The following is a 108850-nucleotide window of genomic DNA, read 5'->3' as shown; positions in this document are numbered from 1 at the left end:
TGAGTCTAACTGTATTTCCTTCTCTTTTTATGCTGAACCCACAGTTTGCATATATTTTCTTTAAAACATTAAGATGATCATTAGTTTAAGACATTTGAAATAATTTAATCATTTATGTGCCAAGCTTAATCATGCTGACATTCTATGGAAATCAATTAAATAATTTACCTTTTAATAATCATGACAACTTTAACTGGCTTTTATTTTCTGCTTTGGCGGCATCCTTATTAAAGCTTGTGATTTTTATCGCAAATAGGCAAAAAATAAAATAAACAAATAAATGAAAGTGCTTGTTCTCAACGTACTTCTTTGCACCACGGTGTAGTAAGGGGTGGCCTCTCTCTCTCTCAGTTAATCTTCAGCACTCTGTACATACTATTCTGAAAGACTGTGGTGAAGTAAGGTCGCCCATCCTTAAGCAAGATGCTACACAGGGGAGGGTTAGCTGAATTGGAAGGATCTTCCACATCCCAAATTTCAAGCATACTGCAACCAGGCCTTAAAAAAACACACACATATATATTAGAAATAATTCATATCTATCTAGTTGAGATATGTAAATTCCACTATATTTTTAAAAATTTCATTTATAAAATCATAATTTTAAAGTGTTTCTAAAGCCATAGGTTCAAAATACAGAAATAAATGGATCAGTGAAAAAGTGCAAAGTGTAAAATTAAGTGTAAAAATGTATAAAGTGAAAAAGTAAGCCTATTACATATATTATATATTAATGTCCCACAGAACCAAATACAGCATGCTCTAGTAATAAAGGTTCAAAATATGAAAGGGCTTTTAAAAGTTCATGGAAAAATAGAATTGGAAGATAATAAAATGTTTTCACTAACTTTTTGAAGGCCCCTTGTACATCCAGAGACAGATTTAAAAATTAATTGTCTAGATCAAATATTAATTTAATTTAAATGGCATCATCATCCAAATATCAAAACCTACTAGTGGTGATAAAGATAAAGAGATAAAGATGAAGTGATTTCTGAGACTAAAGTGACTCAGATAAGCATGAAAATATAAAGTTCACGACATGAAAGGGGACCCTCTGTCCATTTTGTTCTCAACCCTTGGCTTTTTCAGGGTGCCTCCAAGAGTAGGCATGGCACTGGAGACCCCCTTGCAGAAGGTCTCGGGGAGGAGATTAGCCAGTCAAGGTGCGATGTAGCACCAACAAAAAATACAACTTTCCTCTAGTTCCTAAATGCTTCCTCCCCCACCTTCCGCCCACTATCATGATCCCAATTCTAACTTGTGACCTCCTCCCTGGGGGACGGAGAACAGAAAAGGGGGTTAAGGGATACGTCAGACAGGACAAGATATGACAAAATAATAATTTATAAATTATCAAGGGCTCATGAGGGAGGGGGTAGCGGGGAGGGAGGGGAAAATAAAGAGGACCTGATGCCAGGGGATTAAGTGGAGAGCAAATATTTTGAGAATGATGAGGGCAATGAATGTACAGATGTGCTTTACACAATTGATGTATGTATATGTATGGATTGTGGTAAGAGTTGTATGAGCCCCTAATAAAACGTAAAAAAAAAAAAAGAGTAGGCATGGATGACACAGCTTTATCACCAAGAGAACAGCCCTGCATGAGAGTCACCCGGGAAGGTGGGAAAACCCACTTCTAATTCTTTTAACAGATACACTGAGGTGAACTGACATACAGGAAAATCACTGGTGTGGTGTACAAAGTTTGTGAGGATGCGCACAACGGCATGGTTGGGTAAGTACCGCTAGACTCATGGTGCAGAACATTACGGGTCGGAATCAATTTGATGGCAAGTCCTTTTGCAGTCAATTCCCTTTCCCCAACCAAGCCCCGGGCAACTCCTGATCTGTCACTGAAGTTTTGCTTTCTCTCTCTTGAGGTTCCCCTAATTAGAGTCATCCGTACATTGAGTATGTTCTTCACTTCTGGGGTCTTATTTGAGCCCTGGCGCCCTGGTTGAGGCAGCTCCCCTCAGCCCTTCCTTACACTCCTCACATTACTGTACAATGGCCAAGCCCCTTTCAGGGAACCAAGAAACATGAGAAGGTAACAGAAGTTAGCTTGGGAAAAAACAAACTATGCAAAGTCAATGAGAAGTGGGTAAAAACTCTTCAGCTGGCCACACTAGCACAGTATGCAAAACTCTGTGTCTAAGCCTAACCCCTGACATTACATACTGTAAATCACAGTCCTTAGTGGCCATGACACAACTCTCCCAACTGAATCCCCATGGATATTCATTACCTCTTTAAAATGGAATTAGTACTTTGGGGAGGTCTATGCATAATTTAAACTTCCCTACTCAAAAGTATCTAAAGATATGCTTCAGTGGGGTGTGGGTGGGGAAAGCTCAGTTTGAGGTGTTGTACCTCCAAGTGGCTTGCTTGCATGCTAGCAACAAAGACTACCAACTTCCCACATCTAGGCGTTGAAGCAGACAAAGAAGCCACACCAGGGAGGGCCCTCCATTCGCTGGAAATTAGCCAGCGACATGCTAACAGTAGTTGAAACATTTAAGTGCCACCTGAGAGGTACAACTCCACAGCTGCTCGGTGGGAGAAGAGTAATAGTCAGCTGCTGTAAAGGAAACTCTACTGAGCAGTCCTGCTCTGTCCTATAGGGTCTCTACTGTCAGATTCTGAGTTGGAATCAACATGATGACATAGGGTTTAGTTTTTAAATCTTGTCTGCTTGTTTACATTAGCATGTTTCAGAAATTAATACTTTAAGTTGGTATTAATTTCTACAACTACCATTGTAGTTCACTAGTTCATTTTCACTGCTAAATAGCATGTCATGGTAAGGAGATAGCACAATTTGCTTATCCATTCACAAGTAGATAACCACCTTAGATATTTTGAAATTTTGGCCTTTATAAATAAAAAGGGCTGTTATTAAGTCTGAAATTGATCATTTTGGGCAAATGGAATGTGAAAGTTGGGGAAAAGGAGGGATAGTAGTGCTAGAACTGAAATTAGAGATCGCATGATAGAATTTTGCAAGACCAACAACTTCTTCATCACAAATATCTTTTTTTCTTTTTTTTTTAAAAACAATTTATTAGGGGCTCATACAACACTTAACACAATCCATACATATACATACATCAATTGTGTAAAACACATCTGTACATTCTTTGCCCTAATCATTTTCTTTTCTTTTTTCTCCTCTTTTCTTTTTTTTACATTTTATTAGGGACTCATACAACTCTTATCACAATCCATACATATACATACATCAATTGTACAAAGCACATCCATACATTCCCTGCCCCAATCATTCTCAAAGCATTTGCTCTCCACTTAAGCCCTTTGCATCAGGTCCTCTTTTTTTTCCCCCTCCCTCCCCGCTCCCCTCTCCCTCATGTGCCCTTGGTAATTTATACATGGTTATTTTGTCATATCTTGCCCTATCCGGAGTCTCCCTTAGCCCCCCCTTCTCTGCCGTCCCTCTCCCAGGGAGGAGGTCACATGTGGATTCTTGTAATCAGTTCCCCCTTTCCAACCCACTCACCAAGTATCTTTTTTTCAACAACATAACTGGTGAGTATATATGTGGATGTCTCCAGATGGAATAAATAGACATTAAATTTACTATATCTGAGGGAAGAGATGATGGAAAAGCTCAATATCAGCAGCCAAAATAAGGCCAAAGACAGACTATGAAACAGATCAAGAAATGCTTACATGTAAGTTCAAGTAGAAGCTGAAGAAAACTAACACTAGTCCGCGAGAGCTCAAGACAACCTTGACGAGATCCTACCTGAATTTTGAGAACATTTCAATAGATTTGACTCATCGATCACTAATGACATAAGCTTTGATATGATATCAGGAAGACCATGCATGAAGAAAGCATAGGGTCATTAAAAAGCCATGAAATAAAGAAAAGATCAAAGTGGATGTCAGAAAGAACTCTGTAAGTTGTTCTTGATTGTGGAGTAGCTAAAGCAAAAGAGAGAAGTGATGGAGTAAAGATCTGAACATAATATTTCCCAGGGCAGCTCAAGAAGACAGTGTGAAAGCATTGGAATGAAACAAGCAAAGAGCTAGAGTTATAAAACCAAGAACATGCTAAGCATATGATCCACAGAGGGACCATCAAAAAAAGAAGGGTGAAGGAATATGCAGTCAGTGTGCCAGGAACTGGCCTACAGTCAGCCATTTGAAGAGGCAGCGTAGCACTAAGCACAGCGATGCTGAAGGAAGAAATCCAAGCTGCACTGAAGGCATCAGTAAGCATAAATAAATAAGGCTGCAGGAAGTGGCAGCATGCCAATTGAAATGTCTCAACAAGCTGATGATGCACTGAAATCATTCACTCATCTATGCCAGGAAATTAGGAAGATGGCTTACCTGGACAACTGAATGGAAGAGATCCATGTTTGTACTCATTCCAAAGATAGGTTACCCAACAGAATGCAGAAATGATAGAAGACCATTTTTTAACAATACCATTAATGTCTCATGAAAGCAAACTTGCTGAAGATCGTCCAGTAATGGCCCCAGCAGCACATCTACAGGGAGCTGCCCGAAATTCCGACCAGATGCAAGAGAGACCACGGGACAAGGGGATATCAGTGCTGACATAGCTGCATCAGAGAATGCCAGAAAGATGTTTACTTGTGTCTTGGTGACGATGCTGGATCATAACAGACTATGGACAGCACTGGGAAGCATGGGGATTCCAGAACACTTCATTGTGCCCACACAGGACCGGTCTGTGGATTGCCTTCCTTGCAACAGAAGGAAGACCGTCTGCACGATGGTGTCTATCAGGATTGTAGCTTCTCACCATACTTACTCAATCTCTATGATGAGCAAATAATCAGAAAAGCTGGGTTCTATGGTGAAGAATGATTCGGAATCAGCGATCCAGAATATACATAGTATGGGAGCAGACAGGTTCATCTTTCTCCCATGGAGTGGCTGGTGGGTCTGAAGTGTCAACTTTGTGACTAGTAGCCCAATGCCTGACCCGCAATGCCACCAAGGCTCCTTCAATGGCCACTAGCAAAATCCCAATCCCAATCCCAATGACCTTATATCCATTAGGGTGGAAAAACTGAATCCCTCCATGTGGAAAAGTTTTGTGAGTCCTAGAAATGTTGAGCATGAACCGGGAGGCCAAGCAATTCAAACCCCAGGCATATTTCTACTCCCGAAGACATGAAAGTAAGAATGCAAACAGAAGCCACTGCTCACTGCAGTACTTCTCACAACAGCGCGCAGGGGAAACCATGTGAATGCCTTCTCAACAGATCAATGGGCAAACAAAACATAGCACATGTGTGTAAAGAAACATTATTCAAGCAGAAAGAGAAATTAATTGGCGATACTTGACCTAATATAGATGAATGTTGAAAATACGCTGAGCAAAATAAAGTCAGTCACACCGGGACAAAAATGGCATGGCTTGTTTTATGAGAAAGACATATGTGGAACTCAAAGCTTAGTGGTGGCTACCAGATGTAGAAGGAAGAGGGGAAAGCAGAGTTTCTGTTTCCATGGCACCGAGTTTATGGTAGTGGCGGTGCACTGAGACTGAGATAAGGATAAGGGTAAGTACAATGAAAAGTGTAATCCAGGTCATGGAACTGAACACGCAGGAACAACCCCATGGGGTGAATGTCTTATTGTGGGTACAACAATTGCACCACAATAAAAAAAGGTTAAGTTTCAAATGTTAAAGTAAAATATATAATAAAGATACTAAAAGGCACTATCATTTTTTGATAAATATCTTCCACGTACGTTATAGTATCGTTTTACTTGTCTACAGTGAATAATTTTAATTAAAATATCAGGGATAATAGTTTAATGGAATTTACTTAGGATTACTTGTCTCTAGGTGACTCAAAAAGTTAATGCCTTTGGCTGCTAACCAATAAGTTGGAAGTTCTAGTCCACCCACGGGCACCAGAAACTTAATCATTGAAAGACGCCATGAAGCAGTTTTATTCTGACACACACAGAGGTTAGCTATGAGCTGGAGTTCACTTGATGGCAACGGATTCAATTTCAGATAAAAATTCTTGAATTAAGATAACTATAATAAATGGCAACATTTCTCACTTTAAAATATACTATATTATCGATCGCAGACTTAATACTCACTTAGTTCTCACGACACACCATGCTTCTTCTAAAATGTAATAATTCACATGTAATTCCAACAATTTATCTCTCACTTCTTGGGCAGATTTTCGACTATATGTAGAATAAACTATTTTTGTCCGGGCCCTTTAAATTCAAAGAAGTGAAAAGATTAAAAAAAAGAATGCACTAAAGAAAGCTTTCTAATAAATTAAAACGGGAATGAATACTCATTGGATGGAGTGCTGCTATACAAAGGTTAGTCAAAACGTGTTGCTATAAAATCATAGAAAACTTTATTTTTATTTATTTTTTAATCATTTTATTGGAGCTCATACAACTTATCACAATGCATATGTACATCAATTGTGTAAAGCACACTTATACATTCGTTGCCCTTATTATTCTCAAAATTCGCTTTCTGCTTGGGTTCTGGGAATCAGCTCATTTTTCTTTTCCCCTCCCCCTCCCTTCCAGCTCTCCTTGTTTCTTTGCTCCAAAGCAGCAACTGGTGGTTTTGAACTGCAGTCCATGTGGATCGTAACCCAGTGCATAACCACTATGTCACCATGGCTCCTTTCATAGAAAACTTTATTAAAGAAAAATACCAAAATGTGAATCCACGCTTTCCCCACATCCTTCATCTGGACCGATACACTTCTGAAGGGCGTGTTTGCATCCCTCTAACCTGCTCTGAAGAAGTCTATGCTCTTCAGTTGACACCACATCAAAACAGCGGTTTTAACAACTTCAAGGAACTCAAATCATGTTCTATTTAAATATTGAGATTCAGGAACAGAAAGATGTGTGAAGCAGCAAGATCAGGGCTGGAGGGTGGGTCGGTAAGGGTTACATTAGTGCAAATTTTCTGACCTTTTTCTCATCAATTCACATGACAAAAGAAGAAATAGAGAGGGTCACTAAGAAACTTCCAACCAAGAAAAGCCAGGGCCAGATGGCTTCACAGGAGAATTCTACTAAGTATATAGCGAGGAGCTGTCACCAATCCAGAATACAGAAGGAGACAGCAAACTCCAAAACTCATCCTATGAAGCATGACCCTGAGACCAGAACCAGGAAAAGACTCCACAAAGAGGGAACAACAGCCCAATGTCCCTCATGAACACAGATACAAAATCCTCAACACAATTCTGGCAAATAGAATCCAACAACGTACCAAACAATAACAATTATCCATCATGACCAAGGGAGATTCATACCAAGATGCAAAGGTGGTTCAACATTCAAAAACTACTCAAGGTAATCCCCCACAAAACAAGACAAAGAATAAGAAGTACGTGATTATATCAATAGATGAAGAAAAAGCATTGCACAACAGCCAAGACAAAATAGATGACTGGGACCTATTTAAAAATAAAACATGTACGTATATCAAAAGACTTCATGAAAAGGATAAATGAGAGCTCATAGATTGGGGAAAAATCTTTAATAATGACACATGGGCAAGGGACTAATTACTAAAACGAATAGAGTTCTGCAATACCTCAATTATTGGGGGAAAATCCTAGATAATCCAATTAAAAGGTAGGCAAAGGCCATGAATAGGCAAGGGAAGGCATTCAAGTGACTAACACACACGAGGAAATGCTCACAATCACTGGCCGTCCAAGAGATGCACACCAAACAACAATGTGCTATCACCAGACACCGCAACAATAACCTAACTAAAACACACACACAAACCAGAAAACACCAATGCTGGCGTGGGTGGAGAGAGACTGGAAATCTTTTTAAATGTAATTTTGCTTCATAAGGCATAGTTTTCCTTTCCAGTTACAAGGTAGATTGCCAAACAGGAAGATGAAGAGGGAGGAGAGCAAGTGCAGAAGGGAAATGCCCACGGACAGCTTCCCAGCCTCCACCTTCCTGTGCCACCTTCCGTTTCACAGCCGTGCTAACCCAGGAAAAGAACGACTATCTTTCTTAGAAAATTTATACAGTTTTACATATTTCAATTTCCACTTCAGTTTGTTAAGGCTTAAACTCGCTGTATAAACTAAAATGATTTTGTGCTCTTCTTGAGATGCACTTATTCTTATTATATGCATTTTATAATTTTGCATAAATATCTATTTTCTCTAAATATTTTGCTTTCAGTAAAATTATTTCCACCTTGTCCAGTATATTAATTAAAAGCATATTAGTAAAAATGCTTTTTATTGACTAGTAAGATTTACTGCCTATGCTTTTTGTCTTAGGTTTGCAAAATTAAGTATTAATTACTAACCATTCCAAAACCAATGCTATGATGTTGTGTGTTATAACTGCCTGTTTTAAGAAGTAAATGCATTGATCATTTTGAGTGAAATATTTCAGTATTCAAATCTCTCTCATATCCTTTAAGAATCACAAGAACCAGTGTTCTGCTGCTGTTACATCAGATGGCACCATTTTCACCCTCAGCCGGTCATATTAAAATTGCTTTCAATGTCACAATCTATAAAAGGAATCTAGTCTGAATGCTATACCTGATTTCTGAAGTTGTTTGAAGAAGGATGACCACTTCTAGAAATATTAGCATGCCATATTTAACACTTAGAACAAGGGATAAATATAATGATTTCTTGAAAACAAAACCAAAACAATTTCTTTATAAACCATTTACTATATATTTACTTTGTATGTAGACCATTACTCATGAAAAATGAAATGGTAAATAGTCACATATCTCAGGCAGTACTTGACTTCTAATCCTTTTGTCCAAGTGGTATGCAGTAATCTGCACTGGTCAAAAAGATGTGGGATCTTTTGTGTAGTCTTCGATAACACATCAACTGCAAACCTGCAGCCTGAATTCGTATGGGCCTGAGAAGTTAACGTGCTGGAAACCTTCAGGGTGACGGGAACCTTGGCAGAAAGCTGCTAAGCGGGATGCGGCCATTTTTAATATATTGAGACAGGAATTCTTGTACTCGGCTGGTGGGCTTGTAAATATATATAGCAACTGTGGAAAGCAATGTGGCCCTACCTTAAAGAAATGGGAATGGAAATTCTTTACTATACAATATTATCTTTGCTGGGCATATACCCCAAAGAAATGAGACAGAACATGAACAGATGTATGCTTTCCTGTGTTGGTTAACGCATAGTTCACAATAGCAAGAAGCTAGAAACAGCCCAAATGCCCATCAGTAGAAGAATGGACAAAGAAACTCTGGTACATACATATTATGGAATATTATGCATCCCTAAAAAAACCCAATGAAATCATGAAACACCTCATGACATAGATGAACCTGGAAGCCATTATGCTGAATAAAGTTGTTGTTGGGTGCCAGTGAGTCGGCTCCCACTCACAGTGACCCTGTGCACAACGGAATGAAACACTGCCTGGTCCTGCTCTGTGCTCACTATTGCTCCCACGCCCACTCTTGAAGGCGTTGTGTCAATGCATCTCGTTGAGGGCCTTCCTCGTTTCGCAAACATGATGTTCTTCTCCAGGGACTGGTCTCTACCAACAGTATGTCCAAAGGAAGTCTTGGCAGCCTTGCTTCCAAGAAGCACTCTAGCCAAAATTCTTCCAGGATGCGTAGGTTTGTCCTTTAGCTGTCCATGATATTTGCAATATTCTTCAAATGCACCAATTCTGTTTCTGTCTTCCTAATTAAATGTCCAACTTTCACATGCATATGAGGCAATGGAAAATACCATGGCTTGGGTCAGGTGCACCTCAGTCTTCAGAGAAATATCCTTGCTCAGCATTCTAAATAGGTCTTTTGCTTCAATATTTACCCAATACAACTCATCTTTTGTACTCTTGACTGCTGCTTCCATGAGCATTGATTGTGGATCCAAGCAAGTTGAAATCCTTGAAACTTCAACCTTTTCTCCATTCATCATGATGTTACCTATTGGTCTAGTTTTGGTCTTCTTTACAATGAACTGCAGTTCACAGTGAAGGCTGCATTCCTTGATCTTCATCAGGTGTTTCAAGCCCTCCTCACTTTCAGCAAGCAAGGCTGTGTCATCTGCATACCACAGGTTGTTAATACACTTTCCTCCAATCTTGATACCACATACTTCTTCATATGATCCAGCTTCTCTGATTAATCACCAAAGGGTAAATATTGTATAAATCCACTACTATAAGGATAAAGGATCAAGACAAAGAGAATCTTCTGCCCTCAGGTCATGTAATTTTGTAATCCGGTCTTCCAAGCGGCAAAGTAGGGAGCCTGTCTAGTGACCATGAACCACATATCATCCTGTTTATATGTACATCTTCCAAAGCACTTCGACAGAGGAGACTTCACTCCAGCTGGGGTCCGTTTCTCAAGACGAGTGGAGAGGGAGAATACAGTTGTTACCATTCAACATTGTGCTATGGTCAGCCCAAATCAACAGACACTCCTACCAAATTAATGAATGAACTTTACAGAAATGCAAGTCAAGATAGAGTTGTGGGGCTGTATATTTTGGAGAAGGCAATTACACTTCTGTTGCAGGGTAACTGAGTGGAGCAACCTCTCATGAGGGAGGAAACACTTAACAATACTTATGTAGAACCCAAAGGGGAGAATATGTCCGGTTCTATGTTCCTAATTGGACAACTTCGACCTAGTTTCCATCCAGGTCTTGGTTACCCAGGCCAAGTGCTATAGACTACTGGGACTTTAGACGCTGTCCCTTAGAGGTGCACAACATCCTTCATAGGCCACACTAGAATGATGATGGAATGTGGAAACCCCACTAAGTAAACTGGCCTTTACCTCAAAGTCACCTGTAGCAGAAAAGGAACTGACATACGTCCTTGGACTTAAGACTGAAAGGCTCTAGTGTGAAAAGAAGCAGATGACTGGTCTCCCAAGGTTATGGAATTAGCGGTCATTGGACTCTGGTTTAGATCTCTTGCTTTGAGGGTGCCCAATCGATGCTGCCATGTAGTTACTACTTTAATGCTTTCCTTGTTGCTTTCTGATGGCATGCGTTACTCTGGTGGGCATGTAAATGAGTTTTATTGAAAGGTTTCCCCCATTACAAATCCCCATTATTTGTGCAAATAGTATCCAGTCACTTAAGAGTTAAATCTGCACAAGTCCAGGATTCGTGTTTTGCAGTCTAAAGCTGGTCTATACTTGGGACACTTCCTTTTTTCAACACTGTTTTAAATTCTATACCACTGGCTAAATTAATGACACTATCAGTGGAATTATCTTCTGCTCCAGGGCATGATTTATAATACTCTGTGTAGTATAAAATGATAATGATGTCTCTAAAGTGAACCAGACACAATAGATATTATGAATGGATTTGGGGCTCACACTTAATTCTAGGCACAATTTAAGAACAACTAGTTCTTATGACATGGCCCGGTTTGATGCCTGCCCTCATGAAGAGGTCATTGAAGATAAGGGAGCTATGCTAGAAGAGCGGAGAAGAAACTAGACGACACTCGGCTATCAAAAAGAATAGTGTCTGAGGTCTTACAAAAGGCTTGTCTTAAAACAAGGAGCCATCCAAGTGAGGCATCAACGGAGTCCGTATAGTATAAGCACACCAGGCTGGGTATCTAAAGAACGTAAATAATAAAATCCAAACCAAAAGGGCGAACAATATCAGAGGTTTAATTCTGAACACCTAGTTTGCATAAGGCCATGGATGACAGTGGAAGCCCAAAATCCATTTGAAGGGACCCCATTATAGATGAAGCATCTGGGAGATTCCCTCTGACTCTAGACGAGGGGTGTGAACAGCCTTGCTATCAGACAGAGTGCCTTGTAAAGTCGATTATGGTACACTGAAATATAACACCTTATCATCTGATTGCCATTTTGACCCATTTAAAGTTGTTTCAGATTTTAGTATTTTCTGCTTTCTTTTCTATCAAGGTTTTTCTATTTTGCTTTGCCATTATTGATTGTTTGGTTTGGTTTGCTTCCTGTTGGTGTTTTGTAAATAGGTACATTTTTAAAATAGGTAAATCCATAAAAGAGAGTAATTGGATTAATAATTGAATAGGGGCAAGGCAGTGGAGGTTGGGGGGGATGGAGAGCTAATAACAAGCACAAGAAGAAAATGTTCTGAAATTGATCATGGTGATGATTGTACAATTCTCCGTAATATTATTGAACTATTAAATAGTGACATGTGAATTATATGCCAGCAAAACTATTTACAAAGTTACCCCTTTAGAATTTCCCCAAATAATCACCACAACCTTCGGGCTGACCTCTCTGCCTTTGAGTAACTGGCCTAGCAGGTGCCGTCAGATCGGACCTTCTTTTGAAGGCACCGTAACGAACTTAAGATGAGTGTATTCCTGAGTGAACTTGTCTGCAGTCATCCCCTGGGGTTACAAGACACACTGAAACTTCTCTTCGCCACAGAAGAACTGGAACTGTAGTAGAAATACTTTATGCCATTGTGCCCGATCTGATCCCGCCACACCGAGGCAAAACACTAAGGTGATGCAACTGAACAGCAAGGGAATGGAGCGGCAAGGTCCCCAGGGAATGCTGCAAGTGGACTTTGGGGCCAGGGCATGGTGCCCCAACAGATTGGATTAGAAAATACTCCTAAAGGCCAACAAACGATCCTTGAACTAACTACAAGCTTTTCTTTCTTGTGTTTGGTTTTGTTTTTTTGTCATTGGTTTGTTATTGTTGTTGTGTTGTATATTGTTGCTTGGTTTTACTCTATCTTGTTTTTGTGCATATTATTATCTCCGCAGGTCTGTCTAAATAAGATAGGCTGGATGAACAATCTAGAGGAGAAAACAACGGGACCGACAGTTCCGGGGGGACATGGGATAGGGGGAGATGGGGGAAAAGGAAGTGGTGTTAACAAACCCAGGGACAAGGGAACAACAATTGATCCAAATTGGTGGTGAGGTGGGTGTGGGAGGCCTGGTAGGGCATGATCAAGGGTAATGTAACCAAGAGGAATTACTGAAACCCTTGTGGGAACTGAGCGTGATAGTGGGAGAGGAAGAAGTCAAGAGAAATAGAGGAAAGAGCTGGGAGGCAAAGGGCATTTCTAGCGGTCTAGATAAAGGCATGTACATATGCAAATATATTTATATATGAAGGTGGGGAAATAGAGCTATGTGCATATATTTATAGGTTTAGTATTAAGGTAGCGGAAGGACATTGGGCCTCCTCTCAAGTACTCCCTCAATGCAAGAATACTTTCTCCTATTAAATTGACATTCTATGATGGTCACCTTCCCGAAACAACCGCTGAAGACAAAGCGGATGAATAAGCAAATGTGGTGAAGAAAGCTGATGGTGCCTAGCTATCAAAAGATATAGCATCTGGGGTCTTAAAAGCTTGAAGGTAAACAAGCAGCCATCTATCTCAGAAGCAACAAAGCCCACATGGAAGAAGCATACCAGCCTGCGTTATCACAAGGTGCTGAAGGGATCAGTTATCAGGCATCAAAGAATAAGAAATCGTTATCATTGTGTGCTTACCTCCATGATACGCTCGCTGAAGACAGAGCAGGTGAATAAGCAAATGTGGTGAAGAAAGCTGATGGTGTCCGGCTATCAAAAGATATAGTGTCTGGGGTCTTAAATGCTTGAAGGTAAACAAGTGGCCATCTAGCTCAGAAGCAACAAAGTCCACATGAGAGAAGCAGACCAGCATGTGTGATCGCAAGGTGTCAAAAGGATCAGGGATCAGGCATCATCAGAACAAAGGGGGTAGTGTGGAGTGAAGACCCAAAGGCCATTTGTAGGCTGCTGGAGATCCTCTAGTTCCTAAATGCTACCCGCCCTCCCCCTCCACTATCATGATCCCAATTCTAACTTGCAAGTCTGGCTAGACCAGAGGATGTACACTGGTACAGCTAGGAACTGGAAACACAGGGAAACCAGGGCGGATGATCCCTTCAGGATCAGTGGTGTGAGTGGTGATACTGGGAAAGTAGAGGGAGGGTGGGTTGGAAATGGAGAACCGATTACAAGGTTCTACATGTGACCTCCTCCCTAGTGGGACAGACAACAGAAAAGTGGGTGAAGGGAGACCTTGGACAGGGCAAGATATGACAAAATAATAATTTATGAATTATCAAGGGTTCATAAGGGAAGGGGGAGCAGCGAGGGAGGGGGAAAATGAAGACCTGATGCCAGGGACTTAAGTGGAGAGCAGATGTTTTGAAAATGATGAGGACAATGAATGTACAAATGTGCTTTACACAACTGATGTATGTATGGATTGTGATAAGAGTTGTATGAGTCACTAATAAAAAGATTAAAAAAAAGAAATAAATACTTTATGCCTTACCTTCCCATATTATTCAAAATAGCATACATAAGTTCAGGACTGTAGTTTCCTATTTCCTGCTATTTTCTACAAAGCAAAACTTCATAAAATTTGAATTTTTCATATACAGCTCTTAGTATACATATTGGTTAGACTTATACTGGGTGGTAGCACAGTAGGTTCAGGATATAATATTTACCTTGCATAGTAATGTGCTCATGGAATAAACTTAAGTAAAGGATGGATGCAGTGAAAATATAGAATGCAGTAGATGTAAGTTCATAAACAGAAGCTCTGGAAAAACACATGAATTGAGGCTAAATGTAGTAAATAAAGCATTTACCGTGGATACTCGTGTATAAGTCAAGTTTTCAGCACATTTTTAATGCAGTGTTGTGGCAACATTAGGTGCCTCGGCTGACATGCTGGTCGGCTTATACTCGATTATGTGCGGGACAAAGTGGGCTCCGATAGTGTCGGAGCAAGAAGAAAACCCATCTCAACAAAAGTTTTTGAAACACGGAGAAAAGTGGCATGACAAATGACACAGGACTTCTTATGTAACCCCGATCCATGTCTGTATTAGTTGTCGCTGAAGACCTCAGGCACATAGGATGCCCAAGCCTCAAAAGTAGAACAAGAGAATGAACTTCAAATGCCACTTCTAATAATAGGCTACTAGAACAATCAAAATGATTTTTTTAAATTGTTTTTACGAAAAATACTAAAACTTTCTGATCTGAATGGAAACAGGAATTCTTATAATGTACCAGCAAAAAAACTCCTTAAATTTTCATAAAAGCAAGTAATGGAAAAATAGTCAGGTACGTTTTCAGTTCTTACACACACACAGCCTTATAAAAGGACTAGGCATGTGCTCGCTTTGGCAGCATACATACTGAAAAAGGACCAGGCAGTCACCAGGAAGATCCACATGCCTGCTTAGGTCAGGTGTGTAGAGCTGTGTTGGGCAGGCCAAGTACAAACCTGGGCCCAGTACAGCCATGTGCTACTGCTAGGCTCTCTATTGGAGCATACATAGACAACGAGGCTAGTGTAAACAGGAGACAGATAACTCTCATACTTTGGGAAAAAGGATGTGTACAGTTTTCAAAGAGTAGACCTGCTCAAGGTGAACAGAGAGACAGAATTTCTGGGTGTTATGATTTTTTTAAACTTTCAGCATGAATATGGCAGCATATATGTATGTATAAGTCTGTGTGTCTATGACGGTTTCGCTATTCCTAAAAACCAGCAGCAAGTGAGACAGGTGGTTGGTCGCTAACCTCAGGTCTGCATCCTCGTAATGTGGGTGATTGACAATGGGGCGCAGCGTGGAGAGTTTGACACTTGCCATGGTGGGCATGGCACCGGCGAAAACAGCATCTGAAAAGTAAGATCGCATTTCTTGAAGGAACAGTTTACAGAAAGCCAAGAGTTAAACTAATTTATCAGATCTGCACCCCAATTATGAAATGTATTTGAATGATAACCTTTTAATTCATTCTTTTTATTCATTTAATGTTTATTACTTATGATAACAATAGTTAACTTTAGTTTCATGCTATCTTAGTGTCAGGAAGCATCTCAAATATTTTTATATAGTCATTTAATTTCCACAATTACTCTGAGAGGAGGGTTTTAGACAGACAGACAGATAGATAAAGACAGAGACACGATGCGATGGCCTGCTCAACTTTGTAGCTAGGCTGTGTCAGAACTCATTTTTGGAAGCACTACACTAGTCTCCTGTCACGATGCTGATCCCTACTGAGGTTCCAAGACGATAAATCTTTCCGAGATCAGATAGCTCCGTCTTTTTCCCTTGGAGTGACTGGTAAGTTTCACTGCAGTCCCTGTAGTTAGCAGCTCAACATCAAACCCACAGGCCACCAGGAGTTTCTTTTACAAAAGCAGAGGACTAGAAATCATTAGAGAATTTTCCATCTTACTCCAATATTACAAATATTAGACAATAAGAGACTGTTATAAAGGGAAAATTTCAGAGCATATGATTTCTTAAAATGATTTTTAATTGACTGTGAACTATAGGCCTGAAGATATGTTAGAACAACGATTCTCAACCTTCCTAATGCCGTGACCCTTTAATACAGTTCCTCATATTGTAGTGACCCCCACCCCAACCATAACATTATTTTTGTTGCTACTTCCTAACTGTAATTTTGCTACTTTTATGAATCAGGTGACCCCTGTGAAAGGGTCATTCAACCCCCAAAGGGATCATGACCAACAGGTTGAGAGCCACTGCTTTAGAATAATTTAATTTACTGGTTTCTCCCTCAGTTTGTCTTTAACTATTCATAATTAACTTTTCTTAGTTTTTATGTGACTTTATATAACTTAGACATTTCACCAAATCATTTTATTACTTGCTACTAGGACTTTTGGGAGTATTGGCATGAATAATTATAGTGCCCTGTGGTCGTAACTAGAGATACTCTAACATCAACAAACTGGATTCAATTTCAGATGCCTTAGACCAAAATCCAAACACTTAGTTTCTAGTACTTCTGCGTATGACATGATTTTAAAATTGTGAAGGTTATCATTTTTTTAAATAGCACAATACATTTAGGAATACCAACATGGAGTGTTATTGAAATTTACTGTAAATAATTTACTTGCAAATACAAGTGGGTCTTCTAAATGTACCTTTCAATCAGATTCTCTCTACATGCCTTAAAATTTGAAAACACCTGTTAGAGAGGCAGAAATGCCTGTTACTGGAAGATTCAATAATTAGTGATAAGTTGAGAGGCTAGTGTAATGGTTCTCCACCAGGGGATATCTTGGCTCACTGGGGATACTGTCAATGTCTGGAGACAGTTTAAGTGGTTACGCTGGGGGAAGGAAACCCCACTGGCATGTCGTAGGCTCAGATCAGGGACACTGCTAAATTCTTGGCAATACACAGGAGCTATAACTACACAACAAAGAATATCTAGCCCCAAATATCAAGTTGTTGAGGTTGTGCAGCTGGGCTGAAAGAACCAAAAGTCCAAGGTCAAGATGCTCTAGAAAATTGAGCATGCCTGTCCAGCAAGAATTAGAACCTCTGAGGAGGTACCATTTACAGAAAAAAGGTGGAGAGAAAAACTGCCTGGCTTTTTCTTTGCTCTTGAATATCACATTGGTTGGTGAGTAGACCACGGGCTAGATTTCAACTCCCATTTGTCCTTTCAGTCTGGCATCTTACTATGGATCTTCTACCCAAGTCTCTGCAATGCCACCAAATGACTGAGTAAACCATGAACACAGGGTATGGGTAACACTGATAGAAGGGGGGATCGGTTGTTGTTGCCAGTCCCCTAGTTGTAAGGATGAGCAGGAGGGGAGAGAGAAACCTCAGGACCTTCGAAGCGCATGCTGAAGATCTCTGTGTGAAGTTGGGGAGGCCACTGAGACCAGATGTATCACAGACCGTGGCTTGGAGACTCAGAGGAGCAGCACTGAGACCATGGGTAACTTCCCCTCTTCTATGGAACTGTGGGACAGAGTGACAGATGGGCTGGCTTCCTGGCCCCTGGAGTCAAAGGCCAAGAGACCACATGACAAAGAGATTAAGAACTGGTTGCTGGCTGAGAAGACCAATGACTATATCCTCAATGTTTGCTGAATGTGACTTGTGGTAAGTGATTTCCTTCATAAACTCCCTTAATTGTGAGTACTCTTGTGAGTTGTGTGTGGCCATTGTGACATTATGAAACCCAGCATAACTGTAGAATGGTAAAGGAGGATGGGCAACAGGGACATGTCTGACTTGGCTCATGACCATGGGAAATCCAGAGGAGGTCAGCTATGTCCACCTCCATTGCTGTGCATTATATGCACAATGCCACACACTGTACACAGACTCATATAGAGAACCTGAATATAATCACTGGTCTCACGCTATAAAACTTCAAGCCAAAGACCAACTATCTAAGTTGAAACTTAAAGAGAATTACCTTAGCTAATGATGGCTAATTAGTAAAATGGTGTCCATTAACTAAAAAAGAATAGGAAACCAAACTCAAGCATCGCAAGATGAATTCAAAGATAAATGAAGAGTCTCTATCAGAGAAAATAATGATGGCAACATATGTACAAATATGCTCAATACAACTGATGTATGGATCCTTATAAGAGCTGTAAGAGCGCCCAGTAAAATGATCTTTTAATTAAAAAATTATTTTTTGCTGCTTCAGTTAAAACAATCCGTAAGAATTAAAGAACATAACTTGTGAGCAAATATCAATTCCTTGGTGTTAATTAATACTATTTTTAAGTTACGTAAGAAGAGCTTAAAGAGGACAAAAACCCAGGGTGTAGTATAACATCGATGAAACATACAACTTTCCTCTAGTACTTTAATGCTTCCTCCCCCCGCTAGCATGATTCCAACTGTACCTTACAAATCCGGCTAGACCAGAGCATGTACACTGGTACAGATAAGAGCTGGAAACACAGGGAATCCAGGACAGATAAACCCCTCAGGACCAATAATGAGAGTAGCAATGCCAGGAGGGGAAGGAGAAGGTGAGAGGAAAAGGGGGAACCAATCACAGTGATCTACATATAACCCCCTCCCTGGGGGATGGACAACAGAAAAGTGGGTGAAGGGAGACACCGGAGAGTGTAAGACATGAAAAAATAATAATAATTTATAAATTATCAAGGGTTCGAGAGGGAGGGAGGGGAAAAATGAGGAGCTAATACTAAGGACTCAAGTAGAAAAAAATGTTTGGAGCATGATGATGGCAACAAATGTACAAATATGCTTGACACAATAGATGGATGTATGGATTGGGATAAGAGTTGTACAAGCCCCCAATAAAATTATTTTTTTAAAGGACAAAAATTACCCTTTGAAATGATTTGATCTAGGAAATAAAAATGATATATGTATCTTTACAAATGTTATATTCTATGTTTTATAAATTGTATGTATTTTGTATGCACATGTAAAATGACAACTGATATAATGTATAATCATACAAATGTGGGTTTACACATAAACTAAACAGCTGGTTACCTGGTCTGGTATTATATTTGATCCATTGTATAAGTTCTTCCTGAGGAAAATTACTAAATTCTCCTATTATGTTCCATTGATTATGGAGGTTCGCACAACCTTGTATTGACATCACTGTTAGAAGGCCAAAGATAACATTCTCAAACCGAACTCTGTAAAAAAGCCAGCTGAAGAGCTGAAATGAAAGAAATAATTTATTTATCATTCATTTATAAATCATTTACTTCTAGTTTATTGTTTGTGAAAAGTTCTATAACTTCCACAATAAATTATCCCCTTGCTACTTAAACTTGAATTACCATTTAATAATATAATTACATAATATGTGGAATTATCATCTATAGTTTAAAAACATGAAATTGCAAAGTCCAGTAAAAGTTGAGTTTTCTCATCTCAAGAGAATTAATAAAGGAATATCTGATTTTTCAAGTACTGGTTTACTGCCAGGGATTAAAATTATTAAAGAATAATTCTGAAACACCTTAGAAGTAAATCTTGTAATATGTGGCTGCCTTTTATGGGCATCCAGAATAACAAGGGGAAATCGTCCTGCATTGACTATGATAGCCTAAGCAGATATACTCAGAATCAAAACTAAACAGGGCGTGTCTAGAGTATCTCGGTCACTGTCTAGCTACTTTGCGGAGTTCTTCTATACGTTATATGCCTCGATGCTGACGAGGCCAAAATGCACTTGGGCCTTCATTGAGTCAGCTGGAACGGTGCTGGAGATTCACCACGTCGACTCTGGTATTGGAACTGGACGTTCGGGGAGTTCTGATGGGCTGGGAAATTCTTGCACAGGCCTTAACTCAAAATGACCGTGTTTGTGGATAAGACACTAACAGTGGAGACAAGGAGCCTCGTCTCTTGTCACAATGGGAGTCCATGTCGGATAACTCATCGCTTATTTCAGGTAACTACTTCTACCGTGGACTGCAAAGAGAACAAACTGATCTGACTTGGTAGAAGTGCAGCCAGGACGCTCTTTAGAAGCAAGGATGGTGAGACTTTGCCTCATCTACTTTGTAATACAGATAGCAGCCTAAACTGCAAAAGGAGCAAACAGATCTGTCTTGAGAGGAGTACAGCCAGACTGCTCTTTCGAGGAAAGGATGTACTTTGGACATGGTATGGAGAGAGACCAGTTCTTGGGAAAGGGCATCATGGTAGATAAAGTAGAAGGGCAGCGAAAGAGAGAAAGGCCCTCGGCAAGCTGGACTGGCACAGAGGCTGCCACAGCGGCTCACACTTAAGAGCCTTGTGAGGATGGAGTGGGACCTGGAGGGGCTTCTTTCTGCTGCACACAGGGATGTAGTGAGGGAGGGCCTGCCCGCTGACACCTCCCACAAACAACAACAGCAAACCTCCAGTTACTTTTCTTCTTCTACACTGGACCATTAAAAGCACTTCAGTTATTGAAATGAAGGCATTTCGGGCTTTCACATTTAGGATTACTCATCAAAGCCATACTAATGACTGTGTAGCTGCTTTATTCGTAGCAATGGAAGAATGGATGCCTTACCCGTTGAGAGCAGATCAAGGACGCCATAATACACATGTGAGGGGTCAAAAACAGCTTCAGCCTCATAATTAAAATGGCAAGGGCAGTAAATGCTACCAACTGCAATGTGTGGAAAACTAGCTATGAAAATAAAACAAAATGACATGGTTCACTATGTTTTACAATTAATAAGCATAAAATGCAGTAAACAGAAACTATTATTCAATTGAATAATGATCTTTTCATATAGTATGGAGTATGTTAATGTTTTTTAATTCATTCAACATAAATTTATTGATGTCTACTATTTGGCAGGTACTGCTCTTGGTGTTTCAGGTACAACTATGCATAAAACATTGAACAATTTCTGCCTTTGTGAAGTTTATATGTTAGTATATTTAGTAAATGGAGACAGGTAATAAGAAGCCTAAGGCAATAAATCTACTACATAATCTATTGGATATATATGGTGGGCAAGAAAATGGAGCAGGGAAGGATGGTGGGGGCCATGCGTAGGCATATTGCCATTTTAAGTAGCATCATCAGGACCAACTTTTTGAACAAAGAACTTAGGGATGTGAAGAAATAAGCCATAGAGATTTTTTAAAATATGGGATGTTTCACAAATTTGCTTGTTAGTCAGTCAGCAATAGAAATCTTAGAACATACACTACATTCTTAAAAGCAGTGGAGTTATACTATTATTTTTACTAATTACAAGGGTAGCCTACTTTGATCCGGATTGGGTTTCATGGGGCAAAAGTTTTAACAAAACTTTTTTGACACACGACTTCTAAAATATCAACTAATTCTTCACTAGAAAATTGAGCAAATAATTCAGGCAAATAATTCATATAACAGAAAGAAAATGATGGTTAAATATTCATACTCTAGTATTCAAATGAATTAACTGTTAAAGATAATGCAATGTCATTTTAATTTATCCAAAAATGGAGAGGATGTAGTGAGACAAACATTGCCGTAATAAATTGGCCCCCTTCTCTAACTCAGTAGTTTCCATCAAGACTGTAGAAAAAGCCACATCCTTGAATTATTAATTCCTGCTCGAAGAGTTACACACAAGGAAATAACCAAAGCACAAAGCTGCTGCTATAAAAACAATCATCCATGTGCCTTTTGTCAACAGCCAAAGCAGAGAATGTGAAAGTGCAATGAAGAGAAGTAACTAAATCATTGCACTTTTACAGCAAAACCAAATCACATAGTAGATGCTTACTTAATGCCCTAGAAAAGCGTTCAAGGAACCAACAACCCTGTGGAAAAATACACATACACATGGCTGTGTTGGAGGCAGGTGGGGATTGCAAGATACACACCTCAAAGTTAACAGGGGCCATTGCTGAATGTCAATGGTTCTGTATTTTCTAATTATTAAAATATGTGAAAATATGAAAATATCTTACTATACTACATCTGATGTGAGCGCCTTTCCCCCAAATGATGTTATGTGACTTAGCTAACATCATGGTGGGTTGAGTAGGACTGGCATCTGCATTGGCCTAGCTCCGGGAGTCTGTGCCTTCACCAGCACACTATACACTTCCTCTCCAACACCATACAGCCTCTGGCAACACGAAGGACACTGAACCCACCAGATAGAACTCAGTTGATTTCTCAAAAAGAGTAATTCTCCCCCTAAATTCTTTATCCTGCCAACTCCTTCAACAGTTGGAGTTCCACACTGGTTAGGATGCCTCCAGGTCAACCTCATAGAAAACCCTTTGCCTAAAAGTAATAGGAAAATGGTGTTTTCAACAGAAGAGACCAACGAAGGAGACTTATAATATAGATGATCAAATATAAACTGATCAAAGAACGTAAAGAAGTAGAGACTTGTTGGTATGGTTGTGAGGGGCCAAATGAGGTATGAATGGGTCAAGGGGCAAAATTCAGGAGTGAATGCTAGCAATCTGGTCAGTTCTGGTCTTCTATTTGGGCACTAGTTCCTTGACAACAAGTATTGTTCATAACTATTTCTCTTCATTTTCTTTCCTGTGAATTACTAGGTGTTCTTCATTGGGTTCTCAGTCCATAAACAAGGAAAATTGGTCAGAAGACACTAATTTGGTGAAAAACTGAATCTAGAGGTATCCAGTATATCATGAGGAAAACTTACAATGGGACTCTGTCATCTAAGAGCTTTGATGACCATGCCAGCAGGCTGGCAATCCAAGGGGAAAATGAGCTGAAGGCTACCGAGTCCCTGACTCAGAGGGACATCAGAGAACCAGCCAATGGGAGCTCCACTCTGGTCACTGACCCTCATCTAATTATGCCGCAAACCAGACTTTATATCACATACAAAGAATAAGGAGTACCGCTCAGATTCTATGCCTTCTAGAAGGTGAAAGCAGCCCCTGTCTCTCAAACCAGGTAGGAAGAAAGGTTTATCAGGTGAGAGTCAAAAGCAGGAGCTGGATAAGGAGCCAGTCTGTCACCTGGTTCACTGCACTGACATTTCTTATCATCCCCTTCCTTACAAACTGCAGTGTGGGGAAATTTAAACCTCTAATCTTCCTGTACATGCAGAGTATAGCATTGTCTTTTAGTCTAAAATGATTAAGCGATCTGCTACCACTGTCTTCCTGGTAGTCTCCTTGACTTGTGCTTGGCCGTTTGAAAAGCCATCAGCTTTATTGCCAATAAACCTCGGAGTATCTGAAAAGCACATCAGATCTACTTCATAATAATAGTTTACATTATTTGCATGCAAAGCCTGCATATTTAGAATCCTGCCTTCTTTTTCAAGCTCATATGATGTTAATTTTTTTACTTTTATGAAGTATATTGTGCACCAAAAGGTAGATTAGGTAACAATTTTACTTATTAGTTCAATTCACGGTTAATATGAAGTAATTTACATTGGGTGACAGTTGAATCAGGCAGTCCCGCATAGTAACATGAATAGTTAAGAGCAGAGGGTCTGTGGTTACACTGCCTAGATTCGTATTCCTTAGTTCCAAAGAACTAGAGCACATTAGCCTTGGATCCTTTCACAAATTAAATAACTTCTTTATGTCGCAATTTTATAGATAAGACATTTTATAATATAGATGATAGTAATCGCTACCTCAAGCAGTCTCCTAAGCATAAAACAAAACAACACAAAAACTACCAACTCACTGCCATGGAACTGATTTCAACTCAAAGCAACACTGCAGGGCAGGGTAGACCTGCCCCTTAGGGCTTCTGAAGCTATAAATCTTTACTGGGCCAGAAAGCCGAATCTTCCTCCCTTAGGGACTGGTGGTTTCAAACTGCTTACTTTAGGGTTAGCAGCCCAATGTGGAACCCACTATGCAACCACTCTTCTCAACGGGGTGTAGTGAGGATGAAATTATTCATACATGTCAATGTCTCCCCTCCCCCAATAGCCTGCACAGAGCTCTACTACTTGAGGGCTCTGGAAACAGATTACTTGGATTCAGATCCAAGCTTCACTACAAATTAGCTCTGTGGCATTGTGTAAGGTAACTCATTTGTCTAGGACTCTATTTCTGGGCAGAGATCCCTTGACTTTTCTTCTGGACACACAGATAGACTCCATCTCCCAGTTGCCCTGACAGTAAAGCGTGGCCACGAGGCTGAAGTCTTAAGACAGTTCCTGTGCTTTATGGTGTTCTTTCTCTTTTGTCTGTTTGATGTGAGCGAGGGCATCAACCCTGGAAGTCACAAGGAGAAGAGAGCCAGGGCCCTGCTTACTGGAGAGTCTCTTGCTGACCAAGAACCTGTGGTTGGAAATTTAGGTGATGATGGATTTCAACTTAGTTGCAATGAGTCATCACTGAAGTGTTAGTGTTTATCTTTCTTTGCAACAGCGAGAATAACCCATGTGACATAATATCCTGATTTACAAAATGGAATACTAAGTGAAACTATTCAAAAATATGTTTATCATTAGCTATTCCTATTAAGTTCAAATTTGATTTTCCTCTTGTGAATTTTCCCCTTCCCTTTAAGACCCACGAGAAGTCCCATGTCCTATGGACTTGAATTGCCAGCCCACACTGATCTTTCCTTTTCTTACTGTGTGCCCTCAGATAGTCAACACCGCACAATATTTAGTTCATGGCTTCTACATAAAAATGTACATACTTGAGGACAGAAGCAACGCTTGCACCAGGACCCTGCATCCTACAACACAGCTGAGCTCATGATGGACTGATTGTCCAGCCAGCATGGTGAGAGTTCACCAGTCACAAGGCTAAGACTGTGTGCCCGGGGGCAGGGGCAGTGGAGGCTGTAGCTGATTAGCTCCGGGGGCTGAGGCACCATGGAAGCAATAGCAATTACGGTTGAATATCAGATGAGAGACTGAATGTATGAAGAAGGCAGCTTAATTCTTTTTCTTGGTCATAAGTAAGTTTCTGGCTTTCAAATCCTTATTACTGTTCAACACCGAGAAGAGATTAACGAGTGAGAAAGATCAGCAAAAATCTATTAACCACACTGAATAATCAAGCACTACTGATGTTCTTCTATCAGCAAGGTTATGCCTTGCTGTGAGGTACCCTTGAACTAGAATGTAATACACAAGTCTACCAGAGATTAAAATAAAAGCTTTACCTCACCATTTTCAAGGAGCTGTTTTCTGGAATAAAACAAAAATATGCTATATTTATTCAATGTCCTTTATAACGTGGCTGCATAAAAGTAAGTTTCATTCATTTGTTATCAGGCTCCTAAAAAACCAATTATAAACTATTTAGGACCACTAACAGAACACATAAAAGATTACACATACTACTAAAAACAACAGCAATTTCAAAAGTATAATTTAAAATCATCTTATGAATCTATTATCTGGTTAAAGTAAAAGAGGGTTTGCTGATGGCTGGAGACTGCAACTCTGGAAAGATTAATGAACAGACAAGATCTCTATAATCATGCGGCCCGTGGATAAACATCAGAGAACCACTCTCGGGTTTTCGAGTAGTTTTCATTTTTCACAATTATAAATTGCATGACCATCCTGTACATAAAATTCTGTGAGCCTATCTGAGTATTTCCTTTGGTTATATTTCAAGAAGAAAACCAGTTGGCGTGAAGCATCTACATAACTTTAGTCCTCAAGAAAGATTTCCAGTTTATGAAATCTTTGTGGCTCTCCTGCTGTGTTCTAGGCACGGTGCAGTGAAGAAAGCTGTTAGTAGCAGAGATACAGTGCATGTCTTCCGGTAGTTTACAAGAGCTGCACACGAGAGGCTCAACACTTCCATGGCACAGGCTGGGTCTTTTAGTGTTTGGAAAGGATGTGCCGGAAGCAGGGGCCATCTGATCACGGATTTTGGAGTTTGAGAAAGACGTTAAGAGTGTTCCAATGAAGGACAGGGGCATATACAGAGATGGAGATTTTGAAAGGTGGGGCTGGGGAAGGGCTCTCAGGACAACAGAGCAATTACTGCAGCGTCTGCCCCTACTGAGGCTCCTTTCCTGCCTCCACAGTCAAGGGCTGCGCTAAGCGGGCTCTGACTCCTGAAATCTCCTCACCACAGAACCCTGCAGTGGACCACTGCATGCCAGGGAATAGCCGGACACAAATGTCATGGCAGGGAGGTTGAGGGGAAATGGATTTAATAGTAAATGGATACATTAATGAAGAAAATATTCTAAACTGACCGTGGTGATGAGTGCACAAGTCTCTTTAATATATTGAAGTCACTGAATTATATGCCAATAAAATTGTTAAAAAGGTAATCAAAATTCAAATCAAAGACTTTATAAGAATAAAAATTAATGGTAAAGCTACACACATCCATGCTGTTGTGGGTCATATAGTCTTGATGATATTCATATAAAAAGTACTACCTTTAAATGCACTTATTGGGAACCATGAAGGTTGTTAATAAATGAACTTGGACATCCATCACAGGAAAAGCATGTAAAGGAACCAAAAGACAGCATAAGATGACATGAATCAAATATAATAGAAATTAATTGACGTGAAGAGGAATCGTCACAAATATCAGGAAATCAAAAGTGATCCTTTGAAAAAACCCCCCTCCCCTCTAAAATACCCTCTAACAAATCTGAACAGGAGAAAACACAAGCATGGTGCGAAGACAGAGAAATATAACCGTAGATGCTAGTGAGATTCCTTTATCAGAACTCCTCATAAAAGAAAATAAAATGAAATTGCTCAGTTTCCACAAATATAAATATATATATTACCCAAAGTGACTCAGGGACACCTGTACTCCCTCATTTAAATACCATCTGGAATTTATTTTACTGTCTGGGATTAAAAAACTAATTAAAATATTTTTTCCTAAATGATTTATCAAGTGTCTCAATACCACTGACTGAAAAATTAAGGACAAAGGTTGCTAATGATAATTTTAACAACAATAATAGCCAGCATTCTATACTTCTAAACAACAAGAAAAACTCTTCACACTCAACTGCCATTGAGTCAATACTGACTCACCTTATAGGGCACGGTACAAGCTAGAAGTGCCCTGGTGAGTTTCCAAGACTATTCATGGAAGTACAAAAGCCCACCTTTCTCCCACAAAGCTGATGGTTTCAAACTACCGACCTTATGGATCATAGTCCAATGTATAACTACCAGGCCACCTGGGCTCTATACTTAACATATGTTAATTCTTCTAATATATACAGCACCTGCTTTGTCATTACCATGGTTTACTGATGATTAACATGGGATCACGCCAAACTAGACCTACTGTCATCAAGTTGATTCAGACTTAAAGTGATCCTATACGACAGAGGAGGACAGCTCCCTAAGGTCTCTGAAGCTGTAAAGCTTCAGGGAGCAGACAGCCTCATCTTTCTCCCTTTGCGTGGGTTTGAACTGTTGACCTGGTGATTAATAGTCCAATATGTAACCAACTATACGTCATCAAGGCTCTAGAGCACTAAAATCCCTTACCCAGTGCGGTGAATGAACATATGCCATATCCCTCGGTTAGAGACACAACCTTACAATGATTACATTCTCTCTGAATGAATCTAAAGTATTTCAGTACAGAAACTAGGATGGAGGGCTGAAGGCAGGGAGGATTCTTAAAACATTTATTCCAAAGTTCACCTGGGAAAGTAAATGTAAGCCAATGTGAAGAATTATGCTAATGAACAGGCTTAGGGGAGAGGGAGAGATTGGGAAAGTGTAGGCCAGACTCGGAGACAAATAGATCCACAAAGGGAAAATCTGAAGCGGACTGTGTGCGCTGCACAATGAGTTATAAGCATGTATCAGAATCGACATTTCAAATGACTGGGGAAATGACTATACAATTTTGTTGGGACAATATGTCATTTAGAGGAAACAAAAGGTAGGTTTCTATACCCCACCACATCAAGAAATTAATGCAAAAGTGATAAGCAACCTATTTAAGATAGAAATTATTAACACACATATTTTAATAATTTTTATATTGAAAGGTCTTTCTAACAAAAAGTTTATACACATGCACAAAACTACAGAGTTGATAACTATGAGTGCGTAAAAATTTTACACTTTTCTAATACAAGACCACAAAAAAGTATAAACTGGAATGGTAGGAGTTATGCCATCCACATTACAGACAGAAGGTTAGTATCTATAATATTTAAAATATTACAAGTTTTAAAGGTCAAGATCAAGTAGAAATTTTAAAATCCCATGAAATTGAGTCTGTGTCTTCTCATAGTGATCCTATATGGGTTTCTGAGGCTGTACATCTTTACGGGAGCAAGAGCTCTGTTTCTTGCACAGCAGCTGGTGGGTTTGAACTGCCTACCTTGTGGTTAGCAAACTGTTGCTTACCTGATAGTGCCAGCAGGTCTCCTTACAAACTTAAGAAGACATGCAAAACTTTACCAATAAGTGAACAATTAAAGTGAATACATATTTTGGTATATGATCAAATCATTAAAAATTCGTTAACTTTGGTGTTTGTGGGGCTGCAGGAAAATGGACACTCTCATCACTATGATTTCTTAGCATTTACTCACTTGCAAAGTATTCATTCCTCTGAACCAGCAGTCCTAGTTCCAGTATTCTATGCTACAGTGCTCCCAGAGTAAGGGTGTTCATTACACACAGCATTGCTTTTTATGGGAAATTGGTAAAAACAAATGTCCATTGATGTGGGAATGCTTAAAGCCAGGGGACCAATCACAATGATGAGCACTAGCATACCAAGACCATTACAAAGTATAAATAAATACAGCTAAATAAGAATAACAAGTTGCAGGATGGTACGAGTGCTGGGATTCTACTTAAAAAAATATTGTGACTCTGTATTTCTTCTCCAGAAGGATACATACAAAGCTGTTTACAATGAGAATTCCTAAGCTTTAAACACAAGATAGGGAAATACCCTCTTTGCTAGATACGCTTCAGTTTTAACTGACTCTTACTGAATTACTACAAACGTGCATTGTTTTTATGACTTAAGGTACCTTTCTGCCCGTACACAAGGGGTTGTCACTTCAAATTTGCAATCCTATACAAAGACTCCTTATCCTACGCTGACAGTCTTCTACCCAATCCCCCTACGTGCATGTTCTTTTCTATATCGCCCTCCTCAGATATTTGATGATAGCTGTCATGTACCCCAAATCTTCAATAAAATATCTCAAGTCCTTCAATCATTTTTATGGGAATGGTTTTCAGAGCTCTTAACACACACCTTTTTGAATATCAGGACATGTTCTTTTGAGCTCCATCAGATGGGAACAAAGTAGGATAGATATTATCCCCAATTTTGGAAGTGATTCCGAGTGCACCATGAGATATTAGTGTTTCTGGCAATCAAACAACACTTTATGAAATATGCAAGCATAGATGTAGGATTCATGGAAACTCTTATACTGTCCTTCAAGATTTTTTTAATAAAATTAAAACAATTCTAAAACTAAAGAGTTCATTAAATAAAAAAATCAAATGACATACCTAAAAATATTAAATATAATTTGAGATAAGAATTCCCTCAGAAGGAAGTTTTCTTCACGATTTTCTTGTAGCCTGTAGCAATGTGTGATTCATGAGTCATGTTATATTTTACTGGCATTTACTTGCCTTAATTCTAGTGACTTTACTAAAATCACAAAATATGCAACAAAATTTTTTAGAACAAAAATTTTAATAAATATTCAGAAAATGATTTTAATTATTCTCAAAAAGTAAAACAACCAAACAAATAAATCAAAACACAGCGTAGCCAGCATGAAACTAGCTTATTTCTGCTTGTTGGATTTATATTCTAGTGCTATATTGAAACCGCACTGGATCAGTTTAATCTCTAAGCCAACACAGAGTAAAAATAGCTCCAAGAATTCCAAATACAATACTTAAAAGAAAGAAAAATATTTTATCTAGCCTTTTTAAAACAAAATATTAATTGCTTCATATATTTTCTTTATCATAATGCTTTGCATGCAATTTTAAATTAATATTACATTAAGTTATTGAAAAATTAAATATCTGCTTTCAAAACAAATTTGATATAATTACCTTAGATAAGTGTTTGTAGACAAGACACACATAATATCACGACTAATCTGTGAATAAAATCAAATCAATGTAACTTTCCAAGGAATTATACAACATTTAAACTTGTCTAATTAATTAATATAGAACACACTAATCTAGAAAGAAATACTTTTTAAACATCAAAAAGTTGAGTCCACTTGCTGGCACCAAGAATAGTTAGTACCAGCTCTGCCTAAGACAACTGAGGCTACAACGGAGACACTTCTTAAACTGGGGGTTATGATCACATAGGGGGGGGGTACTGTAATTGAATGGGGGAGGGGTATGAAAAAATTGGCAGTGGTAAAACATTTCTGAATGAGCAACAACAAAAAATTTACTCCAAATCAAATGCATAATGAATCCAAGGTATTTCTGCCAATGTTTGCCATGTTGCAAACTCCCTGAGAGTCACAGATAGAAAAAATTTCAGAAGCGTAATCCTAGTGTTTGAATAGATGCTTATGGTCCACTTCAGCTTTAAAATTCTAAGCTTTGATATGTGGGTGACTGGTTCCTTACTAGTGCTTTCCGTTTATATTTTCACTGGGTGGTGGTGGTATGGGACTTGGCTTCTGTGAAAAGGTAGCTTCTTCTCTATACATGGAAAGACTATTTTAAATGTTTCTCCCATGCAATATGGGAATATCTATCTACTTATACATTTATTCATCCATCCACGGGTATATGTGCATATGTCAATATTTACACTTCATCCAAAACTTCTGCTTGCTAGAAAATTGCTTATGGGAATATCTGTTTTCCGGATCACCCTCTCAGCCTCAAGTGACCACTGAAGGACACTCAAGGGCACTCACCAAAAAGTACTGCATGACGGTGAGATGGGAGAGAGGGAAGAGTGGTGTGGTAGTTATATAATCTGTTGTCAATTTAAGACTTAAGAGTGAATGGGGTGGAGTTTAGCCTGTCGACCAGGTCGCAGCTTGATAACCTCATCTGGAGGCATTAAGGTGATAAACAGCTCACTGGAGGCAGGATGCAGGCTCACTCCCTGCGAGACATTACTGACACCGAGCCTGATGGAGCTACGCTGATGCAGCCAGGGCCCAGAAATCCACGTGGAGACCCCTGTCAAGAGCTGAGATGCTTCTACCACCACTGGATTCACAAGACTTTCCATCACTGGCCTGTGATCTTCCTGCATTTGGAGTTATTTCATGTGTTGCATGAGTTTGAAGAGGAATTTATAGATTGGTATCAGACATATGGTCTAATATCAGACTTATGGACTTGATCTGGACTGGGCTGGGATGTTTTCTCAATATTCAGTTGCTCTTGTAAATAAAGCTCTTTCTTATACACAGTGGCTATGAATTTGTTTCTCTAGTCTACCCAGACTAACACAAGTGGAAAGGGAATCTTTCAAAAAAATTTCCAAAGGGAATTTTCCCAAAGAGTCTTTAGCATCAATAGCATCAACTTAAACCATAGGTTAAAAAAAAGGAAAGTAACTGAAAATTTTATATTCCACATGGTATATGTCTTATAACATAAACACTGAAAATAAATGAATTTGAATTCTAGTTAATCTCATATCTAGAGTATTTTAAACTCCTTCATTCAAAAGTCTGCTGCTGAGAGGATACATGAAAACCACAGATACCACCATGTAAATTGAAATTCAATGTTAATATCTGAAAGTATTACGTATCAACTAAGATAAATGAGATTCCAGGAGCACATTCAAACTAATGGCAATACAAAAGCACACATTTTTATTAATATGTCATTTTATTGGGGGCTCATACAGCTCTTATCACAACACATACATACATACATTGTGTCAAGCACATTTGTACATTTGTTGCCATCATTTTCAAAACATTTTCTTTCTACTTGAGCCCTTGGTATCAGCTCCTCATTTTTTTCCTCCCTCCCCTACCATCCTTCCTTCATGAACCCTTGATAATTTATAAATTATTTTTTCATGTCTTACACTGCCCTATGTCTCCCCCTTCACCCACTTTTCTTCTGTTCATTCCCCTGGGTAGATCACTGTCATTGGCTTTCCCCTATCTCCCCCCACCTTCCCCTTCCCGTCCTGGTACAGCTACTCTCAGTATTGGTCCTGAGGGGGTTATCTGTCCTGGATTCTATGTTTCTAGCTCTTGGCTGTGCCTGTGTACATGCTCTGGTCTAGACAGAATTGTAAGGTGGAATTGGGGTCATGATAGTGGGGTGGGGGTGGGAAGCATTAAAGAACTAGAGGAAAGTTGTATGTTTCATCATTGCTATACTGCACCCTGACTGGCTCGTCTCCTCCCCACGACCTTTCTGTAAGGGGATGTCCATATGGGCTTTGGGTCTCCACACCACACTCTCCCTCATTCACAATGATATAATTATTTTGTTCTGGGTCTTTGATGCCTGATACCTGATCCTATTGATACCTCATGATCACACAGGCTGGTGTGATTCTTCCATGTAGGCTTTGTTGCTTCTCAGTCAGATGGCCGCTTGTTTATCTTCAAGCCTTTAAGACCCCAGACGCTATATCTTTAGATAGCCAGTCACCATCAACTTTCTTCACCACATTTGTTTATGCACCCACTTCGTCTTCGGCGATTGTGTTGGGAAGGAGAGCATCGTGGAATGCCAGATTAACAGAACAAAGTGTTCTTGTGTTGAGGGAGTACTTGAGTAGAGGTCCAATGTCCATCTGCTACCTTACTACTAAACCTATAGATATATGCACATAGATCTATTTCCCCATCATCATATATAAATATATTTACATGTGTACATGCCTGTATTTAGACCTCCATAAATTCCCTTTGCCTCCTAGTTCACAGAAGTACATTTAATAACATGTATTAACTTATAGAGATTTTGACTTAGCCCTGCCAAGGAATCTCTTTCTCTACACACACACACGGAATCTCTTTCTCTACACACACACACACACACACACACACACACACACACACACACACACACACACACACACACCTTCTTTCTTAGAAGCAAATTTAGAAGTGAATTTTCACAAGGTTTAAATGAACGTGAATTAAAATCACTCTTGAGGTGATAAATACAACACCATAGTGCAATAAAGAATGAAGGGCTTAAATAGAAGCAGAAATTAGTTGAGGTTGGGTGGCTGTAGGGAATGGTGTGTGTATGCAGGTAAGCATATGTATGTTTACATGTATGGTGGTGCATGTACATGGTTTGGGCTGTGGTGTGTTTGTCAGTAATATATGTATGGTCCTTGTTTTTAAAAACAGTAGTAGATATGTTGTTGTTGTTGTTGTAGTTAGATAATGTTGAATCATGCCATTCCTATTGATCCTAAGTAAACAGAATGAGACAGCACCTGGCTCTGCTACAGTCTTCCAACTGCTGTTCTATTTGATCCCCTAAGGCAGCCACTGTGTCAGTCTATCTTGTCAAGGATCTTCCTCTTTTTTTGCTGACCATCTAATTTACCAAGGATGATGTCTTTTTCCAGAGAATGGTTTCTCCTAACATGTCCAAAGATTGTGAGATCAAGTCTCACCACCCTTACTTCCAAGGAGCATTTTGGATGAACTTCTTCCAAAACAATGTTTGTTCTTCTAGAAGTCCATAATACTTTAAACATTCTTCGCTAACACCAGAATTTAAATGCATCATTTCTTCTGCTGCCTTCCTTGTTCATTGTTTACCTTTCATGTTGATATGGTGTGACTGAAAATATGATAGCCACGGTTAGGTCCACATTAGTTCTCAAAGTGACATTCTTTTTCTTCAACACTTTGAAGACATCTTATGGTGATTTGCCCAATGCAGCAGGTCATCTGATTTCCTGAATGCTGCTTCAAATAGCATTGATTGTGGATCCAAGAAAGACCAATTTCTATTTGACAACTCCAATTTTTTCTCCATTTACCATGATGTTACCTATTGGTCCAATAATGAGAATTTTGTTTTTGTTTTTTACATTGAGTTTCAAGCCATACTTATGGCTGCAGTCTTTGATTTTCATTGGCAAGTGCTTCAAGTCCTCCTCCCTCTCGGCAAACAAGATTTTGTCATCTGCATCATCACAGGTTGTTAATAAGCCTTTCTCAAATCCAGTGCTTCATTCATCTTCATATAATTCAATTGCTCGAATTATTTGCTCAGCGTGCAGACTGAATCAATATGATGCAAGAATACAACGCTCAGGCACACCTTGATCTTAAACCACCCAGTATCTCCTTGCTCTCTGAGAATAACTGCCTTCTGGTCCATGAACATCAGGAGTGGAAAACGTCTGGCCTTTGGGCTACACGAGACCTGCAGAAATCATCAACACCAGCTAACATCATACAACTCATCAAAGAGAAGTCGTTCCAGCCATCACTTTAGGCGTGAGCTAATTCAATGTTTGCTTCCACATGATGTTATACATACCCAAACGGCCCTTGGCAGATAAATGGTTCCCCATCCCTGATGCACAGCTTCTGCTGGAGCACAATGGAATTACTATTATTTTCAATGTGATTCATAGTTTGTTATGATCCACACAGTTGAATGTCTTGGCATAGTCAATAAAACACAAGGAACCATCTTTCTGGTATGCTCTGCTTTCAGCCACATCCTCCTCTGAATCTGGCTTGACTCTGTCAGTTTCCTGTTGGTGCAACCATTTAAAAAATTATCTTCCGTGAAATTTTATTTGCATATCATATGAATGATATTGTTCAATAAATTCTGCATTCTGTTGGGCCACCTTTCTTTGAATTGGATACAAATGTATCTCTTCCAGGTAGTCGGATAGATGGCTCTCTTCCAAATGTCTTGGCTTACACAAATGGGTGTCCTCATGCTTCACAAGCTTACTAAAACTAACTGATATTCTGTCAATTCCTAGTGTCTTGTTTTTCATGAATGCCTTCAGTACAGCTGGCCTTCTTCCTTTAATACCATGGTTCTTCATCATATGCTATTTCTTGAAATAGTTAACACAAACTTATTATTTTTAAAAGATGTTATTGGTATATAACTCATACAACATATAGTTCAGTGATTTTGAAAATATTTAAGAGTTGTGCAAGCAGAAGAGCTGATACCAAGGGCTCAACAGAAATTACCTAGAAAAGAATGATGGCAACATATGTACAAATATGCCTGATACAATTGATGTATGGATTGTAATAAGAGTTGCAAAAGCCCCCAATAAAATGATCTTTTAATTCAAAAAGAGTTGTGTGATCAATGTTAGAACATTTTCTTCATTCTCATACCCTTTATTAGTTCTTCATTTCTCCCAAACCCCCACCGCCACCATAACCTTAAGGAACTATTAATCTAGTTATACCTCTATGAGTCAGCATCTACTAGATGACATTGAGTTTTATTTTTTTTATATCTGTAGTAATCCACTTTCCAATGCCTTCTGTCTGAAGGTAAGACTATGCCCATCCCTGGTCAATGCCCTGAGGCAGTTCAGTGGACACTTACTCTGCGTGGGGCATCTGCAACTGGATTTGGGGCTTTCACTGTCATCCATAGCCTTTGGCAAACTGGGTGCTTAGAATTTAAATTCTAATAAAATTCTCTCTTTTGATATTGGGTTTTACTATTTACATTCTTTTAATCACATGGACTGGTGTGGATTAGCTGACACTTCCATTAATGGCTGCGTGTTTTTTTTACTGTCCCCACCCCCACCCCCGGCTGCGTGTTTAAGACAAGGCTTTTAGACTCCAGACATTATTCAATCAATGCTCTCTTATACGGTGTCTCTGTCTGTTCATTCCTTCAATATTCTTTTGATGCTACATTCAATATTTTTCCCATAGAATTTTTTAATATTACAACTCAAGGCTTGATTATTTTCTTCAGTTCTTTAGCTTGCGATATTCTGAGCATGTTTTTTTCTTTTTGGTTAACTCCAGGTTTTTGGAGTTATATTTGGAATTATACTTCATTATAATATTCTGTGTTATTTCTTCAAGCTGCCCTTTGAAATTTTCTGTTCATTGCTTTTCATAATTTCTTCTGTGTGCTTTTCTAATTTATGTTCAAAAGCAAATTCAAAGCCTGACCTTGGGTCTTTTCTTTCTTTCTCGTCTTTTTAATGCTTGTTTGCTTTTGCATGTGTGATGGTCTTCCTATCATCCCACAGCTCATCCGGTCTTCAAGGTCGTTAGTGCTCAATACATCCTATCTATTCCCAAGATATTATCTATGCTCAAAATGGGATATACTCAAGATTGTACTTTGGCTTTCGTGGTTTCAGTTTTCTTTCACTTCAAATTCAACTTGCATATAAACAATTGATGGTCTGTTCCATAGTCAGCCCCCGGTTCAGTTTGGGCTTGGTTATTGAGCTTCTCCATTGCCTCTTCCAACAGATGTAGTCAATTTGATTCTCATGCATTGCATCTGGCAAAGTCCATGTGTTTAGTTGTTGAAAAACAGGGCATTTGCAATGAAGGATAGTTGGTCTTACAAAATTGCATCATTCAATCTGCAGCTTCATTTTTTTATCACCAATGCCATATTTTTCAACTACTGTGCCTTCTTATTTACAACTTTCAAATTCCAGTCACCCACATTACAGTGCATCATGAGAGTATGTTTGATCAATTCAGACTGAAGAAGTTGGTAGAATTCTTCAATTTTGTCATCAGTAGCTTTTGTGCTGGGTGTGTAAATTTGACTGATTATTGTATTAATTGGACTTCCTTGTAGGCACAGAGTTATCACCCTATCACAGCAAGCACTGTATTTCAAGTTAGATCTTGGCATGTTCTTTTTGACAATGGAAGCAATTCCATTCCTCTTGAATCTGTAATTCCTGGCATAGTAAATCAGATCCAGATGGCCAATACCAGTCCACTTCAGCTCACTACTTGCTAGGATGTCAATCTTTATGCATTACATTTCATTTTTGAGGACTTAATTTTCTTGGATTCATATTTTGTGTATTACATTTATATATTCTGATTATTATTGAATGTTTACAACTGTTTCTTCTCATTTTGAGTTGTGCCCCATCAGCTATTCAAAGTCCCAGGAGCTTTTAAATAATACAAAGATGGTTCAAAATCGCTGAAAAAAAATGAGACTGTACTATCTTTAACTAGATTTTCAGATAAATCTCTTTCAGGACAAGGATGTGACTTTTTTCCCTATTGGGGCATTACATTCCTCTGTTGTGAAAACAGTGAACATGTAAAAGATCTTAAAGACAGAGATATATAAATGTCTGCAACATATGTATCCAGTATTTTCAAAATGTGGTTTATATTTAAAAGACAGCCAAAGTTCTCATGCGTTCTCCTTTCACTGCACCTACAAAAATCATTTGGTAGGCATTTGTGATTATTTGTTATTCTTCCTAGTCAGGAATGGCCATGTCATTGTTTGTCTCAAGGTATCTAAAAAGTTAACGTAATACTTGACAAATACAGGTGATCAATACATATCTTTGAAAGAATAAATAAGAAAATTTTTTGCAACATAGCTCTTTTTAAAACTCACCTTAATAGGTAAAAAAAAGACCTAAATAAAGATAAATTTCAGAGGGAATAAAAAACATTCATCTGAAAAATGAGATATAATCATGAGTTATTAATATTATTCTATTACAGCCTCTATCTTAAAATCAAAAGTGATAAAAGATTTAAATACCTTTTTAAAAACTAAACAGGTGATCACGATAACAACTGGAAGCAGTAATGTCTTTGTATATCTCAGTGGTGTCTGAAACAGAACAAATAGTTAAAAATAGTTATTTAACTTTACATGTATATAAATCTATGTAAAACTGACTGCCACATGAAACTTCTTAAAGATAAAAATATCTTGGTCATTCGCAGCATGGAAATTTATTAGCCTCTAGATTCTAATACAAGTACCATTAGCAAAAAGTTATATAAAATATGATAAATTACAAATGATACAAGTAAAATAAATAAATAAAGCAAGTAATACTATTAAATTTGGGAGTAGACCTATCCATTCTTTATCCCATAACTCATTCTGTCAGACAGCCTGTGGTGGTATGCTGTGATGCTGGAGGTTATGCCACTCCACACGCATTTTGAACACGAGCAAGGGCATTCATGTTGGACAGGTTTCTGCAGAGCCTCTAGACTCCGACAGACTAGGGAGAAGCAACCAGCAGTTCACTTCTATGGGACTGGCCACTGAAAACCTTATGAATAACAGCAGAAGAGTGCCTGATACAATGCCAGGAGATGAGCTCTTCAGATTGGAAGGCACTCAAAATATGACTGAGGAAGAGCTGCCTCCTCAATGCAGAGTAGCCTTAATGACAGACGCTTCGAGCAACGCTTTCTGTTAATAATGAGAATGCATGAAATATGAAGTATGAATACATAAGAATTAGAATGAAATGGAGCACATCAAGATTGATATCCTAAATGAGCCTTGGGATGACAGCAAGAACATCACACATGCAGAATGAAAAGACAGGAAAGAAAGGAAAGACGAACATGGATGCCAGAAGACAACATTAAGTATTATAATGAAATGTGAAAATATCTGGAGTTAGAAAACCCAAAGAAAGGGCATGCTCATCATTTCTCATGCTGAAAAAACAAGAAGCAGTCACCTTAAGACAACAGGGGGTCATGGGGAACTGCATGGCTTAAAATCAGGAATGGTGTGCATCACGACTGTATCCTCTCATCACACTCATTCAACCAATATGCCGAGTAAGTAATCTGATAACCTAGACTGGAATCTGATGTGCTAGTTGATAAAATGAACATGGCGTTGGGATTGGAAGAAGGCTCATTAACAATCTTCGGATGGCAGATAGCAAAGAGGTCTCGATGCACTTACTGATGAAGATTAAAGATTATACAGTATGTTTGTTAGATTCACTTTATAAGAAAACAAAATTCCTCCTAACTAGACCAATAGACAACATCATGATAAGTGGAAGAGATAAAAGATGCCAAGGATTTAATTTTATTTAGATCCACGCTCAATGCTTACAGAAGCAGCAGTCAAGAACTAAAACTACATGCATATTGCATTAGGCATACTGCTGCACAAGATCTCTTTTAAACAATAAAGAACAAAGAAGTCACACTTCAGGGACTAAGGTATACTTGATCCAAGTCATGGAATTTTCAATCACCTCATCTGAATGTCAAAGTTGAACCACGAATGAGGACGACAAGATAAAAACTGAGGCATTTAATGATGGTGTTGATGAAGAAGAATGAACGTACCATGGATTGGCAGAAAGCAAACAAATCTGTCTTGGAAGGAGTACAGCCAGAATGCTCCTTAGAAGGGAGGATGGCAAGGCTTCATCAGACAATCCAGGAAGAGCCCATCATCCGTGGTAGAGAGTTGGAAAAAGACGGAGGATCCCTCCCCCCCCCCCAGGATATGGCTGACAAAATGGCTCTAACAATGGGCTCAAACAGGAAAAAGGACTTTGTCTTCTTGAGCTGCCCTTTAATGGAGAACCGATCTTAGAGATCTATGTGTAACCTCCTCTCTGGGAGATGGGCAATAGGAAGGCGGGTGAGGAGAGATGCCGGGCAGTGTAAGATAAGATAAAATAATTATTTATAAATTATTACGGGACCAGGGCGGAGGGGAAGCGGGGAGGGATGGGGAGGGGGAAAAAAAGGAAACCGAGCTGATTCCAGGAAACCAAGTGGAAGGCGAATTTTGAGAATGACGAGTGCAACGAATGTATAAGGGTGCTTTGCTCAATTGATGTATGTATGGATTGTGATAAGAGTTGTATGAGCCCCAATAAAAAGATTTATTAATAAAATAAAATAAATTTCTGTTCAGCTCACTTGCTTCATTGCTTATTCCACTTGTCTTAGTTAGCTACTCTATATTTAATGATTGTGAGGAAGATGCAGGACCAGGGAGTGAAACATAACATCACTCTGAGATGGAAAGGGCTTACCGGCACTTAACAAGAGAAACAACAACACTGACTTACCCCTACTTGATTTATCCCATTCTTTGTTTTTCTTTATTGACATGGGAGTTTAAATGTGCACTTACTGCTTCCTGGGCCTGCGTTATTGTTTTCTCTGTTGTAATGTCTCATGTTTTCATTAATGAGACTGAAACTAAAATGGAAACCTAACTCAAGTAATTACTCTCCGTATCAGAAATCACTGAGATATTATGAGCTCTCGTGACCTCAAAGTATGATAGGGAGTGATTTACTATGTAACTAAATTTCATGTTTCCTCAGGGCAGGAAGGAGCACTGGTTGTGCCGAGGTTAAGGCCTCAGTTGCTAACCAAAAAGCAGTAGTTCAAACCCACCAGCCACTTTATGGAAGAAAGATATGGCAGTTTGCTTCCCTAAAGATTTAGCCGCCCCCCAAAACAAACTCATTGCCATCAAGCAGATTTCAATTCCTAGCCACCCTGTAGGGCAGAGCAGAACTGACCCTGTGGGTTTCCAAGACAACACATCTTTAGGGGAGTAGAAAGCCCCATCTTTGTCTTAGAGGGTAGCCCACCTCGTAATCCAGTATATCAGCAGGACCTTGGAAACCTATGAGGGCAGTTCTACTTGGTCCTGTAGGTTTGGTGAGGTTGGATTTGTGGGCAGGAACCAGGGTACATTCCTCTTAAAACCCTACAGAACACTGACTGAATAAATGGACAATTAGTTGAGTACAAGAACAAAGTGTAATAGCATTTCATCCTTTGGTGCCATTAATTCATAATTCTTGAACCAGGGCTGAACTAGCGACCTCTTTTTTTCTGTGGAGAAGACACCTGAACAGCACGTATAGGACAGATCACAGTGCTGGAGTTAGGAGACCATGTTCTAAATGGGGCTCCTCGATGAGCTGGATGGACACAGTGGCTGCACCAATGGGCCCAAGCACAGGAACCACTGTGAGGATGGCACAGGACCTGGCAGTGAATTGTTCTGCAGACATAGGGTCATCGTGGGTCCAAACTGACTCAAAGACACCTAACATTGGAGGTGAGAATGAGGTTTCTACTGCTTTCACAAGTTATCGTCTCGGAAACCCAGAGAGCAATTAGTTCTACCCTCTACTTTAGGAGTGCCGCCAAGTGAGTGTCGACTTGATGGCAGTGAGTTCAGTTTATTTGTTTATTCATTCATTCATTCATTCATTTATACCCTTTAGGGAAGTCATTTAAGCTTCTTCTCCCCTCTGCCCCGCTCCTTATCTGCAAACGAAAGGCGTGTACTATATGGTCTATTAGGAAGAAAGCAAAATATTTTAAGATTTGGAAAAATGAGTTGTTTTTTTTTGTTTTTTTCATGATTAGTACCGTGTATTTCCATGATTTAAAATCACTGTGCCGATAAAGGAATAAATAGTTAAAATATGCGTACCGCTTTTTCCATGAAGTCAAATTCAGGAGCACAGGTATATATCAAGGTATCAAAATCTGTATATCTTAAAATTCTGGCTGCTATAAGGTCACTCAGGCGAATCTGGAATAAAAAAAGAGTAAAATTGAATTAAAAGTATACAAATAGTCAGTCATGACTGATTTTGAATTGATAACAGTCTTCTCAGCAAATTAGTCTAAAATACATGGATGTCCCTTAAAGAAAACAAACAAAAAATATAGTTAACCTAATGTGTTATGTGTTGAACTGTGAAAGCTGAAAAGCAAAGAGGAATACAAATGTTCAGCAGGTAAAACCTTGATTCAAAGTGTTTTACAGAGACAAATTATGTTATGACATGTTGGGTGATTATTTCTTGTTATTTCTGTCAGCGGCTGTCAAAGCTGTTCGGACTCGTACGTAGCAGCCCTGCCGGATTCTGCACCACCCTCACAATGGTGGTGTGGAAGTCACTGGGTCAATCCATCTCATTGAGTCTTTTCTCTGACCCTCTGCTCTTCCAGAGATGGGTCTCTCTTGGTAACACATCCACAGTACATGAGCTGAAGTCTCACCATTCTCACTTCTAAAGAATATTCTGGCTTTCCTTCTTCCAAGACGGTTTGTTCATTCTTCTGTCAATCCACGGGGTTTTCACTTATTCATGCCTTCCCTTGACTATCAAGGACAACTTAGAACTGACTTTATGTTTTCAAATGTAGTCATGATAACTAAGACTGACTTAACTGCACACTTATAAATTCAAGTCTTTTTTGTTGCTGTCACATAGAGAAGGTCACGTAGAGGATCAAGGATGTGTACGCGTGCATTTCTTTCTTTTAAGATTTGTAAAGAGCTGATCAATAGAGTGGAGCCAGACAAGAAACAAAAGCACAGACCAAGTTAATAGGTATATAAATTACTCGGGAGACCTAAATAAAGTTTATCATAAAATGTCTACCTTATGACATAAAAAGTTAAGATCAATAAAAAGGGAAGGAAGAAAAGAAATGCCAGACATCAAACAGCAACAAATAAATCCAATAAACCACTATGCAAAACTAGCAACAAACGGAAAATTAGTGCTTCTATTTGGAAATTTTATTAAACATGACCATATATGCAAGTGGATAAATGGTTGTACTTGCCCTTTTAAAGAGCAAGTTCTATAAATCTCTTACTAAAGTTATATTCAGCGTAAGAAAGGCGCCCTAAAATCTGATAGTACTATACAAGGTAAATGTATCATATATTTCTGATCCATAAATGGATTAGCTAGGCAGGAACTTGCTATGCAATGAGTTCCTCTTCTATGTGGCCTTTCTGGATTTGGGTTTATAGTTTTTCCAGAATGACTGATGAGGCTACAATCGTAAAAGAGATTGCTTAGCTGAGTATGCATATAGCATGTGTAAAACTACCCAATATGACGAAGGAAACTTGTGGGAATTGGTATACACATTGATTACAGATTACTGAGGGAATTGGGCATTTCCTGGTCCTACCACTAGGACCATGCCTGGAAATGTTCAAGTGGTAGGCTTACTGTGATAGGTTTTGTTTCAGCTTGACTGGCCTCGGATTCTCAGTAGTTTGGCAGTTGAGGCCTCTCTCGTGATGCGACCCAGCATAATATACTCTGCTGTGAGCAGTCCAACCGCTGTAGGAAGGATAGAGTGGATTGCTAGCCCCTTAGCCAGGTCACAGTGCAGATGCAATTGGAAAGAGGTTTCTTCAGGGTTTTGACTTGCTCCTATTAAAGCAGATTCTGTGGGAAGGCTTGTCTTTCCTTTAGCCTGAATCCTGCATCTGTTTCATCAACCTCAGGTTCTCTGACTTGAGTCAAAGGCCTACCATATTGCCTGCTGACCTTAGATAGTCACAAGCCTGACTTGCATACCTTGCATTCATTCGCTTCTGTCTTTCCCTGCCTGTGGTTTTCCAGCTTCCTGGCTCATCAGTCTTAGCAACTACACGCTGAGTCAAGAAAAGCCACAGGCTTGAGCAATATTGTACTGATCCACTTCTACAACTGTGTGAGCATGTTTCTTGGTATAAATATCCTCCTTTATAAACATATCTACGTGTCACTAGTTCTGGTTCTCCAGAGAACCAATCAAACACACATAAAGGCCAGTCCCAAAGAGGCCTGAGGAGGGATCTCACTACCATCAAGAAGAACCTGAATGCAGGGCATCCTTCAGAGCCAGGTAGGTCCCTGCACTGAGAGATACCTGGACCCCAAAGAGAGAGCTACAACACTAAAGAAAGTGAGAATTGGCAGCAAACACAGGGCAGCTCAGTGAATGGTGGCAGCAATAGGAATGATGGAGCCTATAGAACTGGCAGATGCCTGTGGGGGGCTCATGAGTAAGGGAGTGCTGAGTGTCTTCTGTTCGGGGCTTGGTGGTAGAGTTGGGTGCCTCTGGGAACTTAGTGGTGGAGCTAACGAGCTGTAACAAGTGTCCAAACACAACAAAGGTCAGAAAAGGCCCGCCAGCAGGCAAAATCAAGTCAAGGACCCACTAGCAGCCATGACCAGAAGTTCAAAGTTTTTTTTGATTGTGTATCCTGGTTTGCCTTGGATAAATCTGCTACAAAAAGATTTCTTTAAAGGGTTAAAAGTAGAGTTGTCACTTTGAAGACTAGAGTGCATTTGACTATGGTATTTTCAATGGCCTCATGTACGTGTCAAAGCTGAGCAATGAGTAAGGAAGATCAAAGAATTGATGCCTTTGAATGAAGGTGTTGACAAAGAATGTCAGATAGATCACAGATCACCAGAAGAGTGAACAAATCTGTCCCTAATTGTACCAGCAATCTCCAGGGAAATCTAGGCTTTTATTGTTAGGCACCTTTTAGTTCTTACAGGCTCTAGGCATTAACCAATTCCAAAACCACATCCACATCTTAGGTATTTGTTGAGATAGCACCCCACTTGCTAGTCCCAAATCCCATCTTGTAAATCTCATTCTGCTATCAAAGAAACATCATGAATGGTGAGTGTTAATGAAGCAGAAATTAAGCGGACATCAAATAAGGGGCACCAGCTGTAGGCGAGGGTTTGCTTTGTTTGCCCTCTGTGGCAGAGAGTCTGTCTTCTCCAGCTTCTTCCTATGTTCCTTGGTGCCCATGTGGTACTTACACACACCCTACACAAATTCTGCTTTATTAATTTATTAAAGAAAACACATTGCCAAGTAGAATATTTACCAGAGTGAGAGGAGCATGCTGGTTAATGTTAGGTGTTCACCTGGGCAGGCTATGGTTCTCAATGGGTTGGCAAGCATTATGCACCACCTTCCTAAGAAAGGAAGATGGTGGCCGAAAAGAAGAAGAAAAGTCTCTGCAGTCGATCAACTCTAGGCTTTAACTCATTAGAAAAGTGGAAGATATATGCTGGGCTCTGAGCAGACTCTGAGGATGCTCTGACAAGGGAAAGCAGAACTGGTCATCCTTGCCAATAACAGCGTGACCTTGAGGAAATCCAAAACAGAGTAACACACCACGTTGCCAAAACTGCTGTCCATCACGACAGTGGCCAGGATACCAAATTTGGCACAGCCTGTGGAAGACTACCGAGCATGTAAATGGATCCTGGTGATTCTGATACCATTAGAATCATACCAGAGCAGACAGACTAGTGAAAAATAAATGCTGCAATATTTTTCTTTAATCAAACTGGTCAGAGCTTGTTTATATAGAGAAAAGGGGAAATAAATAAGTAGATAGACCTAGATGGAGGAAATGTTGAAATATAATACATTCACATATTTATATTTTGGTTTAATAAATGTTTCTTTGATTTTTGGCAGCAATACATCTTGTCTACCCTCATATAAAATGAAGAGATTAATACATACTTGTCGGAACTTTTATGTTTTAACTAGAAAGTACTTACATGGTCTGAGACGCCTAAGATTTTAGATGTCAAAAATTTCAAAATAATTGTTCCAAACCACCAAATACAACCTTGGATGACCTATAAAATTAATGAAACAGACAGAAATTAGATACCTGAATTGTAAATTACCAAGTAAGAATATTCAATCATATCTGTACATTGCAGATTATTCTAATCATGCAAGATATCTTAGTAGTGAGGTATTAAAAGAGATGAAAATTTTGTTCTAGAAAATTTTGCTTAAAGGAAAGAAACTGGAACTGGTGACACTGTATAAAACATTTAACAACAGAGGAATTCTACATGTCCTAAAACTAAAGAAATTCCTTAAAAGATATTTTTCAATTTCTGCTGAGAGGAGTTATATGTTTGTTTTCAAATGCTATTTTTTAGCTAAATATCTATGACTCCTGTGGAAACATAATTTTATGTGACCTTCTTGTAGAAAGAAAATTTGAAAATGTAAGGATTCCTTTAAAAGAGAAACCATGTACTAAATCATATATAAGTATTTCTGATTGTTATTTGTTTGTTTTGGGGTAGCCTTGACATAAAAATTAACAAATTGTGACTTTCTGGGCAGCCTGAAGAAAATTACAGTAGCTAAAACCAAAATCTCTAAACAGATCTTCCCCAAAAATGATACAGAACAACATGTAGAATACAGCCACGTACACAGAAAGCAAAAAGAACAAACTTCAATCACTTGTAATTTAAAAAATGAACACCAAACATAGCAATTATATTTTAAGTTCCTAACCTATGCCTTTGCAGAGAGACATAGGAGTCCCACATCGATATGAAAGAGAGAAAAAGGGAAGTGTAGGGCCAATAACAGAGTTAAAATCACCTCATAATGAGAAGGTCTGCCTTTTATGGGAAAAGAGCACTGTAAATTGTACGCAGGATAAAAAGTATTGATTTAAGAAAAAGTATTACTTCTGGGAGACAGAACGATAACAAGGAAGGGAGAGGGATCCTTTGATGAGAGGAGGATTAATGAAATAATAATCAAGATGGAGAAAATTAATATCCTACAAGACAAATACATATATGCATATTTATCAGAAGGCAATCACCCCTTTCATCACACAAGGTTGTCAATTAACAAAAAATATACATATATATTGAATTTTGATTCACTTACAAAGGAGGTTGCCCTTGGGCAAATGCAAAATAATTAGTACATTGGTGCATGATAATTATGCATGTAGCATATAAGAAATATGCTGCACCTGATCTTAGACAAAAGGCCAAGAAGCGATTACAAGAAATATGTTTAACGTATATTGGACTGATAACCAAGAGTTCTTAGTTCAAAGCCACCAGCTGCTCTGCAGAAGAAAGACAAGGCTGTTTGCGCCTATAAAGACTCGTAGAACTACAATGAATTGGAATTGCCTCAATGCCAATGAGTTTGGAGATATATATATATATATAGATAGATAGATAGATAGATAGAGATATAGATATCTTTTACATGAAGATTTGGAAGAAAGACAGGGCTTTCTACAGTCAGTGGAAAATACGGTCTTGGTGGTAGAAACATAGCTGGAAATCGCTTGACAGAATTTTGCAAGACCATTCATAGGAAATATCTTTTTTCAGTAACACAAAAGGGATTATACACATGGTCTTTTCCAGATGAAATACAAAGAAATCAAATGACTACATTTGTGGGAAGTGATGATTGAGAAGCTCATTGCCAACAGCTAAAACCAGGCCAGGGACCAACTGTGGGACAGATCATCAATTACTCATGTAAGTTCAGGATGAGGCTGAAGAAAAGTAAAACAAGTCGATGAGAGCCAAAATATGACCTTGAATATGTCCCACCTGAATTTCAAGAACATCCTAGAACAGCTTGATGCATTAAACAATAACGACAGGACCTGATAAGCTATGGGATGACATCAAGAATATCATACATGAAGAAAGCAAAAGGTCATTAAGAAGGCACAAAACAAAAAGAAAAGATCAAAGTGGCTGACAGAAGATGCTCAGAAACTTACTCTTCATTGTTGAGTAGCTGAGGCAAATGGAGGAAATTAAGAAGTTAAATTGAACAGAAAATTTCAATGGGCAGCTCACAAAGACACGGTCAATAGTATAATGTGCAAAGACCGAGAGTAAGAAAGCCAAAATGGAAAAAAAAAATGTACTCAGCATATCTTAAACTGAAAGAACTATAGAAAAAGTTCAAGCCTCAAGTAGCAATGTTGAAAGGTCCCATAGGCAAAATATTGAACGCAAGAATCATCCAAGGGAGATGCAAAGAATACAGAGTCACTGTACTAAAACAAACAAGTCAATATTCAGCCAGTTCAAGAGGCAGCATATGAGTAAGAACCACTGGTACTAAAGGAAGTAGCTCGAGCCACACTGAAAACATTAGCCAGAAACAAGGCTCTGAAATTGATGGAATTCCCATTGAAATGTTTCAACAAGGTGATGACCCACTGGAAGAACTCACTTGATTATGCCAAGAAATTTAGATGACAGGTACGTGGGCAATTGACTGGAAGAGATCCATTATCTGTGCCCATTCTAAAGAAAGGTGACCCAAAATAATGTAAAAATTATAGAACAATATAATTGCTATCATATGCAAGTAAAGATCATTCAAAAAGTATAGCATGGACCTGTCAGAGATTCAGGCCACACCACATTCATAAGATGTCATGGAATAAGGGATATCATTATTGATATTAAATGGCTCCTGGCTGAAAACATTACATGAAACATGTTTACTTGTGTTTTATTGACCATGCCAACACATTAGACTGTGAGGATCATGATAAGCTATGGATACCCTTGAGAAGAATGGGAATTCCAGAACATGACACTGTGCTTATGTGGAGCCTGTACATGGATCTAGGGGCAGTTATGCTACCAGAACAAGGGAATACTGTGTGGTGGTTTAAGATGAGGAAAGGTGTATGTCAGGGTTGTGTATATTCAAACTGTATGATCACAGAATCTAGATTATATGAAGGAAAATATATGGCATCAGGATTGGAAGGCTTATTAAAACCTGTGACATGCAAATGACAAACCTTGCTGAAAGTGAGGAGGATTTGTAGATCAAAGACAGAAACCCTTCTGTATGGATCACAACTCAATGTAAAGAAGACCAAAATCCTCACCACTGGATCATTAAGTAACATCATGATAAAAGGAGAAAAGACTGAATTTGTCAAGGATTTCATCTTGCTTGGATGCCTAATCAACATTCATGGAAGCAGCGGTCAAGAGATTGAGGGATACATTGCACTGGGTAAACCTGCTGCACAGGAAAGCAAAGATGTCACTTTGAGGACTAAGGTGTGCCTAACTTGACCCATGGTATTTGCAATCCCCTCATAAGCATGTGAAAGTTGGGACATTGACTAAAGAGACCAAAGAATAATTAATGTATTTGAATTATGTTGTTGGCAAATAATTATGAAGTACTATGGACTGCCAAAAGACAAACCTCGCTGTCTTGGAAGAAGTACCATGCGAATGCTCCTTGAAGGCAAAGATGGTGAGGCTTTGTCTCCAGTACTTTGGGCATGTTAGCAGGAGAGACCCCTCCTTGAAAAAGGTCATCACACTTGGCAAAGGGGAGGGACAGGGAAAAAGAGGAAGGCCCTGGATAAGATGAACTGGTATAATGGCGGCCCCAGGGGCTCAAACATAAGAACAATTCTGTGTGTGTGTGGCGCAGGAACAAATGGTGCTTCATTCTGTTGTACTCAGGGTTGGTCAGGAGAGACCAGTCTCTGGAGAAGGACGTCATCATGCTCGGTAGAGAGGCAGCAAAAAAGAGGAAGGTGCTCCGGGAAATGCGCTGACACAGTGGCTGCAGCAATGGGGAGCGCTGAGAAGCCGGCACAAGGCAGAAGGTTGCCATGGGTCAGAGCCGCCTCCATGGCACTACACAGCAGTCTCTGCTTAGGGAGCTGTGCTTACTTCCTCTGGGCCTTATTCTTGCAGTCCCCTTTGATGCTTTTCTGAGTTAGCTAGGACCTTTAGTAAAGTGTGAAATAGCATCATTATCTTGATCTAGGTTTTAAATGAAAATGACTTAGTACCTCATTGGTAAGAACAACGATTTTTTTTTTAAGTTACTATCACTTTTGAATGTTTACCCAGCTTGCGATAATATTCTAAAATCCAAGTTTGGGTTTTTTTCCCCCTTCAGTACCTTGGAAATGCTGTCCTATGATTTCCTCCTCCCTCTTTCCTTGCAGGTAAGAATTCTGTCAATCTGATTCAAATTAAGTTAACAGTAATATGCCTTTACTTTGAATACTGCAGTAAGTAAACACAGCTTTAGATTCTATTGAAAGGAACTTCATAGGGAATCTAATCTGTTTGGTCTCAAGTGCTTTGTTTAGTTTCTGTATTATAAATACTTATCTTTGTAAAAGGTATACACATACCTTTATATATTATTATTTAAAGAACATCTATGACCTAGAGAGGATAAATATTATCTTTCTTGAAACTTACCATGTTATGGTAAACACCATTAAAACTAAACTTTGACCATCATGAATGAGAATTTTTCTAAAGATTGCTACATCATAATTAATTTAAGAACATTAAAATGTTCAAATTCATGTTTTCAAATGCACTGACAGAAAATATTCATTATAACTTATATCATAGACATTAAAGAATTACCATATATATAATAAAACAAGTTTTTAAAGAAAAAAGTGTTAGGTCACAAGATATTTTTTAAATGCTTGCCTTCCATAAAAATATTATAAAAATCCAGAAAACCTGCTGGGCTTGTTGTTTATTTCTTAGCCTTTTTCTAGATGACTACTAGCATGATTGATTGCTCTCAGTCTCAAAAATCTAAAAATAAACTTAACATTGCTTATATTTCAACTTTCCACTCCTTTGATTTTTGTTGTTGTTGCTATTGCTTTAATACTCCTTTTAAAAGCTTAGTTAACTTTTATGTTTGCTCAAGGCTAACACTGAAAATGTTTAAGACAATGACTTTTCCTCTGGGCAGAGGTTCCTGGGAATACAGGTGGAATTCTCTAAATATCCATGAAAACGGTTTTATTGATTGTCATTTTCTGTATGTATTGTGTTAGTCTGTAACTGCCTATTTGATTTCGTTTTGAGTTGTTTTCAAAAGAGGACCTTTGAATTTTCAGGCCATTGTATTTTTAAAATATTGTCCAACTTGTCTGAAGTGAAAATATCAGACCCTGGAACAGTTATAAAATCTAACAATTCGCTACACAGATTTCGACATCTCTCCCACAGGTAGAGAATGCCTCCAGCAATGGTCACCCATTCCATTTGTTCGCCTGCATTCTAAGTAGAGACCTACCTCTTCCTCTTACCTTATTGCCAGTTATTTTATCTCAAAATATATTATGTAAATACATAACTCTTCAACATGGAAGTATTTTTAAGGCATACATAAAAGACTCAAGAAAAATAATGAATCTCATCTGTCTTATATGAAAAAGTCTAATTAGTTACAGTACTTGCTTATTAACATGCTTATTTTACCTGTAGATAAAAAGCATAAAACTAGAGATAATATGCACATCCATTTAGATGTTTGGGAAGAAGCCCAACAAATATTAGATAATGACTAAGTTGAGATAAGAAAGGTCTGGGAGAATGTTGTTTTAAGGATAAAAATATAGGATTCCAAACTGAAAGCAGAAGGAAAGAGATGGAAGAAAGATTTAGCAAAAGCAGGGGGAGAGAAAGTTGGGGTGAAAAAATAAAATCAGAGTTGTTTAGGAGAGAGTATGCTAAAAAAGAAAAACTCAAGGTGATTAGAGAAGAATTAAAGAGCAAAATAATTAAAAGTAAGAGAAGATCTGAAAGAACAATCAAAATAAATTAACTAGTTTCTTAAGAGGGGCTTATGGTCTTTGCTAAGGACTATTTCTTATTTAGATCAGTGGCTATCTAAATCACATTATATAAATTGTTACAGTTTTTAACGTATTATTTACATTCAGATTATATAAACATAAATTTGAAGAGATTGGCTTAAAATATTAAATCTTACCCAAAAGTTGAGTTCTGACGTTCCTAATCTTTGAATTTTATTTCTCTTTAGAATTATAGCCTAAAATTTAAATGACAGGAGATAAAATAAAATTAACACATATTTATAGGAATGGTCCATTCCCAAAATTCCATTGCTGCTTCCTCCCATCTTGGGTATCAGTCGCATTTGGACTTAACTTACTGGGTGTTCAAGCTGTGGGTGTGACACATTTCTTTGGGCTGACACTTAAGGGGTTGCTGTGGAGCAAAGCTGCTCCTTGAATTAAGTTAATCCCCCTGGTTTAATGTGCTCTCAAGAACTCCCAATGAGAGGCTGATGATGTGTTGTTGTGTTTGTGTATCTGTGCATGTACATTTGTTTTCCAGAAAAATCATGGACTAAAATAACACGAAAATCCTTCCTTCCTCTCCAAACTCCCAAATGAAATCATCTGAGATGATTTAAAACGCATATCTGAATTTATAAGAAAGAAAAACATCTTAAAGGGTAGAAACAAGAAAGTGACTTTAAGAAGAACCAAGGGAGAAAACAGCAAAGTATGTAGTTGGAGCTGAACTGCATGCATAAGTTGGGTCCTCAAAAACGCTACCTTCAGTGACTAGAAACACTCCACCTACCATCTCTAGAAATTTATAGGTGAGGGAAATAAATATATATCAATACTTATTTGTACAAAAAGGATGACTCAGAATACTAAAGAGACTGCTTACCTAAGGACATGGTAGAAAGACAAGTGGAGTGAAGAAGGGATTCCTATGAAGCCATGATCTACAGTTTTGGGTTGTAGCCCTTTCAGATCAAATCCTGGTATTGTAGGACTTCAGAACACACACAACCCATATTTAGTAAACAGCTAAACAAAGTCACCAAGGGCATTTGCAAACAGCAAGAAAGTTTATATGCAACAAGTTCAGATGAGTGTGGTACCAATTGTAATTGATTACAGATTGTCTCTGGATTTGTAAAATATTCCTTTAAAGGAGAGCACATTTTCTCAATATTTCTTATTCTATTTCTTATTCTTAGAAACATGGTAGTAATTCACACACCAAAAGGATAATAATATTAAATTAAGTAAGTTAGGGTGCCAAGAAAAAACATTTTCTAGCCAAGTTGGAGTATCATAAATCAGATTTACTGCCTTGTCCAACATAAGTTTAAAAAATTTTTAAAAGAAGCAGTTAAGTATAGAAAATGACAGACACTGGAGATTCTACAAAGAAGATGCAGCTCCCTAGGTGGCATGGATAAATTAGGAGAGCCCTGTGATTGCCCCAGCTTCCTCCTCTGAAAGGGTGGCGAGCGTAGTGGATAGAAGGAAGTAGAATAAATACAGAAATAAAAATACTGGGAAATATAATACACCAGTGAACCATAAGACAATTCCAACAGCCCAATATATGTGTCATTAGAAATCCTCAAAGTGTGGGGACAGAAAACTATTCAAAGAAATGACCAAGATATTTTCTACATTTTCAATAAAATTTACCAACTTTGGGATCCAATCATCTTTTTTTAAAAAAAATCATTTTATTGGGGACTCTTACAGTTCTTATAACAATCCGTATATCAATTGTATGAAACATATTTACACATATGTTGCCATCATTATTTTATAAACATTTACTTTCTATTTAAGCCCTTGGTATCAGCTTGTCTTTTTTCCAACTCCCACCACCGTGGCCCCTGGATAAATTATAAATTATTTTCATATTTTACACTGATTGCTGTCTCCCTTCCCCACGGTGTCTGTTGTTTGTCCCCCTGGGGATGTGTGCTGTGGATGTGTCTTTCATTGCGATTGGTGCCCCCTTCCACACCTCCTCTCCTCACCTTCCTCCTACGCGCCTGGTATCGCTACTCCCGTTTCTGTTCCTAAGGGGCTTAGCTAACCTGGATTTGTGTGTCGTGAGCTCTTATCTGTACCAGTGTACATGAGCCGGTTTAGCCCAAAGTGAGAGGCAGGACTGGGGTCATGATGGTGGGGGGTTCCACAAGGAACCAGAGGACAACTGTGTGTTTCACCGGTACTATACTGTGCCCTGGTTGATTCGCCCCCTCCTTGTGATCGTTCTGTGGGAGATGTGGGATCCAATGATATTAATCAATCCAAAATATAAAGAAAATTATAGGCCCATTATAACTAAACTGCTTACTATCACTTGTAAACAGAAAATTTTAAGAGTAGTCAAAAATTAGTTATGTTAAATCAGAGGGAAAATGATCAGGATGCCAGGAGATTTCTAACCTGAGGAGCGACAATGGAGCACTATCTTTATAAGACTGTAGGAAAAATTCCTTATCCAGAAAACATATCTTAAAAAAGAGACAAAATAAAAACTTCATGACTATATGATCCCCATGACCAGAGCTAATAAGGAAGTCCTCAGACAAGGGAAAAACCATAGGAAGTGTCAATCTGGCTCCTCCTTTTCACAAATGAAGGGAACTAGACACAGCAATGATAGAGTAAATGAATAAGACTTTTAAATATTTAAATATTTTCTATATCGACTACTTAGAAAAAACTTCTTGAGTGATTTGTGATATACATAAGAAAAATGTTTGACAATTGTGCCAAAAAATCTAAAGGAAAATGCAGCACATAGAAATACTGGGGATGCTGATAAGAAGTGCCTTGGAGGTAAACTACAGCAATAAATATGGTAAAAATAGTTTAAAATAAACTCACTATATATATATATATATATATATATATATATATATGAGTAAAATAAATTAAGGCCAAAATAAACAGAAGGAAATATTAAAAATAGGGCAGAAATGAATGCAACAGTAAAAAAAAAGGAGAGAGAGAGAAAGAGTAGAGTTAATCAATGAAACTAAAATCAAGTTACTCAGAACAGAAAACTCAGGAGTAAACATATCCACCTCCAGCCCACTGATCGTCAACAAAGTACCAAAATTTATCACATGGGCTAAAGAGAGCTTCTTCAACAAATGGTGTTAGATAAACTGGACCTGCACATGCAGAAGAATGAAGCAGGATCCATGTCTCCCCATGCACAAAACAAACTCAAGATGGACTAAAGACTTACATATAAATTCCAGAGCTATCAGGATCATCAATGAGAAAATTGGGATAAACTTATTCCTTATTTCAAGGAATAGACTATCAAGTATAACAAAGGAAGCACAAAAGCAGAAGGCAAACTAGATGAACTGAGGCCTACAAAATCAGATTCCTTAAGAATGTCAACAAAATTAACAAACATCTACTCAGACTAATCAGGGAAAAAATGTAAAAAGACACAAATTTCCAACATCAGGAAGAAGAGAGGTGGTATCGCCATAGTTTCTAGGGATATGTAAAAGATAGTAAGAATATCGTGACAAACTTTGTCACTAAATTTCACATCTTAAATACAATGCACAAATTGGTTCAAAGATAAAAACTACCTGTTTGCCTCACTGTAGAGACTGCAATCATGAAGACCCTGTGGGGCAGTTCTGCTTTATCACGTGGGATTGCTGTAAGTAAAGACTGGCTTTATGGTACCAGGTGGCAACCACAGTGCTGACTCCGTGTCACACCTCATTGTCTCCACGGCTGTTGAGTTTATTTCAACTCAGACTGACCCTGTAGAGCAGGGGAAGAGGATGGACTTCATAAGGTGTCCAAGGCTGCCGTCTTTATGGAAGCAGACTGCCACATCTTTCTCCTTCAGAGCTGCTAAAGGGTTTAAGCTACCAACCTTTTCACTAACAGCCAAATAGTTAACCACTCATGCTCCTCATGACATGCCACAATGACACACAAATCATCAATTTCAACTCCAATCAAGTAAGCCTAAAACACAGCACAACCTTGTGCCAGTCCCATACCAGACTCTGTATTGTGGCTGTGGGAAGCTGTTTCAGATTGCAGCATCAATTCTGCTTTGTGTTAAAATTCTACTCTGAGTAGATTAATCCATTCAGATTAATTTGTGTCTTACTATTTTTAGATCCTTTGGAGTGATGTAATAAGAGTTGATATGATGAATTATATTGTAATAGCTAATGGCTAGTTAAAATAAAAAATTATGATGTCGTTTATATACAGTGAAGTACTCCTTAAATACAAAATTCACTTCCAAAAAAAAGCTTACTTAAAAAACAGATAGCCCAAATAGGTTTATAGTTATATTAAAAATGTAGAACTTGTAGTTTAAAAAAATCCTACAAAGGAAGGACCAGATGGCTTCTCATGAAATCTACCTTTAGGGAAGAATAGTATCTATTGTACAGAATTTCATCCAGAAAATTTAAAGGGAAGGATATTCCATGACACTGGTGTTGTCACAGGAGCAAATGAACATGGAGAAGAGAGAGTGGGACAAATCCTGGCCCACCAAGCCCTGAGGATGAGATTCCTGCTCAAAGCAGCCAAAGCACAGACAGTACCATAGGGCTGGCCCCACTACGAGACAAAACTTCCTTCATTGACCCATAGCACTACGGGGACAACACTGGAGACACGGTGCGGGAACTGCACCCGATCTGATCCCACCACACTGAGGCGAAACACTAAGGGTGTGCAATAGAACAACAAGGGGTACAGAGCAATGAAGTTCCTAGAGAGTACCAAAACTAGACTCTGAAGGTAGGGTGAGGCACCCCATCAGACTGGAAAACACTCCTAAAGGTCAACAAACAGACTACGAACTATTTACAGCCTTTCGTGTGTGTGTGTGTGTGTGTGTGTGTGTGTGTGTGTGGTTGCTTTTCTTATTTTTCTTGTTGTGGTTGTTTTGTTGCCTTGTTTTGCTCTGTCTTGTTTTCTGTGCATATTATTATCTCTTCAGTTATCAGGCATCAAGAAACAAAAAGTCATATCATTGTAAATGAGGGGGAGTGCAAATTGGGGACCCAAAGCCCATTGGTAGGCAACTGGACTTCCCCTTACAGAAGGGTTGTGGGGAAGAGATGAGCCAGTCAGGGTGCGATGTAGCAAGATGAAATACACAACTTTCCTCTAATTCTTAAATGCTACCCACCCACCCACCCCCACTTATCATGATCTTAGTTCTACCTTACAAATTCAGCTAAACCAGAGAATGGATGTATACTGATACAGATAGGAACCGGAAACACAGGGAATCCAGGACAGATGATCCCTTCAAGACCAGTGGTGGGAGTGGCGATAAGAGAGTGGAAGGAAGGTAGGGTAGAAAAGGGGAACTGATTACTCCCTCAATGCAAGAACAATTTGTTCTGTTAAAATGGCATTCCATGATACTCACCTTCCCGACACGACTGTTGAAGACAAAATGGGTATATAAGCATATATGGTGAAGAAAGCTGATGGTGTGCCCAGCTATCAAGAGAGATAGCATCTGGGGTCTTAAAGGCTTGAAGGTAAACAAGCGGCCATCTAGCTCAGAAGCAACAAAGCCCACATCTAAGAAGCACACCAGCCTGTGTGACCGCGAGGTGTCGAAGTGATCAGGTGATCAAAGAACAAAAATTCGTATCATTGTAAATGAGGTGGAGTGCAGATTGGGGACCCAAAGCCCCTCTGTAGGCAACTGGATATTCCCTATAGAAGGGTACAGTGTAGCAACGATGAAACATACAACCTTCGTGTAGTTCTTAAATGCTTCCTCCCCCCCACTATCACGATCCCATTTCTACCTTACAAATCTGGCTAGACCAGAGGATATACACTGGTACAGGTAGGAACCAGAAACACAGGGAATCCAGGACAAATGATCCCTATAGGACCAGTGGTGAGAGTGGTGATAACAGAGGGTGGAGGGAAGGTGGGGTCGAAAGGGGGAACCGATTATAAGGATCTACATATAACCTCCTCCCTGGGGTACAGACAACAGAGAAGTGAGTGAAGGGAGACATCGGACAGTGTAAGATATGACAAAATAATAATAATTTATAAATGATCAAGGATGCATGAAGGAGGGGGTGGCGGAGAGGGAAGGGAAAAGGAGGAGCTGATACCAAGAGCTTTAAGTAGAAAGGAAATGTTTTGAGGATGATGAGGGCAACAAATGTGCTTGACATACAACGGGTGGATATGGATTGTGATACGAGTTGTATGAGCTCCCAATAAAATGATTCTTTTTAAAAAGATATAGCATCTGGGTTCTTAAAGGCTTGAAGATAAAGAAGCAGCCATCTAGCTGAGAAGTAACAAAGTCCACATGGAAGAAGCACACCAGCCTGTGTGATAATGAGGTGTCGACAAGATCAGGTATCAGGCATCAAAAACCCAGAACGAAAAATCATGTCAATGTGAATGGGCGAGCAGGGGAGGAGTGTGGAGTGGAGGCCCAAAGCAATTGAACCTGCCCTTACAGTAGCGTCGCAGGGAGAAGACAGGTCAGTCAAGGTGTAGTATAGCGCCGATGAAACATAGAGCTTTCCTCTGGTTCTTTAATGCGTCCTCCCCCCAACTATCATGACCTAATTCGATTTTACAAATCTGGCTAGACCAGAGCATGTACATGGGTACAGATAAGAGCTGGAAGCACAGGGAAAACGGAAGATGATCCTTTCAGGACCAGTGGTGAGAGTAGCCATACCAGGAAGGGATGGGGAAGGTGGAAGGAAAAAAGGGGAACCAATCACAATGACCTATCTATAACCCCTTCCCCGTGGGATGGACAACAGATAAGGGGGTAAAGGGAGACATCAGACAGTGCAAGATATGAAAAACTAATAATAATTTATAAATTATCAAGAGTTCATGAGGGAGGGAGGACGAGGGGAAAAAAGAGGAGCTGATATCAATGGCTCAAGTAGTTTGAAAATGATGGCAACAAATGTACAAATGTACTTGACACAATGGATGGATGGATGGATTGTGATAAGAGCTGTACGAGCCCCCAATAAAATGATTTTTTTAAAAAGAAAAAGAAACTGGTGTTGTGAAGAGACGAAAAGAAGACAAAGGTGCCAAAAGAAAGGAAAACTGAGAATGACAGTCATCAGAAATGTAGCCAAAGAATAGTACATAATAATTTTTTTAAATTACATCCAAGAATAAAAAGAATACATTATATCCACATGGAGGCCTATCCAAGCAATGCAGAGAATAACATTTGAAAACAATCAATATAATTCACCATAGTAGCAAACTCAAAAAGAAACCTCACAATATTACATCATCATCAAAATATATCTACAGAAAACAAAACAAGAAGCTGTCACCACACATTTCCCATAGAATCTCCGTCACGTAGCGTGCAGTGTAATTGGAGCAGAAATGAAGACACGGACATGGGAAATGTGGGTTAACATCAGCGAAGGGCTGACACCTCTGTGCTGGGTGCAGTGCGGATGACCGCCCTGCATGGTCTTTTATTTTTTCTTCTAGCTAGGGCATGGGTTAGTAAGCCTGTATGCACTTCCCCAAAGCAAACAAGGAACGAGGGAGCAAACCAAGCACTAGATTCTCATAACAAACTGCCTTATCAGGAAACTCAAGGTTTTTGTCCTTGGGAAGGAGCACAGTGACCTTGGTCGGATCCAACTTCCAGAACTACATCCAAGCTGTTTGCAGCCCTGGTGCCCAGACACCCCACCCTCCTGTTTGTGAGGGGCATCTGGTGTCCATGGAATCAGTCCACTGCCTTCAGCCTCGTGTTAACACCTTCGGGGCCAATGCCATCAATCTGACAAAAGGCAACTCTGTAGAACCTGGAACTCTAGGTTCTTGCAAATGGATGACACATCTAGCTGCTAACCAAATGGTTGAAAGTTCAAGTTCACTCAGAGACATATAGGAAGGAAGGTCTTAAAATCTACTTCCAAAATTCAGCCACTGAACAGCACAGTTCTTCTTTGACACCCATGAGTCGAAGTCAATAATACTATACTTGATGATGGAATGGCTGAATGCCTTCCCCTAAAATCAGAAGTATGACGAGTAAGTCCACTCTGAAAACTTATCCTAACACTGTAGAGAGGGCATCTAGACAGTTCAGTGAGGTCAGAGAGAGAGAGAAGAAAGGATACTGTTTGGACTGCTCCAAGGTTCTGTGGGCAGACAACATGATCATCCAAAAATGAAAATGGACCACCTATACAAATGTAGCAGAACTAATAACAACAAACTAACAAACAAAATTCTTGGGGTAGACAAAGAGCAGAGGCAAGAACATGTGTAAGCAAGGGCAATACCAAAGAAATTCCACTAGTGAGGAACTGGCATATTTGGGTGTTGTTTTAATGGGGATCATTTCAGATAAATGCAAATTTGGGACTTCCTGAAGAACGTTCCATCTACTTGCTCACAAACATTAGAAATGCGACTGTAAAGCAATGACACTGACTTAGTGAGCCACTCTACCAATTACTTGTCCAAATGAGCGTTGCGCGATCGATGTCTGTGAGTCAGGTGCGGATATCTAAGTATACTGTAATTATGTTGCCATTGCTCAAGGGGTTTTGGAACTCTCCTTTCTAAACCACCTTTAGTGATAATTTTCCAGATATTAAGAGAATTGGTCTTATTACTCTATTGTCACACCACATTATGATCAAGATCAATGTTATGCAGCCAAGTCACCCACCTTACTCACAAGACTTGGATCCAAATAAGTTTGGGTTGTTTCCAAAAATCAAATCCACCCATGAAAGACAAAGATTTGTCACCTTTGAGGATATTCAAAGAATGCACCACAGTCTGTGGAGGCAATTCAGAGGAGTTCCAAAGATGTGTGGGCAATGGCAGTGTCACTGTAATAGCTACTTCTGCAAGTTAAGTGATTTAGAGGGAAATGTCATTTTTATAATAAATTGTGGCATAGCCTACAGGAAACTTTTAACACGCACGATCATTTAAATTATTTTTACATAAACATTTCCTTTAAAAACTTTTTGTTATTTTATTTTTCAGGGATGAAAATAAGAAAAAAATATTTACTTGGAGAAATCTTGTTATGTGCATGATAACCAAGAAAGGACTTACGTATTCCACTAAACCAGTGTCAGCAGGGTAAATCTGCTATGTGACCAACAGATAAGCATCTTCATGAGCTTAACACTTACCCACGTCATTAACAGAGCTGATGAATAATACGAAGACAAGTACATTGGATTTCCAAACATTAATATGAAACAAAGGAAAACGGACATCTGAAAAATGAAGAAAGCAAATATTGTTTATAGTTATTAGGTGCTTTATAAAATACATATTTTACTTAATTTAGGCTAATGGATCTTATCCAAGCAACAACAGAGTTTCAGCTCAGTAAAAGATTCTAAGTTAAAGTCTAAGACCATGCATTCTACATACCAGAATTTAATTATTTTCTCACTGCTGTCTGGTACAATGAAAATAGACAATAAATAAATAAAACCTCTTTTACTTTAAGAATGGAGTATGTAATTAGGAAAGCTTAGTAATAACTAAGAGCTCTCTTAAGCTTATTTTTGCTAGATTTCTAAAGGATCTCCATCCCTTATGAAACTTTTGGGAAAATCCAAGTATCTTATGTGTTGTTAAAGTAAGACATGTTCAGAAATTAAAATGTAAACAAAAATGCAGCAACATAAAAATATCAGTTGCAGAGGCTCATGCATATGCAAAGTGGTGAAAATGTCAGACGTCATGGAGAAAAGAGTTGTAAAATAAATGCAAGTAATAAATTATAAACAAACATAAAAGATAAATAAATTATAACCACATAAAAACATAAAATTATAAATAAACATTAAAAAGTACAACAGCACTAGAGTATAACACATTCTAATTGAACATATAATCTTCCATTATAATATGGTATCAATAATGTGCATTTCAAGTCTTTCTTCGGGATAATATTAACATTATATGTCTTCGTGTATCACATACTACCAAAGAGGAGGTAGCCCATACAAGGGGATTTATAAACTATAAGAACTTAGTATTTTACTTAAAAATACTAAAAATATTACCATGTTCATATGAATGATCTTCTGAAATTTGTAAGTCTCAATGTACCCCACAACATACATGGGAAATAATGATGCTATCTGTAATAAAAATACATTAAAAAGTTTTTAAAAATTGTAGAAAGCAAGCACTTTACAATTAATAGGCAAAGTAAAAAGTTTTATTTTCAATAATCATGGAGAAACTCATCTAAGTCAACCGCCCCTTTGAGATCTAAAATAGATAAGAAAATGTAAAATTTATCTGTATGAAGGCCAAAGAAGATTAAAAGTACAATAAATAATCATGAAGCTAAGACCAGAGAAAATAAATGTACAGTGTGGCATTGGGGCTATTTTCTCTCAGAGGTATCTTTCAATTCCATTAAAGGTAGATAACTTCCCGTTGTAGTAGAAGAAATCGATAGACTGAGAAGCTTGACCAAGCTTTCAATCAAGGCCGCAGTCAGAATATGGCAATGCCCATGAAGAGATCACTGAGGACGTGGGTACAAAAGCAAAATGTGGTGAAGAAAGTAGATGGTGCCTGGCTAACAGAAAAAAACCGTATCTAGGGTCTTAAAGACTTATCTTCAAGCAAGCAGCCCTCTAAGTGAGGCATCAACAAAGTCCACATGGAAGAAGCACACAGTCAAAGTGTGATCAGAGGATGAGAACTAATGAACTCCAAATCAGAAGGAAGAAATGAATGGTATTGGAGCGTATACAGATAGGCAGCAAAAGAAAGAGAGACCATACAAATAGTTTCTCTTCTTTGACGTGCTTTAGCTAATCTACGATTAAGTTTCAGAAAACTTCAAAGGACAGCTCAAGAAGACAAATATTATCACGAAATGTGCAAAGACCTAGGGTTAGAAAACTAAAAAAGGGAAAACAGGCTCAGCATATCTTTAACTGATAGAATTCAGGACTAAATTCCACTACTGAAAGATTCTACCGGGAAAAAATTGTATGATATAGAAATTATCAAAAAATAGACATCGCCCTGAAAAAAAGGGGGGATGCCTAATGGATGATACCAGGGCCTGCTCGCTACTTAACAGAGGGGCACTCATCTACTCCGGGTCAGCACGCAGTTAGACTTGGAACTGTTTGTATGGTCTCTCTTTTTCTTCTGGTGTCCATCTACATAAGAGAGGCAGGATAAGTACTCCCAAGGAGACAGCAATGGAGCAACAGTTCCAGTGAGGGGGGTGAAGGGTCGGGATGGGCATGGGGGAGGAGGAGGCCGGGGGAGGGGAGAGATGAGCCAATAAAGACAATGACAGGGGAATAGCAAGGGACCTAAAATTGACAATGAGGAGGGGGTAGCATTCCTGCTTGTGTTCGATCAATTGAAATATATCTGAGAGGAATTGCTGAGAAGTGAAATATGGGTAAACGTGATAGTGGGGCAGGAGGGAAGAGTAAAAAATAAGAAAGTAAAAATTACATATATAGGTATAAATATAGATATGTATATATGCAAATATAAAAATATAAGTGTAGTATTTCTCTCTCTACACACACAACACACACCCCAAGGAAGCAGATAGACTTTGGGCCCCAACTTAAATCTTACCTCAGTACAAGAATGGTTTGTTCTAATAATGTGTCAATGTATGATACCTTCCCAACACTATCACTGAAGACGAAATGGGAGCATAAGTAAATGTGGTGAAGAAAGCTGATGGTGCCGGCTCTTAAAAGGCATAGTGTATGGTGTCTTAAAGGCTTGAAGTTAAACAAGCCATCATCTATCAGGGAAGCAAAAAAGCCCACATGGAAGAAGCACACCAGCCTGTGTGATCATGAAGTGTCGATGGGAACAGGTATCAGAAATTCAAAACAAGCAGTCAAATTGACGTGAAGGGGCACGGGCAAAGCAGAGACCCCAAACCCAACTGTAAGGTAATTGGACAGTCACTAACAGAATGGCATACAGAAGGGATGATCTATCCAGGGTGCAGTACAGCACTGATGAAACACATCACTAGCCTCTCCAGTCCTTTAATATTTCCTCACTCTACTATTACAGTCTTCGTTTTTACCTCATCAATCTTAGTTAGACCTACATTTATTCACTTGTATAATTAAGATTGTTTGATGTAGGAAACTGAAAATAGATAAAACTGTTCAGAAATAGTAATACAAGTATTGATTTCCTGAGGGTACAGAAACGGGGATGTGGGGGTGGTGCAGGGGAATGGATAGCAATGATAACTATGTAGCCCCACTCGAGGGGAATGAATAAACAGAGTGGCAGGTGAATGATACACTGGATGGGATAAGATATGGCATATATATATATATTTTTTTAAAGGTTCCAGGTGTGTGTATGTGTGTGTGTGTGTGTGTGTTTGTATAAAACAAAGGTTTCTGGGGGAGTAGGGTGGGACAGGGAGGGGATAAAGGGAAGGGGATATAAAAAAGTTCACGAAGAAAATGTTTTAAAAATGATGGCGGCAGCAATTGTACAATTGTACTTGATCTAATCGAACCCTGGATTGTTATAATATCTGTAAGAGCTCCCAATAAAATGGAGGGAGGTGGACATCCCCAGAGTCCCTGTACCAAAAAGAGCTAGCCTACATTGAATCAGTTCGAGAGGTTGCATATGAGCATGGATGGTGCTGAAGGAATCCAAGCTACCCTGAAAGCATTAGCCAAACACAGGGCTCGAGGAATTAGAGGAATACCAACGGAAATCTTTCAACAAGCTGATGAAGCACTGGAAGCTCTTATTCATCTATGCCAGGAAATTTGGAAGACAGATTCTTGGCCAACTGACTGGAAGAGATCCACAATTATACCCATTCCAAAGACAGATGATTCAGAATAATGTGTAAATTATAGAACAATATCATTAACATTACATGCAGATTATCCAACAAGGGTTCCAGCAGTACATTGACATCAAGCTGCCAGAGGTTCAGGCCAGATTCAGAAGAAGACTTGGACTAAGGCATATCACTGTGGATGTCAGATGGATCCTGGCTAAAAGCGGACATTATGAGAAAGATGTTTACTGTGTTTTGACTATTCTAAGGAATTTGGCTGTGTAGACCATAGCAAACTATGGATAAGCTTGAGAAGAATGGGACTTCCAGAACACTTCATTGTGTTCATGTGGTACTTGTACATGGATCAAGAGGTATTTGTGCCAATGAAACAAGGAAAGACTGCATTGTGTATGTCAGGGATGTATCCTGACCATGCTTATTTGATCTGTATGCTGCTTGGATTATATGAAGAGAATGTGGCATCAGAAGTAGAGGAAGGCGAGAAGCATCAATGCCCACATGGAAGAAGCACACCAGCCTGTCAGACCACGGGGTGTAGAAGGGACCAGTTATCAGACATCAAAGAACTAAAAATCATATCAGTGGGTGCCCACCTTCCTGATACGATCACGGACGACAAACATGTGCATAAGCAAATGTGATGAAGAAAGCTGATGGTGCCCGGCTATCAAAAGATACAGCATCTGTGGTCTTAAAGGCTCAAAGATAAACAAGCAGCCATCTAGCTGAGAAGCATCAAAGTCCACATGGAAAAAGCACATCAGCCTGTGTGACCACGAGCTGTTGAAGGGATCAGGTATCAAGCATCGAAGAACAAAAAAATCATATCATTGTAAATGTGTGAGTGCAGAGTGGAGACTCAAAGCCTATTGGTAGGCAACCGGACACCCCCTTACTGAAGGGTTGTGGGGAGGAGATGAGGCAGTCAGGGTGCAGGGTAGCAACAAAGAAACATATAACTTTCCTCTAGTTCTTAAATACTTCCTCCCTCCCCCCACTCTCATGATCCCTATTCTACCTTACAAATCTGGCCAGACCAGAGGATGTACATTGGTACAGAGAGCAACTGGAAACATAGGTAACCCAGGATAGATGACTCCTTCAGGACCAGTGGTGAGAGTGGCGATGCCTGGAGGGTAGAGGGAATATGGGGTGGAAAGGGGAACTGATTACAAGAATCTACGTATAGTCTCCTCCCTGGGGGAGGGACAGAAGAGAAGAGGGCAGGGGGAGACGTCAGACCAGTGTAACATATGACAAAATAATAATTTATGAATTTCGAAGGGTTGATAAGGTAGGGGGAGTGGGGAGGGAGGGGGGAAATGAGCAGCCGATATGAAGGGCTTAAGTAAAAGGCACATGTTTTAAGAATGATGATGGCAACAAATGTACGTATGTGTTTGACACAATGGATGGATGTATGGATTGTGATAAGAATTGTAAAAGCCCCCAATAAAATGATTAAAAAAGAAAGAAACTAACACTTAGGGGAGATCGAGGTAATATCATATACACAATTCCCTCATTAACCATTAACTTCTGAAGACGAGGGTACACGTGGCCTTTCCCCGAGGCCTGTGCGCATGTAGAACCGCGCTGACTCAGTTCTGGCAACATTTGGGAGCGATGTGTCTGCCACTCTCAGTGTCACCTAATGTAAACAGATCCCAATAGTGAACAGGTTAAAAAGGGTGCTCTGGGTTGTGCTGTTAGGAATCATACCTAGCAGCAGCGCTAGTTCACATTTTTAGAGGGAAGCCATTACGATTGTGCATCACATTTGTCAGCTGCCCAATGTTTTGGGTTTTTTATTGGTTACTTTGTTATATTTTCTGGTCACAGCATAAGAGGTAAGTGAACACTAGTAGGAGGAAAGCGCTGGCAAGTTCAGCATAAAAAAAGAATAAGTGTAGTTTTATAAACAAATAAATGTTTACATTTTAAAAAGTGGAGGAAGGCTTATTAACAACCTGTGATATACAAATGACACAATCTTACTTGCTGAAAGCGAGGAGGACTTGAAGTACTTGCTGATAAAGGATTATAATTTTCAGTATGGACTACAACACATTTATGTAAAGAAGACCAAAATCCCCACCACCAGTAGGTAACATCATCATAAACAGAAAAGATGGAAATTGTCAAGGACTTCACCTTGCTTGGATCCTCAGTCAATGTTCACGAGAGCAATAGTCAAGAGGCCAAAGGACACATGGCACTGGGTAAATCTGTTGCACAGACCTCTTTAGACTGTTGAAAAGCCAGGATGCTACTTGGAAGACTAAGTTGTGCATGACTGCAGTCGTGGCATTTTCAATCTCCACAGAGGAGTGTGAAATGGGGACACTGAGGAAGACAGAAGAAGGATGGATGCATGTTCACGTACGATGCTGGTGAAGAAGGTTGAAAGTATCAAGGTCTGTCTGTCAAAAGAACACATAAATCCGTCTTGGAAAAAGGACACCGGAATGTTCCTGAGAAGCAAAGTTGTTGATTGAGACTTCACAGCTCATACTTTGGACATGTTGTCAGAACAACCAGTCCCTGGAGATGGACATCATGCTCCATAAAGTAGCAGGGCGGCAAAAAAAGAGGAGTACTTTTGACAAGAAGTATTGACACCATGGCTGCACTGGTGGGTTCAAAAGTAAGGACAATGTGATTGACGGTGGCCTGGACCAGGCAGTGTTTCATTCTGTTGCACATACAGTCACCATGCATTGGAACCCAATCGACTGCACCTAACAACAATGTTTCTGCAACTACTCCTTCTGTCGTTCTTAGTCTAACAGCAATACCTATATGCCTTAGAAATCACCAACAAACTACCATAAAAATATAACACATCACAAAGTAAAATCAAGTCGGCTGCTAAAATTAAGTCACATTCTCTCAGTGCTTAAAGGGTGCCTTAGAATGATAATGGTATATTAGTATTTTAGGTTTCTCTGATTGTGCCTGACAGGCTTTCTCCTTTAAGATGTTGTCAACCCTTGACTCCTTTGCACCTATTTCTCAGATATTATGTTCAACTTATTACCAAGACCAATTTTAAATTTAACTTAAGATAATATAATAAACAAAATCTTATAATAATCACCAAAAATAACTAAATTGCCCCCACTCTTATGAAAAACTGAGAGCTGACTGAATATTTATAACAAATATACATGCACATAAATAAAACATTATACATTATTTTAAAAATTCAAGTACACTTTAATGGATAGAAAATCATTAAAGCATTATCAAATTTACAAAAGAACATCTTAAACTGTTTTGTCAGCAGCATTGGATCAATAAATTTACTGGCAGTGAAATGATACTCATTAAAAATTGCTATTTCAGAGAACAAATTTGTCTGTAAGCCTAATAGACTACACAAGTCATGCCTCATCTACTCTGAGACTAGAGGAGGTAGACTGTGCCTAGACTATTGACCATTCTGATCAGGGCTGCCACAATTGATGCACCCTGATAGAACAAATAGATTTTTTAAAAGCACTGAAATTCTTTTTTTTAATCATTTTATTGGGAGCTGTTACAACCCTTGTTATATAAACCATACATCAATTGTATCCAATATATTCATATATATATATATATATTCCACCGTTGCTTTCTAGACATTTACTTTCCATTAATCCCTTGGGATCAACTCGTTTTTTCCCCTCCTCCCCTCAAACCCCCACCCCCCCAACCCTCGTGGCCCCTTGGTAGATTGTTAATTATTTTGAAACCTCACACTGACCGCTGTCTCCTTTCCCCTCTGGTTTCTGTTGTTCTTCCCCCTGGATGGGGGTGTGTGGTTATGTGCCATTCATTGCAATCGGTGCCCCCCTCCCTCACCACATCTTCTCCTCTGCCCCCTCCCCTTTTGGTATCTCTATTCCCATTCTTATTCCTGGGTTCCATGTGTTGTGAGTTTTATCTCTTGCCTATACCTATGTACATGCTCCCGTCTAGTCTAGATTGGGAGGCGGCACTGGGGTCGTGATAGCGGGTGGGTGGAGGAGGGAGGAGGCCTCCAAGGAACAGAGGTATATTGCGTGACCCATTAGTGCTCTACTGCACCCTAATTGACTCACCCCCTCCCTGCAACCCCTCTGTGGGGATGTTCCACTGTCCAAAGATGGGCTTTGGGTCTCTGCTTCAACCCCCTCCATTCTCAACCATGCATTTTTTGTTTGTTTGTTTACTGTTTGTTGTGAATCTTCTGATGCCTATTGCCCAGTCTCGATGACACCTCATGATCACACTGGCTGGTGTGCTTCTTCCATGTGGGCTTGTTGCTTCACTGTTGGCCACTTGTTTAACTTCAAGTCTTTAAGACCCCAGAAGCTATATATTTTAATAGCCAGGCACCATCCTGTCTTCACCACATCTGCTTATGCACTCATTTTGTCTTCAACGATCGTGTATGGGGGGCAGGGATGAGCATCACAGAATGCCAATTTGTTAGAACAAAGTATTTTTCTATTGAGGGAAGGTATGAGCCGAGGTCCAAGGCCCATCTGCAGCTAAAAAACACTGAAATCCATAACAAGGCTTAAAGGACCAGTTGAAACTGGATGACTCTCTAAGAGTATCCACTTAATCTACTCTTCAATCTTTACACAAAATTATCCTAAGGTCACATTTCAGCAAAGTAATATATTGACACACAATATAAAAGACATCACCCATGAACAGAGTCCTTCAGTAAAAATCAATCTACGAGACCAAAAGGTCAACAACAATTCTAAAGAAAAGATGAAAAGATAATGGAAGCAGGCAAGTTAAAGTACTGGAAACAGAACCACCAGCACTCAATTAAAGAGAATACTGAGATTCTGTGAAACACATTCTGATGTCATTCCAATGGGAACTTAATTTGCTATGAACATTTTCCCCCCAAAACACAATATTTAATAAGAACAATTCTACTATGTTATTATGCACAAATAATCTAATAATATTCTGTTATAATCTGAAAATCCACTGTCATCTAGTCAATTCTGACTCATCGCAACCCTAAAGGATAGAGTATAACTGCACCTGTTGAGTTTCTGATATTGTAATTATTGGAGTAGAATGCCTTCTTTTTCTCTCCAGGATCAGCCAGTGGTTTCAAAGAGCTGGCCTTGCAGTTAGCAGCCCAACACATAACTACTATTTTTCAATCGCCTCATAGCATGTGAAAGGTGAACCTTGATTGAGGAAGACTGGAGATGAATCAATGAATTACAGTGCTGACAAAGAATGTTGAGAGTACCATGGACTGCAAAAGAAGAAACATGTCTATCTGAAAGAAGAAGCACAGCCAGAGTGCTCCTTGAAGGTAAGGATGGCAAGACTGCAACACTGTATCTCGAGGAGAGATCAGTCCTTGGAGAAGGACATCATGGTAAAGAGGAGGGACAGCCAACAAGGGTCAAGGAAGGTCCTGGACCAGAGACTGACAAAGTGGTTGCAATGATGAGCTCACACGTGATATCAACTAAGGGGACAGCATAGGACCCGGCAGTGCCTCAGTCTGCTGTACTCCTTGAGGAGCTGTACCCCGTTTGATGGCACCTAACAATAACCATCTTAAATGGATCCCTTATCAGGAAATAATGCAAAGTGAACGTCTACACGTGTAGAAGCAATTTTACTCCTTACAGACAACTCAGAGCAGGAGGCTTCCTAGAAGAGTCCATCCCTTAGCAGTTCAGAGCGTTATTATTAATTACCAGAGCTTGTTAACTCGGGGGAGAGGAGCTGCAATCACAGTGTCAGGACATTCTACATTTCATCCAAGTTGTGTCTCTACTCTCCCTGCCCCTTCCTTCTCCAGTACAGTTTCTTGCTGTTAGTTACTTAGTTGTTCTGAGAAACAGGATATGGCTTTAATTCGCTGAATTAATATGGTGATCCAGCTCTGGAAAACAGTGCCCATTACAAGTCTGGTGGGGTTTGTTTGCTTGTTTGTTTGTTTGCCAAATGGCCAACATCTAGCTAAATTAGAAGCAAAATTCTCTAAGCATGATAAGTAGGATTGGCCCCCTTAACTTGCATGTACCTTGGCACCCAGATGCATTCCCAGGCCAAAGGGAAAATGTAATGGTAGATACACATGCATTATTATAAAAAGCAATATATATATATATATATATATATATAATGAATAAGGATAATAGAAAAATACATGTTTGTCAATAATATACTGATGTAACTAAACACACACGAATAGAGTAGAAAGCTGTGTTATGGGTTGTTTTTTAATCACATTTCATCTTAACTTAAAGTTATTTCATATTTTGAAAATCTTTTTAAAAAATATTTTAGGACATAAATACAGTCACACTTTAAAGCATCTATGTTATCAACCAAGTACACCTTAGATTCACTGTTTATTAGTCTGAACTCATCTTACCTGTGTAAAAAGTATAAACTGAGCAAACTGCCAGGGAAGCATAAAGGCCACGTTGGACAGACAGAGCGCAATGTAATACTTTCTGTACGTGTTCGTGGTCCTAGCAGAGAGAAAGGGTGCCAGTAAGGCTTATCATACGATAGTTATCCATGAACGGAAAGACCACTTGGAAAATAATAACACTTATAACAAAGTATCGTTAGTTTTAAAAGCTCATTAGGAAGAACTTAAATATATTTAATCATAAAAATGTCTAGAACAAAATAACCAAAGTTTTGCTTCAAATACAATAAGGCATCTAGTTTATCAGTTAATAGAATGCTTTAAATATAAATGTTTTCATTTTCTAAATATGGATAACATTAGAAATTTAATACTCCAGAAAGAAAAAAATCTATTTCCATAAGCACTGAAAGCATAGGTTCCCAAACTTATGTGGCCTATGCTCCCTTTTCAAGTAAGAGGGGAGGGGCCAGCAGTGTCACTCCTTATGGGAAACATTGATTGCAGGCAAGCTGTATATAGGACTGAAGGTTTTTGTCGTATAAACTAACTGGTTCTCGACACATGCACTGCAGAATCTGAAAGGTACTACTCATGGAAGTATATGGTCCCGGAACATTTGGAAGAAGAAATGAGAAACATTTCATTCCGAAAGAATTCCTTTAGTTAGAGAGTTAAGCTTTTCTAACATGCTATGAAATTCATTTCATTATAAAGTTATTTAGAGTAGTTTACAATTATTAATTATCCATTCATTCACTCGATTGATTTGATTGATTGACTGAATCATAGTGTTTCTCAGACAGTTCACATTTTTGCAAAACTTATTTACTGAATTCCAAACTAAAATGTGCCCTGTAAAAAAGTGGGGAGAAGAGAGTGGTTGAGTTGCTAGAAAATACCAGTAATTTAGCAGTACTTCCCAAGTACACACTCCTTTTCTATTCATTTGAGCATGATTTTCTTTTTCATGAAACACAGATTAATCCTCCATCAAAAGAAAAGTGTACACATAGAGTTCACATGAGTAGAAATGTAAATTATAAAATGGGTACAGGTTAGAGACATTGAGTCAGACATAAGCTTTGGAGGGGGACAAGGCTAATAATTTCTTGAAAACACTCAAATCGTTACAAAATATATATGAACATAAATTCTGACTTATTAAAATATAAGGCAGTTATCTCAATCATGTAACCTTGACCAATGAAAGGCAACTTTTACACAGTAAATTTTAGACTATCTTTTTCATTCCTGTACTAGATACTACTGTTTATTTTAAAAATAAAAGCATAAAAGGGCTTAAATTTGATAGCTATAACTTAAAAAGCTGAAGCATAATTTAAGAAGCTTAACTTAAAATGTAATTAAATGTTTCATAAATCAAATTACCTGAGAATATAAGTTAAAAAGTACATCTGAAGTACAAGAAACGGATATGAAAAACTCTCCCGGAGAGGTGGTGTCCACATCACACGGGTAGCCTGAAATCAGTAAAATGCTTACTTCATTAGAATACCCATTATTAATTTTAAAATCATGGGCCCACTGTTATTAACAGCTCTCCTACTGTGCTCATGAGATCTGATTTCTCAATACCTTGGCAAAAGCTTCTCCATTTGAAGAACTCTCTTATAGACAGACACCAAACCAAGGAGAGAATCATGAACTAGCTGTTAACTAGAAAGTACAGAAGTAAAAGATAATGGAGTTCATTACAATTTTTTTATTATTGTTAATGTTTTGATTTTTAGGCCAGGAACAGGCCTAAAAACCAAACACCATGAAATATATATATATACACATACATATATATATACATATATACATATATATGAAATAAATAAATATATTTCAGCATATAATAAGAGTTTCCCAACCCAAAACTCATCAGCATTGAGCTGATTCTGACTCAGCAACCCTGTAAGTCAGGGTTCCCGAGGCGGGAACTCTTTCCGAAGCAGAAAGCTTCATCTTTCTCCCAGAGAGTGGCTAGTGGCTTTCTGAAGAGCCAGCCTTTTAGGTGAGCCGCTCAAAGTGTAACCACTGCGCAAGCAGGGGCCCTACCGGCACCCAGTAAGTACTCGATGCTGGCTACAGGAATCCACTGTCATCTACATGGCTTCTGCGAGCTCCTTTTCAAGCGAACTGCTGTCCCACTGGGCTGAGTCAGTAAACTGACTTCTGCTTTGAATTCCACATTTCATGCTATTGAATGTTCACATAATGTAATAAAGAAGCTGGGTTTTAGATGCAAACTAATGTATATATGGGACCACATTCATTAGATAGCAAATGTGGAAACTTGGGTAAGAAATATAACCTCTCTAAATTTCAATTTCACAGTTTATACATAAGCCAATCCCTCAAAAAAGTAAATTACATAATCTATATAAAGTGCCTCAACTCACTAAATACAGTATTTCCCTTTTACTATATAATATACAACATATGGGTGTGCCTGTGTATGGATGTGTGTATATATATATATATATATATATATATATATTTACTAAAAACAGGCAATACATTTCATATTATAAATTCCAATTATCTAAAACTTTATATCAGCAGAATTAATGTATCAACTTTCAACACAAGCTTCTCAAAACACTACGAAGCTGTGAGTAAATGTCATATAATTTATACATATACATAATACTGAGTTGATTTCCTTGTTCATACACAGCTCGTCCCACTTCTTAGAAATTATTTTCTAGAAAACACACCTCGCCATGGTTGAAAAAGTAGCACAGTACTGTGACGACACCTCCTAATTTAGTCCCACTGCGGAAAAAGAAAATACGAACAATTATAATTCATGTAACTTCAGTTGCACCACATTTCTTAAAATCAGTTTTCCATATCTAAAATGTTATAGTGCTAAACCATATAAAATGCTAATGGACTGTTTACAAGGGCCGTTTTAAACTTTATTTATTTTTAACTCTTTACTTGTGAATTGGGTGATGGTTAGCTGAGCAGATCAATTTTCCATTCTGAAATTTATATATACTTTGTTCTTTCTCCTAGATTGCCATCTGTACTATGTCAACATGACTTATCTCACTTCCTTCCTGTTTCTTGTTTTCATTTGTCTTTCTTTCCAAACCCTTCTGAACTGAGCGTAAATACTGCCCATCTTAAATCCCAAATGGTTGATTTTTAAAAACGTGTATACTTCCATGGTGTTATGGTTCCCCTTATTGATCCAGATGTCAAGGTGACCAAGGGGCAGAGTCTCAGTGGTTCTACCAGTCTCTATTCAACCAGAAATACTGGTCCTTTTTTTTTTATAATGATTTTGAGTATTGTTCCACACTTTCCTCCCACTCTATCCAGAACTTTTAATGTGATTCTTCCCAGATGGTGGGAGCCTGGCACCATCTGGTTCTTCTGGTCTCAGGATTGTGTGGTCCATTAGTTTACTGGATTAACTGTTTTCACGGCTCTTCCATTTTCATCACTCCCCTTTCCTCTGAACAGGGAGAGACCAATGTTGTACCTTAAAAGCCAAATAAAGACCCTAAATGATACTCATCAAAGTAGGATGGAGGATATCAAATCTATTCTTGTAGTGAATGCTTAAATTTTGAATGTGTAAACATACAAAATGCATATGTAAACAGTTCCTATGTTACATGTACATTACTTTAATATTTTGTTATTCCTACTTTGTAATTTATTACATGTGCAGGATTTTTTAGGAAAACCAAAACCAAACTCATTGCCATCGTATCAATTCCAACTCATAGTGAGCCTACAGAGCAGGGTGAAGCTGCCCTGTGGGTTCCAGAGAAACTACCTTACTGCAGTAGAAAGCCTCATCTGTCTCCCACAGAGCGGTTGGGGGTTTTGAACTGATCTTGCCAAAAAACCAGCCCAATGTGTTACCACAGTGCCACCAGGAATTTCTAAAGGGTAGGCATAAAATAATTTTAACAAATATGTTCACACTTCAGAGACTCCTATATCACTTGAATACTCTCAATGGAAGAAACTTTTGCCTTTTGAAATTGGATCTAAGTGTCTAAGAGCTTTAAAAAAGTATATGTGAATTATGAAAAAATTTAAATTATCTCCACTACTACAAAGCATCTTTTTGTTAGTCTCAAAGAAGCAAAAGTATAGATAATAAAATGAATGACCAAAGAGAGTATATAATCATCAAGGAATTATTTCTCACAGCTGTCCTTTCATGTGATTGCACATGCAGACCCAGACTCATATCTATGTTATGGTTTAACATCTCCCTCTAGACTCCCTTTCATGCCCTACATCCCTCGTCCTCCAAATGGCAAAGCCACGAAAACAAGTACTTTGCCTTGTTTATCGCTGAATATCAAGCTTCCCTCATGGAAAACAAAACATATTGGTTTCATAGATGAAGGACTGAATAAAACATAAACAAGTAAACAAAACAAAAAGATCACACATACACCCCACAAACAAAAAGCAGGAGAAAAGCTAGTTATCCAAAATAAAGGATTTACCATTAAGGTATACTTCAAAATGATAGAAATCGAATGTATGAGAAGCCACAACAAATGGCAAGAACAGAAACTTGGAATGCATGAATAAATTGAAGCAAGATTTATCAACACAAAACATTACCAATGGCAGCTGGATTGGATGGAAGAAGCACTAAACTAAACTAAGTATTAACATACACACTGGGAGGGTATGCCTTAAATCAAGCTCAAAAACTGCCCGTCATCAAACAGACGCTGACTTGTGGCAGCCCTAAGTGTTCGGGGATTTCTTTTCTTGCTCAGAAGAATGGGAAGAAATAAACCCATGTTTGTCAACTAGATCTGCAAGTTGATATTTCATAGTTAGCCACTAAAAGAACAGAAATGGAAATCTACTTTCCAAGTTGGTGCCAGTGGGGAGGACGACCAGGGTAAGAAAACAAAGTTTTACCCCAATTCCCGTTTCTTTTCCCATTTCCTCAGCGTGCTGGTGACATTTTTACAGCTAAAATGTGCTGCGGTTGCATATCCTTCATAAAGACTGGATCTAATAATATAGTTGGTAAAAACGACTTTAATAACTAACTTAGAGAGGCCTTGGACTTGTTGCCAGGAGACCCGTCCCTGGAGAAGGACAGGAGCAGGGAGAGAGGAGAGCCCTCAACAAGATGGACTGATGCGGAGGCTGCAGCAAAGGGATCAGACCCAAGGACCGACGGGAGGATGGCGCCGGAGCGCGTGGTGTCTTGCTTTATTGCACACAAGGCCACGAGGAGTCTGAACATATTCAAGGGCTTTTAAAAGCAACATTATCTCGTGTGTAACTATGCCAATGAAAACTATAATCTTAAAAATCTTAGTCTCTTTTGTGTAACACATTCCATATTTTACAATAAAAAGTAAGAAATGCAAACTACTTTCAAACCATGACTTTTTCAGTCTGCAGTCTTGAAATTACTTACTTCATTAATTTTAGCTTTTATATCTGTGATATGCTTTAGCTTTAATATATATTTTTCTGTATGAGCTACATATAAAACACGTAAGAATGTCAAGATAGTTTACAAAATAATTATAATTAATGAACCACAAAAAAAAACATCTAAACAATCCAAACTATTACAACCAAAGTTCCTACTTGCTAACCCTCCCTGAGGTAGCCACTCTGATGACTTTTTGTGATTTTCAGTACAATCATGTCTATGGGGAGGGAGGGGCAAAAAGAGGAGCTGAAACCAAGGGTTCCAGTAGAAAGAAATGCTTTGGAAATGATGATGGCAACATACGTGCAAGTGTGCTTAATGCCACTGAATGATGGAGCTAGAAGATTTGTAAGAGCCCCCCAAGAAAATGATTAACCAAAAACAGTATCATTCCATTTCATGTATCAATCAGTGCTTTACAGCTTTAGACAAATAGAAGTATTAAGTTTTTTTTCCCTTGGTGCCCAGCTTCATTCAATCAACATTTTATTTGTAAGATTAATCTATAGGTACTAATGCATGTAGCTACAGTTTATTCATTCTCATGGTTGTACGGTATTCCACTACATTTATAAATCATAATGAATTCACTTCTCTATTGATGGATATTTGGGTTTCTCACCGTTAGGAGCTACTGAAAATACTGTTGTTATATTCTGGTACATAAATCCTGGTATCCACATGCAAGGGTTTCCTAGGAATGTTTACTTTAAATGGAAATTGCTGACTCATAGGTATCTACATCTTCACCTTTACTAAATAATGCACATGGTTTCCCAAAATAGCTGTGCCACTTTGTATGCCCATCTGTGGTGAATGAAAAGTTTTAAAAACACAGTTGGTGTGAAATAGCATCTTGTCATTTGAATTGTATTTTCCTAATGAAAACTTGATGTGTACAAACTTATTGGCCTTCTGGGGAGTGCCTGTTCATAAATATTTAGTGTATTTTCCTGTAAGTTGTCTGTCTTATTAATCTTTGCATCCTCACTAGAATAAGAATAGAGGCTCCATGAGAACAGAGATTCTTTTATATTCCCAGCATTTAGAACCATAAAACAAAAAGACCACACTCACTTGGCCCTCAAGTTGTTGCTGACTCACAGAGACCCAATAAGGCAGGTAGAACTGCACCATGGGTTTCTGAGACTCTAACTCTTTAGAAAAGTATAAAGCCTCCTCTTTCTCCCACGGAGCTGCTGGTAGTTTCAAACTTCTGACCTTGTGGTTAGCAGCCCAACTCATAACCATTATGCTACCAGGATCTAGGATCCATAGTAGGCATTTAATAAATATCGATTTAGTTAATGCATGTAAGTTACTCAAACAAGTGGTGCTATATAAAACTAGGTTTAGTTATATATAACTATTAATATCCACATAGACATTAAAAATAGCCACCACCACCTGTAGCCACAGATTTGAACCTGACTCACAGAGATCCTACAGGACAGAGCAGAGCTGCCCCAGGGGGTCCCTGTGCCAACCTTCAGTTAGCACCTTAACTACTGCCCCGCCAGGGCTCCTTCACCCAGACATTAAGCCCTACAAGAAAATCAATAGTTACTTGGTGAATGATTTTGTATTTTTATCTGTAAATGCTGTACAGTTGAAGAATGGCATTGTAAGGGAAATTGATGATTCAGTTAGGAATGTATTTTCTTTAATAACATATACCTGACAAGGTTGCTTAAACAATACGAATGTCTTATCAGTCAACCAAAAAAGTGAGAGAGACATGGCTGTTGGCAATGGCTTTCCAACACAAAGACGTCACTGTGGCTGCTGTCACTGGGCGCCACAGAGTCAGTTCTGGCTCACAGCCATCCTGTGTGTGCACAACAGAACTAAACATGGCTGGGTCCACGTCCGCCTCCTCGTGTTTATTGCTATTTTTGATCTCCTTACTGCAATCACTGTGTCAATCCATCTCACTTTCCTGCTGCCCACTGCCTGTACTAAGCATGATGCCCTTCTTCAGGGACTGGCTTCTTCTAACAGCATGTGAAAATATGTGAGACAACGTCTTACCATCCTCACTCTTAAGGAACAGTCTGCCTGTATTTCAAGATATTATTTCAGTGACCTCTCTAGTTTTTTGTTACACGATATTGGCTAAGCTTCTGAAAAAGAAAATAAATCCCCCAACTCTTACTATAAGTAAACTAATCTGACTAATTATCCTTCTAATTTAGTGTACATATTAAATTAATGTACATCATGAAATATCTCATACTATCGTTAGTAGTCTCACCTCAGGTATGTACCATATATGAAGAACAACCCCATCATTGCTCCATTTAAAAGAAAGATCACACCAACATAAAAGCAAGCAGGGTCTCCCAATCCTTTGAAAAGACACAAAATATGTAGTATAAATAACTAGAAAAAAATTCCATATAATTGTTTCCATACTTCATAATCAAGGGCTCGTGCACTCCCTGGAAGCATTTGCTTTCCAGATTGCAGCCCTTTAGTAACATTCATACTTTCCCCTTAAAAGAAGCATCGTTACACCGCAGTGCTTTGTTGGGGCTTCACGTTCATTTAGGTGATGCTGCCATTGTTAAGTATCAGGGGTTCCCTGTGGAGCCACTTTATGAATTTAAGAGAAAATCTACTGCATTATTTTCATCTTTTGCTGGGATGGGCAAGATATGATCTTTTACTTCCAGAAGCAGCTTGCATTCTATATGAACTAATACAGTTATTTAATCCATTACTACTGTGTCTAGGTGGAGCATTAGTATGTCCCTAGTATGACAGCGTGTGTATGCTTGTAGCAGTAAGTGCATGTAGCACTTACTGGGTGCTGTATAATCATTATCTCACTTTAACTTGAAAACAAATTTTTGAACTTAGTGATTGAGAAAAAAAGGTAGAAGACACAAATGAAGTTAAATTAGTCATAGATTGTGAAGGTAGAGACAATTTTCTAAGTCTTTAACGGTATACATTATTTTAAAATCTGTATGCATAACTAAATTAATAAATGTGTTAGTACAAGCGGGTACTTGACTAGTCTAGGTCTCAGAAATGTGTATGTTATTGTTATTGGGTGCCATCAAGTCCGTTCCCACCCACAACGACCCCACGCACACAGGTCTGAACTTTGCTGTCCTGCGCCATCCTCACGTGAGGTCTCGTGAGTCTGAGCCCACTGTCGCAGCCACTGTGGCCGTCCGTCTCAGTGAGGGCCTCCCTGTTTACCAAGCATGATGTCCTTCTCCAGGGACTGGTCTCTTCTGGTAACATGTCCAAAGTATGTAAGACAAAGTCTTACCCTCTTTGCCTCCAAGAAGCATTCTGGCTGAACCTTTTAGCTGTCCGTGGGACTTTTAATATTCTTCTCCAGCACAATTCAAAGGCAGCAATTCTTCGTCAGTCCTCCTTATTCCGCTTTCTTCACATACATTTGGATCAACTGAAAATACCATGGCTTGAGGTGGACCTTAGTCCTCAAAGTAACAACCTCGCTTTTCAATACTCTTGTGCCACGTGAGCATTTTCTGGGCTCCCACTTAATTCTATCCCCAATCCAACAGCATTGAGTGCTTCTGCATGGCCCTACTCTACACTCAGCCTCACGAGGAGATCATTGACGACATCAATCCTGCAGCAGGCTGTGGTGGAGAAAGAAGATGGTAGCTGGCTATTTAAAAAAAAAGTGGCTGGGGTCTTAAAAGCTTGTATTCACGCTGTCATCTAAGTGAGATTTCAGCTAAATCCACATGGAAGAAGCACACCAGTCAGTGTGATCCAAAGATGACAAATAACAAAATCCAAATACAATGGAGGAAAAAGAATCAGAACTTTAACTGTGAATACCTGATTTGCAGAAGGCGATGGATGACAGTGGGAGCCCCACATCCATCTGGTTATCCACGCGGATTGAGCCTCGATAAATCCCATTTGACCATAGACTAGGGACACGAATAGTCTTGTTACTAGACAGAGATTATTCTACACTATGGTGATGGAACTACGGTATAAGATAACTGGTCATTTGATCTCTCTCTCTTGACCCAGGCTGGATTTGTTCTCGCCTTAAATATTTCTTGCTTGATCTTTCACAGATCTCTTTTCCTCTGGCTTATTTTAATACTGCAGGTGGTTTTTCCTTTCTTCCCTTTTTTGTATGTTTCCCGGTTTGTGATGCGCAGAAGAGGCAGTCAAAGAGTCAATAACTGATGTAATAGCTAGTCTGGGAATATGGGGTGGGAGAGGTTGAGGGGAACTGAAGAGTCGATAATGAATATGGGAGGGAAGAGGATTCGCTAGAGCTGATTGTGGTGATGTATACACAACTCTTTTTACATAAGACTGAACTATGAAAGTGTATGATATGTGAATTATATCTCAATAAAATTATTGGGGAGGGGGAGAGGCTTTGTGCAGATTTATCCAATGGGATGCATTGCTGATTGCTTGACTGCTGCTTCCAGAAGCATTGATTGTGAATCTAAGCAAGACAAAATCCTTGATAACTTCAATCTCAATCTTTTCTTCATTTATTATATATTGGGACAGTTGTGCGAATTTGGGTTTTCTTTACATGGATCTACATTCCATACTGAAGGCTGCCATCCTTGATCTGCATCAGCAAGTGCTTCTAGTCCTCCTTACTTGCAGCAGGCAAGGTTGTGTCATCTGCATGTCATAGGTTGTTAATAACCCTTCCTCCAGTCTTGATGCTGCGTTCTTCATATAATCCAGCTTCTTTAATTAGTCTCGCATACACATTGAATAAATATGGTGATAGGGTACAACCCTGACCCACAACTTTCCTGATTTTAAAACATGCAGTGTTCCTTTGCTCTGTTTGCACAACTGCCTGGAATCTACGTACAAGTTCTGCTTGAGCACAATGCAATAATCTGAAATCCCTACTTTTCTCAAGGCTGTCCACAGCTTGTTATCATCCCCACAGTCAATAAAACACAAACAAACATCTTTCTGGTATTCTCAGCTTTAAGCCAAGATCTATCTCCTATTAGCAATTATATCCCTATTCCATGTCCTCTTCTGAATCCAGCCTGAACCTCTGACCGAGCCCGGTCAATGTACTGTTTTCAACTGCTGTTGGGTGATTTGCAACAAAATTTTACTTGCATGTCATATCAATGATATTGATATGATCAATGATATTGAGTATTCTTTTGGGTCACTTTTCTTTGGAATGGGTACCAATAGTGTTCTCTTGTATTCAGTTATTCAAGTAGCTGTCTTGCAAATTTTCTAGCATAGACAAATGAGTGCGCCCCGTGCTTCATCAGCTTGTTGAAACATTTCCATTGGATTCCATTCATTCTTGGAGCCTTGTTTTTGGCTCATGCTTTCAGTGAAACTTGAACTTCTTTCAGCACCATTGGTTCTTGCTCAAATGCTACATCCTGGTATGGTTGAAGGTCGGTTACTTCTTTTAGGCACACTGACCCAGTGTATTCGTTCATCTTCTCGCATCATTCAATATTTTGCCCACAGACTCTTTCATAATGCAACTCAAGGCTTGAACTTTTTCTTGAGTTCTTTCCATTTCAGACATACTGAGTGTGTTCTTCCCTTTGGTTTTCTAAGTGTAGGTCTTCACACATTTCATTATAATATTGAATTTACCTATGCAACCCAGTTTTATTAATCTCATCATTCTGCAAATGGAGACAATTTTCTATTGAGGGTTCCCTTACAGCGAGGAGGTGTATTAATACTCAAAATTTGGGTTTCCCAGCCGTGAAGCACAGGAGGAGTAGATGTACAATGACAGTAACTGATACAAGGGGTTATAGGGAATGCAGAGATAGGAGTGGGTGCTAGGGAGGGAAAGGGGATTTCAGGAGTAAATAATGAAGGCTGGAGGGAGGAGGGGGCACTAGAAAGGATTGGAATTCCACAACTCATTTTAAAGGCGATTTAACCCTGGAGGGGAGAAATGCTACAGAAGTGATGTGGTGATGATTGTACAATTCTCCTTGATATGACTGAATGACTGAACTGCTGAGTTGTGTGATATGTAAAGTACACGGCAAATAAAGCTGTTGGAAAAAAATTCTAAATTAGTATTCCAATTAGGAATAGCATAACCTTCTCAGAAAATTTCTCTGAAGGATAAAATGCTGTTATATAAATATGCTCAAAGGTATTTTAATCGACCACAGTGGTTTATAGAAATTCTTAAAATGAGTACTAATATTATGAAATATTTAAGAAAGCATGAATGAGAATACAGAACATTTTCAGAGGGAACATGCCTTCACAGCTTTGAATTTCATCAAGGGGCTCCATGCGGGTGACATTCCAGCAGGTCTTAGTTTCTAGCCCAAATAAGTCCATTGTTCCCACGAGTACCCGGTAACAGCTAGCTATGATCACCTATGAAAGTCAGAAATGTGAAAAGATAATGTAGAAAAAGAAATATTCTTCGTAGTAACATTCTTAAAAATAGCAGTTGTGATGGTGGCCTTTGATATTATAAATTTTGACAAGTTCATTTAAATTATCTCACATAAGAAGTAGTCATTTTTAAATGCCACATACGTAACACATTATAAACCAAAGATGACTATTATTGAGCAATTAAAGTCTATAATAATAGATGTTACAATCAACATCTTATATTCTCTTGTAATAATCCTATAACAGAAATAATATTAGCAATAAATATACGGTATAAAGTATATAAATATGGTGACTAAAGAGTAAAATTCAAATATATACAAAAAACATTTCATAATTACTAATTTATTTACTTAACTTTATTTTCTTTATAGTCTAAAGTATACATAAACAATTGTATATGGAGTTGATCATGCAAAAGACTTAATTCTTCTGAATCTTCCAGCCACTTTAAGCAGTTTAAAGACAGGGGGGAAATGCAGACATAAAAAATTAGAAACAAAATATTTATGTCTAGAAAAACTGAAAAGGAAAAGAAATCAGAGCAGCCTAAAAATTTCCATATTTCGGTGATGGTCTTTCTTGTCATCTTCCTAGCATATAAAACACATAACTACTCTGTCGTACAACATGTTGACACTGCTTAGTAACAAAAATCTGCCTCAAAAAGAGGTCAACAATAAGATTTTGCATTATCTCACTTAATGGAAACATGCCCAGAAGTAGGCAGGCACCCAACACAGTTCAATCACTACCCTAAAGGTGTCCCAAAGTCATATGAGGTCATTTCCATCTTCCCCTTCAACCCCACATGGTGTGGACTCATGCACAACCTCAAGGGTAAACACAATTTCGGGAATTATATGCAGGTCTGAAAATACCCAGAGGAAGAAGCAAACCATTTATGCCTGTGGCTTTCTTTTGAGAGCATGGAAATTTCTCCATGAAACATCTAGTCAACTTCTCTTCATTGCTCATTAAACAGAAGAGAACAATCTGGCGAGTCCTGCACCAATTACTAACAAGAGGAATAGAGTTACCATGATTAGCTTAGATCAAGGGTTGTAAGTATTTTCTGGTCAGTAAATAGTTTAGTGTTCCTGCTGCACCTCAGTTCAGCCACTGGAGCATGAAAGCAGCCATCGACAGGCACATACAGGAATGGTAAAGCTGTGCCGGATTCGGCCAATGAGATGCTGGCTCTCATTCTGGATTAATCATTTAGAGTAGAAGACATGCTAGAAATGAACTAGAATGCCCATTATGATAGCTTTTTAGTAAGTTTAATGTGAAAGACCATTTTTCAAATTTTGTCCACCTGTACCAGTCTCCCAAACCTACAGACCATCCCTACTTAGAAACCTTCTTAGCTCCCACCACTTCTCTATCCATGTTGTTATTTTTTTCTGGGTGCGGCTGAGTCTGTCCCAGCTCACAATGACCACACGTGACAGAGCAGCACTCCCTAGTAGACTGCGATCTCGATGGAAGCAGACTTCCAGCTCTCCCCCCCCCGCCCCCCCCCAAGCTGCTAGCGAGCTCTGACGCACCCACCTGCTGGCAACCACGGAGCACTTAACCGAGGTACCGCAGGGTTCCTTCATCATTCCCATACCGTGACTTCATGCTTTGAGTTCACAGGAGCAGTCTCTGAGAACTACGTTTTAGAACTTTGGATACTAACTACAAAGACATATACAATAAATCTAAAAGCTCCTATTCTTTTTCAAATATAATTGTTCTTACTTACTATTTCTATCTAACAATAAAACAGCCATCAGCATGCAAACAGTATTTGCCTCAAAATATTGCTCACCTCTGGATAAAGATGGAAGCGTTTTATTGTATTAATTACCAGGGGATATTCAGTGAGCCTGTCATTCATAATCATCCAAAGTCCTTTCAAAAATGATGGTGCTTCAATAATGGTCTTGAAGTAGGAATAATAAAGCCCCTAAAAAGGCACACATTATTAAAGTAAGTAAAACCTGAAGATATTTAGCTCTACAAATCCTCTAGAACAATTTATGATAGAAGCAAAAGTCATTAATAATGTGTCCCAATTACTCCTCATGATTATATTCTAAGGACATTTTCTAATGCTTCCTCCCCCCAACTATCATGGCCCTAATTCTACCTTTCAAATCAGGCTAGACTAGAGCACGTGCACTGGTACAGATAAGGAGCTCCCAACACAGGGAATCCAGGACAGATAAACCCCTCAGAGTAGTGATACCAGGAGGTTGAGGAAGGTGGGAGAAGAAAAGGGGAACCAATCACAATGATTGACATATTACCCCCTCCCAGGGGAACAAACAACAAAAAAGTGGGTGATGGGAGACAGTGGTTGGTTTAAGACATGAAAAAAAAAGTTGATAAATTATCAAGGGTTCATGAGGAAGGGAGGATGGGGGAGGGGGGAAATGAGCTGATACCAAGGGCACAAGTAGAAAGAAAATGTTTTGAAAATGATGATGGCTGCATATGTACAAGTGTGCTTGACACAATGGATGGAAATATGGATTGTGATAAGAGCTGTAAGATGCCCCAATAAAATGATTTTTAAAATGAAAATGGAATATTTGAATATTGGTATCCTAGACTTAATGAACTGAAACTCATTGCGATTGACCATTGTGACTTAGACAATCATATGGTCTATTACATTGAGGATGACAGATTAAAGATGAACCTTGCTGTATTCATTAGCATAAAGAATATTTCAATATCTGTCTTGAAGTACAATAGTGTCAGTGATATCCACACACCTACAAATCCCATCACCATCTCTTCAATTCCAACTCATAGTGACCCGACAGGACAGAGTACAACTGCTCTTTAGGGTTTTCAAGACTGATACCAAGGGTTCAAGCAGAAAGAAAATGTATGGAAAATGACCATGGAAACCTATGTACAAATGTGCTTGATACAAATGACACATGGAATGTTAGAAGAGCTGGAAGAGCCCCTAATAAAATGATTTTTTTAAGAATAGGGTTTTTTAAAAATTAAGGAAGACATATATTAAATAAATTACATTAAAATAAGCTCTTAAAGGAGAGTATTTTGAAATCAAAAGAGAACTAAAGACAATTTAAAGGGGTAAGGAAAGCACAAGATCTCTTGATGCCTACGTTAAGAAGGCAATTTCTATTCACATTTGATCACTTGTTTAATGCTACCTTCCCCAGCTGAGCTGTTCCTCAGCTATTACATTTGATCTTTGTTATGATGAAAAGAAGTCTACATTAAGAAAGGAGGCAAATAATGAGACAAGCAAAATAACAATACCCCCACTTTTACATTTAAATAATACACCTAAGCTATCACAGGAGAAACAGAATAGGTCTCCCCCCACCATATAATTTCTATTCCCAATAAAATTCTAGCTAATAATACTATTGGTGAAATACACATCAGTTCATTTAAAGAAAGAACTTAACCATTTCAGTGCGAAAAGTCATCTCTCTTTCCAAAGATGAGAGGTGAGAAAAGTGGCGATCGTTTTCAAAAAGTGTTATTAAATGCATCCTAGAAAAAAGATGGAATACTACATTACAAAAGCAGGTTTCACAGCTGATATGAAAAGAATTTAGGTACAGATAAGCAAAATAGAGAAGCCATGAAAATAAACAATATATTCTTATAACAAATATTGAGATCATTTAAAAATTTCAACTATGTATATATTTTTCTGGAGGAAGACAGGTTTTCCACTGCTGTAAAGAGTTACAGTCTGGGAAGTCCATGGTAGCAGTTCCACCCTGTCCGACAGGATCGCTGTAAGTCAGCATTGACTCAATGGCAGTGAGTTCTACTGGACATTGCTAGGCATTTGTAACCCAGTGTCACACACCTCTGAAATTCTGTAGTTCTTCTGTTCTCCATCATGACCAAGTACCTTAAGTTTCCCATGGCTTTCTCCACCCCACCTCCCTCCTCAGACTTCTGAGTCAGATTTTTGTTTGTTCCTTTGCTTTTTATGTTTTACAAGTGATTCTAATGTTCCAGGCCTGAAAATCAGTGCTCTAACTAGTTTTTTAATTTAAAGACTATAGTTTGTATATTTTTAGTAAAGTTATTCCATATTAAGGCAATTTTGAGTAAGTATGAGATCACATAATGCGGTCAACAGTCAAATGCCAAGGAACAAAGGATGCCAAGTCGAGATAGCAGTGCAGCTCAAGCGGCAGGCAGTTAAAAATAAGAACATATGAGATAAGAAAAATGAATTCAGTCAGCAACCATGCTATTCTTAATCTAATGGGTTAGAAAATAAAGCAAAATTCTATTTACCAAGCTGGCTTGTCAGCAGGGTTCACTCACATGCAAGATACACATACACTCCTAACGGCACGGTGGTTATGCATTGAGCTGCTAAGTGCAGGCTCAGCAGCTCAAAGTTGCTAGTAGCTCTGCAGAAGAAAGAAAAGGCTTTCCACTTTCATAAACAGTTACAGTCTTGGAAACCCACAGGAGCAGTTCTATCCTGTCCTATCAGTTTGCCATAAGTTACCATCGACTTTACAGAAGTAGATTCTTTTAGAAGATAACCAATAAAACCCAAACCAAACTCATTGCCTTCAAGTGGATCCAACCTGATGTCCACAGTGACTATGTAGGACAGAGCAGAACTGCCTCCTGTGGGTTTCTGAAACTGCAAAGTGTTTATGAGACTACAAAACCTCATCTTTCTTCCACAGAACAGCTGGTGGGTTAGAACTGCTTACCTTGTAGTTACAGACAAATGTATAACCACTATGTCCAGGACTCCTGGGACACCAATAGGTGTAGTAAATGCTTCCTAGCATTATAATCTTGGGCTAAAATAAAAAAAGTCCCTGCAAGTCAAGGAGCCAGTGCAGCACCGTGAGGGGCAATTACATACTTCCCAAGAATAGAGATCCCAAAACTCACTTAGAAGTGAAAATGGCAGAGAGGAAAGTATTGTTTTTATAAACACGTCTCACATAAAATAAAGTATGTGTGCTTACAAACTTGAAACAGTCAGTCATTTAGTTCTGCGTTACTATTTCAGAGTCTTTATCTTCATGTCTGTCTGATTTTCAATCGACGTGTTAGCAAAATGTTAGCTATAAATTTAGGACATCAACAACATAGTTAATATAAAATCAGGCTGTTTTTGAGACAAAAAAAACATGTGAAACACACTAAAAAAGCTGGGCATTTACAGAAACGGAGTAGTAGGTCCTTTTGGTCAAGCAAAAATATTTTAATTGATACTAATACACTATTTTGAGAATAATATTTACTATGAGGAGACAAATACACTATTCAGATAATGTGTCTGTCTTGTAAATGCTATTATACATAGGAAATCTATAAAGAGTAATATTTGCATTTATATCAGCTATACAAGATCATTGGCGATTTACTCTAAATCAAAGATAAGAGACTAAGTAAGGAGGGGGTAGAGAGTTAGGAGGTTACATTAACGGAAACAGACAGCCAGAATGAAAACAGTGAGCATGGGGACACGCTGTGAAAAATGTAACCAGTGTCGCTGAACAATGTGTGTACCAAACTCACTACCATCACGTCCACACTGACTGGTAGCAACCCTACTGACAGGGCAGCATGGCCCCTGCGTGTGTCTGAGCCTGTAACTCGTTATGGGAGTAGAACACCCCAGCTTTCCCTTGAAGAGCAGCTGTGGGTCTCCAATGCTGACCGTGCGGTGAGCAGCCCAAAGCACAATCCACTAAGCCACTGGGGCGCCTTGAACAATATATAAAAAAACTGTTACACGGGAACTTAATTAGTTAGGAAAACTTTCACTAAAAGAGACGATTAAAACATTAAAATAAATGTGAAAAACTATATGTGTAAATAGGTACATAGATATTTTGTAACAGGGAACAGTATTTTATTGTAAGCAAACACTGATGACAAATTTTAATCTAAATGCTATTTATTTTAAACTGAAGCAAAATCTTACCAGTGTAAAAATCCCACAAAGATAGCTGGAAAAAGAAAACAAAAGAGATATTAAAAGCTGCTTTATTATCTAAAATAACCTTTTAAACGCTTATTCCAAAGATAGTTCCTTAAATTGCCTAATCCCTCAAATTCTCTAGAACATGCACATTCAGGCAAGATTGCTAGCAACCTGTCTATACTGTCTATATCGCAAAGACAACATTCCAGATAGACATCAGCCACATGGTTAATAATGCTTACCTCTGGAAGGAGACTATGAGGAGCCAGAGGAAAGATAGGAAAGACGTCACTGAGGAGCTGCATCTGGAGTTATTGTTGCCAACCACTCCAGGTCCCTGTGAATGAGGCTCTGTCAGGGAGCTAGCTGTGAGACAGGTCAAGCGGCAACAGTAACCTTGGCCAGAGCTTTTTGAGACAGTTAACCAAATCTGTCCCCTCTGGTGACTAAGGGGTTGCTGCTTTTCTGGGTTAGGCATTGATTTACTAAAAAAGAGTTGAAAATGAAGCTATGAGCTCCAGTAAAGATTTAGCATCTCAGAAACTCTAGAAAGGGTCGCTATGCATCAGCATTGACTCGATGGCAGTGGGTTTGGTATTAGTTAGGGATGGAGCTGAAAGTGGAGCCCTGGTGGCACAGGGGTTAATGCACTTGGCTGTTAACTGAAAAGTTGGTGGTTTTAACCCACCAGCTGCTCCACAAAAGGCAGTTAAGTCTGCTGGTTTTCTTGAAGATTTCAGCCATGGGCACCAGAGGGGCACCTGCACTCTGTCCTTTTAGTGTTGCTATGAGTCAGAACAGATCCAAAGACGGTATATATATTTTTTATTTTATTAATGGAGTTGGAGAGTGGGATGAATTGGTCAAGTTAAAATGCCACAAAATACTTTTCTTACAGAGGCTGGGAGTCTTTGAATGGTGCAAATGGTTAATAGTCTTAGCTGCTAACTAGCAGGATGGAGGTTTCCGTTCACCCAGAGGCTTCAGACAAATGGCTCGGCGAGTCACCTGGGGAAAACCCAGACACCCAAGACTCTGGAGCACATTCACGGGTGGTTAGAGGGGGCGGGGCCTCCAAGGAAACTGGCTGTTTTTTGCTTTTGTTTCTTTGTTTGTTTAACAGATTCTAAGGGTTCCTTAGATGGTTGTACACTTTTGGTTGATTCCACTTTGTGAGAAAATTGATTTTTATACATTTTCAGGTGCCTCTTCTGTTTTACAGAGGAGTGGATTTGTGGAGGTCTTCACCTGCTATGCCCACAAGTCCGGCTTCCCTCCCATGGTTACATACTGGTATTTTTTTAACAGCTGTCCCAAATCTCCATAGTAACTTATTTTACAAATTGTCAGTACTGCCCTCTTAAAAAGTTAAAAATTACTCAACTTGGATAATAAAATCAATGTAAATTCAGCATAGAAATAATTTTCGGAAAACACTGTAATGAGAAAAATGTCTACTCATGCTTCCACAACTTTCCCACAAATATTCGCAACTACTATGGGCACTTTCCTACTGCTCTGTAGTACTTCTCGGAAGTTATAGATTAGGGTCCGAAAACTGCAGCCTGTGGTCTGTTTGGGTCCACTCTACAAGCTGAGTGTGGTTTTCATATTTTTTTAACTCTCAGAACTCAAACTCACTGCCTTCAAGTTGATCCCAATTCACTCACAACCCTACAGGGCAGAGGAGAAGAGACCCTGTGGGTGTCAGAGACTTCAACTCTGGACAGAAGTAGAAAGCCTTGTCCTCCCTCCCTCAGAGCAGCTACTGATTTTGAATAGCTGACCTGGGTAGCCCAACCCATGACCACTAGGCAGAGTGAGAGAAGAGAAAAGGAGAGGAGAGGGGAGGGGAGGAGAGGAGAGAAAGGAGGAGGAAGAGGAGACAAAGAGGAAGAAACGGAAAAGGAGATAATAAAGAAAACATGCAAACGAGACTGTATATAGCCTAGAAAGCATGAAATCATATTTACTAAGTGGCTCTTAACAGAAAATAATTGCTGACCCATTTTAAGCCGTATTCACTATATCTATTAACTCTCTATGTAAAATGCCTTGAACCACCATGAAATTAAGACGTCTACCTTCTCTCTCCACTTGAAGTGGATACCCGTCTAACGAGACAGACTACATTAACTCTGAGGCAGAGACTGTCCTTGGTTGTTCTTTTATCGACTGGCTATCCAAGCCTACTATGCAACGGCACCTAACAACAACAACATCTAAACCCATCCATATTTGTCACATATTCTGGCATAAGGTTGTAAAAATTCTATCTAAGGAAAATTCAAAGATCAGCTGTCCTACAAATCAATCAGGCTTTTCAAAAAGCCTCAGAACTTTGTCTCTCTCATCTCCCTCCCCCACTCCACAGTCCACACCCATCTGCTTCCTCTGAAAAAGTGCTAAGGTGCAATGATGCCAATATTCTGAACGCATGAAGTGCTCGGCACCCCCTCTTTGGAAGGGAAAAGCAAAGCATGCCTCTTGAGCATCTGAATCCTCGTTCTACCAGCTCTAACGACCTGGCTTTAGTGGTTTATGGAAACAAAGGTCATGTTTGACATGAGACTACCAACTACCTCCACTGCATGATTCTCTGAGCATTTCTCTTCAGTCACCTGTGCTTGTCTATTCTTGACCATCTCTGAAGAGGAAGTAGCTCTCCTCTTTCCTACCCTTACCTTCTCAAATGTGTGCTGTTCATTTCATCCCTTTGGATATTCCAAGACTGCTCCATCCACTATGTTTTCTCTTACAACCTCAATATCCCCCTCTCCCTCTTGATCTTTCCATTTGACTTACAATTCTCCTCAGCCTCAACTCATGACATAACATCCTTTAAACTACGAGATTCTCTCTCCCACCTCCTTGGCCACACATGTGCTGTGTCTCTTTTTGTATTTCTAGCTCCTTCTCCATTCATTCCCAAGACTCTTGGCCAACCTCCCTTCCTAAGTTCCTATAATTTTTTATTAGTATATTTTGGTGATGTGTAGATAACAAGACATTTGCAATCTCTAGTTTTCATATGTACACGTTGGTCACCCATCATCATGAACTTGTCTTAAAATTTTCCATCACCCTTACCTATAGCTCAAGGAAGAAAGATGAGACGTTCTACTCCTGTAAAGAGATAGTCTCAGAAACCCACACAGTCGTTACCCTGTCTTATAGTCGCTATGAATCAGAATCGACTTGATAGCAGAGTTAACGCTAGCTCTGCTGAAAGACTAAAGACCTTTGACTTATCAAGTTCAATGCTTTTTTTCTGTTTACACTTCCCAATTTCTCTGTAGCCTCTGACTAGATTCTTAGCCGTGCGTTTCTCTCTCAGCTTTCTATCAAACAGGATTCTCCCAGTACTTCTATCCTGCTAACGATTCCACTTTTGCATGCTAATCTGGTCTCTCATTTTCTTCTCATGTTACATGTAAATTTGAATATTTCCCCAAAGTATCGAGCCTTTGCTCACATTGAGATCCATTGGCTGTAAGATTTCACTCAATCTTAGTTTCAACTATCATTTCTATGTGGATAATTCCCAAAGCTGTAATATTTGATCCTAAACTACCCCCCCTCTCTCTGAGCAATGGCCGAACGTACCCCACAGCCTACTAGACCATCTTTAAAGGTATTTACCATAAGCCCACTGCGGGGAGGGAGGGGAAACATGAGGAGCTGACACCAAGGGCTCAAGTAGAAAGCAAATGTTTTGAGGATGAGGGAAACAAATGTACAAATGTGCTTGACACAATGAATTGTGTATGGATTGTGATAAGAGTTGTATGCGCCCCAATAAAATGATTAAAAAAAGAAAATGATGGCAACATATGTACAAATATGCTTGATACAACTGACATATGGAATGTTATGAGGTGTAAGAGCCCCCAATAAAATGATATTTTTTAATGTCCTACTATGACTGCTGTTTCCGTTCTCACTCCATTCTTACGCTGCCTACTAAGTCAACTTTTTCTGAAGCACACGTCATTCTCTGTTGATCTCACCCAGGGTCAATGTGTGAACGTACTAAATTGCTCGCTTTAAAATGGTTCTGTTGTGTGAATTTCAATTAATTAAAAAGAAATCCAGAGGCATTCCTAATTTCGTACAGAATAAAGCTCAAAGGTCCTACCTGAGCTAGTAGTCTTCCTATACTCTCCCAATCAACCTTTTCGTCTTCTGACTTCCTCTCCTGTCTGTGGCCTTTCTTTAGACCTAGCTCTGCAATCTTGTTTCTTTGACTCTGGCCATGCAGCTTTACTAGCCTCTAGTATTTCTCGTTCCTGACTGCACACGTGCAATCTCTTAGTATTAGTCAGAATTCACATCCAACCCACCTGCTCTAATGCTCATTTAACGTATAAGGCACTTTGATGGTGCTGTGGATTAGGCATTGGGTTGCTAATGGCCAGGTCAGTGATTCAAACCCACCAGCCATTCTGAGGGCAAAAGATAAGGCTTTACCATCAAGTCAATGCTGCCTCAGTGACCCTCTTCCATGGGTTTCTGAGTCTGAAGAGCTGCTGTGGGTCTCAACCTGCAGACCAGGTGAATCACAGCCCAACTCGTAACCATTGATGTCACCAGGACTCCTTCCCATAGTGACAGTTCTAATCTAGCCTATAGGATCACTCTGTAAATTGGAACCAACTAAGTGGCTATGAGTTTAGTTTTAGTTGTGTGTGTGTGTCTGTATAAGAACTGTCACTTAACTCCTATAGCACTTAATAAAATAAACCGTTATTGCATCCAATATGCACTGAGTGCCTTCAATGTGCCTGGCACGAGTGAACTGGAACTTGTGTTTGGGATGACTAAACAGACTGATTTCCAAGGCAGGATGGTTCTGGATGTGGCATGTACCTGATGGGGTAATTAGATATCTGATCGTCACTAAATATGCACTCCCATCTGCTATTCCTCAAATATTCTTAACACTCCAAGCGTGAGAACTCATTCTATTTTAACATCAGCAATCAAGCTATGGTGGAAGAGAAATGACAATAGCTTAGATTAACTCACTGAGTTGATTCCGATTCATAGTGACCCTATCGAGCAGGCTAGAACTGCCCTTGTGGGTTTCAGAGGCTTTAAATCATTAGAAGAGAGACAGTCTTTCCCCCATGGAGCTGCTAACCTTGTACTAAGCAAGTCAACTCATAACCCACTACCCAACCAGGACTCTTTATAATTTAGGTTAGGGGACATTTATCCATGCATCAATTTATTGCAGTAGCCAGACAGTCTAAAGGTGGACAGGGCCCAAAATAATTTTCTTGGAACTGTAGCAAATTTTAAGTTACTTTCTAGAATATAGAACGCAAGGGGCGTAAATGGAGGAAGACAAATCTTACAGGCAATAAGGAAGCTCACTCTCCCAAGTTTAGGCACTGAAACTCCATAGTAATGTGGGAAGGCATGGATAAAAACACGCGATGTATTTTGGCATTAATTTTAAAAAGTACTTCTTTTAGCTTATAGGACAGCGAAACATGAAACACTGTGATAAGTGGCTGCCTTAAGATGTCTTTTGCTGATGACAAACTCGAACAGCAAACTCACTACCATCGAGTGGACTCAGAGCGATCCTACAGGGCAGAGTAGAACTGTCCCCGTGAGTTTCCAAGATGAAGTAAGTAGAAAGCCTCATCTCCCTCTGGCAGAACACCAGGTGGTTTCGATCTGCTGACTTTGTGATTAGCAGCCCAATGCATAATCCACTACTGCCACCTGGGCTCCTTGCAGATGAATGACATAGGGGTGACAAATACGCCTGGAAAACCAGCAAAAACTTTAAAACAAGGACTAAGGGGTTTGGGATGTGTTGCCTGCGATCATCCGGAGCTCAGACTCGGCAGTGACCCGAGGTGCTCAGGTGGGAGGGCGTCTGACGCCCGCGCGCCGCAGGGGCTTTTTGCCAGGGGCCTCCTCCTGCCCCTCTGCTCACCTATGCCCAGGTTGACTCTGTTGGAGAACTTTTGCGTGTGCAGTATAAGCACGCTTTCGCGGAGATGATTCAGAGCATATCGGAAGAACTGCAAGCGGCGGAGGAGCACGGACTTGGCGCTCCCATCCAGGTGCAAGTAGTGGGAGGGGTGGAGCGTTCGGGTCCTCCGCGCCAGGTACCTCCGAGCTCCCCCTAGCAGGCTCCCGCCGCCTATGGGCGAAGGCTGCCGCGGCCGCGCCTGCTTTTCCAACTGCGCCGGCGGCTGCTCCTCCTCCAGCTCCGGCTCCCCAGCCCCTGTGGCCCTGCGCCTCCGCCTAGAGCGGGACTGAGGCGGCGAGGAAGCCGCTTCCCTGAGTTTGCTCCTCGTTGGCCCCACCATTTTCTCATAGTCCCTGTGCGGGCGGCGCTGGGGCACTCTCCGGGGCCAGCCCAGCCGAGCTCGGGCGAGGTCTGGAGTAGCTAGGCTCCGCTCCAAGCCTCAACGACTCCTCCCCGCCGCCGTTGCGGGCGCCCCGGTCGTCAAGGCGACGGCAAAACGTCGTGGGAGGCGTGGCGTGCGGCGACGCCCACGCGCCCCGCCTCCCGTCGCGCCCCGCCTCCCGTCGCGCCCCGCCTCCCGTCGCGCCCCGCCTCCCGTCGCGCCCCGCCTCCCGTCGCGCCCCGCCTCCCGGCGCGCCCCGGCTCCCGGCGCGCCCCGCCTCCCGGCGCGCCCCGCCTCCCGGCGCGCCCCGCCTCCCGGCGCGCCCCGCCTCCCGGCGCGCCCCGCCTCCCGGCGCGCCCCGCCTCCCGGCGCGCCCCGCCTCCCGGCGCGCCCCGCCTCCCGGCGCGCCCCGCCTCCCGGCGCTCTGGGCCCCACCCCCTGCGTGAACCTCCCCACCCGACTGCTGACTGGGCTCAGGGCTGTCTGCGAGCTGTCTGTCCAGCCGCGAAGCTCAGTTCCTTTCTGGGAGTTGCCCGTCGGGTTCGCCCCCGGCTGGCGTGGCTGGAAAAGAGGGATAGAGAAGCGCGCTCCCATCTTCACTTTCCCAGACCTGTAGCCTCCATTGCAGTCGTTCCAATGAGAGCCAAAGCATGGGACTTCTAACCAATATATCCATACTGAAAAGCTAGCCCCTCCTTCCATCCGGTTTCTATCACCTTGCAAGCATAGCACTTTTCTCCATCCCCACTTAACGCCCTGTTCGACCAAGCTCTAAGGCATTTATTGACTGCCTTTCATCTTGCCACTTATTTAGCAACGGTTATTGTTAATAAAGGGCGCTGTTGGGGAAAGCTCTGACCTGCTACCTGCAAAGTCAGTGGTTCAAACACACCAGCCACTCGTCAGAGAAGCCCAGGGCCATCTGCTCCAGCAAACATTTACGGCCTCAGAGATCTGTACAGAGAGATTGGGTCAGTAAGACTCGGAATCAACTGGATGGCAGTGGATGTGTGTCGTTCATTGTTAATTTGTTGTTGTGCCAGCTTTCCATAAAGGGACATACACTACAATCCCTGGGACTGGATTTTTTGTTTAAGATGCTTTCTCATTTCATTCACACAATGTACAGATTTAGAAACTGAGGCTCAGCGAGTAAGTGACCTGACTAAGTCTTAACAATACATTTCATCCATCCAATACTGAATTGAAAATAGGTGGTTGCTAAGACAAAAATTCTTGTATGAATATGCAAAGTCAAAACATTTCCTGAAACATGCCCTTACCCTTGGTCTGGCCCTTAGGATTACAAACCTAGTCACTTTTGTCATTTAAAATAATAATCCTTTTGTAAGTATGTTCACTTACTATTATTTATATCTGAAAATTTTAGGAATAACCTCAGTATCAAACAATAAACCATGGAAAATCTCCTAATAGAAAACTAGACACATTAATGCCATCTTTTCAATGAATGGTAATACAATGAAGTAATCACAATGGGCATTAAAGGAAAAAGAAGCAGGGTATATGGTTGAGATACATACGAGAAAGTCAGGGTGTCCTAGGAATCTTTACTAAACAAAAACATTCGGATGTGAAGCTATTGTTTCTGGACATATCCATCTAGTTCTCTACATGTCTGAAAGTGATGTATTTCTGGGTTAACTACAAGGTCAGCAGTTTGAAACCACCAGCTCCTCCAAGAGCAAGAGATGAGGCTTTCTATTGCCATAAACAGTCTCAGAAACCTGCAGGGGCGTTTCCACTCTGTCCTACAGGGTTGCTGTGAGTCAGAATTGACTTGATGGCAGTGAGTAAGCGAGTGAGTGAACTTTCCTCAAAGACCTCTGGGCCTTTGATGTATGTCACATGGAAATAGCAGTCTGGGCATCCTCCAGGGACTCAAATTGTGTTCCTTTTAAATGCTCTTTGAGTTTGAGGGGAACAAAGTAATCTGAAGACTAGGATCAGGCTGTAGAGTGGATGGGGCAAGGTTTCCTAACAAAAGAACCTTTGTTCTTTTTTTTACATTTATTAGGGGCTCATATAACTCTTATCACAATCCATACATATACATACATCAACTGTATAAAGCACATCCGTACATTCTTTGCCCTAATCACTCTCAAAGCATTTGCTCTCCACTTAAGCCCTCTGCATCAGGTCCTCTTTCTTTTTCCCTCCCTCCCCACTCCCCCCCTCACGAGCCCTTGATGATTTATAGATTGTTATTTTGCCATATCTTGCCCTATCTGTAGTCTCCCTTCACCCCCTTCTCTGCCGTCCATCTCCCAGGGAGGAGGTGAACCTTTGTTCTTTATGGAAACTTTATTCTTTACCGAATAAGCAGGTACATTGTGATGGGGAAAAAGATTTCTTAGTGTAAATTGCCTGGAATTTTTCTCACTAATACATATTTTTTCATTTTCTTCAAACTTCATTTTAATCAGCCCAGCCATGGTTCCTTATTCTTTCCGAAAATCTATCAGTTTCCCCCTTGCCATCCCCACAGCGGTCATCACAACCTTCTGAGCTGCCCTCTCTTTCTTGACTTTAACTAGCCCAGCAGATTCCCACTGAAATCAAAGCTACTTCTTTAATGGGACTTTTTTTGGGGAAATACCCCTAAAGCGACCCTAACATATGCATCATTTTGAGAATTTGTCTGTAGCCGTCTAGTGATCACAGGGACATGTTTAATGGTACCTTGTTTGGCATATACCTGTGCATGTGTGTGCTGGAACCCCATCTGCAATACTGGCCCTCATGGAGTAAGCACAGAGATGAACCCTCTCCAAATGAAGTATGTTTCTGGCATGGTTCTATGTCCTTTCCATAGAGAACTCAGAGGGATATTACCACTGTATGACTTTGAGCTAGTAATTTAGCAGCTCTAGAGTTACTTTGTCGAAGCCCTGCTAGTGATTACACATTGGAGCGTAAATGGAAAGGTTCAAAGTTTGAAACCACAGCTGCTCCTCAGGAGAAAAATTAGGCTTTCTTTTCTAGTCCGGTAAGGAGTGACAGTGTCAGAAACTCACAGGGGCAGTCCTCCCTGGGCTATAGGGCCGCTGTGAGTCACCATCAGCTCAGTGGCAGTGAGGGAGGGCAACTTTCCCATCCATGTTCTATCTGATTAAATGAAGCAGGTTTATAAAACACCTAAAGCACAATCAGTGATTAATAATGATTTTTTTCTTGCTCTAGTAGATTGACCTTTGCCAGTGTGAACTGCGAATGGTATTTGTTATTGCTCTTACTGTGTTTTTATGTTTATGTTAGTTCTATTATTGAACACAGATACGAGTTCTAGTTAGTTCTATTATTGAACACAGTTATGAGTTCTAATTTGATGAATTAACTGGGGTAAAAAAGAGCTATGTAAATAACTTTTTCCTCAAAGAAGAGAAAGAGTAGATTGATGTATGAGAGGGTAAACGCGGCAATTACTTGGCTCACAGTGGAAAAGAATCATGTTTTTTTTTTTTCATTTTTCCGAGGTAACATCTCTGATAAGGATGCTTTCTTAAACATATTGTTCTCTGAATCGCACTCACATGCTTACATGAGCTGCATGCTCTGATGGAAAAACTAAACCAGCAGATCTGAGAGTTATTCTATGATGATTTGATGCCTGCATTTATTCTATGAGGATTTCATACTTAAAATGAAGCCTTTTGCCATTGAGTTATTCCAACTCATGGCAGCTCAATATAATTACATATATTCTCTCCTTATTTCATAAACTTTGAAATGGATATCTCTCACGATGTAACCAATTTTTAAAATTTAAATTTTAAGCAGTTAAAATTTAACCAATTTTATCCATTTTTAGTACTTCATATTTCAATCATTTCCCAAAAAGGCAGTGAGGCCATGTACCCAGCAGATGGCAACAATGACCTGTAAATAAAAATTTAACAAGTGAGCATCTAAGCACACTTTTTATTTTAAAGGGGGGAGGAAAAACTGCCTGATGGGTAGCAGGGAAGGAGTGTCCATTATACTGCTGGAAGATGAGCCCCTCACTTGGAAAGCCACTTAGCATACAGCTGGGGAAGGCTGCCTCCTGAGTGCGGAACAGATCATAATACAGATAGATGGTGGAGTAAAGTTTTCAATTCCACTTTGCTGATGTGGAATGATGCAAACCGCTACAAACACACATTTATCATCAGAAAATGAAATGGGATACTTGAATATTAGTATTCTAGACTTAATGAACTGAAATTCATTGCTATTGACCATTTTGACTCAGACAAATTAAAGTTGAACATTGCTTTATTTGTTAGCAGAAAGGATATTACGGCCATCTAGCTCAGAAGCAACAAAGCCCACATGGAAGAAGCACACCAGCCTGTGTGATCACAAGGTGTCGAAGGGATCAGGTATCAGGCATCATAAGAACAAAAAAAAAATCATATCATTGTGAATGAAGGGGGTAGTGCGGAGTGGAGACCCAAAGCCCATCTGTAGGCAATTGGACATCCCCTTACAGAAGGGTCTCGGGAAGGAAACTAGCCAGTCAGAGTGTGATGTAGCAATGATGATGCATACAACTTTCCTCTAGTTACTAAATGCCTCCCCGCACACACACATACACACTATCATGATCCCAATTCTACCTTACAAATCTAGCTAAACCAGAGGATGTACACTGGTACAGCTAGGAACTGGAAACACAGGGAATCCAGAGCGGATGATCCCTTCATGACCAGTGGTGTGAATGGCGATACTGGGAGGTAGGTGGGTGAGTTGGAAAGGGGGAACCTATTACAAGGATCTACATATAACCTCCTCTGGGTGAAGGGAGACGTCAGACAGTGCAAGATATGACAAAATAATAATTTATAAATTATCAAGGGTTCATGAAGGAGGGGAGAGCAGGTAGGGAGGGGAAAAAATGAGAAGCTGATGCCCAGGGCTTAGGTGGAGAGCAAATGTTTTGAGAATGATGAGGGCAATGAATGAACAAATGTGCTTTACACAACTGATGTATGTATGGATTGTGATAAGAATTGTATGAGTCCCTAATAAGATGATTTTTTTAAAATCAATAACATCAAAGCATTAACTGAGAAGTCCAAAATCTTAAAAAAAAAAAAAAAGAAGAAAGGATATTTCAATATCTGTCTTGAAGTACAATAGTGTCAGTGATATCCACACACCTACAAGCCTCATCGCCATCTCCTCAATTCCAACTCATGGTGACCCTACAGGACAGAGTTGAACTGCTCTTTAGGGTTTCCAAGACTCAATCTTCAAATAAATGGTGTGTTTGAACCTTGGATCTTGTAGTTAAGAGTCTACTACTTAACTTGCTATTCCACCAGAACTCCTTCCAACAGCAAAAAGAACCAGTTCATACAAACATTATTTAAATTTGCAAACCAGCCAGCCACTAACCCCAAAGATGAAGAAACTGAGCATACTTATAAACTGCTGCAGTCTCAAACTGATCGATGATGAAATCAAGATGCACCGAGAGTTGCTGGTGATTAGGATGCAAAAGTTAGAAACAAAGAAGAATACGTTGCCAGAAAATATAATATTGGCGATTGAAACATCAACCGAGATCACATGATAGGATTCCATAAGACCAAGGATTTATTCATTAGAAATACCTTTATCAGCACAATGAGTCTACATATGGACCTAATCAGATGGAATACAGAGAAATAAAATGTACTAGTGTGGAAAGAGACAATAAATAAACCCAGTATCATTTGTTCGAACAAGGCTAGGTACCTTATATGACCCTGGATATATCTTGCTTAATTTCTGACACCTTCTCAAACATAGATTTTATATTGAAAATTAATGACCAAAAATCAGAAAAAAAAATTTTTCGGGTGACTTAAAGAACATCAAAGAGTCATTAAAACACAGGAGTGAAATAGATGACTAAAACCTATGTCAGAAGGGATTCTGAAACTTGCTCTTGATCAAAGAGTAGCCAAAGGGAACAGAAGAGATGATAACGTAAAAGACTGAAACCAAAGGTTTCACAGGCAACTCAGGAGGACAAAGTATTATGATGCTTATAGCAAATATTAGATGACATTTGGAATGGGAATTCCAAAACATGTAAGTGTGGTTATTTGGAAACTATACATAGACAAAGAGGCAGTCCTTGGAATAGACTGAGAGGATTTTGCGTCATTTAAAATCATAAAAGATTTGTGCCACGATTGTATCCTTTCATCTCACTAACTCAATCTACAGGTTGAATAAATAATCTGAAAAGTATATGAACCTTATGAAGAATACAACATCACAAATGAAGGAAGACTCATTACAAACTGCAATATGCATAATATGTAATCATGCCTTCTGACAGTGACGAAGACTTGAAACACAGATGAAGATCAAAGACTATAGCCTTCAGTATGGATTGCACTTCAACATAAATAAAACAAAAATCTTCACAATTGGACCAATAGGCAACTCCATGATAAATGCAGAATTTTTTTAACCGTCAAGGATTTCATTGTAGTTGGCTCAACTATCAATGCCTATGGAAATAACAATCAAATAAAACCAGGAATTGCACCGGGAAAATCTGCTGCCAAGCTCTTTAGTCTTACAGAGCAAAGATGTCACTTTAATGACTACGCTACACCGGAAGCAATGGTATTTTCAATTTCTTCATATGTATGAGAAATATGAACAATGAAAGAGGGAAGGCTGAATGAAGAATGGTCATCTTTTAAGTATGGAGTTGGTGATGAATATTGAACACAACACCTAACATTCCTTATCAACAACATGCACCTACAAAAGAGAACAAACCATCTATCTTGGGAGATGTCAGAAATCTCCTTAGAAGTGAAGATGGTGAAACCTAATCTCACTTACTCCGGTCCCTGGAGAAGGACATCATGCTTGGTAACCTGGAGGGCCAGCAAGAAAGTGGAAGATGCTCGATTAGATGGGTTGACACAATGCATCCAACAAGGAGCTCAAACACGGTAATGCTTATGACCATGGCACTGAAGCAGGCAAGAGTTCTGTTTTATATAAGGTCATTGTAAATCAGAACAGACTCCACCACACCTGACAACCTACATCAACAACATATTTAGGTAGTTGGAAAGATGTATTTGTTGAGTCACACCTGGAGTGCCCTGTAGCACTCTTCTCTCTCCAACTCTGTGCTTTCACTCCACCTTGAAGGTATTGATCTCTGCAACAGAATCCACAGTTTATCTCTAATCCTGTCCCCCAGTTGCTACACCAGTTGCTGCAACCCAGAGGGATCCAATATATTTTCTCTTTTTTTTTTCAGGTCAGTCCAATCTGGCCTCGACCTCCTCTCTGTTATCTGTCCCGCTGGTGTCTTTCGCTCGACTTGCTGTCCAGTCTGTAAGCACAGAGTAACACAACCACAGTAGCCAGGTCCATCATATGCACAGGGCCTGCATACAGGGTGTGTACACCAGGGCCAGAAATGGTTTAGTTCATCTTGGAATTCTGCCCACAACATAAAGAAAGGATATACATTAGGAAGAGTGATAGAGTGACCTAGCGTAAGGTTTCTATAATTAAAGGATGTAGTACTGACATGTGAATAGACAAATGACCAAGGAAAGAGAATTGAAAGTCTGGAAATAGACACAAATACCTATAATTATCTATTATATGATGAAAGTGGTATCTCAAATTAGTGGAGCAAAGATGGACTTCTTAATAAATTAGATTGGGACAACAGAATAGCCATTTTGAAAAAGATAAAGTTAGATTCATTCCTCAACAATAAACAAGAATATACTGCAATGGGTACCGGGATCTTAGTATAAAAAGAGAGGAAGAAGGACAGAAAGAAATAAAAGCAATTATATCAGTAATCAAAAAAATGAGGGAATTAGTCTATAATCTAAGCATGCAGAAAGACTTTCTAACTATAACTCAAAATGAAAATACAAGGAAAATTTGATACACGTGACTATGTAAAAATTTACTAAAATACAAACTGTGGGATAACAAAATATAATCAAAAGACAACGACAAATTGAGAGACAAAAAGTTTGTGGAAAATTTTCACTACCCTTTACTTCCCTGTTTAAAGTCCCCTTACGTCACAAATAAAAAAGCTAACATGCCTAATATGTAAAGAACTCTTAAATATAAAACATTAAGAAAAATATTGAAAACCTAATCTATAATTGGACAAAAACATTAACAGTGGACCAAAAAATATTAAGACAGAGCTTTAATAAAAGGATCACCGACTTTGCTAAGTTCAACATCACTGCACAATCAGTAAGAGAAATGCAAACTAAACCTGAGCTGTGATGGTGTTTCACACTTACCCAGCTAATGTAGAAAGAATTCTACAAAGCTATGAGGAGGGGTTTCCTGGCCATATTTTGAAACCAAAAAGCCAACTAAGAAGAATAGACATAGTGCTTGACATCTTGTGTGAGAAAGAGGAGATATCATACACATATCCACCAAGCTTTCCAAAAGTGAGCGGGAGAAAGAGAATCCAGAAAATAATAAAACTGGTGAGAGTGGAGTGGAGAGAAACAGGGGAAAAATCAAAGTGTATAAAGAAAATCTAAGTATTCCTTTGTGTAGTTTTTATTTGTGGAAGCACAAAAATTATATATATATATATACATACAATTATATATATATATATATATATATGCAACTATATATACAGAATTATACACACACACACACACACACACATATATCCACTGCCATCAAATCCGTTTTGACTCAAAGTGATTGTGTTAGGCCATGTTGTCTGGAGAAATAAATGCAGTGACACTCATCTATGTTTAAGAGAGAGCTTTACATCAAGAAGTAATTATATATTAAGCAAGCATCCCAGCCCAGCCTAACTCAAGTCCATAAGTGTGACACTAGTCCGTAAGTCCCTTTTCAGATTCATGCAGCCACAAGCAACGATCCAGAAATACAGGAAGATCACAGGCTGGTGAGTACAGAGTCTCATGGATCCAAGGTCAGTGGCAATATGGCAGGACACCAGCAGCAATCAGGGTCAGTGGCAGAGTCCCAGCAAGCAGGAAAGTGAAAGGGCAGAGAGGTGGGGACTAGGGGAGTTCCCAGAGTCCTCCTTATAAGAAGGCCACACCTCCAAAGAGGCCACACCTCCAAAGAGGCATTATCAGGCTGTGACTTGATTCCACCCCTACATTTTCATACCTCTTCAAGTTGACATAAAATCATCGACCTACCATGAAGAGTGACGTTGTGGGTTTCTGAGGCTTTCCCTGACCTTGTGGTTAGCATCTCAATGCTTACCTAACGGTGCCACCAAGGGTTTGCAGATTCACTGTTGATCGATCAACAGATATCTATAGCTATATAGAAATATATAGAAAGAAAGAAACCTGCCATTCAATTAATTCAGACTCATAGTAACTATATAAGACAGTACAGGACTGCTGCCTAGAGTTTCTGAGCCTGAACATCAATATGAGAGGGGATAGCCTGGTCTTTGTCCCGGGGAGCAGCTGGTGAGTTCGAACTGCTGGTCTTCTGGGCACAGCTCAATGGGTGTGCGGGTGTGTTTATATAAGGTCTAAAGTGATCATGTGAGGTTGTGATCAATTGTTGTTCCTGTGCTTTATATTTTTTGTTTCAACTTGAGTCCAGACAAGTTTCTAGTAGTTTCTGCTCTCTTAATCTACTTCAGTAGTTCTCAAATGGGGAGGGTTTGCCCTTCTACCACCATCTGGTTCTGTCTGCAGAGAAATCTGATTGTCGCTCCTTGGGCACTGCTACTGACATACGATGGGTGAAGGTTAGGGATGCTACTAAACGTCCTACAAGGCATAGGCCAACCTCCAACAACAACGATTTCTCCAGACAACCTGTCAGGACAGCCAAGGCTGAGAAGCCCTGGTTCCTGCACAGTTCTCGTCTGGGGAGTCCTAGCTCTGCACTTGCTCAGTGTAACCCAGATGTCACCTGGTTACTCGGCCCAGTCATTCTACCACTACTCTCCCTACTCACTTTCAAAGCAGACGAGCAAGTTGACCTCTCCACCTTTTTAGTCAGTAACTCCCCAGGTTAGGAATGTATGTATGTATGTATACACACATATGTATGTTTATATATGTTTGTGTATATATATATATATATTCAGTGATTAGAGGAAAACATTTAAAGCTAAGTAAATCAAAACATACAAATCTAATCATGTTTCAAGTGAATAATAGAGGGCAAAGTGGGTTAACTGAAGTAACTTCTGCATGTAACACACATATCCTCAGTCTAATAGTGAACAGGGGATAAGAGGCAACTACAAACAAAGCCTGAGTTCTTTTTGAAAGGTTTGTTTCTTATAGGTGTATAGGTGAAGCTCTAGAAAATTATTTTGGGTGGATGGTAAAACTGAGTAGATATATGCATTGATGTCGTAGGATCTAGGACTCTCACTGTGGAAGAAGGGATACACTAATGTGTAAACGTGGAAAGCAAAGAACACAGGATCCTATTGGATTGCATTGACATTGCAGATTCTCAGTATGAACGCCTGCTAATACATTTTATGCACACACCCACTCTGCGTGTGTAAATGTATGCACACATTTCTATCTGCTAAAAGCACCGAGTAGCAAACGTACCTCAATGAAGACATTTAGCTTGTAGATTTTGACCATTTCTTATTAAAAGGCACTTGGTTTTTTGTATAAAGCTGGGCTTTTTGTACAAAAGGAGCCCTGGTGGCTTAGTGGTTCCTCGTTGGGCTGCTGTCTGCAAAGTCAGCGGTTAAAAACCACCAGCTGCTCTGTGGGAGAAAGATGAGGCTGTGTACGCCAATAAAGAGCTACAATCTTGGGAGACGCTCCCCTACCCTATCCAGTAGGGTCGCTACGACTCAGAATAAACCCAGTTAACAGTGAGCTTTCTGTTCGTTTACTTTTTCTTGTACAAGTGAGTGATTCCAGAGTTAGAGCAGGCAAAGACATTCAAGATGACCCTACAACATCTATTTATGCCAGAACAGTATAAATCGCTGATGAAACATAATAAGCACGTCAGCAGGGCACAGAGCTAACAGGGGTCAAATTGGGGGAAATTAATGATCAAAACAATTAAAGATAGTAATGAATCACAGACCATTGGAAAGCAGAAATTATTTTGTCATGGAAGGTTTGAGAAAGAAAGTTTGAGAAAATTTACCAAATGAAACTCAAGATAATTACTTAACACAATCTGATTCTAAATTGAGCTGTAGTGAAGAGGAACAAACAAAAAGCAGGAAGTTAGTGGGTCAATGAACAAAATCAGAGTTCAGCTGGTAGGTAATTGTTAAATTGACTAAATGTGGCTGGAAGGGGTGCCAGCCCCCCACCACTAATCATGGGTTCAATAGGCACAATTGTACGGTTGAGATATATAAGTATTATATTAAAGTCATAGAGAGCATGAGCGACAAGAGGGATTGAAGTAATGGAGTCAGACACAATTCATGGTAGCATGCTCACCTCAGCCCCACTTGGTCTTCGTGGGGAGAGCCCAGGAGCGAGAGAGCAGGAGAGCCCCAACTTTATTGCTAACCAAGCATAACTTTTAGGGGGTGTGATTACAGTTAACGTCACAGGAAAGGGCAGTACAATAGGCATACACATCACAGGAAGGGGACGTATGATAGGCATTAAGTGTGACAGGAAGGGGATGAGTTAGGGGTGTGCCCATAGGAATGGGAAGGTCTAGGGGTATGCATGTGACAAGATGGGCGGACCCTAGATTCAGGATGGTGGCCTAACCTTGGTCACCCTTGGGTGGGTTTGACCTCTCTGGGGTCTCCTACAAGGCAACAGACAACTACTATCCTTATCAGAAGTGAGTGGACCCCACTTGTGGGATAAACAGTGGTGACTGCCTGCTCTAGATGGCTGAGAACCCTCAGGGAGAATAACCCCTGATCTACTTCTGATGACCTCCAAGTGTATGTCATTCGCAAGCACCAAAGTTTGGCATATATTTGGGGAGACAACTTGGGAGAAATCCTTCTGTTTCCCACAACTAAAGGTAAAAATTAAAGGGAAACCCCACTGTGGTTATTTAATAGAATCTTCTTGTTCATTCAAGGAAATACACTTGAATTATTTGGGGTAATAAGTAATGCAACAACAGGCTCAAACATAATTGTGAGGATGGCATAGGACGGGCAGTTCCATTCTGGTGCACACAGGGTCTATGAGTCACCTCCAATGCCATGTCACCAAACACCATCCATGAAGAATGATGCGTACACGCTACTCTCACTTGTTTATAACAGAAATCAATTCTAGCTAAGTGCTCACGTGTACATGGGTCCTTATGCAAGCCTTACACAGTGAGAATGCAAATTATGGAGCAAAGGGGGAAAAGTATTGACCAGTGGCAAATCTGGACATGTACAGGATCATTCCAAATCTATGTTTTAAAAAGTTGAGTGCTTGGCACACACAAGAACATGAAAGGCTATCAAGATGCCTTCTGAAAGCAGTAGGTATGACAAAGTGAACCGTTTGAAAGATTCATGTGTGGAAGGAGTACGACGTGGAGTCTAGCTAATCTCATTTTGCCAGCTGGCTTTCTGTAACATGGTCACAGCGCATCCATGACTTGAATGCAAGGCGTCTTTTTCACTGCATGGAATCTTCCACATCGCTACTGCCCACTCACGGTGATAAAGTCAATTTGAGCTCCTATTGGCCCTCGATAGGGTGTCCAGGTCTGTAAATTTTGGGGAATAGATCACCTCATTTTTTTTTCAAGAAGCTGCTGGTGGGTTTGAACCACTGACCTTACCTGACAGTGCCAAGAGATACAAAACACACATGATTTGAAGGGTTCAACAGATAGAGTAGGTGAACGAAGGAGTCTGGGTATAGGAGAATGGACAATGACAGGCCCTTGAACTATAAAATTATGCCTTCTATTAACAACTTTTAATAGCATTGAAAGGTTTTTTTTAATGGTGTGCAAGTCAAAGGAAGTGGTCCTCCATTTTAATCCCGGGTCTTGTCTCTTTTCATAGGTGAGCAGAAAACAGCTACAAAGAGTCACAAAGCAGAATGCGTATCATCATGAAAAATGTCCATGTGTGTAGCTATAGGTAGCAAAACCCCACCACCACCACCCACTGTTTTTAATGAAAGAAACCAATATCCACACATTTGTACTTCTGTACAATTCTGGGTAATATATAATTTTAAGCTGTTTACAAATAACATGTAATGTTTCCAATATCACATAATGCTGATAATACATTTCTAGCAGAAATAAATATATTGCACTTGAAAAGAAACTTCATTAGATGTTACTTCATAGTATCAGGCTTATAACTTTTTTCATAAAACATTTCCCCCGCCCTTCCCCCACCCCAGCACACACACTTCACTGCAGTGGCTTTTCTCACGCAACTCGTTCAACAAATGAACACAGCAAACAGCAGAACAGTGAGGAGGCCACTAAAGAAGCTATCTTCAACTTTCATCCTTTAGGGGAAAAAATACAACTTTGATGTTTCTGAACAGAACAATGAAAGTTAAATGCGGTAAATATACCAGAAGTAAAATACAACAAATGTATTTTTTGTCAAGTTATATTGGAAACTGTTTGACCAGAATGCTTTCTTCTTCTTGCCATGGAACTTTTGTTTGAGAGGGAGACGGTCGGCTGGAATTATTTGTGGGGAGGAACTGAGCTAGAAAGGCCAGGGACGACTTCTGGATTATCTGCCTAATCAATATTGATCAATGACTCCTTGCATATTTAAGCATGCCAAAGAAAGGTAAGTACTGGAATATTTGTAATGGGCATGGGATAGTTGTAAAGAACGGGTTTTGTGATTTTTCTGAAGTTGTTAGCATCTGCAATCTTCCCTTTGCTTGTTTACCAAGCTCTTCACAGTCCAGAGGAATCTAAAAATGTAGAAAACCCATCCTCAACACCATCTCTGTCTGAATGACAAGTG

General features: G+C 39.5%; 1 protein-coding gene across 1 annotated transcript; it reads right to left on the bottom strand.

Moving 5' to 3' along the window:
* Positions 1–334: 334 nt before the first annotated feature.
* LOC142456400 (putative C-mannosyltransferase DPY19L2) lies at positions 335–94860 on the bottom strand. Its single transcript, XM_075557550.1, has 22 exons — positions 94482–94860; positions 88529–88553; positions 86013–86100; positions 84386–84523; positions 82425–82545; positions 78431–78524; positions 73451–73508; positions 72114–72205; positions 70719–70818; positions 61542–61619; positions 60654–60740; positions 51639–51698; positions 45596–45676; positions 41695–41796; positions 37993–38064; positions 30349–30395; positions 25455–25479; positions 20889–21008; positions 19364–19538; positions 15615–15714; positions 6124–6249; positions 335–498 (listed from the first exon to the last, which is right to left on the bottom strand). Exons 1-22 carry the CDS (start codon positions 94858–94860, stop codon positions 348–350), a joined length of 2319 nt encoding a protein of 772 aa, XP_075413665.1. The 3' UTR covers positions 335–347.
* Positions 94861–108850: the final 13990 nt, after the last annotated feature.

The sequence above is a fragment of the Tenrec ecaudatus genome, chromosome 9 (assembly GCF_050624435.1).
Source record: "Tenrec ecaudatus isolate mTenEca1 chromosome 9, mTenEca1.hap1, whole genome shotgun sequence".
Taxonomy (NCBI): domain Eukaryota; kingdom Metazoa; phylum Chordata; class Mammalia; order Afrosoricida; family Tenrecidae; genus Tenrec; species Tenrec ecaudatus.
Note: the sequence above shows the minus strand (reverse complement) of the source record. Positions and strands in the feature narration are given on the sequence as shown.

Coding starts and splice junctions, on each gene's coding strand:
- LOC142456400 (XM_075557550.1), bottom strand. CDS start 94,860: ATGGTGGGGCCAACGAGGAGCAAACTCAGGGAAGCGGCTTCCTCGCCG. Junction 78,525..82,424: donor TGAAATTCAAAGCTGTGAAG/GCATGTTCCCTC, acceptor GTCTTTTCAAAG/GATTGGGAGACCCTGCTTGC. Junction 45,677..51,638: donor CGTCAGAACTCAACTTTTGG/GTAAGATTTAAT, acceptor TTAATTTTATAG/GTCATCCAAGGTTGTATTTG.